This window comes from Pleurodeles waltl, chromosome 9 (genome assembly GCF_031143425.1).
Source record: "Pleurodeles waltl isolate 20211129_DDA chromosome 9, aPleWal1.hap1.20221129, whole genome shotgun sequence".
NCBI lineage: Eukaryota > Metazoa > Chordata > Amphibia > Caudata > Salamandridae > Pleurodeles > Pleurodeles waltl.
This window is the reverse complement of record NC_090448.1, coordinates 97,183,312-97,315,336: the sequence shown is the minus strand read 5'-3', so window position 1 is coordinate 97,315,336 and position 132,025 is coordinate 97,183,312. Positions and strand designations below refer to the sequence as shown.

General features: G+C 44.3%; 1 protein-coding gene across 2 annotated transcripts; it reads right to left on the bottom strand.

Annotated features, from left to right (window-relative positions):
• Nucleotides 1–10,916: 10,916 nt before the first annotated feature.
• On the bottom strand, nt 10,917–128,849 carry CRBN (cereblon). 2 transcript variants are annotated; one of them, XM_069206357.1, is made up of 11 exons: nt 128,621–128,849; nt 120,245–120,357; nt 118,355–118,557; nt 112,406–112,555; nt 104,466–104,616; nt 96,199–96,261; nt 59,177–59,261; nt 48,625–48,740; nt 34,569–34,633; nt 17,020–17,151; nt 10,917–15,551 (listed from the first exon to the last, which is right to left on the bottom strand). In XM_069206357.1, exons 1-11 carry the CDS (start codon nt 128,727–128,729, stop codon nt 15,368–15,370), a joined length of 1,371 nt encoding a protein of 456 aa, XP_069062458.1. In that variant the 5' UTR covers nt 128,730–128,849; the 3' UTR covers nt 10,917–15,367. The 2 variants fall into 2 exon arrangements, with proteins under 2 accessions (XP_069062458.1, XP_069062459.1); XM_069206358.1 differs by having other exon boundaries at nt 120,245–120,354; nt 128,621–128,828.
• Between the last annotated feature and the right edge of the window lie 3,176 nt (nt 128,850–132,025).

Genomic DNA, 132,025 nt, shown 5'->3' with positions numbered 1-132,025 from the left:
AGGATTTATGGATTAAACTGCTTCATGCCAGTAACTCAACTAACATTAAGGAGTTTTGGGGAGTTATTAAAGATGTGGAAAATGGTGGTAGGAAGGTTAACAGCTGTATTATCTCTGAAACTGTTTGGGAAGATTTAATCTTCGACCTCTATTGTAAGCAATCTGAATTCCATGTTGTTCAAGGTGTACAGTAGAAAACATAAACCCTGGATATATAAAGTGACCAACAGGAAAAGGATGCAGAGAAAAATCAATTTACTCTGTTGAGCTCCAGCTCTCACATAGGAACAAAACTGTAAATCAAGCCATTAAACAAGGAACTGATATCAACTATTTTAAGAGGGATTAGATCAAATAGAGCACCGGGCCCAAATGGTCCCCCGAATGCCATTCTACAACTTAACCCTGACTTGTGGTCTGAGAGCTTGACCCCTCTATTTATCTTGTTAATAAGGCCTATTCCGGAACCATGGCAAGGTATCATACTGCAGCCCATCTACAAGAGCAGTTCTACTGACAATCCAATGAATTATTGACTCATAGCTTTAACAGATGTTGAAGTGAAGGTTTTTTGCATCACGCCTACTTGAAGATCTTGAAGAATGGGCTGCATTGCAACTCATAATTCCTGTTTACCAATCGGGTTTCCAAAAAGGCCAGTCAACAACTACCAATCTACGGTCTCTTACTCTAAAGGCTGAGAGAGCAATTTACAAAATGCAACACCTAAACATTTGCCTTGGTGATCTAAAACAGCTTTCGATTATGTTCCACATTAGCTGCTATAGTCCAGGCTTGCGGCATGGGGGGAGTCACATTAACTTCTTGATTTGATTAACCTCCTATATACCAACACATGGATTCAGGTGAAGTTGGGGGATGGTACTAGCTTCACTCAGCGTTTTAACACCTACAGTGGCCTGAAGCACGGCTGTGCTCTCTAACTGTGCTTATTTAATATTTTTATGGCCGATCTTCCTCAACATCTGCATAACATGAATGCTCACTCTCCTATATTTGCAAGCTGCAATGTAAAATACCTAAAATACTATGAAGATACCATACTACTTAGCAATAGGCCTACAGCAGTTAATTGAGTCCTTCAATGAATATTTATCAGCTAGTTGTTTGGCGCTCACTATTAAGAAAACTAAAATCATCTCAAAAGGGCATTCTAGTTTTAGATCACGTCTCTGGCATGTAAATGTAAAGCCCATTGAGTTAGTCAGGTCTTACAAATATCTAGGCATTTAAATTATGGTACGAGTTTTGTTTAAAGGTAATTTTAACCTTCTAAAGGCTAGAACCGCTTCCTTAATTTTTGCTTTAAAGACATTGAGGGATAATAGTTAATGTGCCCTAGTTATGAGCGTCTGGCAAAAATCATGGATTCAAAATTGGTTCCTGCATTAGTTGTCTATGGCTCAGTCATCTTTCGAGGTTGAGATGTTATATTATTGGACAACCTACAAATAAAGGCTTTTAAAACTATCTTCAAAATCCCGAAAAACACAGACCACGCTAAAATTTGTTTGGAGTTCGGCCTACAAAGACCAATCCTAGTGAGACAGGCTGCCTTTTAAAGTACAAGTTACTTACCTTCGGTAACGAAATATCTGGTAGAGACATATTCTAGTTGCAGATTCCTTACCTTAGAATTATCCCCAAGGTCAGACTGGATCCGGAGATTTTTTCATTGAGCAATACCCTTGCGCGTCGGTAGGTGGCGTTGGTCGACTCCGCAGGCGTCGTGGTCTCTGGGATGACGTCAGGAATAGTACATAGATGCCGCCCTCGCGCAGTGACGTCAGTTTCTTTTAACGAGTTTCCACGCCAGAGCGCAGATCCGCTAAGAACACTGATATTGGTGCGCCAGATTAAAGGACAAGAGGGAATCCCTGTCCCTAGAAATCAGTTCGCAAGCGGGGAGGATGGGTGGGCGGGTAAGGAATCTGCAACTTGAATATGTCTCTACAAGATATTTCTTTACCAAAGGTAAGTAGCTTGTACATCTGATAGAGACTTCTAGTTGCAGATTCCTTACCTTAGAATAGATACCCAAGCAATGCCATCGTCGGTGGTGGGCTGCGAACTAAGATCATACTAGAAAGTCCTGCATGACCGAACAACCAAAGTAGCCGCCCCGACGGACCTGACTGTCCAGGCAGTAATGTTTAGCAAACATGTGCAGGGATGGCCACGTAGCTGCCTGTCAGATATCCAGGACAGGAACTCTGCATGCTAACGCAGTGAATGCAGCAGTGGCCCTGGTAGAATGAGCCCGCAAGCCTTTAGGAGGTTGCTTTTTCGCCAAAGCGTAGCACATTTTGATGCAAAGAAGCACCCATTGAGAGATGGTATGTTTCTGCACCGCCTTCCCTTTCTTCGCACCCACATAGCCAACAAAGAGTTGATCGTCCACCCGGAAGTCTTTAGTACGATTGAGATAGAACGCCAACGCTCTTTTTGGGTCCAGATGGTGGAGTCTCTGCTCCTCATGGGAAGGATGTGGGGGTGCGTAGAAGGTAGGCAAAGTGATGGACTGGCCTACATGAAACGGTGTAACCACCTTAGGAAGGAAGGAAGCACTAGTGTGTAACACCACTTTGTTGGGGTGTATGGACAAGTATGGAGGCTTTGAAGAAAGGGCCTGAAGCTCACTCACCCTGCGAGCAGAGGTGATGGCGATAAGAAAGACAGTTTTGAATGTGAGGAGCCATAAGGGACAATTATGCATAGGCTCAAAGGGAGTACACATCAAGAAAGTAAGCACAAGATTAAGATCCCACTGAGGCATGATGAAGGGAGTGGGAGGAAATAAGTGGGTGAGCCCCTTTAAGAACCTACTCACAAGAGGAGATTTAAAGAGTGAGGGCTGATCAGGAAGCCTAAGAAAGGCGGAAATGGCAGACAGATACCCCTTAAGGGTGCCCAATGCACATCCCTGCTGGGCTAAGGAAAGAATGAATAGAAGTACCTCTGAAAGAGAGGCAGATAGGGGGTCATCAGATTTGTTGGTGCACCATGCCTGCCACAAATTTATTCCAATGACAGGCGTATACAGTTTTAGTCGAGGGATGCCTGGCTGCCAAGATAACATTGCAGACTTCGGGTGGAAGGGCAAATGCCGTCAACTGTTGCCGCTCAATCTCCACACATGAAGGCGGAGGTTGGACAGGTTCGGGTGGAGGACCGTCCCCTGCTGCTGCGACAGAAAATCCACCCAAAGAGGCAGTCTGAGTAGAGGATCGATAGACATGCTCAGTAGCTCGGGATACCACACTCTTAGAGCCCAGTCAGGAGCCACTAAGATAACTTGGGCCCGGTCGCTCTTGATCTTCTTGAGAACTCTGGGCAGGAGAGGGATGGGCGAGAAGGCATAAAGGAGGCTGGAGTTCCACTCAAGACGAAAAGCGTCTCCGAGCGAATGCCGCCTTGGAAACTCCAACGCGCAAAATAGCTGACATTGCGCGTTCTCTGCAGAGGCGAACAGATGTAACCAAGGCTCTCCCCACTTGAGAAAGAGATCTTGCGCCACCTCCTGAGTTCGTCTGCTCTGGCGTTGAGAGAGCCCGCCAGATGTTGAACTATCAGGATAATGCCCTGATGTTCCAGCCATGTCCAGAGGCGTAGTGCCTCCTGACATAGGGTCCAGGACCCTACCCTGCCTTGTTTGTTGGAGAACCACATGGCTGTAGTGTTGTCTATGAACACCTGCACCACCTTCCCTTTGAGAGAGGGAAGGAATGCTTTCAACGCAAGTCTGATCGCTCGGAGCTCCAGCATGTTTATGTGGAGTCCAGACTCCGCCGGAGACCAGAGGCCTCTGATCTCCGCCTCTCCCATGTGGCCGCCCTAACCCAGAAGCAACACATCTGTCACTACTGAGAGATCTGGTTGGGGAAGGGAGAGGGATCTGCCATTGACCCAACTGGGATTCGAAAGCCACCACTGCAGGTCTTTTACAGTCCCTTCCGAGATCTGGACCATGTCGGAGAGATTCCCCTGATGCTGCGCCCACTGGAACTTCAAGTCCCACTGCAGAGCCCACATATGCCACCTGGCATGTGTTACTAGCAGGATGCAGGAGGCCAAGAGGCCCAGCAGCCTCAGAGTCTGTCTCACCGAAACCCAAGACCAAGGCTGAAAGATCGGAATCATAGCCTGAATGTCTTGGACTCTCTTTTGGGGAGGATAAGCTCGAAACTGCACTGTGTCCAGAACTGTCCCAATGAAAGGGAGCGTCTGAGAGGGAGTCAGGTGTGACTTTGGCACGTTGATTGTGAACCCCAGCTAGTGCAGGAGGTCCGCCGTAGTCTGGAGGTGTGAGACCACTGTCTGGGGCGAAGGCACCTTCAACAGCCAGTCGTCTAGGTAGGGGAAGACTGAGACCCCTAACCTGCGCAGATGAGCTGCAACCACCGCCATCACTTTCGTGAACACCCGAGGGACACTGGTAAGGCCAAAAGGGGACCTACCACGAATCGTAGGTAACGTCTGTGGGCAGGCAGGAGGGGGATGTGGAAATAAGCATCCTGCAAGTCCAACGCTACCATCCAGTCTTCTGGGTCTAGGGCAGACAGAACCTGAGCTAGGGTGAGCATTTTGAACTTCTCCTTGAGGAAGTAGTTCAGGTCCCGAAGATCTAGGATAGGGTGCAAGCCTTTGTTCTTCTTTGGTATCAGAAAGTAGTGGGAATAACAACCACGGCCTACTTCTGGCACAGGGACCTTTTCTATAGGTCCCTTGGCCAAGAGACGCGACTTCCTGGCGGAGAAGCACCAAATGATCCTCCGCAAGGGGATGGAAGGATGATGGCATGTGTGGTGGTGCGGATTCGAAAGGGAGGGAGTAGCCCTTCCGAATTATTTGCAAAACCCACCCGTCCGTCCGTGGTGATATGTTCCCAGTGGGGCAGATGATGGTAGAATCTGCCTCCTACTGGGCGGGAGTGAGGGGACGGACTAGGAAGGTTTGGAGGCTGCTGCGGGGGCAGGGGTGGACTGGACAAACCTCTGGTTCCCTGTCCCATGACCTCGTGGGATTCCGCGCCCCTGGCCACGCATAGGCTGTCTAGCGTGCATGGCCCGGTGGCTGAAATGAGGACGTGACAGGGCGCCCCTTCTGCGGCCACGAAAGGGACGAAAAGCGAACTGTTGGGGGTGTGTGGGGGCAGAAAGGCCAAGGGACCAAGCCGTAGCCCTGGACTCCTTGAACCTCTCCAAGGCCCAGTCCGCTTTGTCTCCGAAGAGACGGGTGCCATCAAAGCGCATGTCCATGACTAACTGTTGGACATCCCCCGAAAAACCTGAAGTATGTAACCAGGCATGGCACCTCAAGGCCACTGTCGTAGCAACCGATCTGCCCAGAGAGTCTGTCGTATCCAGCCCACAACGGATGGTGAACTTTGCAGTGTCTCTCCCGTCTTTGACTGCTAGGGAGACGATAGCATGGGCCTCCTCCGGTATCTGCGGCAGGACTTGCGCAACTGTATCCTACAGGGAGTGGGAATAACGGCCCAAAAGGCATGCGGTGTTCACGGACAGCAGCGCGAGGCTGGAGGAAGAAAACAACTTCTTACCAAACTGTTCAAGGCTTTTGGATTCCCTATCCGGGGGTGCGGAAGGGAACGCGCCCGAAGAAGAGGATGCCTGGATAACAAGACTCTCAGGCGTAGGATGTTGGGACAGGAACTTAGGGTCGTTCGCCACAGGCCGATGGCGGCAAGCGATTTTCCTGTTCACAGGAGCCCCTGTGTTGGGTTTGGACCACGTACCCAAAAGGACGTCAGTGAGGGCTTCATTAAATGGAAGAAGGGGTTCAGGTTAGACCTGAATTCGACAGAAGGTAGATCAAGGCCAAGGACCTCAGCCGCCTTACTAACCACCATACCATAGGTAGCTCCCTCCGCCATAGCCACGGTAGGAGGAGACAGCATGCCAGAGTCAGGAGAAGTATCAAGACCACTGGCTTCGCCCAAGTCCAGTGCCCAGTCCATAGTAGGGTCTTCCTGGTGTTCATAAGGGTCCAGGGACCCCTCCAATTCTTCCCCATATTCGTACCCATAGGAAAATGGGTCAGAATCTGACCTCAGGCGAGTAGGGCCCACCGAAGCCGATGGCGGTGTCGGCCAACGCCGTTCCGACTCTGAGTCGTCGGGGATGAGAATGGGGTCGATGTCGATAGTGGGCACTACCAACGTTGAGAGCGTTGCTAAACGACCCGGCGCCGGGGAAGGTCTCGACTGTGCGACCGGCATCAGGGCAGATACGCGCACGGTTCCAGGGGCGACCCCGGTGGCTGGGGCCATAGTTGCCGGCGTGGAACCCGAAGGCCGCTCGGCCAAGCCCCTTGGGCCCGAAGGCGCCGTATCGGGGTCGGCACGCCCAAAGATGAGGCGCATTGCCTTCTAAAACTCCGAGTTGGGCGGGGGTCGCTCCGGCTCCGGGATACTCTGGGAAGCGCGGAGCCGACCCAGGCGTAGGCTCAGCGGATGGAGGCCTACTTCGTTGACGCTCATACCGCGTCACGTCAGCCGAGCGACGTGGTTAAGTCAGAGAGTGATGGGAGTTCTTTGACTTCTTCTTTTTCTTACCCTAACCCGACGATTTCGATGCCGACGAGTGGTGGTGGCTCTGCGACCGATCTCGAAACCTTCCTCTCGAACAAGATCAGGACTTACGCGGAGTCGAGTGCCGGGCTGCCATCAGCTTTAGGGACTGCTCCCTCAAAGCCTTCGGATGCATCGCCCGGCACTCGGAGCACGACTTCGGGTCGTGGTCGCGCTCGAGGCATCACAGACAGACACGATGACGGTCCGTCACCGACATCATGCGGTGACAGTCCTTGCAGGGCTTGGACCCGGTCTTCGGAGACATCCTCGACCCACCAAGTTCGCACCAAAAAAGTAGACAAAACGGTTGCATTCGGCAAAAAATAGCAGAGGGTAGCTTTCTCTCGGATCAGCGTGTGGCGCAGAAAGAAAAGAACTGACGCCACTGCGCGAGGGCGGAATCTATGTACTATTCCCGACGTCATCACGGCGACCACGGCGCCTGCGGAGTCGACCAACGCCACCTACCGATGTGCAAGGGTATTGCTCGAAGAAAAAATCACCGGATCCAGTCTGACGCTTGGGGAAAAATTCTAAGGTAAGGAATCTGCAACTAGAAGTCTTTATCAGATAAAGCCTTCAAACCTTGTTTTTATCCGAACCTGGCTCTCTAGCAAATCTGTGTTGGCAAGAATTTTATAATTCGGATTATACACGTGTTTGGAGATGTCACTCCTCTGTGTGCTTCCATACCTTTGACTACCAGCCATCTGCATTCTTAGAAATAAATAAAATCTTTTAAACCAAGCAACACAATATGTAACTTTTACAGCAGATAAAGAGGCCTTAGTTAGGAAAACGCATGTTGTCTGTAATTAACTCCTTTGAAAAACTCGAGGCCCAGCCTTACCTGCAGTCATATTTTTCAGCTCCTATGAAGGCATTATTTCTCAAGCTATGACTCGGCAGGTATTAAACTAAGGATGTTATACCAAGGTGGGTGCAACAATGGCCAACAACCTGTTTTAGATTATGTGGCTAAATAAACAAGTCTGTATTGCACATAATTTGTTTTTGCTTGCGCTTACTAAAAGCACCTCAAACCCTACTAAAGCTGTGGTTCTTAGAAGCAGGTGTGAGAACCTAACGCTAGGCCGTTATGCTTTGTTTATCCAGCAAGTCAATTCCTTTAATTTGCCAACTCGTCAAGTTTTTGAATCTGGCGGATAATATGTTGAAATCTGTACCATAATTGTCCAGTCCTGTAGGGAATGCTTAATTATGCTGAATATCGTAGAAAAAGTCTGGCACCTTAGCACTACTATGTAAATGCTTTTAACATTGTTATTATTACTAAGTAGCAGTCTACTGGTTTAGTATGCATGAAAGATATATTCTTCGGTCGTGCATTACAACAGATGAAGGTAATAGTTACAATGCCTAGACTGTTCTGATAAACTCCAAGTGCTGTTTGTAGACATGAATTGGCATTGTTTTTAAAAGGTTATTACTTAACAATACATTAACTGTACTGATGACTTAAGAACTTTAGGGTCAAATTGCACCAGTTTATGATCTTTTGAATCTGCAGCTTACCGAGTTTACACATAATTGATTTTACTAACTGCATTTACTGTTGACTACAACTGGTACTGTTTTAGAAGCTAATTGTTCATCTTATTTTATAATATTTTAGAATATAGACGGTAAATACTGAAGTCCCTCAGTGGAATTTTGCACTAGAATTAGAACAATGATTGACATTACTCTAGAAACACATTTTTACAGACTTGATGAATTTGTAAATTGTTCTATTTTTAAACGTGATATGGTTTCGGCTAAACATTTAATTTTATCATGGCTTGACTCTGTGATTTATGTATTGTTGTGAGAAATGCTGCAATTATTTTATTTACATACTGTGATATTTTTGGTAATCTGCCAATAAATATACATTTACTTTAATCACCTCTTTGAACACTTTATACTAAATTCACGGTTTCCATTCATAAGGGCCAATTATATTGCCTTGTTTTAAACCTATATGAAATCACTTTAATTTCTCACATGAATTAATTTTGATTGCTGCAATGTAGGTGTATGGAAAGCAATTTTCACTGTTGGTTGTTTCGCATAAGAGGGTTTGAGTGGCTGGAGGAAGCAAGCAGAACTGAATGTACTGCAGTTTCCTCATGTGCAGTCATACTAGTAAATTTACTGTTTTTAACAATCAGTTTTGAGGCAAGAAATGTTTGTCTCTTCTGACTTTTGCTCATTGTCAACTGTATGTTTAAGTCTAACTAGGAACCTTTCTTCAATAACAGTATATCACTAAGAATCAGAGCAATAACTAAACTTTTTCTATATGAACATTACTGTTTAAATGTCATGGATGTGCCTCCTACCAGCAACCCATAATCAAATCCCATTAAGGAGAAACTTATCACTGCAGGGTCATCCAATTATAACAAATTAAGACTTTACTTCAATTCCTTATTTATTAATCTTGGCTTCCTTTTCTTTGCCATTTATTTCTGGGATTCAGCTTTAATCCTGTACATTGCATCTTTCTGCTAAATGCACACTGTCCTTTTAACAAATAACAAAGCTTTTTGAAGGCATTTGGATGGGTCTTTGAATACAGTTTTACCTGACAGGAAATTCTTGTATAATACTGCTTTGATTTTAAAGCATTTATTTAATTTGAACTAAGTGACATTTAACAATTTGGGTTAATAAAAACAGCTTACAACAACCAACCATATGGGCTTGTAATGAAAGAACTAGAGAAATGAAATTGTAATTTGGAGTGTCTAGAGATGAGGTACTTATGAGATACAGACTAGGGAGTCCCTCAGTGGCACACCATGCCACAGAAACTATTTAGTGGAGCGTGCTTTGGGGGACAGTCAACTCGCCATTGCAAACAGATATCCACATGAATCTTTAGGGTCTTCCAGCTTTTAAAGGCCAATGTGCTTGTTAACTAGGCAGTCACAGCATAAAGTCAACATCTCTGTGCTTATATGTGGGGAGTTACCAAAGTTTACACAAGGGAATGCTGTACCACAGGCCCATACCCACTGTGGGATAGGGCACTCTGAGGAGAAGCCTTACTTATCACAAAACAGAAGGATTCTTTGCAGAGCACTGCCAACTTAATCTCCTGGACACTTGCATCCAAAGGGTCAACATAAGGCAACCAAGCTTTAATTGGCAATGAGTGCCTTATGCTTCACGACGGTGAGTCAGCATTATGCCAACTAGATGGTTCACAATCCAGTCAGGATCTCTAGGCAAAGCCAGGTCTGCATAAACTTGCCCAGGTCTTGAAATAGCGCATTACCACAGGTTATTTACTGGCACATAGGCATCATACTGCCAAAAGTATAAAATCAAGGACGCTTGTGGCTAGGGGATTTGGGGGTGGCGGGTATCAAATGCATCATAAGCAAAACCTGACCCTGAATGCCTAAGTAGGCAGGAATGCCTTGAGGAAGGCGAAAAAGCTCATAACTAGTGAGAAAAAAGGCATGGTATCCCGATTGTGACTCTCACTCTTCGGTTACCAAATATCCCAGACTGAACATTTAACTTACCTGCTGTATGAGTAGCTCTAATTCCTTTTAATGATGTTGCACAACACCCTCTCTGAACTGACTTACCCGTATCAAAGCGAATATCTAACTTGTGGTATGTGTATTTTTCATTTCAAATAGTTTATTTCTTTTTTTAAAATACTAAAATATACAACATTCATCATAGCACTCAATATGACCAAAGCTCTGTCCAACGTAGCAATATATAGTTTCTACAATATTCTGTCACTAATCTTTCCAGTTGTTACTTTCTCATTGCACATCAGGTCCACAGCATTTGTCTGTGCCAATAAGACACACTCCTAACCCCATATTTTCCCAGCACTTACTGAGCATGTCCCAAGACATATCAGAAAGTTGAGCAATGGATATCTGGCTCCTAGGATCATGCAAGAGACACTTCATCACTCATTTATTCCCCATCCTCCCCACCCTTCAATGACCTGGAAATCTCAGACGAAAAGGTAAGCCTGGACACTTCTTCAGAACCCTGCAACCCCAAAATAAGCGTCCCCAACGTTACATAATAATGTGCAGACGTTCAGCAACGAACACAACATTCTACTTCTATATCGTGCGAAAATTGTGAAGAATCAATCCCACAAAAACACACTTACCTGTGTCTTGGCATCAGCAAAGGACCTTCTGCCTCAAAAAGGATACCTTTGCTTGTCTTTTAGTTTACAGTGCTACCTTTAAATGCCACCCAACACAGAATAGTATAACCATTTGGGTATTTTCATAGAAAGGACTAGACATGGAGGTTTTTATATTTTCAGTTTTATTATGGGGGGCCAGCTTAGGTACGGTATTCATTTGCCTACAAGAAAATATAGCAACACACAATTTCAGTTGGAAGGGAGATTTGTCTTCACAGAGATTCAATAATACCACATTTATATAGGTATTTGTTTTGTACACAGGAGTTATTCCACAAATGACCCAATATCAGCAACTCCATCAGAGGTTTAACTGGTTTCTGAACATAAATATTTGTTCGGACCTCCTTTTACTGTATCCAGGATAGCAGTGTAAAGGTCATCACTGTGCTGTTCATCAGAAAATTGTGTAGGTTCCACCTGTTACAGTAAAATCTGGAGATGAGCAACAGAAAGTAAAGAACATGCACATCACAGATAGAACAATAAGAAAAAAAACGAAAAGGGAAACGCCAAACACTGGGCAAGCAAAAGACAGAGCTGTTAAAATGACAGAAGAAAGTAAAAGAATAAAAATTATCTGAATAACAAAACAGCATCAGAAATGACCAACAAAGGATTCATGTAGCTAAGAAACAAGAAGTACTAGGAATGAGAACAATATTGCACTTACAATAGCAGGGGATGGGAGGCAGAAAACAACAGAGAAAAGAATTGAATGTACAGTCACTTGAACGTAACCAGAGATTAAAGATACAGGACCAAAAAAATACAAAGGTAATAAGCTAACAGACAGAGACGTCAGAGAAGTAAGATGCAAGGGTGAAACAAGGTTGCTGATGCCAAAAACGTGTTATTACTGTTGTTTTTTCATGGTGTGGGCTACCACCTTTTCAATATCTATGATTTCTTTTGAGTAGGCACAACATTCTAAACAATTATTGTTCTCAGTTCAGACTCTGAACAAAGAAGAAAGTATTAAATCACGTACAGCAAAATTCAAAGAACAAAAATGTATGAACAAATTTAACTTGCAAATTAAAAAAAAAAAAAAAAAAAAAGCTAGTCACCCTGAAAGTGCAATCACGGGGGGCTGCAGGTGTTCCCAGTTTGTTTCGCACCAATTATTCCAGCAAAGAGTACATTTCCCAAAAAACTGTCACCTGCCATATGGTAGACACTGCATGTGCATTCTTCAAACCACACCATTCTAAGCAACAGAAATATAAATGAGACATGTCATTGAAAAGGACAACACAAAACTGTTGGGTGTTATAACAAGGAAAAGAGACGTGTAGGTTTGTTAATGGATGTACCTCATACAGGTTTCCTTGAACTTATCAGGAGACAGCAAATTTAGCCATGAAGTTGCTATCTGGTTTTAAGTAAGCGAAGAAGGCAAAATGAGTTTCCGGAATATACATTAGCATTTGAATGGGTTGAGCATTTTATTGTCTTGTCAAATGGATCTCAATTTTCTCCAGACGAATGTCCCGAATTGTATGGTTTTCAATGCTCCTCACTTTCATATTAGCTATCTATATGTCTATAAAGCCCTGATTTAATCATTTTGATATTAATAAATCTCTGTATTTTAAAGATCGGTAAAATGCCAATTCAAAAGAGCTTACTGCGTTTCAGTTACCATTTTGTAGTTTTCATTAGAGAAAAAAGGCACACTAAAAGTAGACAAAACTTAAGGTGCATAACAAAATACTAGAAAATTGTAATTTTCATATTCAGAATGCACCTGTGATTGCAGACATGCGATTGTACCTTGTGCACCAAGTTACTTAGTCCCAAAATGACAGTGTTGAACCAGGAAGCACGTTTCAAGTGAAATAAATCAAACTATTAACTTGTGTGGCCAGACTTCGTCCAATCTAGCCTCTACATAGATTCTGAAACTAAATCATTCAGTCTGCCTTCACTCTAGATTGGGCTGTGGTTAATATGCTCCAAGTATTTTTTCAGATATGTAGTAACAAGCACTACTCCTCTCCGTGTAACATTGTCCAGCTGTCTTATGACACTTCCCAAGAACCTTTACAGGTTGACCAATATCATTAAGGGAAAATTCTCAGCTGGGGCTCCTTCCATCCTCGTAAGACTCAGTTCCAGAGCAGCTGGGCTCTTCAATGGATTCTGCACACAGACCATTCCGCGCACAGATTCCCAAGCTTCAACTGAGAAAGGAACTTTTCTTTTTTTTTTTTAAATGTGGGTGCTTTATAAAACGTTGCCAAATGTAAGCTTGCCTTTATGGAAAGTATTACTTATTTTCAAACTGCCACATTTTACTTCATTTAGGTATGTGTGTGTATGATTTTATGTGGTCATGCAGTATTCCATTTATGTTGAGAGGTGGTAGTCTATCCAATTAACAAATGTGCATTATCAGGAGATTGGTAGGATTCTTTTACTTTGATATGTAAAGAGGTAAAACTTACATTCCGGCTCAGACATTGCTACAGCAATTCTGGCTGTCCTTAAGAAGAAGGCAACTTGCTAAGGTCTGTTTGACCCAGTGTGATCGAAAGTAGATGAAAGTTTATTCCAGTGGGTGAGATGTCTGCGTGTGGTGTTTTTTGGGATTACATAAGCAAGGCCTTAGAGCACAAGTTGCCAGCATGCATATGGGACCTCAATTCCGTGAATAACCTGTTATTACAAGGACAATGGTCTAGGGGGTGACTGCAGAGATTGGCTAACTGAAAAAACTCAACAATAGCTCGGAGGGCTGTCGGTATTGCCTCACTGTGATGTTCGGGACAACCCTTGTATGTGTGCAGTAAGTCTTCTGAGCACTGGACAGATCGTACATAAACATATTATGCAGAGAAAAAAATAGAAGACAAGAGAATGCATCTCTGCAGCATCTATTATGAAGGTTGGAATGTGAAAGGTTCAATGCAGTGCTTTCTGGGTGCACCAAGTAAAAATGATTGCACTATTTCTCTCAGGACATTGCCACGTCTGTATTCGATAAATCAAGCTACCCTTACTTTCCATTTTTAAATACAAATAAAGTACCATGCAGGTGTGATGCAAGTGTGGCAATGGTTCAAATAATTGCTGGTGCTCTTTAAGCAAAGCTACTAGGATTTACCCAGAAAAGTCTATTATGCAAAACCAGCACAGCCTTAAATATGGTAAAATCAAAACACCGACTTAAAATCCTTAATACCTTTCTCAAAATTGGTTTTGACTAGGGTTAAAAAAGGACAAAGTTACTGTGAAAAAAACCTATTAACCGAGACGTGTTAGACGTCGTTCCTTCATATATGCAGTTTGTGTTGCTTTTTCTATTTATGCAGCTTTAGCATAAGACTGTAAGCGGCAGCCAAATCTAACAAATGACAAATCTCAGCCAGCAACGCCCTGCCACAGGACACAACCGCTTTACAAGGGCCACTATTTAATGCTCACTAACAAAAGCCCTCCCATTGCAATGCTTTCTGATCATGGACCGAAACTACCAGTGGACAAAACCACCCACGAATCAGCAGTTTGTATAAAAGGAGATTTATCCTTCAATACCATCCCATGTCCTACCTAGCAGAAAAAGAGACACCAAATAACAAGATGCAAATATGATGCACATGAACAACGTCAGGATTTAAAGAAACAATCAGCTTGCAAAAGAAGCAAAGAAGGAAGAATTAAAAAACATTGCTATAAACACTCCAGAAAAATAAAATCACTACTTTGGTATCTGTCATCTCCCTCCACTTAAAAACCATCCCCATAATTCATTCCCCTTCTGCATATGCTTGAAACAGTCTCCTTCTGCAACGTTTGAGCAGGGTGAAAGAATAGCTAGATTCAGCTATATCAGTAGGAGTTTTGTACTGTTACACAACCATGAAAATGACAACGTCATACAAGGTGGTGTGTTTATAGGTTTAATGGGGCTGGAGTGCATTTTTAGTGTCTCCGGAAGGTTGTTTTTTCTCTAGAAAAAAAAAAATCATACTTTTTCAGCACTTACAGGACCTAGTAACTCCCGCCCCCATTTAACTCAAATTTCCCAAAAGAATCCTCAGCATACTATTTGGAGGCTATAATCCCACTACTTACAGTGCAGCGAAGTGTGTTCACCTTTGCTTCGAACTGAAAAGAAGGCGAATGAAAATGGCTCAGAAAAGTTCATGAATTGAACTTTCTCATCCATTTTTTATTAGAATAAGCAGTCTTGACACAAGCGTGCAGCAAGGCCTTTCTTTCTTTGTATGCTTCCACTATTCTGTCCAAAAATCAATGAGGTTAAATCTTTGACTGTGCTTCTCTGTATAAAGTACAACTGAGTTGCCCACCAATAGCAGGTTCCTAAAACCAGTGCACTCGTCTCTTTGCACTGTTCCACCACTGTGACATGTCACGGACTGCCTCTTCGGATCTCCGCCTATTCAATCACTCCATTTATCAGCCCCACTGAGGCACTGCCTGGGTCTGGGGTGCAGGGTACAATAGCGGAAGAAGCAGTAGGAACTTCCTAAGCAGACTTGGTCAAAAGACACAGGCTGGGTGGCATCTGCTGTTGATAAAAAAGCTTTTCACAAACACAGAAGAGGAGTTCTTCCTTGGCCAGTCTCATCCTCCACTTCAGGGATTCTCGGCAGCAGAGCAGATCGTGTTAAACCCCAGAACTTCTGAGGTGACATGTCCTTTTTAGTGGCTGTAAATTTCCACCCCATGTGACTTCCACAGACTCGGCACTGGGCTATTGTCCACGCATATCTGTGGAAAAACACATACACTGTTATACAAAGATCACAGGATTATTTACCATCATATAGCTGCATGAATTCAACTATTACCTACCAAACTTCACATGTTGAACAAAGCTGGGGTCATAGTTACCCTGTCTTAACAATCACGGGAATTCCACCATTCAAGCCACATACATTTTTTCAAACTTTACATCCCTAAATATAACAGTTTGATAGATACTTAGATAGCATCATCAACCGTAAGGTTTCCCCCGATGGTGTAATAAATAGTTAAGAAAAACCTCAATGCAGTAACATCCTTCAATCTTTAAATGTCAGAAGCACCAGCGTTGTTTGTTTCTGCTTGCCAATATTAGTTGTTTTGTCTGTATGTGGCTGATCTTTGTCTGGTTGCTTTGGTTGGTGTCGACCTTGAAATAATGGATTTGTGATGTCCTGTTTTCTATGCAAGTCAGATCATGAAACCAACACATACTTAATAGCAGGTTCAGGAACCCCGAAACCACTTCAGGTGGTTGCATTTCTGTCCTCCTAATTCCCTACCTTCGAGGATATTTCACACGTAAGAAGAGAAGAAATATAATCTCCAGTTTCTTTTTGGCTAGCTGAAGACGAATCTCGCTGTGGCTGCTAAGATTAACTTAAAACCTGTTTACCGAGTTTGGGGCGGTAGAAAGTTGGCATTATAATCCAATGATTTAGTCACCTGTGGAGATATAAACTGTGTGTTACAGTCAATTATAATTGAAAGGTGAGTAGCAGTTTGGGTTTAGTCACCTGTGGAGGTATAAACTGCGTGTTGCAGTCCATTATTATTGAAAAGATGAGCAGCAGTTTGCTAGTGTGTAATCAAGAGACACAAAGAATGCTCCCCTTGCTTATTTTCAAGATAACCCCCCTTAAATCTCCAAAGTCTTCTCCAGAATCACTAGGTAGAGACTAGAAATTCTTTAATATGGAACTGCAACAATTCTCCAATTTCTGCCACCCAGGACTCATACCTCACTTCTAAATATGAGACTGCAACTTTCTATCTCTGACTAGCTGCCACTATGAACATCACCTGAATTTTATAGTTTAATAATGATGTGCGCGATAAGCCACTCTGAACTATACTAAAGGCACAGCCAAGATTGGGGAAAACACCACTTAAAACTACCTGAGTCTTTGTTCAGACCCTAGGCTAAATTGATGGAAACTAATGTTCTTACCTGGATTTGTGTCTATACTATCCATTTTTGTTTGCGAACTGTAGTTACAAATTCTGCTCGATTTACATGAAATTTGCTGATCCCAACATCCAACCACAACGAAACATCTGGTGGTTGGAGATGACACACATGGCTCTATAAAAGATTCAATTCTGCATATCCATTTCACTATCTTATGACTCAAAAAACATATGAACTGTATTCTTATCTTATGACTGTGCAAGATGGACAACAAATGTATCATGGAACATTTAATAGTATTACCCAGGAAACCAGCTGTGCTCTGTAGACGGACGCCCAATCAGGTTCAGATTGCTTCCTTTATAGACCGTCAGAGTCTCATGAACAAACCCATGAGGGTTCACATATGCTGCCATTGGCCCACATAATGATAAACTGCAGAGTTAAAAAGAGATAGTTACCCTTTTAGCTATGAGGGAGAAGATACATAGGTAGATATATAACAGTATGCCATGTAAAGACATTCAGGAAACAACAAAGCTACATAGTAATTCTGAAATATCTAACTAATAGATGTAGAAGGATCTTACATCACCTTACATATGGCTTTGAAAAACAATTTTAATTTGGCCATGACCATTTTATGGTAACTTAAATTTAAAAGATTGCCATGAACATAGCTGTGTTAACTTGAAGTTGTAAACATGGTCTCAGTCAAAGGTGGGGCAGCACTCCAGCATCCTGATAATGATGTGGAAGGGATACCAGACATCTCTGCAAACGAGGGGGAAAGTCCGCCAGCAAACTACCACAACATTATATCCTAAGTATACCCAGCTACTCTCATATGTTGAAAAGTGTTTGGATAATACAGGGAGTGCAGAATTATTAGGCAAGTTGTATTTTTGAGGATTAATTTTATTATTGAACAACAACCATGTTCTCAATGAACCCAAAAAACTCATTAATATCAAAACTGAATATTTTTGGAAGTAGTTTTTAGTTTGTTTTTAATTTTAGCTATGTTAGGGGGATATCTGTGTGTGCAGGTGACTATCACTGTGCATAATTATTAGGCAACTTAACAAAAAAAAATATATACCCATTTCAATTATTTATCATTACCAGTGAAACCAATATAACATCTCAACATTCACAAATATACATTTCTGACATTCAAAAACAAAACAAAAACAAATCAGTGACCAATATAGCCACCTATCTTTGCAAGGACACTCAAAAGCCTGCCATCCATGGATTCTGTCAGTGTTTTGATCTGTTCACCATCAACATTGCGTGCAGCAGCAACCACAGCCTCCCAGACACTGTTCAGAGAGGTGTACTGTTTTCCCTCCTTGTAAATCTCACATTTGATGATGGACCACAGGTTCTCAATGGGGTTCAGATCAGGTGAACAAGGAGGCCATGTCATTAGATTTCCTTCTTTTATACCCTTTCTTGCCAGCCACGCTGTGGAGTACTTGGACGCGTGTGATGGAGCATTGTCCTGCATGAAAATCATGTTTTTCATGAAGGATGCAGACTTCTTCCTGTACCACTGCTTGAAGAAGGTGTCTTCCAGGAACTGGCAGTAGGACTGGGAGTTGAGCTTGACTCCATCCTCAACCCGAAAAGGCCCCACAAGCTCATCTTTGATGATACCAGCCCAAACCAGTACTCCACCTCCACCTTGCTGGCGTCTGAGTCGGACTGGAGCTCTCTGCCCTTTACCAATCCAGCCACGGGCCCATCCATCTGACCCATCAAGACTCACTCTCATTTCATCAGTCCATAAAACCTTAGAAAAATCAGTCTTGAGATATTTCTTGGCCCAGTCTTGACGTTTCAGCTTGTGTGTCTTGTTCAGTGGTGGTCGTCTTTCAGCCTTTCTTACCTTGGCCATGTCTCTGAGTATTGCACACCTTGTGCTTTTGGGCACTCCAGTGATGTTGCAGCTCTGAAATATGGCCAAACTGGTGGCAAGTGGCATCGTGGCAGCTGCACGCTTGACTTTTCTCAGTTCATGGGCAGTTATTTTGCGCCTTGGTTTTTCCACACGCTTCTTGCGACCCTGTTGACTATTTTGAATGAAACGCTTGATTGTTCGATGATCACGCTTCAGAAGCTTTGCAATTTTAAGAGTGCTGCATCCCTCTGCAAGATATCTCACTATTTTTGACTTTTCTGAGCCTGTCAAGTCCTTCTTTTGACCCATTTTGCCAAAGGAAAGGAAGTTGCCTAATAATTATGCACACCTGATATAGGGTGTTGATGTCATTAGACCACACCCCTTCTCATTACAGAGATGCACATCACCTAATATGCTTAATTGGTAGTAGGCTTTCGAGCCTATACAGCTTGGAGTAAGACAACATGCATAAAGAGGATGATGTGGTCAAAATACTCATTTGCCTAATAATTCTGCACTCCCTGTAGTACAGCAACCAAGTTACGAACTTGCAAAGTGATGTCCCCCAGCAATAAAATGGTCTTCACACAAATAAATGCCCAATGTAATTTGTTCACTGCACGATACACCAACACAGCCATGCACATGGCGAAGTGATACTGTCCTAAGAACATGTATCACTGTTCCCAAGATCCTTCCGCATGACATGTTAATTAAACCTTTCAGGAAGGTTTTATATAAATTCCCTTTAAGTCACACGAATTTTAAGAATTAAAACCAAATAATAAGCACTGGCTATGCCAGCAGGTGTTGTGAAAAAAAAAAAAACCAAAAAGTGTTTCTTCATTCATCGCTGGGTTCAGACACCCAATACTTCATCATGCATCCGACTCTGTCAGCTATCCATCCATCTGTCAACATGCCAAATAACTTTTGCAAGCACCCGTCCGCTCATCTCCAAGTGAAACACAAACAAAAACAAGCAAATACAAGCTAATTAAAATGATTAAAGTATTAAAAAAAAAAACGTGCTGCCTAATAAATAAGGTGGTGGGGACGTGCTTGCAATGAAAAATAAGTAAAAAATTAAAAATAGAAACATGTGGACATTTTGGAATAGAGGTTTACATAGTGTATCATTGCTGTACCGATCCGAGATAGCCAACATGAGGTTTCTCGATATGGGGGCAATTTTGGACCACTAAGGGCAGATGCAATGAGGGGCAAGCAAGCAGCTTGGTAGCACTGTCATGAGAATTGTTGGGCACTTGCAAAAAAAAAAAAAAAAAAAAAAAGAAGAAGAGCAGTTAGAGTAAAATACTGAGGTGCATAGAATTTGAGAAGGATGGGCAGATGCAATTAGAGAAACTGCCTTCTCTCAAAGTCTCACAGAGCGCAGAGCCAAAGGGTGAAGTGGGTTCACCAACTCTCCCATTCTATATGCAGTCATGGCTAGAAACAGAATGTGAATGGCACTTAGGCAAATGACTGTAAAGGGATGACCCAAAATGTAGGAAAGTGCCCCTTTTTCGACAAGGTCATCCTCATGCCTGGTATTTGATGCAATTTTGACAGACATTCCCCAGGTTCCTGCTACGCAGGTCCCCAGTGCCATATCTCTTTTCCTAAAACTATGCAGTTGTTCCCCAAATCGAAATACTTTTAGCACCCCTATAATTCCCTAGTATCTGGTACCCCAGGTACATAGGGCATGGAGTACTAAAGAGGGTCCCTAAGGGCTGCAGCATTTATTGTGCCACCCTAAGTGACCCCTCAGCACACTCAAGCTGGCAATTGCAGGCTGCGTGACATAGTGCAGAGAAAAGATAAAACACGACATAGCACACAGGAGGTGTGCCGTGCCTACTAACACTGCAGGCAGTATAGGTAAGCCACGCCTACAGCAGGCTTTACAGCCCTAAGGCAGGGTGCACTATACGACTTGTGTGGACATTCTTGCAGAAGTATATATGCTCCTGTGATGTCTAAGTCAATTCTTAGATAGTGCAAGTGAACAGGGGAAGCCATTCTAAGTAAATGTGATGGACACTGATAATAACGAGTTTCCCAGCTACATGACGGCTTCACTAAAACCCAAGATGTTTGGCATCAAACATCTCATATTAATAAGCCCACACTGATTGCAGTGATGGATTTATTAATACATGCACACAGAGGGCACCTTAGAGGTCCCGCCTGAAAATCTACTTGTTACTTCAGTGCTGTCTGACGGGTCCTGACCAGCCTGCCACCACACACAAGTTTCTGATCCCCTGGAGGTGAAAGCATATGCTCTCCGAGGTCAGAAACAGAGGCTTTGCTGGACAGAGGTGTTACCACCTCCTCCAAGCAGGAAGGCTAGTTATCAGCATATCAAGGAAGGAGGCTTCAAAGGCCTCCACCACCTTTGTTATACAACCCCAGCTTCCCAAGTCAGTGGAAATGCCACACCCCTACCTCTGTTTGCTTTTTAGGCAGTACATTCCTAGTAAGGGGGTATGTTATGGAATTAAGATGTATGTAAAAGTAGTACTCTCAGACAGAACATCTGTCAATAATTTCAGGGTGGACACTGGTTGGGATTCCAATATCGACTCCCCTAGTTGTCCGTCTACTTTTGGAATTAGTGAGAAAATTGTGGGGGAACTTGGTAGAGGACTTTTTTTAAACAAAGGTCACCATTCCATAGATAACTTCTACACTGGTGTGCAAGTGTTCAGGGAATGTTCAAAGTGGACCCTGTTGCTTGTGGCACAATCCAGTCTAACAGTAAAGGTTACCCAAAAAAGCTGGTTTGTAAAAAAACTAAAAAAAAACTTGAGGGGACAGTGCAGTGCCTTGCGTAGTGATGAACATCTAGCCATGGAATTTGCAGACAGGAGAGAAGTCTACATCACTACATGACTACCATCCATGATGAAAGTACCTCCCCTGTGACTGTTTGGGTCAGGTTGCAGAAGTGCACATACCTGTGTACATTTCAAACTACAATAACTACAAGGGTGTTGTTGATAGAGTAAATCAGAGGTTGAAGCCTTACACTGCTGTTTGTAAGGCTTGCATTTGGTACAACATGTTGGCTATCCATTTATTCTATTTAGCAACCTTCAATGCTTTTGTTGTATTCAAGGATTGTTTTGTCAGATTCAAAGATGACATTTGTTCAGTTTCAGCAGTCTGTGATAGGTTGCCATGTTGTAGTGAAACAGGCAAGTGTTCCTAGAGCTGGAGTGGTGGAGGATGTGGCTAGATTGAAAGATTGCCACTTTCCTGATTACGTTCCTTCCACGCTAAAAAAAAAGCTATCCCAGTAGGAGATGCAGAGTCTGTATCCGAAGAGGTGTGCAAAAGGAGAGTCGTATAAGTGTCCTTCTAATCCTGGGCTATTTCTACCTACATGTTTTAAATTTTACCACACGCACAGATTTATTGGGAGCAAGCGTAAAAGTAAATTGAGTGGTCTATATCAATTTATATTTTTTTTCTTCAGATTTCATGGTTGGCATTAGTATGATTTATTTAGTTAGAGCTGCTGTGTTTGCAGTAGATGAGAAACTATACATACAATTGGTTTGTGTTTTCTTTTGTGTTAAAGAAAAAAAAAAGGCGAAGGCGGTGTGCATGGACCGGTGCTTAACTGGCGGTGTGCATGCACTGGTGCTTGGCTGGCTGTGTGCGTGCACTGGTGCTTGGCTGGCAGTGTGCGTGGACTGGCATTTGGCTTGCTGTGTGAGTAGTGACTTGCTGCTGGTCACTACAGACCCTGCTAGCCAAATGACAGTCCACACACACTGTGAGCTGCCAGATCGTCTGATTGCTGTGTCAGTCATGTCGGCGTATGAAAGTAAGGGGCCCTTGAATGGCGCAGATTGTTGGTGTGAGTGTTGTTATGTGCTGGGGCTGCGGCTGGCTTTGCGAATGGTCTTGTGTGTGTCACCTATGAAAGGTGTGTGAATGGCTTGTAAAGCGGCTGCCGCCTTGTCGCCGCTTTACAGTGCACAAGCTGAGTCATCAGTTCAGTTTTTTTGACCTTTTATTTATTAATGGTGCAACTCATTTTTGTGACATCTCTTGTTTTGAACCTTCACTCACCCTCACGCCAAATCCAACCAGTATGTGTGTTTACTTGAGGAACAGATGTTGTGATATAATATTTGTCTGTTCTGTCTTTCTCTGCCAGGGTGTAAACATCGTCTCTAAGGAAAATCTACCAATTTTAGATATTTTTGAAAACTAGACCCCCAGGGGAGTAACAGGTGGTGTGCCTCTCGTGGATCCTAACAAGTTTTCTCACCCAAAATGCCCTGCAAACCTCAAAATGTGACTAAAAGCCCCAATTTTTCTTGCATTTCTGTGCCATAGTCTTCCAGAATCAAAAAGGAAACAACATTTCTACCACCAAGCTTTTCCCCACTTGTCCCAGTACAAAAGCTGCCCCACTTGTGTGGCAGGCTCTAGTGCCTGTGACAGGAACTGATCCAACTAACATCAGTGGGAGTTCTTGCAAAGGGAGCTCACTTGACTTTGGTTTTATTTGTTCTGGTGAAGGCACTAGGCCCAGTCACGCAAGTGAGGTACCATTTTTATTGGGAGACTTGAGGGAATGCTGGGTGGAAGAAAGTCTGTTGCTCCCCACGGATTACAGAACACCCCATCACAGAAAAGTGAGGAAAATTTGTTTTGTTTTTTTTAGTCAAAGTCTGAGGTTTGTGAGGGATTCTGGGTAACAAAACGTGGTGAGAGCCATGCAAATCAGCCCAACCTGGATATCGCTATGTGCCTAGTTTTCAATAATGTACAGATTGGCTAGGTTTTCCTATGTGCCAGCTGAGCAAGGGTTCAAAAGAAAATTAGTTACTTACCTGTACCTGTGGTTCTCCAGTGTTGGTATCTTTCATAGCTTCACATGCTTGAATCATCCCAGTCGTCGAGGTGGGAGCCTCACTGTAACCTGAAATACACATCGCAGTACATTTTACACACTAGGCCTCAAGGGCCTCCTTGGTGCTTTTATAGTCGATCCATGTTGTTTTGCAAAAAGAACCAAACTTGAGCTACAGCCAATCAGGCGTCAACACCCTCCAGAACACTCCCAACAGAGGCTCTCTCCCTCAGATTTTCTAGTACAAGTGTGAAGATAAGAGTTTATGTATAAGGGGAGCCTCTGCGGGGAGGAGGGTGGGTCGCATGTGAATCTATGAAAGATACCAATACTGGAGAACCACAGTTACAGGTAAGTAACTAATTTTCTTCTCCAGTATTGGATCTTTCATAGATTCACATGCTTGAATTAGAGTAGCGAGCAGTGAGAATGAGTAAGCAGATATAAAGCCATATATACACTAGCCGAATCATAATAAGCCCAGATCACTGTTGTATAACAAATATATATATATATATACACACACACACACACACACACACACATATATCATGCTACGATAATCAAACTCTAGCAAAAAACCTAAGAAATGAAACAGACTAATCTTGATTAATATAAGAAAAAAAACGTTGTTCACCTTACCCTGGATGTGGAGGTGGGATGATCCAAGAGGCTCACCTTAGCGAAACAAGTGCCTCAAGACTGCTTGGCCCACTGCTGTGTCCATGGTATTCGCCTCCTCAAGACAGTAGTGTCTTGTGAAGGTATGCTGGCTGGACCATGTAGCTGCTCTACAGATTTGCCGTAGGGGTACTCTAGCGAAGAGGGCAAGCTTGTCGTGTGGGCTCGTACCTTGCTGTGGAGAGGCTTGCCAGCTTGGGTATGACAGAACTGTACGGCCAGGCCAATCCACCTAGCTATAGTTTGTTTGGATACTGCAAGTCCCTTCCTTGCGTTCCCAAAGGCTAAGAATAACTGGTCTGACCTGCGTATGCTCTGAGTCTTTTGCAGGTAAAATTTCAGACATCTATTAACGTCCAGGAAAATGCAGTGCATTTCCACCACTGTCTGCGGATTAGGAAAAAAGTCTTCAAAACAACTGGTTCATTTAGATGGAAAGTTGAGGGCACCTTCGGAATGTACCAGGGATTTGTTCTTAAAATCACGCTAGTAGTGGTGAACTGAAGAAAAGGCTCTTTAATCGTGAATGCCTGTATGTCACTCACTCTCTTAGCGGAGGTAAGAGCCAGCAACAGCGCCATCTTCCATGCAATGAAATTTAACTCCGCTCTAAGAATGGGCTCAAAAGGAGGCTTCACGAACTGCCCCAGGACCACGTTCAAAGACCACAACGGTGGAGGTTTCTGCACTGGTGGAAAAGTACGAAACAGCCCCTTAAGGAACTGTTTCACAATTCTGGTGGAACACAGTGAAACCGCCTCCTGAGAGCTGCGGTATTTTGAAATTGCCGCCACATGCACGCAGATAGAAGCGTATGAGAGTCCAGACTTTGCCAGGTGCAACAAGTACGGTAATACCTGTTTGGGCGGCAAAGAGATCGGGTGCATCCCTTCAGCCGCGCACCACAGACAAAAACGCTTCCATTTCAGTCTGTAGGTCTTGTTGGTAGTATCCGCTCTAGCCCTGGCTAGAATCTTTCTGCATTCAGAAGAGATATTTACGTTGGAGTACTCATGGAACTCAGGAGCCAGGCCGATAAGTGGAGAGATGACGGGTCCGGATGTCTGACTTGGCCCTGGCGCATCGTTAATAGGGCTGGTTTCCGTTTGAGTAGTACATGTGGTCGTTCCGAGAGCATGAGGAGCTCCGTGAACCACACCTGTCTGGGCCATCTCGGTCCTACTAATAGGATGCGACAACCCTCCGCTTTCCTTTTGCTGAGGACCCTCGGTATGAGTGGGATCGGAGGAAAGCATAGGCATAAATGCCGGACCATCTCATCGAAAACGCATTCCCCCACGACCATCTTTGGGGAAGCCAGGTTGCGTAGTAAGGGCATTTTCTGTTCTTGAACGTGGCAAACAGATCAATGTTTGGTTTGCCCCATAACTGGAATAACTGATCCAGAATCTCCTGATCCAGTTCCCACTTGTGGTAGGGAATTATTGTCCTGCTCAGGGTGTCCGCCAGTACATTGCTGTGTCCTGGGACATGTTCTGGTTTCAGAGAAATGTTGTGCTCTATGGCCCAGGTGATTGATGTGGAACTGTCTGTCCTTCGGAGTCCAAGACCCACTGATGCGAAAATCCTGAAGGTGGGCACCCCACCCTTCGAGGGAAGCATCCGTTGTCACTACATAGCGAGGCACCTGGTGAAGGAATGTGAGACCTCTGGATAAATCTGCTGGTGTTGCCCACCAATCCATGGCCACTCTCATTTTCGATGTGATGAGAATCTTGTCTTCGAAAGACCCCTGAACCTGATGCCATTGCAAATCCAGTTGCTCTTGCAGGGGCCGCATTTGTAGCCTGCAGTTCGGAACCAGTGGGATGCATGATGAGATCATTCCCAGCAATGATTTGTAAGTGCGAACTGAAACGCACTTTTTTGCCGAGAGGTTGCGGGCTAACCTGCTGAGCTTTAATTGCCTTTCCTGCGACGGATACGCTTTGTTTTGATAGTGTCCAGCATTGCTCCTAAAAAATCTCAATGTCTGCATTGGATGACGATGCGACTTCTGGTAGTGGACGGTAAATCCCAGATCGTCGAAACAACTGGAGGCAGAGAGATATGTGACGCAACACCTGGTGTTTTGATGGTGCTTTTATCAGCCAGTCGTCGTGATAGGGAAACACCTGTACGCCTGACTGGCGCAGATGAGCCGCCACTTGAGCCAGCATCTTTGTAAAAATTCTGGGGGCTGATTTTAAACCGGAAGGAAGGACCTGAAACTGTAGGTGCATACCAGCTACCTTGAACCTGAGGAATTTTCGGTGGTTGCGGTGTATCGGAACATGAAAATATGCATCCTGGAGGTCTAGGGATGCCATATGATCTCCGGTATTCAGGAGGTGTAAGATTTCCTGCAATGTCACCATCCTGAACGACTGCTTTCTCAGAAATTTGTTTAGCAACCGTAAGTTTAGAATGGGGCGCCAGTCTCCGGAGGGCTTCTTCACCAGAAAGAAGCGTGAGTAGAACCCCTTGTTCCTGTGAGGGGCAGGGACCAGCTCTATTGCTCCCTTGCGTAGCATCACTTGAGGAGTTGGGCTACTCGCAGAGGTGGAGGACCCGACGGTGGGACGTTCAGTGGTTTCTGAATGAATTCCAGAGAATGTCCTCTGGCTACTACGTCCAACACCCATTTGTCTGATGTTATGACCTTCCAACGAAGGAAATGAGAAGTGAGGTGAGCCCCGACCTTGAATCCCCTGGTAGTGTCGGAAGCTGGTATGGCTAGCTGGTCATTTGTTCCTGGTGGTGTCTCTTCCCCTTGACGCTGATCTTCTCTTCGCCGGGTGCCGATATGCTGCGGTAGGCGGCAACCGTAATGTTGTTGCTGTTGGCCGTATTGCTGTCTGGGTCCCGACGAAGAGGACTGATACTGGGGTCTATGTTGTTGAAAAAAAAACCTCGAAAGGAGTAATATCCCCCTGCCTCTCGCCCCACGAAAGGGCTGTCTGCAGTACTGCAAGGTACCAAGCGATCTCGCCGTATCAGTATCCGTCTTTATGGATTGCAGCATGTCACCCACATGCTTCCCAAATAAACTCTCTCCATCAAAAAGCATATCCAGAATGCGGCTCTGGACTTCTGGGTGGAACAAGGTAGACTTAAGCCATCCCTGCCTACGCAAGACCGCTGCTCCTGCGAGTTGGTGGAATCCTGTTAAGGAAATGTCAATGGCGCAGTCTATGATTTCCGCTGCAATCCGCTTCCCCTCTTGCAGTACTTTTCTTGCTTCCACCTTGACATCCCCAGGTAATAAGTCCACGTAAGCTGACATGTCAGCCCACATCTGTCTGTCGTACCTCCCTAGAATGGCTAAGGAGTTGGCCGCCTTCACTGTGATCGCCGCCACCGAGGAGAACTTTTTCCCAATATTATCCAACCTCCTTCCATCCTTGTCAGGAGGCGCTGCGATAGGTGCCGAAGGGTTCTTTGACCTGCGCTGTGCAGCCTGGGATATCACCGAGTCCGGCTTTGGCTGCAATATTAAACAGGCTGGAGTGTTGTCCGGGGCCTTGTATTTCTTCTCCAGCTTCGGCATCTGTGAAGGCACTGTGGCTGGGTTCTTCATAGCCTTCAATACCTCTTGCCATAGGAAGTCCACTATTGGTATTGCCCTTATAGATTTCCTTGATGGCTCCTTGAAATCATATAAGAAACAATCTGTTTCTTGGGAAACAATAGGTAATTCGAACCTCTAGGCCGCTCTCTCCATTAAATTGTGGAAACCCCCAATGTCCTCCGGGGGCGAGTCAACTGGTGCTGCATGACGGAAGAGACGGCGTAGGAATGAGGTAGTCGTCCCACTCACTAGGGGCTGCTTCAGAAATTTCTCCTTCCTCTCTCTCTTCATCTGATGAGATGTGTGCCTCCTGTGGGGGTGGCACAAATGGGACACTTCCTTGCGGCGTTCCTGGAGGGCTAGTAAACGGGGCTTGTATAGGTGTCTGTGGACCGTACGGTCTAGATGGGGTTGCCGGCGTTGATGGTGGAAATCGTCAATAGTCGTCCTTGAGCAGCTGAGATGGGCTACTGGCTGCACCGAACAGTCCTTCATCCTGGGAATAGTTGTTGTCATCGTCATCTAATAGATGCTGCGGTGGATATGGCAGGACTTTACTTGGAGATGTATGGCTTGGAAGGATTGAAGAAGTCTTTTTTCCCATGGAGATAAAAGAAAGAGGGAGGAATCTTGAGGACTCCTGCTGCGCCTCCAAATCCCTGGAAGAGGGCATGATAGTCAGTGGTTGAGTGGACAGAACCTCCATCCCTGCTGCTGACATTTCAGTATCCGTCGTCGATAGTCCCCTCGTCAACAGTTCTCTCGTCGACGGTGTTGCTGCCGACAGGACTCTCGTCGACGGTTGCGCCATTGACAGATCTGTCGTCGACATTGGTGGTGTCGTCAACGGGTCCCTTATCGACGGTTGTCTCGTCGACGGTACAGGTGTGCTTGTTGACGTTGTATTTGTCTTTCGACGACAGATGCTTCGTCGACGGTAATGCTGCCGCTACCAGATAAACTACCTCTGCTCCCGCCGTCGACGATGTCTTCTTGAATATCTTGCCCGTTATGATCGTTGTCGATGACAGTGGTGACGATGTCATAATCATTGGTGATACAGCCGTCGTAAACGTGGGTGTCATCGTCGTCGCTGTGACCGTCGACGGACTTTTTTTGGTGATATTAGGGGTAGGCCTTACCGGATCACTCGTCAGTGACAGAGAGGCACTTTTTGCGGGTGCCTTTTTTGCCACAGGTGTTGTAGGCTCTGAACGAACCTTTTTCAAGAATTTCGCCTGGTGTTCTGAGCTGGCAGTGGAAGGCTCCTGGTGCCCCTGCCTTTCTATAGACTTATGCTTCATCTTTTTTACCATCTTCCTTGGTGGTTCCTCAGACAGTTCTTCTTTTGCTCCAGGACGCTTGAGGGAGCGAGATGATGCTTCACTTTCATCTGAGGATGGGTTTTCCCTAGCTTTCTGCTTCTGGAGCCACAACAGAAGCCTACCCTCACGGTCCTTGAGGGTGTTCTGACTAAAGGTGCGACAGATTTTACAGTCTCTCACCTTGTGGTCAGGATGGAGGCAGTAAATACACTTTTTGTGGGGGTCATCAACGTGAAGTCTCTTCTTCCCACAGCTGCCACAATCTCTAAACAGACCTTTCTTAGCCTGCTGAGACATGCTAGAATTGCAAAAGTGAAATTTCCTGAGAGAAAAGTTCCTGTCAGAAAAGTATACTGAGCAGAGCTCAGGGAGACTCCCTTCACACGACGTGCAGTAGAAAATCTGAGGGAGAGAGCTTCTGTTGGGAGTGTTCTAGAGGGTGTCGACGCCTGATTGGCTGAATTTCAACTTCGGGTCTTTTTGCAAAACGGCATGGATAGACTAAAAGCACCAAGGAGGCCCTTGAGGCCTAGTGTGTAAAATGTACTGCTATGTGTATTTCAGGTTACCGTGAGGCTCCCACCTCGATGACTGGGATGATTCAAGCATGTGAATCTATGAAAGATCCAATACTGGAGAATCTAGAGTTACCCTCACTGGAAAAAGAGGGTTAGTTTTGGGTGGAAAAATTAGCTGCGTCCATGTTGCGTTTTAGGTCGTTTCCTGTCGCAGGCACTAGGTTTACCCACACAAGTGAGGTACCATTTTTATCAAGAGACTTGTGGGAGCATACAATCGTAGAACATTTGTTGGTTTTACCAATTGGATTTCGCTACATTTGTGACTTTCAAATGTAAACCAGTGTATACGGAAGATAATTTTAAAAATGCCCTCCAATCATGTGCTAGTAAGGGTAACCATAAATAGAGAAATGCAGAAACAACCACTGCTCTTACACTCTATATCTTGTGCCCATTTCAGAAGTACATAAGGTTTCTTGATAACCATTTTTCACTTTGCCTATTTCGCTATAAGAACTGGTCTATACTTGGTACTCAATGAAAACCCATTGTACGGTACAGCTCAGTTGTTTGCTCTGCGTACCTTGGGTTGTTGGAGAATCTACAAACCGTATATATCCCCGAAATCAGAGAGGTCTACCGGACGTAATGGTATATTGCTTTTGTCAATCTGCTAACTTGACAAAAAGTTACGGATGAAAATATTGTCACAAATGCTGTTTTCCTACTCATTTTAAATATTTCTTTATTTCAACAGTATTTACCTTGGGAAAAACTTGAGGAATCTACACGTGACCCATTGGTGGATTTTGAATTATGTCTAGTTTTCAGAAATGCATAGCTTTTCTGACTCAACCAGGGGTTTCACACTAGTTTCTACTACAAACTGGAAGTAGGCTGAGAGCACAAAAAATAGGGAAAATAGGCTACCTCTTAGAAAAATGCCAAAACTGCAGTCCAAAATTAGATTTTTTTTTGTCAGCTCTGCATGATGTCATCTCACCCAAATTTGTACAGCGCATGTACACCAAAAGGGCACCTAGAGAAACAGAAACATTGCACACTCTGAGCTGGTAGGTCATAAGCCAGTCTGAAAAGCCAAGTCTTCTGGAGTTTCCTGAACATGGAATAGCAGGGAGCAGGCCTACTGTCAAGAGGGAGTGCTTTCCAGATATGGTGGGCAAATACGAAAATCCTGAACCTCCACGTGTCTTTTATTTCTAATGGGGGAATAGAAATGAGAGTCTGATGTGTAGATCTTAGATTGCGAACAGGAGTGTATTTTTCAATGCGAGCAGTAATGAAAGCCGGTTTATGGCTGAATAAGGATTTAAAAACAATACAGCAGGTCTTAAAGATTCAACGTTGTTCTACTGGCAACCAATGCAATTCCCTCAAAAAGGGAGTAATGCAGCACTTGTGTGGTTGTTGGTACAAGAGCCTGGCAGATTGATTCTGTACAAGTTGGAGTCTACCAATCAGGCCCTTGGGAAGCCCCAAGCAGAGGGAATTAGCATAATCTAATCTATGGGTGATCAATGCAATAATAACCTCCTTAAGAGCCTCAAAGGAAAGAAGTTGACTGATCTTTCTGGTTGAAGGAAGCAAGATAAAACTATAGCCCCTATTTGGGGTTTCCTTGTCAACTTTGGGCCCGATTTAGAGTTTGGCGGATGGGCTACTCCGTCATATCCTATCTGCTGTATTACAATTCCCATAGGATATAATGGGACCATAATACGGCAGACTGGATATCTGTCATGTTTCTGACTAAGTAACCCCATCGGCCAAACTCTAAATCAGGACCTTTGTGTAAATCAAAACTCACAGGCTCTTGACTGACTTCTTGGGTTCAGGGTTTTGGGGGGGCAACCCAATGTGGCGGACCACAAAAGCAGCATTCCACAAACTAGATTTATTTCCAATGATAACAATTTCAGTCTTGTCGGAATTCAATGTAAATTGATTATTATTCATCCAATCAAGGATCAATAACATTGTGAAAGATGTTTTAGATACTGGTGAATTTTCAATACAGAAGATCAATTGCATGTCATCAGCATTATTATACACTTTGACCTGCATTTTTATTAAAGGGTACACTAAGGAACATGTTTATAAAATAAAAAGATAGATGGATGGGGGGGGGATCCCCGAGATACTCTATAGGTTAACCTAACCTTACGAGATCTAAAAGAGGAGAGCCTAACTGACTGCGACCAATCCTTCAGGAACAAAATATTGCACTCCTAAGCAGTGCCCTGAAAAGGTCCTCCAAAACCTTGTGGTTGAACATGTCAAAGGCCACAAAGAGATCAAGAAATACCAGCGCCTTGGTAGTCCCTTTGCCAGCTACCTCGCATAAATCATCAACAAATGAGAGGATAACCGTCTGTGAAATTGGCTGGCCGGAAACCAGCTTGGTGAAGGAAATTAGTTTACCTTGTGCACTTTTGCCCAAGTAGTAAAGAGGTGATATGGGGCAATAGTTTTTTTTAATCCCCAGCTTTCTTTAGCAGAGGAACTACTGTAGCCTCTTTGAAAGCACTGGGGACCATGCCACAGCTCAAGGACTGATTGAGAAGTGCTAAGGCTACATCAGGAAAACGAGAAAAGACCATTTTTAATACATTTAGGGGGGGGCAAGGATTGTTAGGAGAGCCTGATTTGACTTTGATTAGTAAGTCCAGGAGACGCATCGTGCTGATAGCGGGCAGTTCTTACATTATTGCTGGATTGCAGTCTTCCGTAGTTGTAACCAAGAGGGAAGAACTAGAGGGGATGCTGGCTTTAGTAGCTGTGATTTCATCGATGAAGAATGAATTCAGGGCCTCACAGAGGCTCTGGGTAGGTATAATCGTAGCAGTCAATGTGTCAGGATTAGATCATTTGGCCACAATTCCAAAAATGTCCTTTGATTTGTTGGTAGATTTTACAATTTTATCTGAGCTGAAGGCCGATTTAGCTTGAGTAGTGAATCTCTTACCACGTTTGAGTTGTGACTGATTGGCCTCTTTTTCATTGAGATTGTAATTCTTCTGCCATTCTCGTTCGGCTTGAAGAAATTTGAGTTTAGGAAGGACCACATCTAGTAGGAAGAATTTAATAAGAAAATAGTCCAACCAGGCAATATCGATATATTAGATACTGATAAATTAGAAGTCCACACCTGATCTAGAGTGTTGCCCTTATTAAGGGTTGGTGAAAGCACATGCTGCGTAAGGTTTAAACTGCTCAGTAGTTTTGAGAGATCCGCAGAATATTGCCCACCTGTGTCTTCATTTGCTCAGTAGTTCTTAAAAGCCTAGCATTTTCCAAAAAGCTGGGAAGATGGTGACTTTAGTACAGTAAACCGTTTGTGGATGCCATTTTTAGGGAATAAAATAAACAGGCACTTATCTGGAGCATTTTTCCCTAGTGTTTTAAAAACAAATCTCAAAATGTTGCTATATTTTGCCTATGTTCTTGGTTCCCTCCAGGGGAATCCCCAAAACTCAATTATCTTTAGAATCCCCAAGATGTTGGAAAAAAAGGATGCAAGTTTGTTGTGGGTACCTTATCTAGGAAGAAAGTTATGGAACCCTACATGCAAACTACCCCGAATAAGGGGGGCGGGGAACGCCTACCAGCGAAGGAGTTAAGGCAAAAAGCACCAAGAAAAATTAAAGCACCAATCAGTAGCGGCTGTTCATAGGTGACCAGCAAATAGGCAAGATTTCAGGCTGACCGCGATGAAGTATAGATCGGATACACCAAGAGGGTAGTCCCAGTCAAAGATATTACCTTCTGATTTAGTCACTGAAATGGAAGTCAAAAGCCTCCAGTGGTGCAAGATCGCCAGAGTCCTGTTGAAGCTCGATAGGTGTTGGACAAGGTCCTACTGAAGCAGTTAGTTTTACCGGAAAAAGCGAAGAGCAGGAGCGGAAAAAGCTAAGAGCTGAAGCTCTTGTGCCAGGCAGATAGCACAGAGCAACACCACAAAATAAAATGATGAACGGAGTGTTGAAACTTTCCACCAAGCCATATGAAAATCAGTCTTGACCCTGCTTCCCGTTGCTGTATGCGCCCTAAGTGGCTAGAGTTTGCCCAGACGTAGGTCACTTGCTTGCCACACCACTGCATTCAAGTTAGCCTGGCTGATAGGGGAGTGAGACCCCAAAACCTGTCCCAGGATGCTTGTTTCCGGTCCAGGGAGGTCCTGACTTAGCATTTCAGGCTGGACTTTTCCCATGGGAAGCAGGGTCAAGATTGATTTGCATATGGCTGGGTCCAAACTGAGGTAACCTGATGAGCAAAAGAACGATTGATTCAACCCAGAACTGTGACCAGGAGTGAGTGTTTGAAAGGCTTTAGCACTCAGTCCATCATCTTGTTGTGTTGCATTACATTTAAAGCCATCAATTCTGAACAACATTCATCTCCACAACGAAATATTTCATGCCTTATCTCACAAGGTATAAATAATACTACCCTTCAGAAAGCCTTGTTAATAAAAAGGGAATCCAAAATTTGCATTTCCCTTTTTTGCCATCTTTATAGCTCACTTCGAGTACATAAGAAGAGATCTGAAACCTTCTGCTGTCCGCATGCTACTAAAGGCATATCTGTTCAAATGTCACTTCCAGTTTTTTTAATCTCTTGGACCCTTTTTCCATTAATCTGCATAGGATGTTGTATGTTATGATATAGTTTTGCTGGTTTTTATAAAGCAATCTGCTACTCTTGAAGTGAGGTCAGTTCTATATAAAAAAAATGATATAAGGAAACACATAGGCAAATAAAGGCTAGCACTCTTAACAAACAAAACTGATACACGCCTGCCACTCTATGGACAAGTTTGTTATGCCATTTTCTTTCCAAAGCCAGGAAAGGTCCCTATAAGGCATCGAGTGGCTAAGGCCACTATTGTGCTAAATTTGCTGCCCTCCCACGCTTGACAAATTAAATATTTATCAACCCTCACCTGAATATTTCGTTCTTGGTTGTAATTTCAGTGTCTTCACACTGCTTGCAACACAGAGATGTGCACTGCAAATAAAAGAGACCAAAACCTTAACTTAGTACATTATCAAATAGTTAGTTGTCTTCATGATAAATGTAATTTCCACAAACAGTCAAGTAGTGCCAAGAACAGTTTTTGCAAGAGGTCTAATTTCTGGATATGTATTCTTTGTTATTACAAAGATTTAGACCTAGCTGCACAAATAATGCAAGAGTCCACAGTCCATTCGGGGAAGGGGTACAGTGTGTGTCTGCTTCTGACTGGAAGAACACACAGCCATAAAACAATGATATCGCAGAAAAAGAAGGGAAAGTGCCTATTACTACCCAAAAACCTCTGCACATGTTCAACCTCTCCACAACAACTCGAAGGTTTAATAAATGTGGACAAAAAATAGAGATAAAAATCCCTTCAGAAGATGGAACATTCAATCATTATTTTTCAGAAGCCATTCATCTTAATCTATGGTTTCAGAACTTCCTACACGAGGTGCTATTTTTTTGTGGATGATATGAAAAATAGCATTTTGATATTAATTTCTCTAGAATCAATTTACAGCATGGTACTTCTTTGCTGGAAAAAAAATCTTACTACTGTGGCTCTAAAAGGTAAAGAAAACACTTGACGACTGTTACTTAAACTTGGAAGTAAAACTGGCTCTTACAGAACTGATTCACAGCATGGCTACGTAAATCACCAGTAACCACAAATTTGCATTGTAGTAATGCAAAATCAACTAACAAAACTACTGTGGGCTGGCTAATGTCTGTCGTATTAAGTTTAGGAATACCCGTACTATTCTCAAAGTATAGAGACTAGCAAGCAGTATAGCTTTATTTCCAATATTCAGACATCCATATATTTATACTAAGCAAAGCATGACTAAACTAACAGCGACTGATGAGTGGGTTGGATTGTATACAGTGAAGCAAAACAGTGGAAGTAATGTTTCTCGTTTTAAGCATGTGCTGCTGTAGATGACATGCTATGCACAGATTGAAATGCAGTCTCTAAATGTTTAACACAGTGGTTTGGGAGCAAAGGTGGGACATTTGTGAAACAGTATTTTTAGTACAATTGGACAGCACATGCTTCTGCTGGGACTGAATCAAAGTAGCAGCTTTACATATATCTGCTACTGGGATATTACCTAGGATCATGGCTTCTTTTCATGAGTGGAATGTGACTGGTGTAGACCAGTGGTTCCTAACCTTTTGAGTTCTGTGGACCCCCCCTTTATCATTACTGGAACCTAGGTACCTCACTGAACCATTTTTGGAATCCGGGAACCACCCACCAAATTATTACTGGAACCCAGGGAGCCTGGCCAAAACACTTGATGATTTGAGACGCAAAACAATACACAAAAAAATTAGAAACAAGCATTCATCAAATACATGCAAAAATAACATTTTATTTAATTTGAAAACAAATATAAATAAAAAAAATAATTTTATTAGGAAGGTTGGAGCATTTCTAAATTTAATTGAAGTCACACATCATCCATACTATATTCTGTTTGATGCACCCGCACGGCTCTCACTAATCAATCTGAGGATACTAGTTTAATTTTTATCCTCCTATTTCAAATTCCTTGACATTTTAAGTTTGCTTTAAAATTTTCAGTTGTACACTTAAGTCACTTTATTTATATACATTTTATGAATCTGTTAACATAATTTAATTTTCTAGGCAGCTGCGGACCCCCTGAGGAGGCTTCATGGACCACCAGGAGTCCCTGGACCACACTTTGGAAACCACTGGTATAGACTGTAGGAGTTTGGCTTTGGCATAACAAATCCAAATGCATGTAACATACCTTACGGATGAATGTAATGAAAATGTCACTTACCCAGTGTACATCTGTTCGTGGCATCAGTCGCTGGAGATTCACATGTTCTGCATAGCTCGCCATCTGGTGTTGGGTCGGAGTGTTACAAGTTGTTTTTCTTCGAAGAAGTCTTTCGAGTCACGGGACCGAGTGACTCCTCCTTCTGTCTCCATTGCGCATGGGCGTCGACTCCATCTTCGATTGTTTTCCCCGCAGAGGGTGAGGTAGGAGTTGTGTTGTAGTAATAGTGCCCATGCAATGGAGTGACTAAGTATGTACCTATTTAAGGCTAAAATAATATATATACAAATATACAAAGTTGAAGCTAACTTCCGAATTGCTACAGGCTCCCGGGGAGGTGGGTGGGCACATGTGAATCTCCAGCGACTGATGCCACGAACAGATGTACACTGGGTAAGTGACATTTTCAGTTCAATGGCATCTGTCGCTGTAGATACACATGTTCTGCATAGACTAGTAAGCAGTTATCTCCCCAAAAGCGGTGGTTCAGCCTGTAGGAATGGAAGTGGTTTGAAATAACGTTCTTAACACGGCTTGACCTACTGTGGCTTGCTGTGCGGATAGCACGTCTACACAGTAGTGCTTGGTGAACGTGTGTGGCGTAGACCATGTGGCTGCCTTACATATTTCTTGCATTGGGATGTTTCCTAGAAAGGCCATGGTAGCACCTTTTTTTCTGGTTGAGTGTGCCCTTGGTGTAATGGGCAGTTGTCGTTTTGCTTTAAGGTAGCAGATTTGGATGCATTTAACTATCCATCTGGCTATACCTTGTTTTGATATTGGGTTTCCTGCATGAGGTTTTTGGAATGCAATAAATAGTTGTTTAGTCTTTCTGATGTTTTTCGTTCTGTCAATGTAGTACATTAATGCTCTTTTGACATCTAATGTATGTAGTGCCCTCTCAGCTACGGAATCTGGCTGTGGGAAGAACACTGGTAGTTCCACTGTTTGATTTAGGTGGAACGGTGAAATAACCTTTGGTAAAAATTTAGGATTAGTCCTTAGGACGACTTTATTTTTGTGTAGTTGTATAAAAGGTTCTTGTATTGTAAACGCCTGAATTTCGCTTACTCTTCTTAGAGATGTAATGGCGATGAGAAATGCAACCTTCCAGGTGAGGAACTGTATTTCGCAAGAGTGCATGGGTTCAAAAGGTGGACCCATGAGTCTTGTTAAGACAACATTTAAGTTCCATGAAGGAGCAGGTGGTGTTCTTGGTGGTATAATTCTTTTAAGCCCTTCCATGAATGCTTTAATGACTGGTATCCTATATAGGGAAGTTGAATAGGTAGTCTGCAGGTATGCAGATATTGCCGCAAGGTGTATTTTAATGGAAGAGAAGGCTAGGCTAGATTTCTGTAAGTGAAGCAAGTAACCCACTACATCCTTTGGAGTTGCGTGTATAGGTTGGATCTGATTATGATGGCAGTAGCAGACAAACCTCTTCCATTTACTTGCATAGCAATGCCTAGTGGACGGCCTTCTGGCTTGCTTTATGACTTCCATACATTCTTGGGTAAGTTGTAAGTGTCCGAATTCTAGGATTTCAGGAGCCAGATTGCTAGATTCAGCGATGCTGGTTCTGGATGTCTGATCTGTTGGTTGTGTTGTGTTAACAGATCCGGCCTGTTGGGCAATTTGATGTGGGGTACTACTGATAGGTCTAGCAGTGTTGTGTACCAGGGTTGCCTTGCCCAAGTTGGTGCTATTAAAATGAGTTTGAGTTTGTTTTGACTCAATTTGTTTACCAGATAAGGAAGGAGAGGGAGAGGAGGAAAAGCGTAGGCAAATATCCCTGACCAGTTCATCCATAGGGCATTGCCTTGGGACTGCCTGTGTGGGTATCTGGATGCGAAGTTTTGGCATTTTGCGTTCTCTCTTGTTGCAAACAAGTCTATTTGAGGTGTTCCCCAGAGTCTGAAGTAAGTGTTTAGAACTTGGGGGTGAATTTCCCATTCGTGGACTTGTTGGTGATCTCGAGAGAGATTGTCTGCAAGTTGATTCTGGATCCCTGGAATAAACTGCGCTATTAGGCGAATGTGGTTGTGAATTGCCCATCGCCATATTTTCTGTGCTAGAAGACTCAACTGCGTTGAGTGTGTCCCCCCCTGTTTGTTTAGATAATACATAGTTGTCATGTTGTCTGTTTTGACAAGAATGTATTTGTGAGTTATAATTGGTTGGAAAGCCCGCAATGCGTGAAAAACTGCTAGCATTTCTAGGTGATTTATATGCAGTTTTGTTTGATGTACGTTCCATTGTCCTTGCATGCTGTGTTGATCGAGGTGTGCTCCCCACCCTGTCATGGAAGCATCTGTTGTTATTACGTATTGTGGCACTGGGTCTTGGAATAGCCGCCCTTTGTTTAAATTTATACTGTTCCACCATAGAAGCGAGAGGTAAGTTTGGCGGTCTATCAACACCAGATCTAGAAGGTGGCCCTGTGCTTGTGACCATTGTGATGCTAGGCACTGTTGTAAGGGCCTCATGTGTAGTCTTGCGTTCGGGACAATGGCTATGCATGAAGACATCATGCCTAGGAGTTGTAATATCATCTTTGCTTGTATTGTTTGTGTTGGATACATGCGTTGTATGATCTTGTTGAAATTTTGAATTCTTTGTGGACTTGGAGTGGCTACTCCTTTTGTTGTGTCTATTATGGCTCCCAGGTATTGTTGTATTTTGCACGGCAAAATGTTGGATTTTGCAAAGTTGACGGTGAAACCTAGTTTGTAGAGGGTTTGTATGATTTGATTTGTGTGTTGTAAGCACTTTGTTAGTGAATTGGTTTTGATTAGCCAATCGTCTAGATACGGGAATACATGTATTTGCTGCCTTCTGATGTGTGCAGCCACTACTGCTAGACATTTTGTAAAGACTCTTGGTGCGGTTGTTAAACCAAAAGGCAATACTTTGAATTGGTTATGTATTCCTTTGAATACGAACCGTAGGTATTTTCTGTGAGATGGATGTATTGGTATATGGAAATACGCGTCTTTGAGGTCCAAGGTTGTCATGTAGTCCTGTAGTTTTAGCAATGGTAACACCTCTTGTAGCGTGACCATGTGAAAGTGGTCTGATTTGATGTAGGTGTTTAGTATTCTGAGGTCTAGGATTGGTCTCAGTGTTTTGTCCTTTTTTGGTATTAAGAAGTACAGTGAATAGACTCCTGTGTTTGTTTGTGTGTTTGGTACTAATTCGATTGCATTCTTTTGCAATAGTGCTTGAACTTCTATTTCCAGAAGGTCGGAATGTTGTTTTGACAATTTCTGTGCTTTTGGTGGTATGTTTGGAGGGAATTGTAGGAATTCTATGCAATAACCATGTTGGATAATTGCTAAGACCTAAGTGTCTGTAGTTATTTCCTCCCATGCTTTGTAATAATGACCTATTCTTCCCCCCACTGGTGTTGTGTGGAGGGGGTGAGTGACATCTGAGTCACTGCTTGGTTGTAGGGGTTTTGGGGCTTTGAAATTTTCCTCTATTCCTAGGGAATTGCCCTCCTCTGTATTGGCCCCGAAAGCCTCCCCTGTACTGTCCCTGGTAGCTGGACGGTGTTGCCTGCGAGGTGCTGGCTTGTGTGGCCTGACCCCGAAACCCCCCTCTAAAGGGTGTCTTGCGGAAGGTGCTGTAGGTTCCTCTGCTCTGCGGGGAATAGAGTGCGCCCCTTAGCAGTGTCAGTGTCTTTTTTAAGTTTTTCGATTGCCGTGTCCACTTCTGGTCCGAACAGTTGTTTTTCGTTGAATGGCATATTGAGCACTGCCTGCTGTATCTCTGGTTTGAACCCAGACGTTCTTAGCCATGCGTGCCTTCTAATGGTCACAGATGTATTAATTGTTCTTGCAGCTGTGTCTGCTGCGTCCATAGAAGATCGTATCTGGTTATTTGATATGTTCTGTCCTTCCTCAACCACCTGCTTTGCCCTTTTTTGAAGTTCCTTGGGTAGATGCTCGATGAGGTGTTGCATCTCATCCCAATGGGCTCTGTCATAGCGCGCAAGTAGTGCTTGAGAGTTAGCGATGCGCCACTGGTTTGCAGCTTGTACTGCGACCCTTTTCCCAGCTGCATCGAACTTGCGGCTTTCTTTATCTGGGGGTGGTGCGTCCCCAGATGTGTGGGAGTTGGCTCTTTTCCGAGCTGCTCCCACTACGACGGAATCTGGTGGCAGCTGTGTGGTGATGAAAACAGGGTCTGTAGGAGGTGCTTTATATTTCTTTTCCACCCTTGGCGTTATTGCCCTACTTTTGACCGGCTCCTTGAAGATTTCCTTTGCGTGCCGAAGCATACCTGGCAGCATAGGCAGGCTTTGGTAGGAGCTGTGGGTGGAGGAGAGGGTGTTGAATAAAAAGTCATCCTCGACTTGTTCTGAGTGTAGGTTTACGTTGTGGAATTGTGCTGCTCTAGCCACCACTTGAGAATATGCTGTGCTGTCTTCAGGTGGTGAGGGCTTTGTTGGATATGCCTCCGGACTGTTGTCCGACACTGGGGCGTCATATAAGTCCCAAGCGTCTTGATCTTGGTCACCTTGGCTCATGGTGGTGTGAGCCGTGGAATGTGACGGAGTTTGCGTCGGTGAGACGTTAATTACAGGTGGAGGAGAGGGTGGCGGAGTCACCTTTTTCACCATCTTTGTTTGTGGCGCCTGGTCTGTTTGAAACTCCAGTCTCCTTTTTCTCCTAATAGGGGGAAGGGTACTTATTTTTCCTGTTCCCTGCTGTATGAAAATACGTTTTTGCGTATGGTCCACTTCGGTGGATTGCAGCTCTTCCTCAAACCTATGCTGTCGCATCTGAGAGGACAGTGATTGCTCCTCTGTATAAGAGCCTGGACCTGGGTCGGTTACGGGTTGTTTCGGCACCGAAACCCTGCCTATATCTTTTTTCGGCTCCGAGGTGGCTTTCTTCTTTTTTAGAGTCGAAACCTCTCGGCGTCGAGCCGTTTCTACACCGCTATCTCGGTGTCGTTGCTTCTCTCCAGCACTTTCTCGATCCCGAGAAGGCTGCGTGCCGGTGTCTCGACCGGAGTCGGACGATCTCGGCACTGTTTGGGCCTTTTTTGGTGCCGATGGTCGGTCACCGAACTTATGGGTGGAGCCATGGCCTGGTGGCAGTGGCGTCCCCTGGGCCTTGTCACTTTTCTTATGTGTTGTTTTCGACGTCTTACTCACGGTTCTTTGATCGTCGAATTCCTCGGAGTCCGATTCGTGGATCGAAAAGGTTTCTTCTTCCTCTTGTTCCTTGAACTTTCGGTGCGCTGTCGGCGTGGACGCCATCTGAAGTCTCCTTGCTCGACGGTCACGGAGTGTCTTTCGGGACCGGAACGCGCGACAGGCTTTGCAAGTCTCCTCACTGTGCTCAGGTGACAGGCACAGGTTACAGACCAAATGTTGGTCTGTATACGGGTATTTGTTGTGGCATTTGGGACAAAAACGGAACGGGGTCCGTTCCATCGGCGGTGTTGGACACGCGGTCGGGCCGACCAGGCCCCGACGGGGGATCGAAAAGTACCCCGAAGGGCACCGGAGCGCGTCGATCTTCGATGCGGTGTTGAATCTAACTACGTCGATCCCGAACGCAACAATACCGACGAAAATCTTCCAAAATCTACTAACTTTCCGTTCCGAAACTCGGAGCGACAGGAACACGTCCGAACCCGATGGCGGAAAGAAAACAATCGAAGATGGAGTCGACGCCCATGCGCAATGGAGACAGAAGGAGGAGTCACTCGGTCCCGTGACTCGAAAGACTTCTTCGAAGAAAAACAACTTGTAACACTCCGACCCAACACCAGATGGCGAGCTATGCAGAACATGTGTATCTACAGCGACAGATGCCATCGAACACTATATTATCCTTCCAGTACATTGAGGTCTGCCTCTTCTAGACTGGTTTTAGACCCAGTCAATAAAAAGGCCAGACTGGGAGGCCGAACATTCTCCTTTTTGGCTTCTAAACTCGGGAACAACATCTCTCTCTCCTTCAAGAGATTTCCGTATCTCAGTCTTTTCAGGACGAAACGCAAGACCTGGCTTTTCAATTATCTCTTTTACCTTGTTGCATGCACTCCCAACCTTTACCCCCTCGCCCCGTGCCAGAATGCCCCTTGAAATATTTGCACACTTAACCAATCATTAACATAACATTTAACAACCCACAATGAAAGTCCAAGCTTATAAAGAGGGTTACCAATGTGTGGGAGTGTAAATGACACCAACAGTTGCCTTGATTTGATAAAGGACTGTGTACAATCAACATAGTACAAAATGGCTCTTATAACACCTAAGGTATGCTCTTTTTGGCACTGGCAGTGGTTGCAGAAAATAAGGGGGTAAGTCAAAGGATTTTTCCAATTGAAAATAGTGTTCTATCCAAAGTGCAGTAGTATACCTGTGTACTGCCTGGGTCTTTTAGTAATATTTAATTGACCATAGTAATTTTACTGAGAAGAGTATAACTTAGAGCTCAATTAAGTACCCACTATGTGAGAAAATAAAAAGGCAAGCTATTCAGCACAGTGCCCCCAGAATATTAGAAAATAATGAATTATCTATTTGAATGCACATTCATTTAGAATGTGTTGAAACTGAAATTAAATTTTTCTGATGAGTGTGTACCAGTGGTACCCATTTGAAAACAAGGCTCATGATTTTTGTATGTATTGTTAACCAGAAACTGCAATGGCTCATAGCGCAATGAGTGGATTTACATGGGGACTGTTGCATTTGTAGTTTATTTATGCTTTTAATAAAAATGTTTATACAGACTAACCTGAAAAGTAGCATGACTATTTAGTGTTTACAACATTTGTTGTGCTGCCATTTCAGGATTAGGCTACCTACTCTAGTAATTTAGGAATATTCAGGAGGAACATAGCCAAACGCCAATACATCTGCATAACAGACAATGTCCAGTTAAAAATGACGGATGAGGTCAGCAAGGGGGGGGCGTTTAGATATTAAAAAGGGTGCGGCCGAGGTAGGAGCCTTATGGTGCAGTTTGTGGAAGCAGAACCAGATCTGAACAATACAGGGTAAGAAGCACGAACTGACATGTTCGAAAGAAATGATTCAAACCATTTAAGAGCAGATTGGTGTAGGAAAGTGCACCTTTTGAACATGGTCACTCCCCTTTTTTTACTCACTAGTACTGAGGTTTTTCAACTAAGGCGCACTGGGTTCCTGCTAAACAGGGCCCCAGTGCCAGTACTCTGCCCTAAAACTAAGTGAAAGGCCTACCTGTACACAACTGGCCCATACTCTAGTACCTCTGTAAGCCCTTAGTAAATGGTACCAGAAAGGGCATCTAGGGCATGGGTGCAGCATATACTATGGCACCCTAAGGGACCTCCCTACAAACTGCACATCATAGACTGTGTGTCCTGGTGCAAACCATAAGTGAAAACACAACATGACGCACACATTGTGTGCCATGCCCAATTCACTGCATCTAAATATAAGCAAGTCACCCCTACAGCAGGCCTACATGCCCTAAGACAGGGTGCATTATATTCAAGAAATGTGAAGACATATGTGCATGAGCAAAAATGCTCCTGTGGTATCTAGTTCAATTACTTAGACACTGTAAGTGAACAGGAAAGCCATCCTAAGGTATGTGTATGTACCGGTCACTGGTCAACACCAGTTACCCTGCTACATAATGGCTCCACTGAAACCTATGGTGTTTGGTATCAAACACCTCATCTTAATAAATCCAGACTGATGCCAGTCTTGGACTTATTATGACATGAACCTAGATGGCACCTTAGAGGTGCCCCCTTACACCTACTTGTCCTCTAGTGTTCTGGCTGACTGGTACTGACCAGCTTGCCACCACAGACTTGTTTCTGACCCTCCTGGAGGGGACAGCCCGCGCTCTCAGGGGCTGGAAACAATGCCTGTTCCAGAGGAAGGCGTTATCACCTCCTCCAGCAAGATGGCTAGAGAATCTGCATGCCAAGACAGGGGACTTCAAAGAGCTTGCCACCTTTTGTATGCGACCCCGGCTTCCCCCCAGACATGGGAGTTTCCACCCCCTGCCCTGAGGTCCATTTGGCACCAGGATAGGCAGGAAATTAGCTATGCTGTTAGGTGTGGTGCACTACCAGGCTAGTCACACCCCAAAGGTGGGCAGTCTGATGTGCACCATGAAAAAAAGTGTTCCACCATCTTGTTTTTTTGTGGAATAAGGAACTCTGGGATAAGGATATGCCCACTTCCCACAGGAAGGTGTCATATAGTGGGTGTAGTCACCGCAAGGGTAAGTAGCCCATTGGCTACAACCCTACACTCTGCTAAAACACCCTTAATTCAGTTTTTAGGTGGCCCCCTGACACCAGAAGAACAGATTCATCTCACAAAAGAAGGACCAAGAACACCTGAACAAGCAAGAACTGTGGACTGCTGGTGGACTCCGGTGCATAACCCTGTCTGACATCCAGACTCGTCCGGCAGCTTTGCATCTACCAAAAGCATTGGAGGACCTCTGCCACTGCGCCAATCCCTCAGCATTTCCCTTGAACTGGAGGAGCCATTTCTCTGCAGCTTGCAGGCACCATCCACACTGTCCGGTTCACCGTTCTGCTGACCACCGGGTCCATCAACGCAGCTGCCACCCAGGATGAGGTCACCAAGCTCCAGGAGGACCAACCTGTCTCCCCACCAAGTGAGAAGTCCCCAGGACTTACTGGAGCCGAACTGCAACAATAACCTGGGTACAGAACCCCTTGCAGGAACCAATGCTTGTTCGAGTCCAGACCGGACTCCAATGGCATGACCAGAGACCTACTAAAGAGGGACTTCAACATTGCAAAGGCCATCCCCGAAAGTGGACAGGCTGTCCTTTTTTTGTCCCCTCTTTGCAAGTCCACCCAAGAATTGTCTGTGCCTTAACCCAGGGCACCAGACTACCAAAACCTGCTGTACCGGAGCTCCAAGGCTCGGGTCCACAACAACCAACGGTGGTTCCCTTGCTCCCAGGACTCCCACCAACAAGTCCCCATCTGCAGCCTGTTTCTAGGTGTCCCCCCTCACCGCCAACCTTGTAGAGCGCAAGGCACCCAACTCGTCCAGCAGCACTGCACCTGGACACCCCTGGGGCAGGTAAAACTGTACTACTGGTGTGTTAAGTGGCCTTGCTCCCCTACAACCGACAGGGGAAACATGAGAACAGCCGACCAGGTCCCCTTTGCAGTAAAAGTACTTTAAAGTCCTTCCTGCGTAAAAGTGCACTGGAGTGAAACTGCTACTTACTTGCAAATCGATGAACAGCAACAGTACGTACTTTCTTTGATATTTTTCTGGTGTTGAAACATAATATGTAAGTATCTACATTTTTCTAAACATTAGTCTCAAGTTTCGTTTTGAGCGTGTATCTCATTTATTGACTTTTGTTCAACAAATGCTTAGCACTACCCTCTGATAAGCCGAGAGCATTTGGGATTATTACCTTTAACCCCTGTAAACCAATAAGGGTCATCTGGACTATCTGCATAGTGTCCCCTTACAGTGGTACACTACATGGATAGCCAGTTTCCTACAACTGGCACATGCCAAGATCCGATGTACACTTGAGAAGAATAGAATAGCTTACCATGTTTAAGCCTACTGAGAGGTCTAAGAGGATCAGGATGAGGACAGTCAATGGTAGCCATAAGATTATCAGATACAGCAACAACTGATGTGTCAATGCTATGTAGTAAACAAAACCTCGACTAGGAACAGTCGAGCTGGACAGTAGTTTCTAGATTGCCACAGAGCTGGATGTTAATAGGTTTTCTGTCATTGTGGCTAGAAAAAGAGTAAAGATAACGGACAGTAGTTGGCTGGTATGTTAAGTTTGAGGGATGTTTTTTTAAAAGGGAAAATGTATTGGCCTGTGTCCAGATCAAAGGGACCACAGAGTTGATGGCAGGGGTACTGATTTTGAAAATTGAGGGAAGATGGGGGTAGAGCAGAGGGCCAGATTTAATAGAAGTGACCAAGATATAGGCTACTTCTATAGTAACAGGTGGAAATTCAGAGAAAGAGGAGCCTGAATGAGAATAGAGTTTGGATTCAAGGTCCAAAGCAGTGTTGGCTAACAGGAAGGTATCATAGAGTGTGTGCATATAAGTTATCCCAGATTTTAGAAAGTGATTATGTGAAATGTGTCTGATTAATTTACTGAGATTTCAGGTGTGGTGGGCGGTGTGACAGTACCCAGCAGGCATCTTGTGTCCTATGAATGCAAATCTCAAGGTAGGGCAGAACTCTGTTATAGGAGGTGGCTTGGATAAATCCTCTCCATAACTTGACCAGCATCAACGCAAACAATATCTAGGAGAATGGCGTATTGTCTATGATTCTGTTATTGGAATGCAAAAAGAAAAATCTTTCAGAGCATATGACTAGAGAGATGTTCCAACAGCAGCTTGGTTCGACAACATTCTCATTGCGGAGCTGTGCCATGCTACTACAAGGTGAATGCAAACTTTAACCCAACAATACCAATGCTAGTTATCTCTAACAACCTGTACAGTTAATTCATGTTTTGACATTCTTCCCTGATCCCTTCTCCAATTAGAATACAGCTTGTCATTCAATTATAGTAGTTATGAGCGTGTGCGAATCCTTTAAGGCAGTGGTTCCCAAACTTTTTCGATCCCCGGCTCCTTTGACCTATTGGCCGTGTTGGCCACGGCTCCCCATTATGTTACTTTTTTTTGGCGGGTGGGGGAACGTAATCCCAGCCTGTACCTGTACCTACACTATTTACAGTTTGACTTCTTAATTCTCTCGTTCAGGTTCCTGAAAACCATTTATTTTAAACTATTTCTTTTCTTTTGTCATAGGGATATTATTAATGGTACTCTGGCGCCCTCCGCTGGTCACAATAATTAATGCAGGGGGTTTTGTTTCCAAAACCACGGTGAAAAGCTACCGATTAAAAGCACCTCCGAGTGGTTTCCAGACTGTGTGCGGCGCCCCTGGCTAATTTTGACGGCGCACCAAGGAGCCGCGGCGCACAGTTTGGGAACCACTGCTTTAAGGTATTGATCTGTTGTTTACCGCTCAAGGGTCATTTCATACAGGGTCCGTAGGTGTGGTTTTCATTTAGGGAATCTAACCGATATTTACGGTGAATCCTTTTAATTGTGTGTCCTTGGCTATCGATAGTGGGAATCTCTAGAAAGGGTAGGGGGGTCGACTACACTGAACACTTTTCTGTATATATGTACCTTGGTGAATGGACCAGAACAAGTTACAGAGGTATCCGGAGTCAAGAGTTGCTATTTTTGTAGGAGTTCAATATGCACATTATTGTACATTGGAGGCTTTCTGAGACCTGGCTCCTTAGTGTGACCAGTAAATGGTACAAGTCAAACACAGTGAATTTATAGCGAAGGCTTGTTCTCCATTTGGGGAACCAATAGATCCTGCAGTGACAGCCAAAAGCTCAAGAAATTAAGGAGCTTGAGAAAGCCAATAGGTCTGGCAATGGCAGCGGTCCATGGCTTTTGTAAAGCTTGGTTACTTAGAAACCTGGAGGCCCTTGACAATATAAAAACAAATATTGGTTTATTGATTAAAGCAAGATGATTTTTTCCAACTCAGAAAGAATACTTTTATATTGTACACATACACTGAGTAAAATCAAAAGATCTTGCCTAACTCCTGACCTAAGAACTTGTTTTATTCTATAATTATAGACGTGTCAATGTACTTCGTTATTCACGTTTCTAGCACCCCCACTGGCATGACTGACTCCTTAGGTGCTATTCCTTGTGACAAAGAGATTGGTTGCAGAATCATGGTGCTTCTAGAATCTCCGAAATTGGATGTAAGCAACCCCCATCAATCTATTTGTATTGTATTGTATTGTACTTTGACACTTAACTGTACTAATTGCATGACCCTGGATCCCTGCGTGGAGCATGACCGGAACCCACTCATATGTTGCTTTTAAGCAAAATACAATGTATGTAGTGTAAGTTGAAAATCGCAATAAAAAGCAATATCAGAAAACATGAAGGATCTGAAAGGGTTATTTCCTACTACAACCAGTCATTGTGACTTACAAAACATAAGTGCTTATTAGATTAAAATCGGCAGACTATATGATATACAATATGAATTATGAAAGTAAACATATTAATGCTTTGAAGATAAGCAGCAACAGAAGAACCTACTTTGTTCATGATGTCTAGTTCACAGCGCAGCCTCTGAATGGCACTTCCAATTTTCAGCAGCTGGATACGCAGCGTGTCATCAATGGGTAAACAAGCAGCCACCCTATAAGAAAAATCTTCCAGAGGGAAGAGAACCTGAAATTATACTTCTGATCAGCAAAGCACAATAACAAGATCAACCATGGAGAGAAAGACACACAGCTACTCAAGTAAAAGAAAATCACACTTAAGGTGACAACACTTGTGGCATGATGTTTCTAGATATATGAAGACCTGTTGAGGTGAGGTTAACTCAGCTGGTACAACCATAAACTTCATGGCCTCATGTCCCATACAGAAAAGAGGCACACCATCTGGTCTACTAACCTAATTATTTATTTATTATTATTTTTATATTTTTAAAGGACACAGAAAAGCATGAGTAGGGTGTGTGATTCAATCAATGAAAGAAAAGTAGCAGATATATACAGAACAAGAATAAATAGTGACATTCAAGGACAAGGGCCTGATTTAGTTTGGCAGATGGGTTACTTCGTCACTCTTCCCTGTGAATCTAACCCTTTTTAGGGTGTGACTACATGAGAAGAAGAGCAAATCAGTTGGAGTTCACCACCATCCCCAGGACGAACATGCAGTTGCACACAGAATCAGTAAGCTTTGACAAGCCAAGCCAGCAATTGATTGCAAACCTTAAAAAACATCTTTTGATCAAAGTAGTAGTCACAGTATTGAATAGAGGCATGGGTGTTGCCCCCACACACATAGAGGATAAAGTTACTTACCCTGTAAGCATCTGTTTGTTGCTTACAGTGCTGTAGAGTAACACGCTGTTCATACTCCGGCCATCTAGTTGTTGGGCTCAGACATGTGTATCTTGTTTTAGTTCGAAAAACGTTCGAGTCACGAGGTATAGTGACTCCTCTCTTAGTTGACTATGTGCATGGGAATCAACTCCTTGGTTAGATTGTTTTTCTGCACAGCAGGTGAGGATGGAGATACAGCATGAACATCTGTAAAGATGTCCATGCAACACAAAAGAACAGATAAAAAAAGTAAAATCTACCTGCAACAACCAAGGGCTTTTCGGGAGGAGGGTGGTGCATATAAATCTACAGCACTACATGCCATTAACAGATGCTTACAGAGTAACATCTTCCGTTTGTGGCATGTGTGACTGTAGATACACATGCTGTGCATAGAATGTAAAGCAGCTCCCCCGTAAGGCAGTGGTTAGCCATAGATGTTGCAGTACGTTGGAAAAGTGTAGCAAAACAGCTTGGCCTACTTGGGCTTGCTGTCTCAATAAGGCATCCTCACAATGGTGTTTGGTGAATGTGTGTGGTATGGACCAGGTAACTGTTTTGCAGATCTAAGCTACTGAAATGTTGCCTAGGAATGCCTCTGAGGCTACTTTCGTATGCGTAGAATGCACCCTTGGTGGAGCACAGAGCTGCCCTTTGACTTTGGATAACAAGTTTGAATACACTTGACTAACCAGCAAGCTATTCCTGCTTTTGAAATGGCAATGCATTTGTGTGGTCTTGGTGGCTACAAAGAGCTGTTGGGTTTTACAAAATGATTTTGTCCTACCAATGTAGTAGATGAGGGCCCTCTTTACATCTAGTGTGCGAAGTACCCTTTCTGCTACTGAGTTTTGATGTGGAAAGAATACTGGTAGTTCCATTTTCTGGTCAAGGTGGAAAAAAAGACACCAACTTGGGTAGAAATTTTGGATTAGTCCCAAGAACTATCCTGTCTGCATGCAACCTTAAAGAAAGGTTGCCCTAAAGTGAGCGCTTGAATCTTGCTTACCCGTCTAAAGCAAGTGATGTCCACTAAGAAGGCCACATTACAGGATACAAATTGCACAGGACAAGAATAAAGAGGCTCAAGGGGGGGCTGGATGGGCAGGCATAAGTCTTGTGAGGACTACATTGAGATTCCAGGAAGGGACTACGGGTATCCTTGGAGGGATAACATTCTTCACCCCTTCCATGAAAGCTTTAATAACAGGGATTCTAAACAGAGAGGAGTGCTCCATGTTTAGTAAGTATACTGCAACTAAATGTAGGTGAATGGATGTGTAAGCCAGTCCCGAGCATTGCAGGTACAACAGGTAGCAGACAATGGGCCTGATTACAACTTTGGAGGAGGTGTTAATCCATCCCAAATGTGACAGATATACCACCAGCTGTATTACGAGTTCCATAGGATATAATGGACTCGTAATATGGCTGGTGGTATATCCGTCACTTTACCGTCACTTTTGGGACGGATTAACACTTCCTCCAAAGTTGTAATCAGGCCCAATGTCTTTTACTGCTGGTTTCAGAGGGTCAATATATTTAGGCAGACAGTAGAGGATAAACTTTTTCCACTTTGCGGCATAACAGGCCTTAGTAGTAGGGCGACTTGGAGGAGTTCCCACTTGTGGACTTGTTGTTGCATACCGCAGAGCAGGTCTGAAAAGTTGTTGCCCACTCCCAGAAGGTTCTCTGCTAAAAGATGGACCTTGTGATGAATCACACACTGCCAAATGACCTGCGCCAACAGCAACAGCTGAGAGGAGTGAGTGCCCCCCTGTTTATGAAGGTAGTACCTGACAGTCATGTCTGTCTTGATCAGGACTGTTTTTTGGTGAACGTGGCAGAAGAATGCTTTAAGAGCTTATTGAACAGCCAAAACCCTCCAGATAGTATACGTGAAAGGTCTCATGGAGGGGAGTCTTTAAACCCCGAACAGTAATGTCCTGTAGATGCACTCCCACAGGGAATGGGGTCTAGAAAATGCCTTCCCCCCCAACAAATTGTTGCTGTTACACCACTAGAGAGGGAAATGGGTGCTGGTCTTCAACATTAGATCCTCCCACTTGTGACCACTGTGCTGCTAGGCACTCTTGAAGCGGATGAATGTGTAAGTGGGTATGTGAAACTATGGCGATGCAAGATGCCATCATGCAGAGGAGGCTCATGACTGTACATTCGATTAGCTGGCGATTCGGCTGAAAAAAAGGCAGCAAGGATTGAAAGGTTTTTACTGGAGCAGGACTGAGTTAAGCATTTGCAATGACTGAATTCAAAATTGCCCGGAAGGGTTGGATCTGTAGAGGCTGAAGATGGACTTTCCCCACACAGAAGGTGAAACCCACATTGTGTAGGAGATCTATAAGTGTTCTGCATGTCAGTGAGACACTGCTGCTTGTTTCCACTCTTTATCAGCCAGTTGTCAAGGTAATGGAAGAAGTGGTCCTGCTTCTCTGTAGAGGAGCCGCGACCATTGCCAGACATTTGGTGAAAGCTCTGAGTGCGGTGGTAACACCAAAGAGTAGAACCTTGGATTAAACTGTTGTCCGCTTATGAATTTGAGGTAGTCGCGATATGCAGGGTGGAGTGGGATTTGGAACTAGGTATTCTTCAAGTTGAAGGCTATTGTGAAGTCGCCTTTCCACAGAAGTGGTAAGGTAACTTGGAGAATGATCATGTGGAAAAGATCTGACAGGATGTACTTAATAAAGGGTGAAGGTTTGGTATAAGCCTGAGCCCCCCCCATCTTTTGGGGAAATTAGTAATAAGAAAGTACAGGGCATCCCTGAGCAGCGTTGATGAGGCAGCACTGGCTCTATGGCTCCATTGAGCAAAAGGGTGTCCATCTCCTCTTGAAGGAGCTGTAGGTGTTGAGGGTAAAGGGAGTGTTTGTGTGGTGGTATGTTTGTTGGTGCAGCAGTTAGCTCCAGACAGCAGCCGTGCTGTACAGTGGCCAGGAGCGACTGGTCTGAGGTGATACTTTGCCACTGTGAAAGGAACCTGTGCAAGTGCCCCAACATGTGTTGTGTGATCTTTGGGGGGGGGGGGTGGGGGGGTAAATCAGTGAGGGGGGGGACAGGGATGAAGAGGGGCACACTGCTTAGGAGGAGCTGCTGCCTTAGCCGCTCCACCTCTAACCCTGCCTTTGGAACTTTTTTCCCTGTAGGAAGCCATGGAGTATCCTCGGGATCCTTGGGGCGTATGTTGCTGCCTCTGACATGAGGAAGAAGCCTCTGAGCAGGTGGCTTTGGCGCTGCCACAAAAATGTGTGCGGTGAAAATAAGAACAAGGAGATGGAGACTGACGAGCCCCTCATCGATTTGTCTGTATAGGGTCTTTTTACATTTTCTCCAGCATTTGACCAACTTGTGGGCCAAATAGGTGTTTGCCACCAAATGGCACGCTGATCAGATGCTGCTGAATTTCCAGCTTAAAGCCAGAGCTATGAAGCCAAGCATGCCTGCGCATCAACGGGGCATCTAATGGAGGTGTTGGAGATGGTCTCCCCTTCGGACACAGTCTCCTGAGACTGCTACCTCTACTGATCTGATCAGTTTTGTATGAACTCCCCCATTTCATTCCATTGTGCATGGTCATACCTTGCTAACAGTCCTACAATATTGGAAATGTGCCAAAGAGTTGCTGACTGGGTGGTAACTCTTTTCTCTGCTGCATCAACTTTTATACTTTTTTTTTTATCCGGGGGCGGGCATCTCTAGTACCCTGGCCGTATGCTCATTGGCAGACAGCATGTACCACCAACAAGTCCGAAATGAGTTTGCCTCTAATGTAAGGTGGGTCAGATAGCAAGAGTTTACACTTTTTGTCAATCTTTGGGGTGAAAACTCTCCCCTTCTGCTCACCATAGAGCTGTACTGCCTCAGACACCCACAAGCCCTCCACAAATACAGATCCCTCTATGCCTACCCGATTCCTTTCCTGGGCGTGACAGCCTTTAACAACACAATCCCCACTTCTCTTAGAGGTGTGGGCCAAACAAGCAATTGTTAGCCTTTCAAATTTATTTCGGAATAATTACCGAATATTGTTCGAAACACTCTGCATGGATTACACAATCCCCCTAGACCACTTCCTAACGTAAACTCAAATTAAAAAAGTACTGAGGATGATGTTCCTGGTTTGAGACACAGAGCCACACTATCAACACGACCATACAAGCGCTTTACACGCTAGGGGGTGGCACTCACCTAGTTCACTGGCTATACCAAGCTCACCTCCAACACTGGGATTGAACCAGAACTCCCCTTTAAGGGAAATGGGAAGAAGACAGAGGCAGCCCACTACATGGCTACGAGTGGCAGAAGATTCTGTTTTACCCTTACAAGGCATCTTGAAATTCACACTTTAAGTACATTCTATTGAAAATACTGAACAACCCCCCCCCCCCCACAGACGCATCTCCAAGTTTTACCTAGGGACTCCCTCACTTTGTCCCTGCTGTTGCTACCCTGATGATGAACTCCTTCATATGATATGGTTGAGTGGATCACTAACCGATTACTGTACAGAACTCATCTCCTTACTCCACCAAGTTACAGGGTGCTGGTTGAATAATTCCTTAGAGAAACTCCTGTTAGGCCTTTTCCTTCGCTCACACACAGCCTTGACTAACTTTCTTAATTGAACCCTACTATTGGTGAGACGTAATAATGAGGTGGAAAAACCCTACACAACAGTACAGTCCTGGGACTTCCTGGTTGACATCCGAAGGTATACACCTTCATAAGGAAGAAAAGGCAGGTTTAAGTGAACAACCTATTGTCCAGGATTGTGATCATTTCGCTGAAACATTTTCTCACACTATCAAAGATGATACACGCCCCCCCCTTCGTCCACACTAGGTCAGTGGTTTTAGTTCCTATGGAAGAAGGACTGACCCACATACACTTATAATCAGAGTGGTTCAAGGCCGAACAGGGATATTTGATTTAATGAAGAAGCTGGTAAATGCACATCTACCACAGTGACTGCCCGGTCAAATACTTGTGGTTAGAAAGAACAAGTTAAGGTGGAGGTGAATAGGGTTGGAAGTTTACATAAAAGGGGTGGGTGAGAAGTTGATTTGGGAAATTTCTTTCACAAAACATTTTTGCAAATTTGACGGACTTGTTTGCTATGCGACACACTTGCGTACGATGTACCAATTATTGAAAGTTGTATCGGTATGAAGGATGCCATTAAAAAGATATTTAAAAAAGACAATTGTAAAGACTGTAGGAAATATTCTGAGAGCTGTGAAAGAGGTTCCACTAGGCAGTGCCTCGAATGAAAGAAAGCCAGATAATCCTCAGCAAAGAATTATCTTGAGATTCATAACTCTGCTCACAGTTTCAGTACCTAGGACCTTCCCAGTCCAGTCTATTACTCCAGCAGATAAATGTGGTCATCGGTAGGCATGCTATCTTTTTTGCCTGGATTTTCTTTCGATATATATTAGCTAGCCGGTCAGACTGTGAGCTTGATCAGGTTTGGGTTTCATGTTTAAGGTTATGTAGGAAGCTGGCTCTCTATATGGTATATCAAAATGAGATATACTGTGCTGAGTCCAGGGGTTTCTTTACTAATGGACAGGGGCTTACTCTAGCAATCCCAAGGTACTCTCTTAATGGGTAATATGGTTGAGCAGCCATATGTTTATCAGACAGTAATGTGAGACATCTTCAAATATACAGAAAGTCAATAAATGAGGCACACAACTCAAGAAGGAGATCCACTCCAATTTACAAAAATTAGCAAGTACCTTTACATACGTTTTGGCACCAGAATCAATACAGTCAGAGAAGTACGTTTTTCAAGAGAAATCTTTACAGTTTTGAAAATGTCGACAGTGCACTTTTTCGATGCTGCAATTTTATTCTATGGAGGGAAAAACATATGGCAAACAGGTACAGTACAGCGGGACCAATCTCTTGGACTTAAGGGGAGTATTGGGCAAGGGCCAGGACGACACCTACAGGTCAAAACGGGCTGCACTGGGGCAGCTGGGTGCAGAGTTGTAGTGCAGCGTTGAGTGCCCAATGTTAGCAAATGGGAATTGGTTCAGTTGAAAAGAGGCCGCAAGTTTGGACAGGGAGTCCAGTCGAGGAGAACAAACAGGTGGGTTCAAGTCTTGAGATGCTTGGCATGTGTGGACACCTTGGTCCTCATCTCCATGGACCATGGCAAAGGGTGCAGAGGTGCTTTGAGGCATTGGTTTTTTTCCACTGGAGCACATGCAGTTGAGGGGGCCTCTGTGCAGAGGCTGCAGGTGGTGTTGGTGAACCCACAGTGTGCAAGTCCAAGTTAGCCTTTGTCTCTGGAGGACCACGTTGGCACCATCACTCCACTTCAGGTCAGGCTAGGCGGCACAGGTGCAGTGGTGCTTTCAGCTGTAGAGTTTGCAGCATTCCGGATTCCACTAAATTCTTCTTAAGGTGCATGCGAGATGGAGGAAACCAGCTCTGCTGCTCCACAGGAGTTTCTGGGTCTTTATTGAAGTCAGGCAGTCCTCCCAGACTTTTAAGGCACAGCAGCTTGCAGGACAAGTCAACTTTGGTGCAAATCAGCAAGACCAGCAGACAGGCCAGCAGGGCCGGGGACAAGTCAGGTACTTCTTCCTCAGTCTTTGTATTCACAGCTCTAGAGTGTCCTTCTTCGTAGGTCAGCAGGAATATGATTTCCTGGTGCCAGGGGCTCACCTAAATCCTGAATTTAGGGACGTTTAGGATAATAGCCACTGGTACCCCTAAGTGGGCATAACTCTGTCACAGACTTTCTACTCCGGCCAAAACCAAGATGGCAGAATTCTAAATGTGGTGTCCACAAAGGGCAGCTCACTTTAGGGGTGGGGCAGACCTGAAGGGTGGACACACTTCTCTGAATACTAACTTTCCTGCCTGTCCCAATGCCAAATGGGCCCTGGAGCAGGGGGATCCGCATCTCTCCTTTGAGTAAAGCCAGATCTGCATACCAAGGGTGGTTGGCTTCTTTGAAGCCCCCGCCTTAGAAGGCAGATTAGCAGGCCATCCTGTTAGGTGGGGTGTGTAAACACCTCACCAAGAACAGACTCTTTTGGACCACCCAAGAGCAAAGGCTCAGACTCTAGGGGGATGGCTAAAACTAGTCAGTCCCCACATGGGTAGTTGGTAAGTTTTCAGGGGGCTCCTCTAAGGTGCCCTCTGGGTGCATGTATTAATAAATCAATCACTGACATCAGTGAGGGTTTAATAATACGAGATGTTTGATATCAAACATCCCTATTTTCAGTGAAGCCATCATGTAGCTAGGGAACATGTGCTGAACAGTGTCTAGTAAATGTACTTAAAATGGCTTCCCTGTTCACTTACTATGTCTCAGAATCGTCAGACATAGCAGGGGAATATCTGCTCCTGCAGGTATGTCCTCACATGTAATATAAAGCACCCTGCCTTAGTGCTGTAAGGCCTCCTGTAGGGGTGACATATATATTGCATGCAGTGTAGCAAAGGTACTGCCAATTGGGGAGCAATTGCAGTTTTAGGGAAAGAGATCTAGCACTGGGCACCTGGTTAGCAGGAACTCAGTGCACTTTCAGTCAATACTGCATTGAATACCAAGCAAAAAGTGGGAGTGCCCATGCCAAAATGGGCACTTTCCTGCAGGTTCTTCCTCCGTATCCATATTACGTACAGAAATCTTCAGCAGTAACTGGCAAGTAAAGTTGACTGAGACCTCCTTCAATGATGGTATGGCAACATGTTGCTGCATTGTTTTTTCTATAGGCTTCTGTGGAGCCATTAATGGGAGTGACTGTTGTTCACCCACTGATGGGCTAGCTCCAAAGATGCTGTTAGTATTTGTCACTAACAGTGATGATGAGGTTCCGAATGACGAGAGAACTACAAACAAACAAGTAATCTGCACTTCCCAGGTCATCTACAAAGGAATGCAATCATCAGCAGTGGGCTGTATCACCAGTGCAGATGTCAGCATTGTTCACTGCAAAGGAAAAGAAATAGAACCTGCAGCTATAGGTGCCCACATTCAGATAACAGAGACATTGTTTATGCAGTCACCGATGCCAAACCAGTCAACAGAACCGGTTTCGGTCTTTTGGGAGCCAATGGAAGGCCTGTCGTCCATAATGCTTTAAATGGGAAAGATAGCTGAATGTCTCAATAGCTGGATTTCTGTAGCATTTTATGGGCAGCCAGCTCTGACAATGTACCAATAACATGGCAAGATGTGGTGTCAAAGAAGATGCTGTTTTCTCTTCGAAAGGTATCTAGGTAAACATTTCTTTTAAGAAGTACAATTCTGGAAGATTCAGGTGCTTTCTCTTTAGTGCGTTCTTCAATGTGGCTAGTGGGACATTGCAAACAATCAATCCCTGAAGAAGGGGAAACCTCATGAGAGGGGTGACTTTTTTGCTGGAGAAATAAAGCCAGTCTCCTTTCTTCGTTACACAGGGTTTTGATGGAAAGGTTTTACAAATGTCACAATTAAACAAACATTGCTTTCACGCGTTGTCAGCAAACATTTTTTCTTGGCTACGTGTGGGACAGCTTTTGAATAGTGATTTTCTCCTAAAAAGGAGTGTTTATCTGTGTTCTGGGCCGGAACAAAAACTCAGACAATTCACTGCTCTGCGTAGGTGAAGTTAAACCTTCTGCAAAATATCCATAGAGTACAATTTTAGAAGTAAATCCATGTTCTAAGAGAAAAGGCAGAGGGGAATCCTACACACTCTATGCGTGGAAGAAGTCTGAACGATAGTGACCGTTATGGGGAGTGCATTGCTCAGCACTTTAACTGGGTTGAGTTTGGGTTGTTTCAAATAAAATGAATGTTTTTACTTAACTAATACTATTATTTTGCATAAAGGAATATTTGTGTATTGCTAAATTAAAGTACAGGAGATGCCATACCTGATGAAAAATGATTCAAGCACTTGAATCTATAAAAGATTCAAGGTTGGAAACAAATAAAATATCAAGAGTCCTTGTTAGAACACAAAGGTCTCACAGACACCTCGATATTCCAATACTAATTATTGCCAAACACTTTAGCATTTGTTTAAATGAATGTTCCTAAAAAGAAAGGCAGAAATGAACTCCAGTGGAGGTTAGCATATGAACTATAAAGACAGAAACATTCTTGGTAATAATTCTGAGTTTTGCAGAATTTGCATCATGAACGCCTGTCTGTTGGTGCTTGGAAGGAGCACGGAAACATTCAAGAGGTAGACTGAAACAGATCCCCTCTCAAAATTTAAACTGGGTATGCAAAGTGAGAGGTCCTTTTAGCTGCATATAACAGAATGTACATCCAATCTCTTCCTCAGGTGATGAAGAGACTGAAGAGGGAGAGAGAGCTCTCTGGGCTTGGTGGGTGACAGGCAGCAAGTGTGCAAAGGCATCCCATTTTCCACAAAGGTACCCCTTTTCCACAAAGGTACAGGCATGTATGCCCTGGCAACTGAATGACAGGACAACTAGAAACACAAAGGAAAATCAGGATACAAGATTTTGCTCACTGGACTTGGGAAGCAGGGTCACCAAGACAAACCTCATCACTTGAAGAAATTAAATAAAAACAAAATAGCAACTAAGCATGTTAAAGCAGAACCCATAACTGCCTCCAACATCAGTTACGTGCCATCCATCTGGGTCAGGAATGGCAGAAAATGTAATGCATAATGAAAAGTCGTATAAACAGTGAACTTGTTACCTGCCAGAGGTCCAAGTTCCAATACATACTAAAAACTGTACCTATAGGGTTGGCTGGCAGAGAGTCATCTTTCAGATTCTCGTCCCATTCATGCAGCTGACGTTTCACTCTCTCCATTAACGTTTCCTTTCAGGGAAAGAAAAAGAAAAAAAAACAGCTTTAGAGCAGTGTATTGAAGTGTCATGCTGGCAGAGCTCAGACATAGTAGTTATTCTAAATCATAAATGGCAGGATTTCTCCTGCAAAAAAGGATAGCCCTCCCGATAAAGACCCTAATCCACAGCTGCTACCCACAGCAATGATTCCTTTATAGAACAGAAGGTAAGGCATTTCCAGGTAGATCGCATTATTTACAACAAGGCCACCCCATTTCATCAGTACTTGCAAAGAGTACAGAAACACAATCCTCCATCTCCACTTGGCCAAATCCATAGGGCCAGTACACTACATCCTTCTATCCTCAAAGTAGTTGGGAATGCAATTCTGATCCCCACCCTGTAAGTAGCCAACATGACATTCCACTGCAGCATAGACAAAAGGACACACACCCCTTCTTCTTTCTAGTAGTGAAAGTACATCCACTACCAATACAGACAGCACAACCATTTCTTACCCCAAAATGTAAATTTAGACTAGCAATGTGGATGACTTTTACACTGTCCATCTGCTGAATAAATAAAAGCATGGGAGGAACTTAAAATGGCAGAATAAAAAATAAACAAACTCAGGTAAAGTCAATTGGTCCTATTTGTCAATGGTGTGCAACCATCACTTTTGGCTTTGACAATCCTAGATGTTTTTAGAATGTACCTGTACTAGCAAGCTAAAAGTGGTGGTCGGTCATTGTGAGAAAGTAGCCTCTTTTTGGCCTTGTTACCCCCACTTTTGGCCTGTTTGTGAGTGTATGTCAGGGTGTTTTCACTGTCTCACTGGGACCCTGCCAGCCAGGGCCCAGTGCTCATAAGTTTGTGACCTATATGTATGTGTTCCCTGTGTGATGCCTAACTGTCTCACTGAGGCTCTGCTAACCAGAACCTCAGTGGTTATGCTCTCTCATTCTCTTTCCAAATTGTCACTAGCAGGCTAGTGACCAATTTCACCAATTTACATTGGCATACTGGAACACCCTTATAATTCCCTAGTATAGGGTACTGAGGTACCCAGGGTATTGGGGTTCCAGGAGATCCCTATGGGCTGCAGCATCTCTTGTGCCACCCATAGGGAGATCTGACAATCTTACACAGGCCTGCCAGTGCAGCCTGAGTGAAATAACGTCCACGTTATTTCACAGCCATTTACCACTGCACTTAAGTAACTTATAAGTCACCTATATATCTAACCTTTACCTGGTAAAGGTTGGGTGCTAAGTTACTTAGTGTGTGGGCACCCTGGCACTAGCCAAGGTGCCCCCACATTGTTCAGGGCAAATACCCCGGACTTTGTGAGTGCGGGGACACCATTACACGCGTGCACTATATATATGTCACAACCTATGTATAGCATCACAATGGTAACTCCGAACATGGCCATGTAACATGTCTAAGATCATGGAATTGTCACCCCAATGCCATCCTGGCATTGGGGAGACAATTCCATGATCCCCCGAGTCTCTAGCACAGACCCGGGTGCTGCCAAACTGCCTTTCCCGGGGTTTCACTGCAGCTGCTGCTGCTGCTCCCAACCCCTCAGACAGGTTTCTGCCCTCCTGGGGTCCAGCCAGGCTTGGCCCAGGAAGGCAGAACAAAGGACTTCCTCAGAGAGAGGGTGTTACACCCTCTCCCTTTGGAAAAAGGTGTTAGGGCTTGGGAGGAGTAGCCTCCCCCATCCTCTGGAAATGCTTTCATGGGCACAGATGGTGCCCATTTCTGCATAAGCCAGTCTACACCGGTTCAGGGATCCCCCAGCCCTGCTCTGGCGCGAAACTGGACAAAGGAAAGGGGAGTGACCACTCCCCTGACCTGCACCTCCCCTGGGAGGTGCCCAGAGCTCCTCCAGTGTGCTCCAGACCTCTGCCATCTTGGAAATAGAGGTGCTACTGGCACACTGGACTGCTCTGAGTGGCCAGTACCAGCAGGTGACGTCAAAGACTCCTTCTGATAGGCTCCTGCAGGTGTTGCTAGCCTATCCTCTCTCCTAGGTAGCCAAACCTCCCTTTCTGGCTATTTAGGGTCTCTGCTTCTGGGAATTCCTTAGATAACGAATGCAAGAGCTCATCAGAGTTCCTCTGCATCTCTCTCTTCACCTTCTGCCAAGGAATCGACTGCTGACCGCGCTGGAAGCCTGCAAAACTGCAACAAAGTAGCAAAGACGACAACTGCGACCTTGTAACGCTGATCCTGCCGCCTTCTCGGCTGTTTTCCTGGTGGTGCATGCTGTGGGGGTAGTCTGCCTCCTCTCTGCACTAGAAGCTCCAAAGAAATCTCCAGTGGGTCGACTGAATCTTCCCCCTGCAACCGCAGGCACCAAAGATCTGCATCACCGGTTCTCTGGGTCTCCTCTCAGCATGACGAGCGAGGTCCCTTGAACTCAGCAACTCTGTCCAAGTGACTCCCACAGTCCAGTGACTCTTCAGTCCAAGTTTGGTGGAGGTAAGTCCTTGCCTCCCCACGCTAGACTGCATTGCTGGGAACCGCGTGTTTTGCAGCTACTCCGGCTCCTGTGCACTCTTCCAGGATTTCCTTAGTGCACAGCCAAGCTTGGGTCCCCGGCACTCTAACCTGCATTGCACGACCTCCTGAGTTGTCCTCCGGTGGCGTGGAACTCTCTTGTGCAATTTCGGGTGAGCACTGATTCACTCCACTTCGTAGTGCCTGTCCGGCACTTCTCCGGGTGCTGCTTGCTTCGGAGTGGGCTCCTTGTCTTGCTGGACGCCCCCTCTGTCTCCTCACGCAATTGGCGACATCCTGGTCCCTCCTGGGCCACAGCTGCATCCAAAAACCCTAACTGCGACCCTTGCAGCTAGCAAGGCTTGTTTGCGGTCTTTCTGCAGGAAAACACTTCTGCACGACTCTTCACGACGTGGGACACCCATCCTCCTAAGGGGAAGTTTCTAGCCCTTGTCGTTCTTGTAGAATCCATAGCTTCTACCATCCGGTGGCAGCTTCTTTGCACCCACAGCTGGCATTTTGCTGGGCATCTGCCCACTCCCGACTTGATCATGACTTTTGGACTTGGTCCCCTTGTTCCACAGGTACTCTCGTCTGGAAATCCATTGTTGTTGCATTGCTGGTGTTGGTCCTGCAGAATTCCCCTAGCACGACTTCTGTGCTCTTTGGGGAACTTAGGTGCACTTTGCACCCACTTTTCAGGGTCTTGGGGTGGGCTATTTTTCTAACCCTCACTGTTTTCTTACAGTCCCAGCGACCCTCTACAAGGTCACATAGGTTTGGGGTTCATTCGTGGTTCGCATTCCACTTCTAGAGTATATGGTTTGTGTTGCCCCTATCCCTATGTGCCCCTGTTGCATCCTATTGTTTGCATATACATTGTTTGCACTGTTTTCTATAGCTATTACTGCATATTTTGGTATTGTGTACATATATCTTGTGTATATTTGCTATCCTCATACTGAGGGTACTCACTGAGATACTTTGGCATATTGTCATAAAAATAAAGTATCTTTATTTTTAGTATATCTGTGTATTGTGTTTTCTTATGATATTGTGCAAGTGACACTAGTGGTACTGTAGGAGCTTCACTCGTCTCCTAGTTCAGCCTAAGCTGCTCTGCTAAGCTACCTTTTCTATCAGCCTAAGCTGCTAGACACCCCTCTACACTAATAAGGGATACCTGGGCCTGGTGCAAGGTGTAAGTACCCCTTGGTACTCACTACAAGCCAGTCCAGCCTCCTACAGTCATCTTCAAACTATAAAAAAAAAAACACGGTTTCCTTTACTTAAAAGTTGCTACCACCTTGTGTGTAACAATGCAAGGCGGTAATCATCTTAAAAATATGAAAACATACTTTATACTTTCAAGATAACCACTTGGTTGCATTTTCACATTGTGTTTCGCACGTTGCTTTGCTATTGAAAGTATAGAAACAATGTTTCCTATAATTTTAAGATGGCCAGTGTAGGAAATTGGCTGTTTTTATGGTATATCAAAATGAGATATACCGTGCAAAGAGTCCAGGGGCTCTCTTACTAGTGGACATGCCTTGCTCTAGCAAGCCCCAGGTGCTCTTTTAGGGGATAGTGTGGTCGAGAAGCCTTAGGCTTATCAGAGAGGAGTGTGAGACATCTGCAAATACATACACAATCAATAAATGAGACAGCTCAATAAGGAGATTCACCCAATTTACAAAAATAAGTATCTTTATGTATGTTTTGGCACCAGAATCAATATGATCAGGTAAGTATGTTTTACAAGAGAAATCTTTACAGTTCAGAAAAGTCGACAGTGCAGTTCTTAAAAGCTGCAATGTTATCCTATGGAAGAAAAACAAAAAGTAAACAGGCAGACTACCTGGATTTAAAGTGAGTATTGGGCAAGGGTCAGGACCACACCAGCAGGTCACACTGGGCGGCAGTGGGGCGGCCGGGAGCAAAGGTGTAGTGAGGTGTTGGATGCCCAATGTTAGTTAATGGGGATCGGCCCAGTTGGAAAGAGGTGAGCCATCAAGTGGGTTCAGATCTTACGATGCTCGGGACAGGAGGGACACCAGTGGTACCATTCTCCTCGATCCAGAGCAGCCGGGTGTAGAGGGTCCTTGGACCATTGAGTGTCATCGGCGGCCCACAGGAACAGGCTGCAGGCGTGGACAGGGGGACCAGTCTGGGTGAACCAACAAGTGTGTTTGAGTTACACGAGCCTGGGGGACGCAGAGACACCAGTGGTCCTCTTCTCCTTGGTCCGGGGCGTAAGGGTGCAGAAGTGCAGTCGAACGTCAGGGTTTCTGTTGAGGGGGGGGCCAGCACAATGAGACTGCAGGTGTCAGAGTGAAAGTTGCAGTGGGGAACCCCACAGTGCACTTTGTCTCTGGAGAGGCCAGGGATCAAGTTGCCACTGTTGGCCCACTTCAACATGGGCTAGGAGGCTTGGGTGCAGTGATGCTCTCTGGCGGCAGTTTTGGCGGTCCAGAGTCCTCATCAGTTTTTGGGTGCCTGCAAGGAAGCGTGGGAGCAGCTCTGCTACTCCACAGGCGTCCCCTGGTGCTGGGGTGAAGACTGGCTGTCTTCTTGGGCACTTGGAAGTTTCAGCAGCTGGAGGACATGGATACTTTGGCACAATTGTTGAAGTTGGCAGGCAGTGTAGGCGTTAAGTCTGTCACTGGTCTTCCATTCTCACTTTTGTGTCTGGAGTGACCTTCTGCTTCAGGTCAGCACAATCTGATTTTCTGGTGCCAGGGGCTCCACTAAGTACTGAATTTAGGGGTGTTTTGGGGGAGGTTAAGATAGTTGCCAATAGCCTACTTAACCCATGGGGTAATGACACCCCCTATATGACTACTTCCTGTGGGAAGTGGGCATAGCACTGTACCAGAATTCCTAATTCTGCCAACACAAAGACTGCAGATTTCTAAATGTGGTGCCCTTGTCAGGCAGCTCAACTTATGGGCACGACTGAGCTAAGGGAAGGACACACCTCTCCAACTAATAATTTTCCTGGCTGTCCAGGTGCCAAATAGGCCTGGGGGGGAGAGGAGAGAAATCCATATCCTCTCCTTTGAGGGAAGCCCGATCTACATATTATGGGCGGTGTTTGAAGCCCCTGGCCTTGGAATGCAGATTCACAGGCCATCCTGTTGTGAGGGATGTGCTAACACCACTGCCAGAGCAGGCTTTGTTTCTGTCCGCCCAAGAGCAAAGGCTCTCGCCCTAGGGGGTCAGGAATGTGTCCACTCAAGAGCAAAAACTCTCACCCCTGGGGATCAGAAACGGCAGGCCAGTTGGAACTGGTAGGTTTTCTGGGGCCACCTCTAAGGTTCCCTCTGGGTGCATGCATTAATAAATCCATCACTGGCATCAATGAGGGTTCATTAATACGACACGTTTGATACCAAACTACACTATTTTCAGTGAAGCCATCACGTAGCTTGGGAACACATACTGACCAGTGTCCAGCAAATGTATATAAAATGGCTTCCCTGTCTACTCACTATGTCTGGGAGTCATACCAGGCAAAAAGTGGGGGTGACCTTGTGAAAAAGAGGCACTTTACTACACAACACCTCCCCGCAACCTCAAATTAAAGAGAATGAGACTAACCTTTCCCAAGAGGGTCTAAGTGGAAAAACCTGAAAAGGCCATCTGCAGTGGCATGTTCAGGCCCAGATCTGTGTTCATCTTTAAAGTCCATTCCGTGTATGGAGATGGCCCACCTCAACAGGAGTTTTCACCTTTCGTTTGTATCAAACAGGTATGGTCTCAGCTTCTTCAGGGACCAGACCACAGCAAAGGCGCCCTCTCAATGGCACTCCAGGGCTGCTCTCTGGGGAGTAACCTCCTGCTAATGAAAGCAACAGGTTGGTTATGGCCATCATCACTGGTTTGGGATAGGACCGCTCCTATCCCATATTCAGAAGCATCTGTCTGCACTATGAACTACTTAGAATAATCTGGAGCTTTTAAGAATGGGTGTTGAGCACATTGCTTCCTTCAGTGTGTCAAACGCCTTTTGACAGCGCAGTGTCTTTGGCATCTTTTTGGAGGTTAATTCTGTGACGAGTGCCTCAAGGGTACCATACTCCTCCACAAACCTCCTGTAGTACCTAGTCAAGCCAAGGAATGCCGTGACTTAGGACTGGATGGTTGGAGCTTCCCAGACCGGAATTGTCTGGATCTTGGGATGTAGTGGTTCAACTTGGCCTCTAAATACAAGGTGACACAAGTATACAACCTTGCCCTGCCCTACCCTGGCACTTGCTTGCCTTGACAGTGAGGCCTACATTTCACAGAGTTTCAAGGTCCTTGCCAAGGTGGATCTGGTGATCCTGCCAAGTGGAGCTAAAGACAGCAATATTATCAAGATATGCTGCACTAAAGGCTTCCAACCCAGCAAGGACTTTGTTCACCAACTTTTGGAAGGTGGCAGAGACATTCTTCAACCCAAATGGCATAACAGTGAACTGGCAATGTCAATCAGGGGTCGAGAATGCTGATCTTTCTTTTGCTCCAGGGGTCAGACCAATTTGCCAGTACCCCGATGTCAAATCAAAAAAACCTCTTTAGTCCTCTATACGCCTTAAGTACCCCTAACCCTAGAAGCTTGCCTACTTTGGGTCTGATGCTATCCTTCACTTGGTCAGACTGTCTTTAGATTTTGCTCTCAACAGGCATGTGGTCACCAATGTCCACATTATGGACACACTAATGAGTCTGACCAGGGGTGAAGGAAAAGAGCTGAGCATACTGCTGTAGGATGTACCTGGAGTCAGCTTGCTGCTAGGCAGTGAGGGTGTCTGAAAATACTACTGAATCCCACTGACCCATCCTGTGAGAGTGGAGGTTAGGGAGGGGCTCACTGTTCTTCCTGATCCTCATGATTGACAATCAGCATGGCCACACCATCCCGGTCATTGAAAATCTTCAGGGGGTTCACAAGGATGACCCTGTGAGGGGTCCTAGGAGTGCCTAGGCCAACCAGGTAGGTGACCCCACTCTTCTTTTCAAGGATAGGGTAAGGATCACTTCATTTGCCCTGACGCAAATACCCATTCTTTCTGCCCTAGTTGGTACTCCACCATTTCAGCCTTTTGGTCATGCCAGAGCTTCTGGAGTTCTTGGCTGGCCTCAAGGTTTTTGGATGTTTTCTCGATGTATTGAGACATCTTACAACATAGGCCAAACACATAGTCCACAATGTCTTGCTTGGGCTCTTTAAGAGGCTTCTCCTAGTCTTCCCTCACTAGACACAGTAAACCCCTTACAGAATGTCCAAATAGAAGTTCAAAGGGGGAAAAACCTCATTCCTTCTGTGGCATTTCTCTGGAGGTGAAAAGCAGACATGGCAACAGGATGTACAATCTCCTGAGCTTTTCAGGGAGGCCTGCAATTATACCTTTCATGGTTTTTCTGAATATCTCAACTAAACCATTTGCTTCTGGGTGATATGGGGTAGTGAACTTAAAAGTCACTCCACATTAATTCCACATTGCCTTGAGGTATGCAGACATGAAGTTACTACCGCTCTCTGATACCACCTCTTAAGGGAAGTCCACTCTAGTAAAAACACTGATCAGGGCCCCAGCAACTGCAGGAGCAGTGGTAGTCCTAAGAGGTATGGCATTAAGGGTACCTGGTGGCAAGATCCATTACAACCAGTATGAATCTGATCCCTGATGCTTTTGGAAGATCTAGGGGGCTGACAACATCAACCCCTACACTTTCAAAGGGAACCTCAACCAGTGGAAGTGGGATTAAGGGGGCCTTTGGGTGGCTACCTGTCTTGCCACTGGCTTGATAGGTGACATAGGAGTTAAAAAACTCCTTCACCTTCTAGGACATATCTGGCCAATAGAGTAAGGTACCAACCTACTTCAAGTTTTGGCCGGGCCAAAAACTCCCAGCTAAAGGGGTATCATGAGCCAAAGTGAGTAGGAATTCTATATACTTCTGAGGCACTACCAGTCTCCTAGTGGCACCAGGTTTGGGGTCTCCGACCTCAGTACACAGGAGTCCCTCCTCCCAACAGGTTTTGTTGAAGCCACTGACCTTTCCCTTTTCCTCATCAGCGGCTTGCTGTCTCAGGCTTTCAAGAGTGCGACAGGTCCTCTTGTCCCTTGAACAGTTCTTCTCTAGGGGTCCCCCTGGGTCCAGGAGATCAGCTGTGTAAGGCACAAGTTCTTGGGGCTCAGTTCCCTCAAGGGCTAAGAGGTCTTCTCCCTGAGGAGAGGGGACCCGAGCTTGGGGCTGCCCATAAGCTGACATACTAAACTTCCTGCCTTTTCTCTTGGACGGTTAGGCCATTATTCCAGGCTCCAGCATCCCTTTTTCCACCCTGGGCTTTGCATTGTGCTGTACTTTTCACACGTACCCATTCAGGTATACCCGGCATAGCTGCATGGGTCTTTCTTTCAACCTCAACCCATGCTGCAGACTACGGATCGTTTCCTAGCAGACAAGCTACAGGAATTGAGGAGGATACCACCACCTTCTTCTGGCCAGCAACCCCTCCCTACTCTAAGGACACCATTGCAACGGGACGGATCTTAGCTTGGTTGTCAGCACTGATGACTGTGAAAGTTTCCCTAGTCAGATACTGCTCTGGGGATACCAGTTTTTCAGTCACTGTGATGACACCAGCACCTGTATCTCTGTGTTTCAACTCCGATTCCATTAATATGAGGATACTGTGGATGAGGATGTGCTTCTCCAGATTACTGGGCCAGACAGCCAGGGCAGCTACATCCACCCCACCCTCAGAGACGAAAGTTGCTTCTGTGAGTTCTCTGACATGGTCAGGGCCCACTTGGGATGCCATCTGAAGACTTACCACTGTAGCAGGAACTACAGGGGCACTAGGGGGATTCTTTTTGGGATTGGTAGGGTCTCTAGTTTGGTGTCCATTGACTTTGCAATGAAAGCATCAAGCCTTCTTAGGGACCCAGTTTTTACCCTGGTACCTACCCTTCGGCTGTGTCTTGTCTCGGGCCCACCCTCCAGAACAGGTTTTGGGGGCCTTCAGAAGACTCTTTATTTTTATCTTTAGACTGGTGGGAGTGGGGTTTGGGGGTGGCGGTGTTTGCTTAGCAACCTCTTTCTTTAGGTCAACCCCATCATGTGTTGTCTTGGATACCCTAGTCTTGATGCAGTGGTCTGCCTTCTTTCCCAATTTATGGTGTGAAACTGGACCTAGGTCTACAAGGTACTGGTGCATTTTTCCAAAACATAGTTACATAACAGATGCTCTTTCATAATAACACTATAAAGCCCATCATAGTCTTGCACCTGTTTCTCTTTTAGCTAGCCACCCAGTGTTTTGACTGAGAAGTCAACAAAATCTACCTAGGATTGACTAGAGGTTTTCTAGTCTCCCTGAACCTGATCCTGTATTCCTCAGTTGTGAGTACAAAGCCTTCAATTTGGGTATCGTTCATGCTGTCATTGGACTCAGTATCTGCCTCATTCAGTGTCAGGAGCAGATCGCTAGACTTTCCTGAGAACAACTCCCAGAGTAGAGAGCCCCAATACTTTTGGCTGGGTTTCCTTATTTTAAAAGCCCTCTCAAGGCTGTAAGACACTTGGTGATATCATCACCTTCTACATATTTGGGGACAATTGCTTTGGGGATCTTACGGTGAAAAGCTTCTTCCTTCTCCCTATTTAAATTTTTGCTGCCACCAGAGAAGGTCCTAGGCCCAGCTCAGCTCTTTTTGTTCACTATAGCTAAGAGTTTAGACTCTAATTCTATCCTCGTAGCTAACTTCTGGAATTCAACATCTTCACTGGATCCATCTCCTTGGGTACTATCAGACGTGCTCCCAGGGCTGTTACTGTCTGTGGGGCTGTGGAGGAATTCATCATCCTTTTCCACCTCCTCCTCCTCACTCTCAGGTTGGGCCACTTTGCTTGCCATGGCTCTATCATTTTCAGCAAGCAGCTGCTGCAGATGTGCTTTTGTGGGTTTAGACTCCATGGCACGTTTTCATGCTTGGCAGAGGGCCTGAAGTTGGGCCAACTTAAGGTTTCGGTACTCACCCAGGTTGAGCTTCTGGGATGTACCTGCTGCCTCAGTCACGGTTTGAACATACCTTTTTAAAAACTTACAAACAAATCTAAGTCTATTTCTAAAGGGCCTAATTAAAGTATTTTAGATTCTAAAACGTTTGTACATGGGGACTTAACACAAGATCCTACAGCTATTTTTAAACAATTTAGAAGAAAAAAAAAAAATCAAAAATTGGAAAAATGTTTCCTTATGGATTCCTTGGTGGTATCACTTATTAACAAAGTGGTACAGCAGATGTCAAGTTCCACCGCTGCGCCACCATTGTAGGAAGCTGACTCTCTATATGGTACATCAAAATGAGATTTAACGTGCAAAGAGTCCAGGGGTTCCTTCAATGGTGGACAGGGCTTGCTCTAGCAATTCGAAGGTGCTCTTTTAGGGGATCGAGCAGCCTTAGCCTTATAACAGAGGAGTGTGCGACATCTGCAAATACACACACAATCAATAAATGAGATACACAGCTCCCTAAGGAGAGCCACACCAATTTACAAAAATAACAATTATCTTTATACAGGTTTTACATGTTTTGGCACCAGAATCCATATGATCAGATAAGTAAATTTTGCAAGAGAAATCTTTACAGTTCAGAAAGGTGGACAGTGCGATTCTTGAAAGCTGCAATGTTATACTATTGTGGAACAACAAACACGACAAACAGGTAGAGTACATCGACTTACAGGACCAATCTCCTGGACTTAAGGTGAGCATTGGCCAACAATCAGGACCACACAAGCAGGTCACTCCATGCGGCACTGGGGCAGCAGGGTACAGAGGTGTAGTGCGGTGTCAGGAGCCCAATGTTAGTCAATTGGGTCAGTCCAGTTGGAAAGAGGCTGCAGGTTAGGACAAGGTGTCATGTATAGGTGAGCCAGCAAGTGGGCTCAGGTCTTGCGATGCTCGGGGACAGAAGAGCACGAGTGGTCCTCTTTTCCTCGGTTTGGGGCGGCCAGGTGCAGTGGGTACTTGAACCATCGGGTGTCTGTCACAGCTGGAGGGGGCCCACAGAAACTGCTGCAGGCATGGACTGGGGGACCAGTCTGGGTGTACCAACAAGTGGGCTCGAGTTTCACGTGCTGGAGGACGCAGAGACAACAGTGGTATTCTTCTCTTCGGTCTGGGGCGTCCGGGTGCAGAGGTGCAGTGGACCATTGGGTTTGCCATCATTTGAGGCGGTTGCGGTTGAGGGGGACCTGCACAAAGACTGCAGCCTTTGGATTGAGGGTCACAGTGAGGTAACCCATGATGGACTTTGTTTCTGGAGAGTCTGGGGACTAAATTGGCACCGTTGGCCCACTTAAACATTGGCTTGGAGGCTTGGTGCAGTTGTCCTGTCCGGTAGCAGTTTTGGAGGTCCGTAGTTTTCTTCAGCAGTTCCTGGGTACCTGCTAGGATGGAGAGAGCAGCTCCGCTACTCCATGGGAGTTCCCTGGTGCTGGAGTGAAGGCTGGCAGTTTTCTCGGGCATTTGGAAGTTTCAGCAGATGGAGGACGAGGCAACTTTGGCACAACTGTCAAAGTTGGCAGGAAGGCTGGCAGGGTTGGTGCTGAGCCCGTCATCGGTCTTCAGTGCTCGCTTTTGCATCTCTGGAGTATCCTTGTTCAGGTCAACGAGATCCGATTTCCAGGTGCTGGGGGCTCTCCTAACTACTCAATTTAGAGGCATTTCAGGGAGTGTAGGGTAGTAGCCAATGGGTTACTTACCCTTGGGGTCACTACATCCCCTATATATCACCTGCTAGGAGGTGGCACAATACATGCTGCAGCCTTGGGGACCATTTTTGGTAACCAGGTCCTACATACCAGGGTACCATTTATTAGGTATTTACAGGAGAGATAAAGATTTGGCTAATGGGGGAACAACTGCACAGTTTTAGGGAAACAGATCTGGCATTGGGGACCTGGTTAGCAGGAACCCAGTGCACTTTCAGTCAAAATTGCATCAAATACCAGGCAAAAAAAGAAGAGGGGTGGCCACGTCAAAAAGAGGTACTTTCCTACAGCCAGTTCATGCAATTAGATCTGCCAGTGCTAGCACATTTTAAAAGCATCTGACATTGGCAAAATCAATAGCAGCAACTGGCATGGAACAAGAAAAGGGTGCAGAAGAGGGAGAGAAGATGGAAAAAAAAGGTCTACAAGAGGCCTTGCAGGAAAAAAGGTCACCAATAGAATAATCAATAAAATAGGGCCTACATTGTACAATATAAAGATGTGTTGATGTGTGAAGATGTTGTCTAAAGACTAGGGTCCACATTCAGAAAGCAGCACTTTAAAAAGTTGGAAATCTATTCCAGCAGGCTATTCCTACATTTGGAGCAGTTTTATTTTAGTTAAGACTTCACAAACATCATTACGGTTAGTCCTAGGAATGAATGATTTTCAGAGCACTCCTACTGGTCAAAACTTATTCATGCGCATTGTTCAATAGGTGGAAAACCCAGGTATAACTATGTGTCCTAGAGGAACCCTTCAATCTTGGAAGTGACTTAGGAGGAATAAGGCAAGTCTCTGTCTAAAGTGGTAGAGTAGGCAAATTACCATGGGTTGAATTGTTACTTGTAGTGACTGCCAGTGGTCTGGACTATTTGCAAGCATTTCCTCATCACCTTTAGTGTGTGTAGTCCTCACTATTAATGCCCCAAGCCACTGAGCAGTGCAGCAGAGTTGGAAATATGACATTGAGTAGTCACAGCAGCTTAAATCTTTCCCCCGCATGCAGAACAACTTACTGTCTTGATGAGACAGTGGGTCTTATTGGATGCAGGGTTTCTTGATCCTCTGCAACAATATGAATCTGGCACATTATGTAAGTGTTAGATTTTGGCGACTGAACAAAACAAACTCAACCCTTACAGTGAATGCTTTATATGAAGTTGTGAGTGTAGATGCATCTGCAGCTTGATTGCGATTTTGCAGCAGCATGTCCAATAAATGCTCTTTGCATTGCAAAAGAGTCAAGGTCACCAGAATGAAATAAAAGTTATTGCTTTTCACCATTTTGGAATGCTGGCTTCCGAGAAATGCAACCCACTCAAACCCAGTCGTGATGTCACTGCATGGTGTACAAATGTTTTTCTTTTTAGTTTTTTAAAGTTTTAAGTTGAAAAATGTGCAAGCCTGACACTGGTTTCCATCATGGTCTACAGTGTGATAGATATATCACACCACTTTAAAGCCTACATATGGAGAGCAATAAGTTACTGCATGCAAAACCTAAAAAGCATTTTGTTCATAACTGACAAGAAAAAGAAATTCAGAAGAATGAAAAATTTGGGACTTATTCTAAAAAACGTGTATCCATGCCTCCTATCGATGTCCACAGCATGAGGTACACTGAACGCTTCTGGTGCATCTACCTCTTGTAGTCCATTGTTGTTAGTGTCTTCTTGCTTTGTGATATTTCGTAGCTTTGTTTGCTATCTCGCCACTTATTACATCCTGCATGTGGGTCTACAATCGGTTCGGACTGCAAAAATGTTTCTAAGAGGTAAGGTTGTGTGGACACAGTGAGGTGGCTATTGAAGCCCTATACAGTCATTAAGTAACTGATGCTGGTGTCAGTTTATTACAGTTGAGGGGAGTACACTTTAACCTGCATCTCAGCAGGAAGACTGGGCACTGGCCCTCCTCTTGAAAGGTACAACTGGTCCCCATAACTAAGGTCCTCACATTTCCTGTGGCATGTGTTTTATGTACTTGTGCACCAGCCTTGGTGTGTGTAGGAAAGTGCCCCTCTTGGCTTGGTGTACGTACACACGTACACACGTACACACGCACGCACACACGCACACACGCACACACACACACACACACACACACACACACACACACACACACACACACACACACACACACACACACACACACACACACACACACACACACACACACACACACACACACACACACACACACACACACACACACACACACACACACACACACACACACACACACACACACACACACACACACATTCCTGATATTGATGCTGACTTAACAGTGTGCTGTGATCCTGCTAACCAGGCCCCAGCACCAGTGTTCTTTCCCTAAAACTGTACCATTGTTGAAACAATTGACACACCCCTGGCACACAGCTAAGTCCCTTGTAAAAGATACCAGTGGTACCAAGGGCTCTAAGGGCTGCAACATGTATTATGCCACCCTAAGGAACCCCTCACCAAGCACATGCACACTGCCATTGCAGCTTGTGTGTACTGCTGGAGAGAAAAAGGGAAAGTCGACATGGCATCCCTCCCAGGATTCCATGCCCACCAACCACTGCCTGTGGCATAGGTAAGTCACCCCTGTAGCAGGTCTTACAGCCCTAAGGCAGGGTGCACTATACCACAGATGAGGGCATAGCTGCATGAGCAATATGCCCCTACAGTGTCCAAGTCCATGGTTAGACATTGTAAGTGCAGTGTGGCCATATAAAGTACGTGGGCTGGGAGTTTGGCATTACAAACTCCACAGCTCAATGAAGGCTTCATTGAAGATCGGGAAGTTTGGTACCAAACTTCTCAGCACAATAAACCCACACTGATGCCAGTGTTGAATTTATTGTACAACGCACCCAGAGGGCATCTTATAGATACCCGATGTATGTTAGTCAAACTGCTAGTGCAAGACTGATCAGTCTGTGTCAGCATGCCACTTTCAGACGAGTATCTGACCCCATGAAGTGAGGGTCTTAGTGCCTTCCGGTGTCATAAACAAAGGCTGCTCGGTGTGGAGTTGCTTCACAGCTTCCCCCTGCAGGAACTGTAACACTTGGCAGTGAGCCTCAAAGGCTCAGGCCTCCTTTTACAGTGCCCCAGGGCATTCCAGGTAGTGGAGGTGCCCGCCTTCCGGACGAAGCCCCACTTTTGGCGGCTGGAAAATTTGGTGAAACAGGGAGGAGTGACCATCCCAGCTAGGACCACCCATAAGGTGTCCAGAGCTGAGCTGACCCCCCTCCCTGCAGAATCTTCCACCTCTGTGTGGAGGACAGGGACCAATAGGGTTAGGAGTGTGCCCCTTCCACAAAGGGAGTGGGCACAGGAAGGGTGTAGCCTCCCTCAGTGACAGTAGCCACTGGCTACTGCCCTATGACCCCTGTACCGCCCCTAAATCTGGTATTTAGGGGCACCCCTGAACCTAGCACACCGGATTCCTGGTGACTTCAAGAAGACAACATGAAGAAAGAGGAAGGAGGACTGCTAAGCTGTCCCCCAGCAGAGAAGACTGCAGACACCAACTGATTTGGCCCCAGCCCTACTGGCCCGTGTATATCTTCTGAAGCCCCTGCCACCAAAAGGAAACGCATCCTGCAGCACCAGAGACCTCTTCAAAACCCCAAAAGGACTGCCTGCCCACCAGAGGACCCAGATCTCCTGAGGACAGCAGCCCTGTCCACAAAGAAACTCCAGAAAAGGACTCTAGAACCCCCCGGATCCGCAAGCCCTGCCCACTCTGCACCAGGCGCCCCCGGCCCGTGTCCACTGGTCTAGAGCAGGTCCCAAGGGGATTCCGACCTAGTGTCCACCCTGAGTTGACCACTCCTTACCAGCACAACAACGCCTGCAGACTAAATCCAGAGGATCCCCCTACCCGTGAAGGATCCGGATGAAGATACCCGTTGCCAAAAAGTACCCTGCACCTGCACCACCCTGGCCTTGGGGAACCCGAGCTCCGGTGCAGCAAGTCGCAAGCAGGAGGCCCTCGTCTCTGTCCAGCCGGGGTGTTCCCTGAACCAACCTCCTGAAGCCAGTCTGCAGCCTACTTGTGACCCCCAGGGTTACCCCTATTAAAAAGCATTGGGAGCCCCACGCTGAGTTTGCACCCTGCACCCAGTCGTCCATGTGCCACTGAGGGTGTGAATTTGGTGCTGACCTGTGCCCCCCATGCACTCCTTAACCCTTCAGGCCTGCCCTTCGAAGAAGCACGTACTTAACTGCTGCCAGATCCAATTCCAATCTCCAAAGGAGCCCATTTTAAATCTTGCAGCAACTTTGACCTCGTCATCTGGCCGGCCCAGTGTTGCTGGTGGTGGATGTGTGAGGTTGACTTAAACCACAACCAGTGGACATCCTAACCCCCGGAGACTGCAACTGTAAGTCTTCTACTTACCTAGAAACTGTCCTAACTTTCTTCCTGTGTTTGAATCTTGCAGTGTCGACTTTTAAAATAGATTATTGCTATTTACTTGAAAACTGTTTAACTTGTCAAATTGGAACAAAATGCTATTGATACATATGTTCGATACTTACTTACAAATGTATTTACCTGCAACAAGATCCTTTTGGTTCTAGAAATAAAGTAACAACAAATTTTTCCAATACAAATACATTGGCCTGGAATTAGTCACTGAGTGTGTGCCTCATTTATTGACTGCCTGTGTACCCTCTGATAAGCCTAACTGCTCGACCACACTACCACAAAAGAGAGCATCAGTATTATCTACTTTAGCTTCTGTGGCACCCCTGGACTCTGTGCACACTATATGTCATTATGGTATGGTAGTGGGTGGAGGGGTGTGTGTGTGTGTGTGTGTGTGTGTGTGTGTGTGTGTGTGTGTGTGTGTGTGTGTGTGTGTGTGTGTGTGTGTGTGTGTGTGTGTGTGTGTGTGTGTGTGTGTGTGTGTGTGTGTGTGTGTGTGTGTGTGTGTGTGTGTGTGTGTGTGTGTGTGTGTGTGTGTGTGTGTGTGTGTGTGTGTGTGTGTGTGTGTGTGTGTGTGTGTGTGTGTGTGTGTGTGTGTGTGTGTGTGTGTGTGTGTGTGTGTGTGTGTGTGTGTGTGTGTGTGTGTGTTTCCTCACATTGTGAATGGGGGGAGGGTGAGTATAAGACATACAAGATGGTGTTTTTTGTGCAGTCCTGCCTTCTCCAAGGTTGAATGATTGATGGGACGGACTACTTTTTCATTCTTTAAAGTCAACAAACCAAAAATGGAGCAGTGTTGTGGGCAGGAAAGAATCAACCGTTCCCTTGTAGAACGGGTCTCCCTCTTTTCTCCTGAAACGGTTGCTTCCCTCCTTTCCTATGTTGTGCAAAATGTAAACTGGAAATTGGAATGCTGTGGCTATTCCTAGTTGACTTCAATCCCCAAACAACTTTGAGCAGCTCTAACCATGCACACCTACAGTGCTTGCTTACAAACACCCACCAAGGATAGCAATCAGTGGTACACTTACTCCTGCCTGGCTGGCTGCTCTTCATAAGTCTGGGAATATGTACTGAACACTGGAGGAACTTGCAAGGGAGAAGGAAGAAGCTTTTGACCGCCCACTGCAGGGGTGAGTCTCACATCTTCACAAGCCCTAGCTGACCGAGAATCTAGATCAAGCAATGTAGGAGGGAAAAGATCACACTCGAATGGCTACAACTGTCACCACAATGACTAAATATCACCAAAGGACATGGAGCTGCAAAGATTTTTCCATAACATTTGATGTTTGTCTACACTACTCCAACCAGCCTGGTACTGTTAATGGGAACCCATACTGAGAGGCACTCTTTCCCTCTTCAGTCTTGCCATTGAGGGACGTCTTCTTTGAATGCGGACGACTGCCCCTATTCTGAAAATGCTTGAGTCGGTTGTCCAGCCTAATAGGTAATGGGGATAGTAATTCTTAAAAGTGAAGTTTGGATCTTACCGCAGTGTCCAGAGCGGAAAGGTCATGTTCAGCAAGTGTCACTGCCACTAGAAAACCTTGACCAATAGTAGTCTGTTGCAAGGTGAACGAGTTAATTAGCTTAGGTAATACTCTTTATGGTAGATACTCTAACTGCAGATTCCAGCTGCAACTCTCATCACCACAGTAAAAGAACCACTCCCTTCTGTAGATGGACCATCGGGAAGACGCAACCCAAAGACCAGGGACACATTCAACATACTGGCCTCCTTCATGTCCAAGCACAAGTTATCTTCTTGATAGTGTGGAAGAAATGATCACCATCATCCCCAAAAGCTGGTTGACTATTGTAGGAAACTGAGTTCTGGTTAAAGAAGCCTCCCACCTTTTGAATGTTTTTTTTTTTTATCAACTTTGACTGAAGTGGACTGGGATCCTCCTAACCAGGTCCCATGTGCCAGTGTTCTTTCCCCAAAACAAGACATCTGGTGACTTGATCCCCAGGCACTTTAGCACCTCTGTAAGTCCCTAGTAAAATGGTGCCTCCGGTCAAGAGATTGACAGAACATGAGAGATGGTTTTTAAGCTTTGATGAATGATGTATGCAGAGTGATACCTTTTAGGGCAAATTAAAAAGAAAAGTATATTATAAATATATATATATATGTATATATGCATATCTATCAGGCATAGATAACTTTCGGGCAGCAATATAAATGTCAAGATAACTCTTGTGATTATATTACTGCTAGAGAAAGAGATAGGACTTTTGTCTAGTGGCAGTTTTCACGCTATAATGTGGAGAAGGTTTATAGGTCTGCTGCAAAGAACATATCTGTATTATATAGGAGTAGTTGAGGTGGATTAGTAATGCCAGCCGTTACCTGTGCTTTAAAATAAATAAATTGTATGAGTGCTAGTGCTTTAAAGGGACAGTTTAGCCAGTAGAAGAGATGGCCTCTCATTGGGTGAGTTTCTGCTCAAGCTGTAACTCAGGTTATGGAGGACAGTTCTGAGGCAGGATCAGAGACTGAGACAGCAGATACTGAGCCAGCATCGGAGGGAAGAGGACAATGGAGCAGAATCTGGGAGTGATTTTTCAGTCAGTGGATGTAGGAAGCTGGCCTGATGTGTGGTGGGTACTTACACCTTATACCAGGTCCAGGTATCCCCTCCTAGGGAAGTGTAGGCTCTCTAAAGGTAGCTGTGGATGAGCAGCCAAGGCTTATTTAGGAGACATACAAAACTCATGCAATACCACTGTAGTCAGAAGGCACTTCCACACATGAAAGAAAACACTCTGTTGTACAAAAATAAAGGTACTTTATTTTTGGAACAAATCACCACAAAACACTAGACAGGTAACCCACCCTAGGGAGGTTAGTAATTCACTAAACATATACACTAGTAATCAGAAACAGGCATAAAAAAGTTAGAAAACAGTGCAAATAGCAATAACCAACAGTGACCCTAGGGTGAGCTCAAACCATATACTAAAAAAATGGAATGTGAACAAGGTACCCCCACCTAGGTAAGGAAAATGTGTAGAGGGGAGCTGGGAGTACTATAAAACCCCAGAGGTAAGTAACACAGTGCCCCCAAGCGACCAGGAATGCAGGAGTGAAACACTGGATTTTCCCCATAACACCCAAAAGGAGAAAAAGCAGTAAAGAAGACACACAGACAAGCCTGCAAGAAAACCAACGGTAGATTCCTGAAGAAAGAAGACCTGTGGAGAGAGGTGACCAAGTCCAAGAGTCACAGTGGAGTCCAGGAGGAGTAGGTGATAGTACCCACGCAGCTGTGGATGCAGGAGTTGGTCGACGGTGATGAAAAACAGGTCAGCACTGCAGCCCTGCAGCCGGTGAAGAGTTCCTGAGTAGGAGATACTACCCACCCAGCTGTGGATGCAGGAGTTGGTCGACGGTGATGAAAAACAGGTCAGCACTGCAGCCCTGGAGCTGGTGAAGAGTTCCAGATGGGTGCAGATGAAGTTCTACACTGGAAGGAAAATTGCAGACGGGTGTCGGTGCAGGAATTCCACAAACAAGTCTTGGCAAAGGCAAACTCGTGGTTTGTGGAAAAGAGGTGCTGCCGGGGAGCAGCAAAGTCCTGGAGTCCTCAACTCAGGAAGGGGAGTCACAGGGGACCCTCAGCATCGCAAAGTCCACAGGAGCAGAGGCAGCGCCCACAGGAGTCCCACAGGACGGAGACACAGGAGTCGAAGAAGCACATGCGGCACTACAAAAGAGGATCCCATGCCGCAGGAGAACCACGCAGGAGGCTATCCTTTGCAGGATGGAGTGTTGGGGGCTGGAGCTACACTTCGCCTGAAGATCCATTGGAGGAGATGCAAACAAGCCTTGGCAGCTGCTAGAAACACAATGCATGGCGGTACTGTCCTGCCTGGGAAGGCAAAGGCTTACATCCACCAAAGTTGGACAGCTGGCAGAGAGGACCAAGGGGACTACTCCGGACCACCACCCGTGATGCAGGATCCACATAGTTCAGCAGGAGAGGGGATCCATGCAGCCGGTCACTGCTTGCTGTAGGTGCGTGCAGTTGCAGAGGAGTGACTCCTTCACTCCAAGGGAGATTCCTTCTTCTATTTGTCCAGACTGAAGAGTTGCAGTCTTCTGAGGATGCACGGCAAGGGAAATGTTGCCAAGCTGGCAGGAGCCCTGGAAACAATGTTGCTGAAGAGTCCTTTCTTCTTGAAAGCTGCTGGTCGGGCCTGGAGGTTCCAGTCGCAGTTCTGGAGGCCAGAAGTCGAAGCACAGGTTGCAGAGTAGCCCTGCTGGAATCTTGCAAGCCCAATCTGAGGACCCACCCAAGAGAGAGACCCTAAATAGCCCTGAAAGAGGGATTGGTCATCTTACCAGGTAAGCACCTATCAGGAGGGGGCTCTGACGTCACCTGCCTGGACTGGCCACTCAGATGCTCCCCGAGTTCCCTGCCAAGCTTGGAGGAAACAAGATGGCAGAACCCAGGCACCCTATGGAGGAGCTCTGGGCACCACCCCTGGGGTGGTGATGGACAGGGGAGTGATCACTCCCCTTTCCATTGTCCAGTTTCATGCCAGAGCAGGGACTGGGGGTCCCTGGACTGGTTTATGCACGGAGGGCAACAAATGTGCCCTTCATAGCAAACCAGTGGCTTGGGGAGGCTACCCCTCCCAAGCCAGTCAGACCTCTTTCCAAAGGGAGAGGGTGTTACCTCCCTCTCCCAAAGGAAATCCTTTGTTCTGCAGTCTGGGCTTCATCGGCTTAAGCAGCAGGAGGGCCGAAACCTGTCTGAGGGGTGGCAGCAGCTGAGCTGTCTGGAAACCCTGTAAGACTTGTGGTAGCAATGCTGGAGTCCTCTAAGGAGCCCCCAGAGTGCATGGAATCATACTTCCAAAACTTCCAACAGAATTGGGGTATGATTCCGACATGTTTGATACCAAACATGCCCAGGTTCAGAGTTACCATTATGTAGCTGGACATAGGTAGTAACCTATGTCCAGTACACGCATACAAATGGCATCCCTGCACTACCAAAGTCCAGGAAAATGAATCTGGAGTTTGTGGGGGTACCTCTGCTAGTGCAGGGGTGCCCTCACACACAGGTACCTGCACCCTGCCCTCTGGGCTGAGATGGCCTACCATTGGTGTGACTTATAGTGACCTTGTGTAGTGACCTGTAGTGAAAAAGGGTGCATGCACCAGTTTCACACAATTGCAGTTGCAGGCCTGCAGAACGCTTTGCATGGGCTCCCTATGGTTGGCAGAATAATTGCTGAAGACCATAGGGATCCCTCTGGAACCCCAATGCCTGGAGTACTTAGGTACCATATACTAGGGACTTACATGGGGGGACCAGTATGCCAACTGTGGGAAGATAAAGGTACAATTTAGAGGAGAGAGCAAAACTACTGGGGTCCTGGTTAGCAGGAACCCAGTAGACACAGTCAAACATACTGATAACAGGTAGAAAATTGGGGTAACCATGCCAAGAAAGAGGGTACTTTCCTACAGCGGAGTTCCTTCCGACAACATTTCTTCCAGTGATTCTGAGGGAGACAATGAGGACAGTTCTGTCCCTTCGCAAGCACAGTCTTTGCAGCGGGACAACAGAGGGCTAGTCTAACCCAGACAGCAGGTGCGGGCAGCTGCAAGCACAGAGAGAGAGAGAGAGTGCTCTCTTGGCAGCCTCCGATTTAGTTCAGCCCCAAATTCTACCTTTTACTGGTGACACTAGATGAAAAGTTGATACGGCCAACTTTTCTGCAGTCGACTACATCCATCTCTTTTTGGATGTTGACTTCTTTAAGCAAATTGTACAGCAAACAAATGTGCCTGCAGAACAATTTCTGAGGGAGCATGGAGGCACTATAGGGCCGCATTCTAAGGCATGCCAGTGGACTCCCACTTCGCTGGCAGAGTTGAAGATATTTTTGGGCCTTACACTCAAGTTGGGGATAGTGCAGAAACCCACCTTGCAGTCCTACTGGATGGCTCACACGGTTTGGGCAACCCCCATCTTTGCACAGTACATGAGCAGAGATCGTTTTTTGCTATTGCAGCGCATGCTGCATTTCAATAACAATTCTGCTGCATTGCCCCAGGACCATCCAGACCCTGAAAGGATGTTCAAAATGTGGCCTGTCATGGAACATTGGTCTGCCAGCTTTCCAGAGATCTATACTCCTGGAAAGAATATAGCAGTCAATGAGTCTTTGATCCTGTACAAAGGGCAGCTGCTGTTCAGACAGTACATTGCGAGCCAAAGAGGTCGCTATGGCATCAAGCTGTACATGCTGTGTGAGTGCTCTTCTGGCTATGCTTACAGCTTGAGAGTGTATACAGGGAAGGACTCCATGCTAAACCCTGTAGGTTGCCCTACCACGTTAGGGGTCACAGTGAAGACTGTATGGGAGCTTGTCCAGCTAATCCTTCACATAGTTTATAAACTTTATGTGGACAAATTCTATACCGGAGTAGAGCTGTTCAGTGAGCTCTACAAAGCTGTCACTGTGGCCTGCGGTACAGTTCGTTGTAACCACAAAGGATTCCCGCAGGAGCTTGTTTGCAAGAAGCTCCAGAAATCCCAGAGTACTGCTTTGCACTCCAACGAACTGCTCGCAGTCAAGTTCTCAGATAGGCATGATGTATTTGTGCTCACTACAATTCATCAATTTATGATGACAGTACTTCCCCCATCAATGTTTGGGTCAGATCCCCCAAGTCCACAAGCCCACCTGTATACTTGAGTACGATAAGTACATGGGCAGAGTGGACAAGAATGACCAGGTTCTTCATCCATACAATGCGGGTCATAAAGCTCGTACTTGGTACAAGAAACTGTTTTTGTCACCTGATCCAGATGGCAACATCCAATGCTATGTTGTTTATCGTCAGACAAACACAGGAAGACTGATGTCTTTCTTTGACTTTCAGTGGTCTGTGATTGGAAGCCACACTGCTGCTGCAGAAGCAGCAGCCTCGATTTCATATGTTCTGGAGGATGTGGCAAGGCTGGAGGAGCGACACTTTGCTGACAGCATTCCTAAAACACCAAAAATGGATCGACCAAGTTGTCAATGTAAAGTGTGCTCGAAGCAGGGAAAGAGGCAGGAGAGTCGTGTTTACTGTCTCCAGTGCCCATCTCAGCCAGGCGTGTGCTTTCCTACTTGCTTCATGTTGTATCATACTAAAGAAAACTTCTCGGAAAATTACTAAGGTGATAAACTTTTCAATGGCTGTGCATGGATACCTAACGTCCATGGGCCACTACTTCCTTAGGCAAGCAGCCACAGAATTTTTGTTCATCTACTTCAGGAAATCATGGACTTCCTAATGGCCTGCTCGACACCTTCATCCGCTGTAAGAATGTGGTAGGTGCTCTGTTTGACGATTAATGTACATTAAAGTCCCCACACTACACATACTGGTGGACAGAACTTATGCCACGTTGTCACGGAGTACCCTGTGTGGCAAAATGTTAAAGGCGCGACTGAATTTTGAAGCGCTTGTAGGGAACTTTTGTATGCTAGACGAGGACAACCATGATTGCCAACGAGAACCAGAGTAAGTGCAACAAGTCAAAAAAAATTTCCTGTGGGACATATTCACCAACATTTCTACTTGTTTGAAAGTGTGCAAACTCAATTTGTAGCTTCAATTTCAAAGCAAAAGTAGAAGTGTTGGTGAATGGGTCCCACAGGATATATGTTTGACTTTTTACTTTAGAGACCTTTCGTAGTATTCACCATCATGTCTGCCTTAGTTTCAACTGTAGAGATACTCGCTCAGGACTCTAGACACCCCCAACGTGGAGAAGTGTGGCACAATGGTTAGAGCAGCAGACCCTGATGCAGAGATCCGGCCCAGGACCAGGGTTCAATTCCTGCCTCGGCGGGTCTTGGGCTCAAATCCCTTGGACCAGATAATTCTCGCCTCAGTGCCTAATCTAATTAATGGGTCCCACTCTGGGCAATAGCTTGCTTAATCTCCACAACGGCCCTGACAGCACTTTGATGCCTGGCTTCACCCTGGGGGTTGCCCAGGAGTGGGTGCCTCACAGGGAAAAGCCAAGAGGGGTTCCACAGCGGTATGCATACAGCGCCTTGAGACCCTAACGGGTGAGTAGTGCGCTATACAAGTGCGAAGTTTACAGTTTAACTTGCATCCACAAACTGGAAGGAGTTGGATTTAGCACAGTAAGTGTGCAGATGGCGCACAAAAGATGTTTTCTTGAGCTTCAAGTAGCTAATGGCAGAAGGCATTAGTATAGGTTCACTTGGCAATTATACAGAATTAGTCATGATTTTGATGAGGTCAGAGGCATGAACGGGTAAGAAAAGCTTATAGTAGGTGTGCTTTCGCAGGGATATTGCACAGGTAGAAGGCAGATAGTAAAGGTAGTACAGATGCACATCATCTACACCTATGGATTCAAACCTATTGGTGCCACGCTGGCACTAAAGGACAATGACACATATGGGTCTGTGTTTGACCTGCTTGCCATTTTTATCATGTGTCAGAACTAAGCAGATGTCCAATTTGCTGTATGATAAGTCCATTAAAGTCACAGCACTGCACATAACGGTGGCTGGGACATATGCTACGTTCTCACGGACTACTATGTGTGCCAAACACTACCCTTCTTCATAGTTTATGACGTTCTCTTTAGGAAACTTCGTAAAAATTCCCCTGCATGTCTGCATTAGTTTCAATGATAGACACGCTCACTCAGTTCGATGAATGGGCCTCACAAGGCATTTTACAGACACCCCCAGCTTGCATCCACAAACTGAAAGGAGTTGGATTTAGCAGAGTGAGTGCGCTAAAGACGCATGAAAAAATGTCTTCTTGAGCCTCGGGTGGCTGTCATGGGAGTCATTGGTAAAGGTTCCTTATGGGTGCCTCAGTAATGTTCAGGAAGAAGGAGGTGGTTACTTGACAGGTGGTAAAATGTAGTCAAACTTATTCCATCCTTGGATGTATGAATGTGATGGGCCCTCCTCTGGCAGTGATAAGTTGATGTGAGTGCAGTGACTGGTTGGTTGGTTTGGGTCTGTAGCCAGCAGTAACAGTGTTGTCTGTTGAGCATGAATGGCGTGTGAATGTACCATAAAGCGGTTGGTGCAGTGAAGTGACTTTATGGCTCACTTTCATAAGGCTTGGTTTCAATATTCAGATACTTTGATAAGTATTCATGCTTGGAAACCATAATTTCTGGAGGTGCTAAAACCAACCAATATGAGTGGTGGATTAACTTTAACTTATTAGTGCCAGGGGAGTCCAAGGGTGCAGGACTTAAGTGGCTCTCACCAGTTTTCCTTCGCCCAGAATCCCCTTGAAATCACAAACTTTTATTTAAAAAAAAAAAAAAAAAAAAACATTTTCCTTGCATTTCTTTGAGGGAATGTCCTGGAATCTGCTGGCAGCCACAAATTTTCTACCACCACCATTTCCCTAAGTCTACAGAGAAAAACACTGCCTCACTTGTGTGGGTGGGCAAATGGCCACGAAAGGGAAGTGCCCAAAACGTATTGTGGAGACTTCAAAATTACCTATCACACAACAGCCTGATTTTGTAAGAGGGTCACCTCTGTCTTTGGTCCTGGGCTCGGCAGCCATATAGGCAAACCTACCAAACCCAGATATTTCTGGAAACTAGACACCCGGGTCAGTCAAAGTAGATGTGCTGTGTGTAGATTACACAAAATTCTCACCCAGAATACAGTCAGTGATGGATTACTCGGGGTCAACAGTAGCCCACATGCAATGACTACCATTGACCATTGTGTGATCCATTCCTGTCATGGGCCCTATGCCCAGGCACACCAGTGGGGTAGCTTTTTATTGGGACAAGTTGGGGAATGCTAGGTAGTAAGATGTTTGTGGATCCATGCATATTCCTGTAGTTTACTTCACAAAAATGCACGGAAAAATACTGTTTTTATTCAGCGTTTCACCTTTGCAGGGCATACTGGGTACCGAAAAAAAAAACTTTGGGGAATTCACACAAGCCACACCTCCGTGGACTCCACTAGGTGTCTTGTCTTTTTTTTTTTTTTTTTTTTTTTTAAATAAGAAATGTCTGGGTTTGGTAGGTTTCCCTAAATGAATCCAGATCCCTGCACTAATTAGTACACTCACCTGAGTTATCACTATCGCCACAATAAGTTTTAGCCATTTGCTGTCGCGGGCACTAGGCCTACCCACACGAGTGAGGTACCGTTTGTATCGGGAGACTTGGGGGAATGCTGGTGGAAGGATGTTTGTGGCTCCCCTTCGATTCCAGAACTTTGCAGCACCTAAATGTGTTATTTAGCCCAATTTTGAGGTTTGTAAAGTTATTCTGCGTGACAAACCTGGTGACAGCCCCACATGTCACCCTATCCTGGATTTCCCTCGGTGTCTACTTTCCAAAAATGTACAGGTTTGGTAGGCTTCCCTAGGTGGCAGCTGAGCTAGAGGCCAAATTCCACAGCTAGGCACTTTGCAAACAGCACATCTGTTTTCATTGGAAAAAAGTGATGTGTCCATGTTGTGTTTTGGGGCATTTGCTGTAGTGGGCACTAGGCCTACCCACACAAGTGATGTACCATTTTTATCGGGAGACTTGGGGGAATGCTGGGTAGAAGGAAGTTTGTGGCTCCCCTCAGATTCCAGAACACTGCAGCACCGAAATGTGAGGAAGAAGTGTTTTTTAGCCCAATTTTGAGGTTTGCAAAGGATTCTGGGTGACAGAAAATCCACTACTCTGTTTTTAAGACCTAGTAAGTATTGTACAACATATTTTTTATCCAAACGTTTTATAGACATTCTCGCCAAACATGGTGAAGCACTGTACAGTCCTTTGGTTGTTCAAACCTTAGTGATCACTTCTTCGTATTACTTCGGAACCCCAAATGAACTGTAACGTTGCATTCCCTATACGCAGGCTAATGCTTTGCATTCAATAACTGAGGACTTCTCTTCAGTAGAAGTTAATGAACGCGAAGAAAATGCAACCACACACACACTTTCATACCTTCGACTTAGAACTGCACCAATGCCCTTCCCACTTGCATCAGTTGTAATTATAGACTTTAGATTAAAACCCTGCATTTGTAATGAGTCACAAATACATTTTGAAAAAGTCAAATTAGAGAACCATTCAAACTCATTCTTAATTTTTTTAAAGTTGTCTAATATTGTATGTTTTACTCAAACATTTTTTGACAAACTTCAAATAAAATTCTGCTAAGCTTAAAAAGGCTCTCACTTCATCCTTGTTACCTGAACTTGGGGAGTTTCTAAAGGCTTCTTGTAATACTTTTTTAGGTCTAATCCCCTCGATAGGTAGCTCATGTCCTCTTAAGTTACGTTAGGCAAATTTAAATTTAGCAAATTTCTCTGTCAGCCCATTTTTTTTTAATCTTCATTACTTTTTCAACAGTGCAGTCATGTTCTTTTCTAGATTTCTCCATAATCAGCATGTCAACCTGAAAAAAAATCTACGTCCCTAAGCCCTTAAACAATTCAAACATTAGTCTTTGAAACATTGCCGCTGCAGAGACTGGGCCAAAATAAACTCTTACGAACTGAAAAAAACCTAACAGTTCAATAAAACTGGTCAATACCAACTGAACATTGATGGTGCGCCATTGTAAGATTTATTGTGGTGAACCTCTCCACACCTTTAGTTTTGGATAGCAATTAGTTTATTTTGGGTAGAGGGAATTGATCCACCACAATATTCTTATAAATATCTCTTAAATGCACACAGAGTGAGTTTTCCATTAAGCTTTTTTGTTATCACCATAGACAATATCCACTCTGAAACCTCGACTCTCTCTAGGATACCAGCATCGCATAGTTCTTTTAATTCACTTGCCACTTGCTCTCTCAGGGGGAAAGGTATATTTCTTGCTTTATGCAAACATGGTTCTTTGTACTTTAAGGATATTCTATGCTGGAACCCTTTAAATTGGCCTATAGTTCCAGAAAAAACTTCAGGGTATGTTTTTAAAATATGTTGCTCACACTCATCATAAGTGATAACACAGGCTTTGGACTATTAGAAGCTAGAGTAATCTCTAACTCTCTGTGGTCACACCACCCTAATACTGAAGGTCCCTTGGCTGAGACTTAGTTTTGCTTCTCTATCTTTTAACCTAAAAAGCAATCTCCTTACCACCACAGTTCTCCTGTAAAAGTTTTAGGTTTTATATCAGCTGGATCTAATATATCACCAATAATAGGTGCAAATTTTAATTTTCATACACCATTATTAACAATCGAATAGAGTGACTCGGAGACTGCTACCATGGAAATATCTACACCTCCAATTGACATTTCACAAATAGGTTTCTTCTTATGATTTTCAATGTTAAGTACTTCTTCCTCATTACTAAGTACACACACATTAACATCATTCTCTTCTCTGCTATCTGATTCTGTGTCAGATGTATGGTTAAGTAATTTCACTGACTTTTCTTTCATCCTTCCTCATACTTTGTAAAAATGTCCTATTAACACACACCCTGAGCATCTTTGTGAGCCTTCCGGACATTTATCCCCAGCACTAGAACACAACACCAAAAGATACCACTGCATCTAAGCCCACCAGCCTGAGGAGAAGTGGGCCAACAATTTCCCTACGTGTCAGAAGATATCAAGGGTCGAGTCCGCCTGTGCGTTCCCTGGGACTGGCTGCCCAGTCTCTGCCTGAAGCCTCTTTCTATGGGAACTATCTTCATTGAAGTGAATGGGACACCCAACACCGTAACACATCTCTGCACCCAGACGGCCCAGAGCCCCCGAGGTGAACTGTTGGTGTAGCCTTGGACCTTGCCCCATACTCACCTCAAGTCCCAAAGAACAGTCCTAAAAGTTGCTCCTAAGTACTCGGGTGCAGTGTCTGTTTCCTTCCCATAAGATAACATTAGGGCACCCGAGGATAAAAAGCACACCTGCAACCGGATGCCTCAGTGCACCCTGTCCAAGTAGGGACCCTCACTCTAGTCAGAGTAAGGGGGATACCGAGCTCTTGGCACAAGCAGTCAGGCTTATCTCAGAAGCAATGTGTAAAGCATTTGCACATAACACACAGTAAGAGAGTGAAAAAACTACAAAAGGACAACACACCAGCTATAGCCAATATTTATATTTGTAAAACAAGACCAAAGAGAGGAAAACCCAACATACGGTAATAAAGATATGAATTTTGCAAGAATTACTTAAAACTACAGTTCTTTGAAGTCAATAGCTCTGTCTGGGGCTATTATGGCATCATGAACAACAACTCCAACAGTTTAAGGTGACTGTTGGGTCGCGGGCTAGCTACGGTGCCGGGAAGATCCGCAAACAGCACCTTGGAAATGTAGGGCATAGTGATCCAGAGTGTGGCGTCACTGGCATCAGCAGGTGTCTGTTTCAGGTCGGTGCAGGGGTCGTCGGGCCCTTGCAGTCACATGCATTGCAGATGGAACTCCGATCTGATGACTAATTCAGGAGCGCTGGCGATGATGACTGTAGGGCGAAGCGGGACAATGCGATGTGCGGTGCCCACACGTCACGGTGCAGGCAGTGGCGTTGTTGTTGCTGAAGCTCTATCATCAGTAGGCCCAAGGCAGCGGTATGATGCGGGGTGGGCATCGTGCAGCACCCAAAGTGCAGACTGGGGCGTCTGTTGACAATGCTGGAGTCTATGGCGCTGGCGGACCAGGGCTGAGGTACGTGATGGGACGGTGCGTTGCGTACATCACAAGTGGTGTCCTCAGGCCACAGTACAGGTAGCAGCATCGGTGTCAGCGTAGAGCGGTGGCATCAGGATACCAAGGACACGGGGCCCACAGATCACGGTGCAAGCAGCGGCTTGGTGACGGCGTCAGGTGGCGGCATCGGTGAGACCAAGTTGCGATGCAAAGCGGGGCACAGCTCTGTGCGACGTCATCAGGTCACGGTGCAGGCAGTGGCTTCGTTGTGGTGGTGTTTTTGCTTCTGTTGCAGCTCAAAACACACACATCCCAGTGCTGTAGGCAGATGAACCTGAAGTCTTTGATATCCCTGACACTTTCAACAGGAAGCAAGCTCTACTTCAAGCCCTTGGAGAAACTTCACAGCAAAGGGGCAGTACTCCTCCTCCAGCTCTTCAGCTCTTCTCCTCAAGGTTCCTCTTGAGCCAGACGTTTTCTAGAAGTCTGGGGTTTTGGGTCCACTACTTATACTCATTTCTGCCTTTGAAGTAGGCAAACTTCAAAGGTAAGTCTCTGTTGTTAACAAGATCCTGCCTTGCCCAGGCCTGGCCCCAGACACACTCCAAGGGGTTAGAGACTGCATTGTGTGAGGACAGGGACAGCCCCGTTCAGGTGCAGGTGCCAGCTCCTCCATCCCCACTCTAGCCGTGGAAGGCTCATCAGGATATGCAGGACACACCTCAGCTCACTTTGTGAATTCCCTCTAGGCAATGCACAAACAACCTACCTGTCAGTCTGACCCAGACGTGGATTCCACAAGCAGGCGGAGGCACAGAATGGTTAAGCAAGAAAACACCCTATTTCTAAAAGTGGCATTTTCAAACAGACAATCTAAAAAACAACTTTACCAAAAGATGTATTTTTTAATTGTGAGTTCAGAGACCCCAAACTCCAAATCGCCATCTGCTCCCAATGGGAAACGGCACTTAAAAGATATTTAAAGGCAGTCCCCATGTTAACCTATGGGAGAGATAGGACTTGCAATAGTGAAAACTGAATTTGGCAGTATTTCACTATCAGGACATACCAGTACATGTCCTACCTTTTAAATACACTCTGCCCATGGGGCTACCTAGGGCCTACCTCAGGGGTGACTTACATGTAGTAAAATAGAAGGCACACATGCCAGGTCGAATTGGCAGTTCAAAACTACACACACACACACAGACACACAGTGGCAGGTCTGAGACATGTTTACAGGGCTAGTCATGAGGGTGGCACAATCAGTGCTACAGGCCCACTAGTAGCATTTGATTTACAGGCCCTGTGCACCTCTAGTGCACTTTACTAGGGACTTACTAGTAAATCAAATATGCAATCAGGGACCAATCACCAATACAATTTAGACAGGGAGCATATGCACTTTAGCACTGGTTAGCTGTGGTAAAGTGTCCAGAGTCCTAAAACCAACTAAAACAAGTCAGAACAAATAGGAGGAAGGAGACAAAAGGTTTGAAGATGACCCTGCAAAAATGGCCCAGTGCAACACTGCCAAAGTGACCTGTTGGTGCTGCTTGCCCCATACTTACCTTAACTCCAGAAGAACAGTACTATAGGTCATTGCTGAGTGCCCGAATACAGTATGTTTCTTTTCCTGCAGGACAATATTAGGGCACCAGACGCTGAAAAGCACCACTGTACCAGGACGCCGTAGTGCCTCCTTAAGTGACCTGTTGGTGCTGCCTTAGACCTTGCCCCATACTTACCTTAACTTCAGAAGATGAGCCCAGTGGGTCGCTGTTAAATATCCATATGTAGTATAGGTCCCCGTCCCCCCCCACAGGATAACATTACCGCTCCCAAAATTGCAATGTGTCAACTTTTGAAAACTGTAAAAAAAAAAAAAAAAAAAAAAAAAAAAAAAAACGCGAAAAGTACTCACCCAATTCCGATGACCTTGGTCTCAAAATTTATGACACGTGTTATTTTTATAAATTAGTGTCACATTATTTATTGAGTGTGTGTCTTCCTTGCTGCCTTTGAGTGTGTAAATAGATGCTTACCACTACTCTGTGATATTCCTCACAGCTCACCCACACTACCACAAAAGAGCATTTGGGGTGTCATTTCTGCCTCTGTAATTCCTCTGGGGTTTGCTTGGACTCTCTACACAGTGTACCTCTTTTTGGTCCATTATATAATGAGCCAGCTTCCTACATCTATGATCAGAGTCAGAACCAAAAAGATGTTGGAGCGCTGGGATGTGACTTGTATGTAAAGGCATTTTCCTGTCTGAGTCAATTTGGACTGGAACCGGTTCGGTCGGTACAGCTACGGGACTAGACCTCTGTTGAGACCAATTTGATTCAGAGGTGGATAGGACTACTGGGATGAGGTTTTCCTATGGCACCTATTGAGTGTGTGTCTTGCTTGCTGCCTTTCAGTGTGTAAATAGATGCTTACCGCTACCCTCTGATATTCCTCACAGCTCACCCACACTACCACAAAAGAGCATTTGGGGTGTCATTTGTGCCTCTGTAATTCCTCTGGGGTTTGCTTGCACTCTCTACACAGTGTACCTCTTTTTGGTCCATTATCTAATGAGCCAGCTTCCTACATCTATGATCAGAGTCAGAACCAAAAAGATGTTGGAGCGCTGGGATGTGACTTGTATGTAAAGGCATTTTCCTGTCTGAGTCAATTTGGACTGGAACCGGTTCGGTCGGTACAGCTACGGGACTAGACCTCTGTTGAGACCAATTTGATTCAGAGGTGGATAGGACTACTGGGATGAGGTTTTCCTATGGCACCTATTGAGTGTGTGTCTTGCTTGCTGCCTTTCAGTGTGTAAATAGATGCTTACCGCTACCCTCTGATATTCCTCACAGCTCACCCACACTACCACAAAAGAGCATTTGGGGTGTCATTTGTGCCTCTGTAATTCCTCTGGGGTTTGCTTGCACTCTCTACACAGTGTACCTCTTTTTGGTCCATTATATAATGAGCCAGCTTCCTACATCTATGATCAGAGTCAGAACCAAAAAGATGTTGGAGCGCTGGGATGTGACTTGTATGTAAAGGCATTTTCCTGTCTGAGTCAATTTGGACTGGAACCGGTTCGGTCGGTACAGCTACGGGACTAGACCTCTGTTGAGACCAATTTGATTCAGAGGTGGATAGGACTACTGGGATGAGGTTTTCCTATGGCACCAAAATTAAAGGAACTGGTGGGGATTTTGGTGCAGATTCCAAGTTGGCTTCGATGTCAAAGCGGCACAGACAGCGCCAAGGGTGGACTTCTTGGTGGAAACCGGAGAGGAGGCCTCCATGGATGATTTGGCCCTAATGGCGTGCCAGGGGGAGACAGAAGAGTGCAAAAGATTTGTAATATGGTCTCCTTATAGGCATTGGTTTATTGTGATGTAGCTGAAAGCCCTAGAAATTTTGGGTGCATCGGGATCAGTTGAGGAATCGACTCCTTGGGGAGCATGCATGCCTCAGGGGTCACAGACATCTGTTTGCGACAGTCCCACCAGAGTTTACATCCTTACGTTTTAGGAGGGGAACACAGTTGCCTTGCACAAGTAAAATAATTTTGAGAGAAAAAAAACTTCATCAATGGATTGTTTTACTTTTTTAACAGGAATCGGTTAGACATATTAGTATTTATAAGTAATATTAGTATCTAAAGTGACATTTTAAGTTTTATATAAACCTATGTAACATTTTAAAAGCTCAATTCAATTGACATTCTTGGCTATGGGGAATTTTGGAGACAGCTCCTATATTTAAGAGACGACCGGTTGTGTGCCACAGTCACCACCGTGATATGTTCCTTCATCAAAAAAGCACTGAGATTTGATACTGTTCGTATTTAAGTTATCCCTTGCCCACTACAAAGACACAGGAAGTAAATCCCGGATTCATTCAAGATAAAGGCACTATTTCTACGGACCATGCTTTAGGCACATTTCCACTCATAGCAGCAGCTCAGGAAATCCAGGTTGGTAGCAACGGGCCAATTGAGCAGCAGGTGCAAGCAGAAGCCCAATCCTCAGTCCAATCAGCCACAGAATATTATTCTACATAGCAGCAGTCTAGTTATTTCTATGGAATAGCTTAATTAGCCCAAATCCCTACACAATACAGATTTATTTTTCAACAAATTAAAGACAGGTGAAATGTCCAGTTCATTAAGAAAAGCAGTGTGAACCCAACCTTCCCTCCCACTCACAGTGGCCTTATGATCCTGGGGCAGTCATGGTTACAGTGCCTTATCCTGTGTTTGTAAGGTCATTTATCACCGGTGTCTCAAGGCGGCAATATTAAGCCATTGTAATAGAAACAGTCTAGCACTCCCACTTGGAACCCAATTCTTACAGGGTCAGAAAGAAAAGCGGTCAAGACTTACTGAAGGAGGAAGTGCTTAGGTAACAGCAGGACACAGTAGATAACACTAAATAACTTGGATGCTCAGCCAATCCTTTAATTTGTAAAGCAAAAGGACCTAATTATCAATTAAGTAAAATAGCACACAAAGATATAGGCCCTCATTATGAGTCTGGCGGATGGCGGGCAGACCGCCGCGGTAGTGGTAGTCCGGCCGCCGTATTATGACCCTGACGGAGACGCCACAGTGGAAATGCCGCCACCGCCAGGCTGCCACCACCAGGCAAGCCTGGCGGTCTTGAATACGACTTATGAATTCCATTCGGCCAGCCTTTTCTTGGCGGTTTACACCGCCAGGGAAAGGATGGCAGAATGGGTGACTCGGGCCCCCTGCACTGCCCATGCTTTTGGGACTCTGTGTCCCCCATGCACAGCCTCATCATGCATTTTACTGCCCAAATTACAGGCAGTGAAATGCGCGACGGGGGCTGCTGCACCCGCCGCACCGCCACATTGGCGCCGGCTCCTAATGGAATGTAAAGGCCCTGTTTCCTGCTGGGCTGGCAGGCGCCTGCCGAGCGGGAAAATCATAATAGGGCTGGCGTGGGCTTCACCGCACTGGCGGTGAAGTGGGGGGAATGAGTTCTATTGGGAAGGTCCCATTCTTGCACCTTCTCAGAAAGAGAACCAATATAGCTTCCTCAAACTAGGAGCTAGAAAACAGTTAAAAATGTAACGTTATCCTATTGCTTGTGCTTCGAGTTATATCAGCAACACTTGGAAGTGCTTGGGAGTTTATTCTAAAAGGAGTGGTTTGAGTGACAGGATAAAAACATATATACTGGCTCTACTTTAATGCAACCGTCTGGATTATGCACGGATGCTTCTAAATAAAATGTAGCACTCCTAAATACAGTTCAACATATACAAATTAAAAACAAGAACTGGAAATCCAAGATGTCTGGCCTTGGCAAGGTGACACAATGGTGATTTTCTACTTTTTTACTGCAAATGTAGGCCACAAACCTAAGAGAGAAATGCTGCCACCTAATCATGGTGGCCATATACTTGCAAAAAAAATATAAGTAAATAAAGAAAATTAACCAGTGCATACCAATTTAGTAGAAAACTATGTGTGCTTGCGAGAATACAGATAGACAATGAAGAGAAGAGAAATCATTTTAAGTTTTCATGATCAATCCAGAAAAATATGATTCTGAGCAGAACAAAGGATAGGTACTATTACCTTTATATTACTGTAACTGACAACCTAGTTTTAAAACAAGAATTACTTTTAAAAAATCTCAAGAGTGGAAACAAAAAACAATTGGCAAAGTAAACTTTGTCCCACTAGCTTTGCACTGAAATGTACTTCTTTTTAGAAGGCTGAGCACATATTATCATGCCTGATGCTGTTGCCCACAGATGAACTGTGTCAATGGCAAAGCTGCTGTATGTATAGATTATGTGTATTTTTTATTTATGAATTGTTTGATTACATAATTCTATCAAGAAAGCTATACTTGACAGACCTCTTTACATAGTGCTGAAAGACGAACAATCAATAAACGCAGCACATACGGTCAAACTTCAACCATGATCCTGGAAACAGACACAATGAGAAGCTACATGTCTGAAAGATAATTTTCCTTCAGTTTTCAAATGATTAATCAATTTCCGGGCAATAGGTTAAGGAACATAAAATAACTGAAGAATGAACTAAAAGCAGTTTTCTGGGGTTTCACCTAACATTGCCAAATCTGATAGTACTCTGTCAATAAACTGAGCGCAATTCTAAAAGCTCGATAGGAGTTGCTAATGAGTATCCAAAGAATGCGAACCTGTAATCAGTTCAAGATACAAAACAATTAGCGTCCAATAAATATTTACAGACATTTGGAAATCCCCTGATCAGAAATAAAGTACCAACATATCAAACTGTCTTTTTGCCCTGAGTTCACGAACAGAGTCATACAAAACTAGAGCAAAATAAAATCCAATGTCTTTAGGTCAATGGGGGACTTCTGCTATTATTATAGGAATAGATGACAGCAAATGGAAGCCTAATGCAGTGCAATTCCAATCTCAACCGAGGTGTACTTTCCTAGCTAGTAAATGAGTATAGAACAGCTACTGCACGAAGACATTCCTTGTGTGATCAAGTCGAACTACTGTCATCCCTACAAACAGAACAGTCAAAAGAAATAAGGTATACTTACAGCATCATACAGGGAGTAGAGCCAGGAAGGCCAGGACGTCAAACTTGCACAGTGAAACTTCCTCTGAAAATAAAACAGGATAGGGTTTTTTTCAACGTAGGATAAAATTACCACTCCAGAAATTGCACCTATGAACTTTTGAAACCTATAAAAATGAATCGCTCGAAAACTACTTACCCATTTTCGATGATATTGGTATCTACATTCATATAAAAGTCTGTTATTTTTATAAATTGGTGTCAGATTTCTTTATTGAGAGCGTGTCACTTACTGCCCTTGTGTGTGAAATAAATGCTTAGCACTACCCTCTGATAAGCCAACCAGCTCACTCACACTACAACAAAGGAGAGCATTTAGGGTATCATTTTTGCCTCTATCATCCAAATGTGGTTTGCAGTGTATCTCATTTTGACCCACTATACAAAGAGCCAGCTTCCTACACGAAGCATCTCTTCCTTCGTATGTTATCCGAGCAGAGCTGTTCCTGTAAAGGGTAGTTTGGCTTTCTTGAAAGAGGCATCAGGTTTCAAAGATGATGATCTTATCCTGGAGATGAATGTTATGGAGTCTACAGCAGAACTAATGACCTGGTTTGAGCCCAGGGAACCTTCTTTCAGTATCTCCAAGAAATCCTGTTGACTGTGTTTTCATATGTCAGATACAAAAGATTTCATACCATCCCAGATCTCTCGGTTGTACCATCTAAGCAATGCTGTAGAACAGGAGTTTCTTAAATGTGTTGAAGCTGTGCCTGTGCTTATAAAGCGGAGTCTCTCAAACTCTCTCTGAGAGAGGAGCAATCTATTCTGGAGAGGATGCAAGTTTTGGCAATACCACTGTCACAATGACAGAGTCCAGCTTAGGATCTACTGTAAGGAATTCTAGGTTAGGACCGGAGGTGAGGATTATGCTCTACTTTCTCACTTTATTCACTTCTGGCGGACTTCAACATTAAACGTATAAAAACTAACTTTCCCATCAGCCCAAGGGAAAGAACTATAGCAAACAGCCAATGAACATCAGTTTTGTGGTAAAATGTGTGAACGTCTCCCTCGTATCCTCTTCTTTCTTTCCCGTTTGCCAGCAGATGAGTACCCTTCTCTTCTTCTCTTGTAATTTGTGCAATCCTTTTTTGCAGAGGTTTGGTGACTTTTCAGGGCGATATATCATATATACCTGTTTTCTCTCTGCCACAGGAGCACAACTCAGAGCGCCTGTCGAGGGGGCTTCAGTTTCATAACTGCATGAGCGCAGTGAGGCCAGCCACCGCCAGGGGGCCAGAAGCACATGGGGGTCTTTTTTGGTGAGCCCTTTATTAAAGAACTGGGCAAGTTTGGGAGAAATGGGATGGGGGACAACGCCTGGTCATCAACTTCAAGGAGTTCAATGGCTGAATAGTTTATCACCATTTCAAGAAGGAAGGAATCCGTCTTTTGCAAGATTTACTGCGCCCCAACGATTTGATGGTCCGTGTGGACCTCCAGAATGCCAACTTGACGATACCAATATTTCCTCTCCACCGCAAATTTCTCGAATTCTGGTGGGGGAGACCAGATATGCAAATTCACAACCCTGCTGTTTGGACTATCGTTCACCCCCCTGGTGTTTTACCAGGTTCCCCAAAGCGGCGATGAAACACCTTAGAGCCCAAGGCTGCAGTCTGATTGTTTACCTGGATGACATACTACTAATGGATAATGTCCACATCACCAGTAGGAACAACTCCAAACCACAGTAAACAAACTGAAGGGTCTGTGCTTCATCATCAACGAACGGAAATCCCTCCTGACTCCGTCCCGGCAGACAATCTTCCTCAAGTTTGTTGTGGACTCAGTGCAGAGGAACCAGAGTCTTCCCTCTCACAAGATCGCACAGATCTGCCAAGAGCTGAAGCAGACGCCATCCAGGATGTCAACTTCTCTCAGGCAGGTGGCCTGAGTAGTGGGTCTACTCTCCTTATCCATTCAGGCGATCTTCCCAGGCCCCTTCATTACAGGGCCCTTAAATGCCTCAATGGCTCCCACTTACACAAAGGACCACAGTACTCGGAACAGGTTCCCCTCACGGACAGGTCAGAGACGAGATGAATTGGTGGCTGGTGCATGTGGAGGCTTAGAACGGGAGAGCAGTGTTTGGTTCAAATCCAGACATCATGATTGAGTCTGACGTCTGCAAATCTGGTTGGGGTGCACGCTGCGGAAAATGGTCCGTAGAAGAATGGAGGTTCCGTATCAACTATTTGGAGCTGTTGGCAGGGTCTTTTGCAATGAAGTGCTGGACAAAGGACAGAGTCTGCTGCAATGTGCTTCTGAAGATGGACAACATCTCAGTGGTCAGATATATCAACCACCTAGGGGGCACCAAGTTGAATGTCCTGGCAGACCTTGCCAAGGATCTTTGGGATTTTGTATTTCTAAAGGTATATCACTTACTGCAGAATACCTTCCTGGAGTGTTCAACATTGTGGCGGATCGGTATTCAAGAGACTGGTCCAACACAAGCCGGTGGCAACTGAACCCACAGGTTTTCAAGAGACTGGAACACCTTTGGGGGCCTTTCTCAGTAGACATTTTTGAGTCTAAGTTGGACCACAAGATTTCCAGGTACTTCAGCTGGAGGCTTAATCCGCTGGTGACAGTGACGGACGCTTTCCTGAAGGACTGGTCGAGGAACAGGGATACGCCTTTCCCCCCTTCGCAATGATCATGAGGCTGTCTGCTCAAATGAGACAACCAGGAGCCACGGTAGTCCTGATCACTCCATACTGGAGTTTGCAAGCTGGTTTCCAGTTATTCTGGAACTCTACTGGGATTCTCCAATCCTTTTACCCCACACTCCAGATCTTAGGGATCTGCTGGGCAACCTTCACCCTCTGGTGCTTTGGCGGTGAGTGCCTCTGATGCCCTGACAGATTTCAGGCAACGATGGAGAGTCTCAGGCCTTTCGGACAAAGCAAGAAGAATGCTGTGGGCAGCCTGGGCAAATGGCACCAACAAGCGCTACAGGCCGGCATGGTCTCAATGGGTGAGCTGGTGTCTTCAAAACAACCAGGATCCCTCGGGGTGCGATGTGGTTCCCATCGTGAATGTTTTGGCATACCTGGATTCGCAGGGGTTGGTGTACAGGACTGGGAATTCATATTAGTCGGCCATCTACGTGGGGCATATCCCCCTACAGGGCTCTCGGATGGGGGAACACCCTTTGGTGTGCAGACTGATGAGGGGGGATACATTCGGCACTCCCTCCTGAACGGCGACACTATACCCACTTGGACATCAACAAAGTCTTTTATTCATTTCATTCTTGGCAAAGTGAGAAGTATTTGTCACATAAAGAGCTTTCTGAAAAATTGGCCATGCTACTGTGCCTAGAATCATGTTGTGGGGTATCAGACATTCGCACCATGAATCTTACAGGAAGCCTTTCCACACCTGACGGAGTCACATTCCATATCTCAAGACGCAAAAAGTCGAACTCTAGGGTGGTGCCCTATCCAGCCTTTGACAAAAGTCCCGAACTGTGTGTCGTAAGATGCCTAAAGGCATATGAGCATGACAGAAGAATTTCATCCACCAGACGAATGACAACTTTTAATCTCACTCAGGAAACCTTTCAAAGCAGTCATCTCCCCTCCCACTGCCAGATGGATCCATTGGGTTATGCAAGTGGCAGGCACTGACATCTAGCAGTTTGGTGCCCATTCGATGAGGGGGCAATGGTTTCTAAGACGTTTTCTCTAAGTGCTTGCTTGGACTCCATGTTCAAAAGGTTTTATTTTAAGCCGATCCTTGACATGGCTTCTTTGGTGGTGGACAAAGCTTTGAACAAGCATAATCCTCGCCTCCGGTCCTGACATAGAATGAAATATTTCCCAGTAACCATGAAGGAAAGTTTCAATTCTATTAAGGATACAGAGACGAGGGGTATTACCACCCAAGGTTCCAAGAGTTTCCCTCTTTTTTCCATTTTTTATCTCTATCCAATTGTTTTTTTTATTACAAAGGATAATTTCTTTCTTTTTCAGGTCTGGACATCATAAGGTCAAAGTACTGGAGGCTCTTTTCTGGATAAAATATATTTGGTAGTTGATCGTTGTACTGTTCAATGCTAGCTCCATGCATGGACATTCAGAAAAGCTCATGATGTTTTTTTCTTACAAGGTTTTTGCACGATTCAGTACCTGCGCGGGCTTGGTGAGGTACCACGGTTTACGGTTTTAATTTAGTTCCTTTTCTTTTTAGGCTTTCCTTTTAGGCTCAGATGGGAACAAAGGAGAGTGATGCGAAAGAAGGGGATACACTCCTGTCACACTCAAGAAAGAGGATACGCAGGGGAAGTTCACATATTTGACCGCAAAACTGATGTTCTTTAACAGTCTGCTGTAGTTCTTTCACTTTGGCTGATGGGAAAGTTAGTTTTATATGTTTAATGTTGAAGTCTGCTGGAAGTGAATAAAGAGAGAAGTAGAGCATAAACCTTGCCTCAGTGTACTTAAAAGAATTGAAAGTTTCCTTCATGATTAATAGGACATTTTTCATTCTTATTGAGGTGGACGATATTTTATCTGAAAACTTGCTATTACCACCTTCACATTAACTGGATACTTCAAATGTGATGCAGCTATCTCTGAAAGGTTTAGAAGGGACTCTTTATTGTAAAGTCTCGAAATTTACAGACGCCGTTGGTTGGGAAACTCCAAAGGTATGTTTAGTTTTGCTGCTCCGCTTTCAACAAACTCATGGAAAGTTAGGATGTCATCCCCTGGAGATACTCAAGAAGGAGACTGTGCAGGAGATGTGGAGGTGTATGACAAATGTAATAAATTGGAGTTGGAAACAGGAGAGGGCGAGAGAGAACGGGTATATGATCAGATCTCTGGTACAAAGAGAGCTTTGAGAAGAGAAACTCTGTTCCGATAGGTGTTTGAGGGAAGAAAATTAGTTACTTACCTGTACCTGTGGTTCTCCTGTATTGGTATCTTTGATAGATTCACATGCTTGAATCATCCCCGTCGTCGAGGTGGGAGCTTTACGGTAACTTCAAATACATATAGCAGTAAGTGTAACACAGTAGGCCCTAATGGTCCAACTAGGCACTGTTATAGCCTATCCATGTTCTTTTATAAAAAAAGAACCAAACTTGAGCTACAGCCAATCAGGCGTCAACACCCTCTAGAACACTCCCAACAGAGGCTGTTTCCCTCAGATTTTCTAGTACAAGTGTGAAGCAGAAAGTTCATTTATAAGGGGAGCCTCTGAGGGGAGGAGGGTGGGTCACATGTGAATCTATGGAAGATACCAATACTGGAGAACCACAGTTACAGGTAAGTAACTAATTTTCTTCTCCTGTATTGGATCTTTCATAGATTCACATGCTTGAATTAGAGTAGCGAGCAGTAATATTGTCTAACTAGGTACTAGCTGTATTATAATAATAATAATAATAATAATAATAATGAGTAATCCTACTCCTAGATACTATTAGATAGCAATATATCAATCTACACAGGAATATAAAAATAAGCACAATAATCATAAACATCTCAATAAATATCAAGCTAATTACAATAATAATAGCCACAATAATCATTATAAGCAGAAAAGTTAACCTTGACCAGATTAAGGAAACGTAGTTCACATACCCTTTTAGTGGAAGGTGGGATGACCAGAGAGGCTCACCTTAACGGAATAGATGCCTCCGCACTGCTTGCCCCAACGCTGTGTCAATGTTATTCGTCTCTTTGAGACAGTAGTGTCTTGTGAAAATATGTTGGCTGGACCATGTGGCTGCTCTACAAATGTGCTGCAAGGGCACTCCCGCGAAGAGCACTGCTGACGTTGCTACCGCCCTTGTAGAGTGGGTTCTAACCTTGTTGTGGAGTGATTTACCAGCTTGAGCATGACAGAACTGGATTGCCAGGCCGATCCACTTGGCAATAGTCTGTTTAGACACCAGGGAGCCCTTCCTTACATCCCCAAAAGGCCACAAATAACTGGTCTGACTTGCGGATGTTCCGTATTCTTTGAAGGTAAAATTTCAAACACCTCTTAATATCCAACAAGTTCAAAGTTTTTTCTGCTACCTTCTGTGGGTTAGGAAAAAGAGGTTTTCAAAATCACAGGTTCACTGAAATGGAAACTTGAGGGTACCTTCGGAATATATTTAGGATTCATCCTAAGAATTACGCTAGTAGTAGTGAATTGAAGAAAAGGCTCTTTGATGATGAAGGCCTGTATGTCACTTACACTTTTGGCTAAATTTAGAGCCAGCAACAACGCCAGTTTCCAAGAGATGAATTTCAGTTCCGCCCTGTGGATTGGCTCAAAAAGGGGTTTCATGAGTTGTCCCAACACCACGTTTAGGGACCATAATGGTGGGGGTTTACACACTGGTGGAAAAGCTAGAAAAAGACCCCTAAGAAATAGTTTCACAATCCTAGTAGAATATAATGAGGCAGTGTTTTGAGATCGACGGTACCTTGAAATTGCTGCCACGTGCACTCGGATGGAGGAATACGAGAGTCCAGATTTTGCCAGGTGTAACAAATCCGGAAGTACCTGCTCCGGAAGCGAAGAGATAGGATGGATTCCTTCCGCAGCACACCACACACAAAAACGCTTCTATTTCAGTCCATAAGTCTTATTGGTGGTGTCCGCCTTGGCTAGGATTGCCCTACATTCTGATGAGATGTCTAAAGTGGCATATTCATTGAATTCAGGAGCCAGGACGACAAGTGTAGAGATGACGGATCCGGATGCCTGACCTGGCCCTGGTGCATGGTCAAAGGGGCTGGCGTCCGTCTGAGTAGCACATGTGGCTGTTCCGAGAACATGAGGAGTTCTGTGAACCACACCTGCCTGGGCCACCTGGGTGCTATTAGCAGAAGGCGACATCCTTCTGTCTTCATCTTGCTGATGACCCTTAGAATAAGTGGGATCGGAGGAAAAGCGTAGGCATAGACCCTTGACCATCTCATCAAAAACGCATTGCCCCACGACCCTTTTTGGGGAAGCCACCTTGCGTAATAGGGGCATTTATTGTTCTCGTATGTGGCAAACAGATCGAGATTTGGTCTGCCCCATATCCGGAAGAGTTGGTCGACAACATCCTAGTCTAGTTCCCACTCGTGATACTGGATAATCGACCTGCTCGGAGTGTCTGCTAGGATGTTGGTCTGTCCTGGCACGTGCTCCGCCCTCAGAGATGTTGTTCCTTATGGCCCATTTCCAGATGTTCTGAGCTTGTTGGGAGAGCTGTAGAAACTTTGTGCCACCCTGCTTGTTTAGATAAAACATGCTCATGGTATTGTCCGTCCTGATCAAAACATCTGGGTTTTGAAGTCTTGGTAAAAAAGCTTTTAGAGCCAAATCTATTGCCTTGAGCTCTAGCTGGTTTATGTGGAGTTGCTTGTCCTTTCGAGTCCAGCACCCGCTTATTCGCAAATCTTGAAGGTGGGCACCCCAACCCTCGAGGGACGCATCCGTTGTCACTATGTAGCGAGTTACTTGAGGAAGAAATGTGAGGCTGCTGGACAAGTTGGCCGGTGTCGCCCACCAAGACTTGGCAGCCCGTATTGCCGGTGTGATGAGAATTTTGTCTTCGAAGGAACCCTGCATCTGAAGCTACTGAGCATCCAGTTGCTCCTGTAAGGGTCGCATACGTAGTCTGCAATTTGGGATCAGCGGAATACATGACAAGATCATTTCCATTATTGACTTGTAAGTTCAAACTGAAACAAACCTTTTTTTTCGGGAGCTTGTGGGCCAAGCTGGACAGCTTTGGTTTTCTCTACAACTCAGCAACACAGTTGGAGACAGCCCTTGTGCGCATGTGTGTTTGACTGGCCCGAGGCGGCCGGCCAAACATACATGCGCACTGAGGGGAGTGCTCTGTGCTCTCTCCTCACTGCTAGTCACCCGTGGTCCCGCCCCTTTAGAAATAAAAGGATAATAAACATTGTTAATTATCCTTTTATTTTTAAAGGTTTGTAGCTCCTGCTGCTGGGGGAGGGGGGGAGTTGGAGTACACCTTCACTTCTATCCAGCAATAAACATACATGATAATTATAGGTAACCACGTTCCTTACTAAACCATACCTTTATATTACTGTTTCTATTGTAAAGTTATTTATAGAAAATGGCATCTCAAACAACATATGATTTTGGAAAGCTGCAACAATTTTAATTACAAAATGCCAGGTGTATTTCTCTTGCCATTCTTCAAACATATAGGGGCTTGCAGGAAATATGGACATGCTTAACACCTACCTTCTGATATTTGTGCCACCAGCCTTGCAAGTGCTGGGAAGGTTTGGACGATGGGTACACGTGACACCTATTGAGGGAATCCAGCTGCACACCAGCCATGGTGGAAGGCAATACTTGCTCAGGAAGAATCTGCACCTTAGCTTGTTGGATTCTGCAAAAATAAAATCATGTTACTCTAATAACACTTTTTTATATTTATATCGATTTGTGTATTCTGAAGGTAAGGACAATGCCTAAAACACTTTTGAAAAAATATTAACAGAAAATAAACACAGGTATTCATAATATTGACATTTTTATGAGCAGGGACCTCAAAGAGAACTACATAAATATGCAAACTATAGACTGGATACAGAGAAAGCTCCCAAAATACCCTTCTTTAATATAAGTATCTAATGTATGGGTGGAATGGCAGATCAGTTGTGAATAATGGGATGACACCTGTGATAGAACACTAGGCTCACAGGTAAAAACCTCTGCCGTGAGGGCTGCCCAGAATCTCCAAATTTTGAAAAAGAATAACAACCACACACCCTAAGTCAGACTGGAGGATGGCATATAGGAAAAGTATAAAACAAATGTCCATTCAATTTAATAAATTCTTTATTAAGGTTTGTTCAACAAGCAAGCTCGCTTTGGAGTCCACACTAGAATGTTCAGAGATGAAATACCTTCAATAGAGAACAGTGTTTCAGGTCGAAAAAAGTAAAACTGCTTTTCTTCTATTGGAATGAACTCTGTAGTAACACGGTCGAGTTCTTTTTAATTTTTTATAGAACACTTTATACATGAAACTTTCCCATCGGATTGATCTGTTTAGAAGGCACTGATTAAACATGCTACGAAATATGAGACTTCTTGGAAGACCCTAGACTCCTGGCATATATGCAGGTGCAATTCATGGTACTCAGCCAATACTGAGACAGATCCAAATTTGCCAGAAACCCCATTTCCACCCAGCCAATCTGTCTACGTGACATGGGTGTTTGAAGTTAACAATTATCATCTCCCAGGACCAGTCACATCTACAGCACAGTCAAAATGTAGTCTTCTAAGTAGGTGTGAGGCCCCTGTAACAACACAATGAGGTATCAAGAGTTGCTTGCATTGGAAGACAGCATGAACTCTATAGGGCATTCCCTACAACACATCCACTGTGATTGAATTCCCCACACCCGCCCTTTTAAAGGTATTTATTACAGATAAGGGAGACCACCAACCTACTGTTATGTCTCTCTTAGGTGTGCAAAGCTATTTTTATTTTTTAGTGTTTAAAATTAATAAGTTTTAAGAATAGTCAATAATGTAGACAATACATAACTATAATGGCAATCATACAGAAGCCCAGAGTCTTGTGATGTGACATGAGAAATAATAATAAAACAAAATAATGTACTTGATTGTAGTACATCAAAAAGTATACTTAAAGAATATCAAAATACAGAAAGAAAGTAGAAAGAAAAACTAAAGCAGGAAAAAGGGAATAAAGCCAATTTAAAATAACATCTGTGTCTTATAATTCACACAGTAATATGAATAATGAAGTGGAAAAACCTCGGTTTTTACTATATTTAAAAAAAAAAAACAGCCCAACATGTAGCTTTTTTTCTTCCATGTGCCTGCCTAGACCAGTCACCTCTACAGTCTGAACAACGCCTCCACCGTATATTAATTCTGCCAGCTTCGCCTGCCCCGAATCCATTTTCCTGAAAAAGCCCGCTACAGACCATTTGTTAGTGGTGAGGTACTGCCAGAAAGTAACCAGTACTGTATTGGGTTCTACCATCCAGTTTCGATGCAGTACTAAACTTTAGAAGTTGCATAGAAGGAAATAAGACACAGTAGATAGCCTAAAGCTGCCCAGATCAAGCCCTACCTATTCACTGTTGAAGGACAGACTGTTGACAAAAGCAGCATTAGGCAATCAACTATTCACCAGGGCTAAACAGGGGTTTGAACTTTCATTGTTGCATGTCTTATGTGGCAGAAAACATTTCAGAAGTAGCCACGGGGTACCATATAGAGGTCTTCAAAACATCTTGGTATAAAACTAAATTATCAACAATGGACTATTAAATCTTCCTCAATTATATCACTGTAATACCTCAAGACTTCCCTCACATCAAGAGAACATAATGCTTGTTCAGTTACAAAAGGCTGATTTCCAAATAAAAAAAAGGAAAGGCTTCAAATTTTTGAATGATAAAATCCCTATTGATAACTCAGCTGATTACATAAAATTGTTTTAGCTCTATGAAATACAGCATAAAGCTGATCAGCTAAAGAAAGATACAATCACTCTACGGCTCAGTGCAAGAACTACTAAGAAAACTAGCTTGTAAAACAAGCATTACAATTTAAATGTACGTGTAGATTGGAATTGAAGATGTAATTAAACTCAACAGAATGACAGTGGCTTTTCAAGTTGGGTATAGGTCCTTTAGTGGTGGAAGCACTATATGCAACCCAGCTCAAATTATTTCATGACTGAGATTTTTTATTTAAAAAAAAAGGATTTTTCGGTGGGTGGCAGTAAATAAGTGCCTTTTCAAAGTACACCAGAGCAACGCGTATCTAGTTAATTTATCAGAATACCCTTTTTAGCCAAGAAAAGAGGGGCAATAATTCTCTTAATTGAACATAATGCTTTAGTTCTGGATCTCTTGCTTCTGCCAAGATTTGCATACATTCACGTGAACAGCTTAGTTTACCATATTACAGCACTTCAGGGGCCTGGTAGGTAAAAGTTACATTCTCAAAGTCTACCATTTACTAAAATGCTGAATGATGGAATACTTATTCAGCCATGAAGGTTTGGATGACCTCAGGTACCTTTCAAATATAGCTACCTCTAGGCTTTTCCTTTCTTCATCTAGCGTACTGAAATCTTGGGCACATCTGCTAGTTTCTGTATGGGACAAAAGCTTAACCTTTGTTCTTGTTTCCTTAGATAGCCAATAAATGGTCTATTTCTTTACCGCTTTGCACATGAAAAAAAAGATAAAAAGTTCCCTTCTGAGATCTTTGGAGCTGCAAGAGGAAGTGACGTGGCGAGCTGATGATCCTCTTCTAGTGCTTTGAATTTGCTGTCAAGCCTCAGGTCTTGCTCTATTACAGGCCTCAGTAGCTAAAAACAAATGTGTTCTGTAGAATTAATCTAACACTTCAAGGCTGCAAAGCGATTTCTTTCACATCAGTATTCCTGGGCACCCATTTGAAATGAATGGTTCAGAGGGTATGAGCTATAATTTGACCTCTCTTTATGGTGTTGGGTGATGTGCTCAAGGCTCAGAGACATGCTCCAATCTTGCACAGGGAACTACGTATAAGGTTCTGCAAAAAAAAAAAAAAAAAAAAAAGGGTGAGAGAATAGACAGGGTTGAGCATGCAGGTATCAAACTTTATGTTTCTTACAATTTTTTAGATGGTCCTGTGAACTGAGATTTAAAAAATAAATACATTTGGAATCCCACACCAATATATACGCTGATTTTTGTATCCATCCTGATTTACTGGATTGAGTGATGAATTTCTGTTTTTAATGTTGGATTGTTTCTTGCTCGATAACGATCACAGTTAATCTACAGAGATATGATAATAACTGAGACACTTTAAATTCTTGACATCAGACACTTTCCCACTGTACACTGAGGTACATTTAGGCTTTTAATATTTCAGTTGCTGTTTTACAACCAGCACTGGCCTTATTATAAAATCCTTCAATAATGTTACAGACTCTGAAATCCACAGGAGAAACTGCACGGCTTTGTTTCACTAGTTTTCTCTGTTTTCCCTAAGTGCTGTTTCACCACTAGAAAGCTCTCGGAGAAATAAGACACATTTCCACTGTGTTCTATCTTTTTTAGTGTTGTCTTTGGAATACGTGCACCCCTTGTAGGTCACGAGAAAGAACCCTCGACATGTAGAAATAATGATAATAAGGAATATTTAAAAATAAGCAAACACTATTTTGGCCCTCATAAAAAAAATGCTTATATAAAAAAGGAAGAGTTTCGATTTTTAAACTGATTCTTGAAGTTTTTTTTCCCAAACAAATGCATTTTATTTTTAATTTCAGCTACAATCTTTTGTTGGTTTAACTTTATATTCTGGTGTGGTTTTCTTAGGTGGTAATTTGATGCCTGTGTTCTGAAACATAAAAGAGTAAAAGTTCATAAAAAATTTAATTTGGTATAAAAAGTTTAAAGTTATTTGTTTTGTTCGTTATGTGCATTGAAATGTTTTTGGTCTATTAATAGTACTGTGATCGTGGTCTTCAGAAATGTTGCAGAGAATGTGCGTCTGAGCTTCGACATTGTCACACAAACATTTTTGTATTTTTTTCCAAGGTATTTATCTTTCCATTTTTTTGTCCAGTTGTAAAGTGTATCAGACTGTAAGGAAAGAGGCTTTTTGCAGCTTTACCTCCCACTTTTTGTCCCCATTTTGACTACTAGGTACTGGTGTTATGGGTCCGAAATGCCCCGAGCCTTGCTAAACAGGAAAGTGCTTTGACCCTTAAATGGTTTTTGGTTAACTGGCTTCCCCCCAACTGGCATAAGCGGACTTACCTGTACATCTTTAGTATATGGTACCAGGGTTACCTAGGGCCTGTAGGTGGAGGAGTCTCACATGGACTGCAGCACTAGTTGTGACCCCACTAGTACGACAAGGTCAAACATGGCTCCCAGTCTGCCACTGCAGACTGGAAGGGCGGTTTAAAACTGCTAAATCGACGTTGCCATGTAAAGTAATGGCAAAGCGCAAACCCTCCTTTTTAAAGTAAGCCAGTCAACCCTATGGCAGGCCTAAGGCAGGGTGTCTCATGTTAAAACGTGGAACCTATACTTTTACCTGCTCCAGCAGTAAAAACCTCAATTGTTGTTTTAACTATGGAAAGGATAGTAGCCACATGTGGCAAGAACAGAGTTACAGCCTGGCACCCCAGCCCGCTAACTTCTGAATGGGACTACTAAGGTTGGTACGGTTTGGTATCAAAAGAATCAGTGCGTTATATCAGATGTAAAGGTTAAATCGAATTTCATGTCACTGGAGGGCAAAGTACACCTTTATGAGTTTGCCACTTTAGTTGCCCAAGTTTTCCAGTGCCTGTTAATTGATGTACACAGGGCTTGTCCGGCAGACAGCTTTCTGGCCTACTAGGGAGACGTGCCAACTACTTCCAGGAAATGATATAATAGGGTACTGCATGGGAGAGAGGTGGTTCCTCCCTCCTGCAGGAGCCCAGTTTTGTGTTACCCCCAAAAGGCAGGAATTAAAAGGAGAAGCCACCATTGAAGGGCAGATGTGTAATTCTACGGATGAGGGCTGCCCTATTATTTAGGCAGACAGGCTTGCACGTGGAGCAGAGAGGGGAAACTGGTTGAGAAAACAGTTTCCCCAGGGGCGCGTAGCCCTGAGATAGCCAAACACCAGAGATGGGCTAGTGAGGTCTGAGAAGGGTCTCGTCATCATGGGAGTGGGTAGAATGGTGCATCCTGGAATAGACCAATGCCACACACCACAGGAAGTGGTCACCAGGTGGGAGGGAACCTGGTAGAGCATAGGTTACCAACTGCATCCTGCCCCAGGGGCATTTTCCAAGCAAAAAGAAGACACCCCTGGCACTTAGACCTCAGATCTCTACTGACTGAAGAAGACTGCCCTGCTGAAGCAAGGGACCAGTAAAGAGAGGCTGCACCGGCACGGACTGCACCTGCTGGCTAGATACGGAAGGGACTGTGCTTGCCGTGTCTTGCTCAAGGAGAAGACGTCTCCAGATCTCAGCAAAGCCAAGTCTCCAAGGCCAGCTGTCTGGCCTCTTGCTCGCAGAACAGGGACACAACAGCTGAAGAAGCCTGTTGGTGCAAGTTGGTAGCCCAACATCTTCAAGTCGTTACCACCTCTGCCGTGCAGCACCAGGTCCCAACACACCTGAGTTTGCTGAGCCCGGGAGTGCTGTCAGAGAACTGCTGGCACCCTAAGAGGGAGAGTTATCGACACAGGGCGACTGGTATTCCATTGGTGACTGTACCTAGGTCAGACCAAAGAGGACTTTATGGGATGTCAACCCTGCAATGAGGACCCCATCACTATCTTTGTGGACTAAGGAATCCCCACAGGCAGACCCCCGTCAACAGCAGCGCATTGACAGCATCTTTAGCATCCTTCATCCCTTGCATTAGGACCACTTCCACTGGAAAGGCCTGCATTGAGTAAAAGTGCAGAGAACCGACTGAGGATTGCTTCACCTGTTGAGGTAACCGTTCCTGAGGATCTGGTTGGTCCCCTTGACTGGCTACTGACTAGAGATGCTCACCTAAGATGATTCAAAGCAATCACATTACACCTAGCCCACTTTTTTACTGAAAACATTTTTTAAATGTCAATTATTGAATTTGCCAAAGCTTGTTTGTGGTTAAGTGAATTATTTTGATTTATTATTTTTTGTAAAATCTATATCTCTGGAACCTTCTGATGCATCTTCTGTTTTGGCGTCTAAATTTATATAAAAATACAGTCTATTTTTTGTAGAATTTCTTGAGTGCCATGTCGATTTTTCTTCAATTGTTTTAGTGCTGTTGAAATGCTTTACACTAATTCCTCTGTGTGGCCTTGCCGCAGCTACCCTGGAATGAGCTGAGTGTCTGACAGATGAACCCTACAGGTCCTAAAAGGGGTTGGTAAGTATATTACACGGTGAGGTCACACAACCACACCACATAATGCATGCAATTTCCTCACACAAATATAAACAAAATTAGGGATTACTGTTTCTGGTCAACAATAACCTGCAATTCTAGGTTACAGACATCTTAATTTTTACTTTGTTGTGAGATTTTTTAATGAAATGTATGTAAATTCTAAGAAAAATACTGCTAAATAAGACTATCGTGGTAGGCAATGTAATGGTAAATTAGATTAAGTGTACATGAGGATAACATAATGCAGGAGAAGCACTTGCAGGACGATTTACTTATGGACAATTAAATAAAATACAACCTCAGTAAAGTAGGTGGATAAACATTATTAAGGAAGAGTAGAGGCCTGGTAACACTAGTGCTGTGACTCCGTTTGATTCAATGGCAGTTCTGATGGTGTCTTGTCCTGGTATCCATAGGGCGTTTGTGGCTTGACCAGCATGGAATCCAGTTTTATATCTTAAATCTTAGAATCTAAACTTGAATCACGTACTTACCACTGCCCTAAATTTTCTTTAATGAAAATGTAAAAATATAAAAGAAAAAGGAACGACGGCACAGCTTTTCAAATACATGCAAAGAACATCTGTGTAGCAACCATGCTCCATGGTGCGAATATTTTGTGCTCTAGTGGGCCAGGATGGGAACTTTTCGATCTCCAATGAATGAAGCATGTGCAGCCAGTAAACAATCGAACTGAAATGGATTATAGATACATGAGAAAGTAGCTAAATTATAATGTAAATTTCTTTTGAAATGTCTTTTACGCTTAACGCAGGTGAGTCTCTGAAGTGGCTCCAACTGAGAAATCCCCAATAAATAATAAATCAAAGTCCACGCGCTTATCACAATTTGTTGCATAAAAGTTTCAGGAATCCTCTTGACATGCAGTGATATGCAGCATGTTAAAAAAAACATTTTCAAGGGAAGTGCTGTGTTACAGATTCTTACAGAGGGTTTCAAAAGGGTTTCTTTCATTAAAGATCATTCCAAAAATTATTAGAATTAATGTCACATTTCAATAACCTCAAAGTCTAAAATAAAAAACACTAGCTGGCAGCGAATCTATTTAAAATAACAATTGCCCCACCTGATACCTAGAAGGATACAAAAGAGTCCTGCACGCCTCCATAAACTCAGCACTAGCACAAGCAATCTTGTACGGGTCAAAGATGCATATGTGAATAACATCCTCTATAATTTCTCACACTTTCGTCCACGTCTTAGAGAGCCACTTACCCATCGGTCTGTGTTCTTATTTCCATCACTTTGAATCGCTGTCTCCCAACAGCTTTAACCTTGACAGTTTCGATGCCAAACTCTTGTTCTTCTCTGTAGGCGTATATTTCTGCTGTTGTCCCAAACCGTGCATCTATTTCACGCCCATTGCTAATGAGAGATAGAGGAAAATAATTTCAGCATATGTCGAAACAGCTGCAACAGAGCACTATCTTAGTGTTTTGGGAAGCAGCAACGAAATGTTACCCTATTACTAAAACGGGAAAAGGAAAAGCAGGGTAGAGCATCACACACTTATTTTAAAAGTATTGCGTGGGAGCAACTACAATTACAACATAATCTTTACTTGTCTGGTACGAACTGCATCATAGATTCACGTGTCATCTGCTCTAAATAAAGTACCAAACACTGAGCAACCAAACCGAGCAGAGCACTGAGAAATGTGTGGCTGAGGTCAGACAAACTCATCTGACTATCCAGCCGGAGGTCCCTGAACATGGAGGTGCGGGAATAGAACTTGAAACCCCATCTCATTAGGGCAGCCCCCCTTATGGGTTCCAGCAAAGGGAACACTTCTTAAGATACAGCTACTGTACCCATAGCTCTGTTGGTCGGTCCCTGGGACAAGGAGTAATATGGATACTTTTCTGGTGACAAAACACTACGTAATGGACCTCACTTTCATAAAGCTTTTGCGTAAATTGATAGAGGGGGTTTATTTTAGGGGAAGGAAACGAGGTACGAACCCGAGTACATGAAACAAGCTTTTGCAGAAAGATTTGACAATGTCAGAGTGAAATAAATTGGTCAGAAAGAGAAATGTTAACAAGTGGCTGAACATGAATCTCACCAACCTTAGCACAAGTAATAGCGCAGGCAAGCAAGCAATAAACTCACTAACCATGATAAGTAGGTGTCCATGAAAGCGGTCACCCCCAACTCCTGAAGGACCGAGTTCACTGGGTTTTCCTTTAGAAACTGCTCAAACTGCAAAGTGCAGCCTCCACGGGCACTTTCTTTTTATGTTGTAATCATTTATTAAAATGATGTGTAAGACAATTAGAAAAGCTATTCAGAAACTATCCAATATTCAGAGTTATAAATATTTCATAGTGAAGAACTTAGCGAAACGACAGTGAGAGGAAACGGAGAAAATTAAAGAAAACTTTAGACAAAAAATAAACAGTATTCCCAATGTAGAGGTCAATTTCCACATGCTTTCTCAAAAAAAGATATAAGTAGGCCATCAGACTTGATGACCTCACTCATGCCTCTGTGTAAACCTAGCTTTATGATATGCAAAGCCTTTCGTTATGAAGCACAATCATGCTCACCAATTATGGTGGTTGATTTTAATGCAAATGTTTTTTCACTGTCATTGCATGCATGGTACCTTGGGATTTAAAAGGAAGATTTTGCAATCGGTTGGCTATACACAAGAAGACTATTTGATATACAAATTCAAACTTTCTCTCAAAAATCCTTAATAACAGAATATTCAAAGAGCATGTGTCCTAGACCTCCGATCTTATAAAAAGTCCAGCAATTCTGGTCGAATTATTTTTGTTTTGTGCATTTTAGCATACGCATGTATGCTAAGAACAAACGCTTGAGTCACTGAAGCTACAATAAACCACTTATATTAGCCGTCCAATATTCTAGTTCAATTAGCTGAATTATAACTCACAATCATTTCAGAGCTCCAGCCTAGAAGGGCACCATTTCCTTTGTCGTTTATTACCTCATTTAACGTTTTATGAGTTAATTAGGTTGCAGAAACTCACAACCGCTTCAAAAACTGCTCAACATCTCTTTCCATGTTTTCCTAGCTATTACCTTATCTCTGCATACACAACGGCAAAAAATAATGCATACCTAATGTAAGAACTGGTTTGAATTGACATCCCTCAAATTCATCCTCGATTACAGCCATGTTCATACCACAATTTCACTTTATCCAATAAGGTGCTATCAATAAATAAAAGTGTTGGTAAGGCCAAATCGCAGGATTTGGACTAAAAGAAAACCTCTTCTACAGCTGGTTTTCCAGAGTCCTTTTATTCACCAACACACTCTTATTATATATAGTTTGGCTGCTAAAATTGCCTTTTTAAAGTTATGATCAGCACCGGAGCCATAAGACAATCACAGTCAAATGCAAAGAAACTGAAATTAGGGGTTTGGGAGGTATTATAAAGGAAGTGGTGGTCACAACAAACTGGGAAATTCTATGCATTATTTCTTACTTAAGCTCGGACTAGTTCGATTATGGTTGATCGAAATCTCTATTAACAAGATAAACAATGATGGCATAAGCTCATGGTGCATTCAAGTAGTTAGAGAACAATGGGTTGTGCATTAACACTAAACAACGTGCCTCGCAATGCTTGTGCTGGGGACTCAAAGAAGCAAGGGCCATGCTTAAAGTCCCAACGATCCTCCCCCCCCCCCAAAAAAAAAAAACAAATTCCAGGATTAAAGGTACATTAGAGGCCTGGTGCTTCCCTTATTCCTGAGGCACAGGCCATGTGTAAAGTATTATTAGAGGTGCTCGTAGTTCCTATCCAAGGCCTTATAGTTTGAGATCTAATCCAAATTACCTGTGGGGTTGTTCTGGGGGTGTGAAGCAACGGTTAGCAGACACTCTGTTGCATGAAGAACACTGACAAGTAGGGAAGAATGAATTTGAGACAGTCAGACAGAGTACATAATCAACTCCTCTACCATATAAGCCTCAATGAGTGTGCCTGTCTACCTACAACGCATTTCAGTAATCTGTGGAGATACATCCGTACTTCAGTAGAGGCATGCAGCAGCCAATTCAAGAGACGTGAAGTGACAAGGATAAAGACATTGACAACAGAGGACACTGATGGTCTGAAAAGATCAAGTGCCTTTTTTTCCCGCAAGCAACTGAAGACTACTGGGTTAATGTAAAAAATTCTGGCAACCAGCAGCCTCCAATGAATGTGCCACACTCCACTTAATCATATTTAAATTGTGAATGGAATGAAGGGAATCCGCCCGCTGTAAGATTTTCCAGAGGGTCCAACAGATTAGCCTTGTCAGTGTACTATCCACATGCATGTGTATGCCTGACAGTCAGAGGGGTACACTAAGGCCCTTATTAAGAGTCTGGCAGTCCTGGGACCGCCAGACTCGTGGTGGTGGTCGGACCCCCGCCAAAGCAGCAGTCCAGCCTCCACATTATGACCGTGGAGGAGCGGCTGTCAGTGCCGGCGGTCTTCATCAAGCAGTGCTGCCCTGGGGATTACGAACCCCTCTCCGCAAAGGCTGGCAGAGACGGGGTGCCTGGGCCCCATGGGGGTCCCTGCACTGCCCATGCAAATGGCATGGGCAGTGCAGGGACCCCCATGACAGCACCATCGCGCTTTTCACTGTCTGAATTACAGGCAGTGAAAAGTGAGATGGGTGCTGTTAAACCCGACGCACCACAACATAGCTGCAGGCTCAATTACAAGCCAGCATCAATGTTGTGTCCTGTTTCCCCCTGACCCAGCGGGAAACTCATAATAGGGCCAGTGAGTGGAAAACCGGAGTGGCGGTTTTCCGTTCTAAATAGTTTGGCAGGCGGCCTCCGCCGTCCACCAAACTCAAAATGAGGGCCTAAGTCTTGCATATAAAAAAGCACGGGTAAAGCCAATAGGCCTGGCTTTTAATGAGGTACAGCTGTGTAAACAAAATATCTGCATATCCATTTCTGCATGCATTACCACATTGAAGCCGGATCTACTGGCGTTGCTTGATTCTGATGGGTACCATTCTTTTTACTCAATCCCAAATTCATCTAGAATCATTCTTTTTGGAAGGCCCTCTTATGAGAAAGATCTACAATAGTCAACATTGACACTTACCGACTATGCGCATGGCAAGCACCAGTTGCGAAACCAAAACTATCATAGGCCTAATGCCTTCAGCCTCAGCTACTCTAAAGATGTGCTGGAAAGATGCCCCATCCTATTTACAGCCTCCATGTTTAAACTACAAGTGATTAAGGGCCTGATTAAGATCTTGATGGATGAGTTACTCCATCACAACGGTGAAAGATATCCCAGACGCTCAAATATAAATTACATTGGGATTCATATTTTGGCTGATGGGATATCCATCAGCATTGTGACGGAGTAACTCATCCACAAAGATCTATATCATGCCCTAAGAAGTAAAATCTTTCCTACTGCAAAGCACTGACTACAGAGCAGATGATTCACATGTACAATCACAGGCAGGGCTAGGCTTCATGGATAAAGGAGACAGTATAGCTAGAGGTCAGACAAGAATCGTTAGGAAGTAGGTCTTATACCTACTAGGGGCCTCATAACTGGCTTGCACACAGCTAATGTGTCAAGTGCATTCTTAAGTCCAACAACAAAATAATTGCCTCAGCAGTTAACACCATGGCACCTCTTATGCTAACATTACAGCGAGGGAACCTAGTCAATAATGATTTTTATGGAGGCCCTCGATAAAAAGAAGAGGATTGAGAATCCAGAAAATGCCTGGAGATCCTCCAAATATTTGCACAAAAATAAAATCTACAAAGGAAAATGACAAACTAGACATCACAACAGTCAAAGCCATTTATTTTCAAGGAAACTGGTTTCATCACCCAAATTGGCTGGATTTCTATTCCAATACATCCGAACCCATTGTGCAAAGTAGTTCCCCAGTCTTTCAACTAACAGACGTAACAAATTCCTCACATACTTTACTGAAATGGCTTTTTCCATTAGAAACAACAACACACTTAACAAGCCTTCATCAGAAAGACAAACACCTAAAACCAGAAATACCCAGAATCAAATCACCCTTTTCATCTCAAGGGATCTCAACCTGATCAATTAGATTCTCAAAAGCCTACCTGGATGACTGACAATTTACTGAAAGGCAGCTCTAAGATTGGGGTTATATGTATATCTTTAAAACTTAAAAACAATTTTGATCTGGAATTGAGTGAACTGAAAGTTAACGACTTCTCATCAAATAGGTTTTAAAAACAAGAACATAATTCCCCTTAAAATGAAAAGATTCAAAATGACCCACGCAGAGCACCATATCTTTTCCAGGGCTTCCACATCAAACTGGATATCACTGCCAATGGACCTAAAGACCCTACGTGCTTTCTTTCTGCTGGCATCTGAAAACTCATCTCTTCAGCCTAAACCAAGCCAACTAGCTTTCTTGTTTCAATAGCATCTATGCACTCTTGGGTCTGTATGTACCAACACATTTTCCCATTGACACAGAATGGCTACAACTGTTTGATGCATCAGGCCCTTACTGTTCTCTGTTAAGCATTGCTACATGTGTTACTAAAATCTACTGTTCCTTGCAAAGAGTTGTTGCATTTGTTGCTGAAATGTAAAGCATCCATATGCTATTTAGTGATTAACTGTAATACACGACGTGGACACGTAGACTCACAACAAGTTATAAAGACCACAGACATTTCTTTAATACTGGGAAACAAGCCCTATTATGTGGACCTTGGAAGACGTAGCCAAGAAAGTAGACAAATGGACAAAGAAACTGTGAAGCGGACACAGCATCACAGCAAACAGGAGTACAATGGAAGCACTCTTTCTGTGAAAGTACACATCTTTTGCCGAACCTAAAGCTATACTTAGGTCAAGCAACAACCTGGGAGAGTTTGCATGCATGCGCATGAATAAAAGAAGCACACGTATGAGAAAATATTTCTATAAATATGCAAGTCTGAAAGATAGGCACATCACCCATTGATTGTCTTAACATACAACCAAACTCTTAAGAGTCGTTTTCAGTATTTATCCTCTTCATATTAGCCCAAATCTAACAGCAACATCTTCTCAAGTCTGTACCCCATAAGTGTGCATACACCAGGTAGCATTCTGTCATGCCACGTTGCTCTCCTTACAGAAGCACTGCAGTACACCCACAAATGATTACCTGTATGCAAGTACCGCAAATGTCCGATCTCTCTGTATCAGATTGCGAACCATGCTGACCTCCTGTGGGCGAAAAAGTTGGAGTGGCAATGTCTGCCCAGGAATGAGCATCACCATGATGTGAGGTAGCACCGGAATAGTTTGGCAGCTGTCTTCATCATGCACTGTCCTGCCATGGAACTCTTCCATGTCAGATCCTAAATACTGAGGAAAAAATATTCACACTTTAAAAAACTGAGTTACTAAACAGCTGATGAGGGCATACAGGAATCAGTGCTGCGAGCTACAATACTGAAAATAATTGAGGGTGACAGCATTGGGGTACTATACAAACGCAAGGCTTTACAGGCCAGCAAACAGAATGGTGATACTGTCCTACTGCTGCACAGGCAGAGGACAAAGCTGGAAGACAATAAAGCAAGTCATCAAGGGGACTAGCCTATAGCACTGTGTTGCAAGTTACAATTTAGCCGTTTGTCACGAAATTAAAGAGACCAAGATTCTGACTGGACAGCCCTCTAAGGTCCTACTAATATTGAGAATTTTAAAAAAAAGCTAGAGTCCTGACGTAATGGTTACAAGGGAGAAAGACAAATGTTTTTTAGGTTTCCTCTTTAGTAGGAAAGAAATGTATGGTCTTTGTAAATGTTTTAATACCTGAAAACAGGGTAGAAGGATTGCTTCATTGTTCAAGGAGAAGGCTCGTTAGTAGGGTTTCCAAGCTAAAAATCTAACAAATAACAGAAGAGAAGGAACTATACCTAAATATATACTTACCAAGGTAAATGCTCATGTATTTAAGTCATAGTTAACATTTCTTTAAAGTATGCTTCTTGGTCCTTTATTAGCTTTCTTTCATTGTCAAGACCAATTCAAGTTTATGCTTCAATGTTGTGAAAGAAACAGTTTACTCCAGAGGGTCTGATATACAGAGCATTGTGACCCTAAGGGAATTGTTGCTATGCTGTCCAAGTTAGGACATGGAACCCTCACCCACCATTGGTGGAGTGCTTGATAACAGGGTTCCATTTTACATAGAATGTGTTATAATTATCTAATTGCAAATCCAGTCCATTTTAGGGGCCACTGATAAGGTTAAAAGCAATTTTTAAGGTTAGGAATCATGATCATTCCTACATCAGATAGTGTCAACATGTTTCAGCCATAAATGAAGCCCACAGGGGGTCAAAGGCCCTTAATAGGACCCAGGATCCATACTACTCTCCCTATTCTACATATAGTTACAAAATGATATAAGGAAAGAAATAAGAGCAACCAAAATGCAAAATGATGCAAGTGCTTATCGTTGTTCTCAGTAATGTGATACCTATACATTAATCATCAATAACCCTAATCTGTTTGTAAATAGTACTAGCTACAAAGGTGTTTGCCATTTTACACATCTATAAATAACAGATATTACAATGGCTCAATTTAAGGGTGCACGTAATCTAACTCAGAAAGATAATGGGTTGATTCAGGTCTGAAGTGATTTCATCTGTTACCTACGAATGACAGTTAACATGGGGAGAATGCTTACCTCAATAAGCCACCTGATGATGAGGAATAATGCAATACTTTGTGGGGCATGTCCAAGGCAGTATAATCTATCCGGAATAAATAGCTGTTCAAATTTTAATGTGCACAATTTCTTCATACAGCGCTCATGTCCCTTTCAACTCTAAGTGACCTTTAGTCTGATGCAGCAGCATCTACTGTCTTTACAGTACAGAAACTGATAAAGACATACTTAATTGCAGCATCAACTTCTATAACTGTACTGGACCAATATCCAGATCTCTTTCAGGTGGCAAAAAAAAAACCACTAAACAGTGTAAAACATATGATGCAAAAATAAAACCGGTTGTATAGAAACCTGGAAAACACGTACCGTGTGTGACGTTGGCAGACTTGTGTCAAAGTTGATAATGTTGGGCTTTTCGGCATCCTTGTTATCATGATCTTCCACTTCCATCTCATTCTCCTCATCTTCATCACTCTCTGCTAACGACAGAAAAACAGGTTTTCAGGCAGTAGATAATAAACTCGGCAAGAGATGCACCAGCTGCATCTAGAGACATCTGCCTCTGATCCAACTGTGGCTTAAGTGGAAGCATGTCACTGGTGATATTTCCCAATGGTGCCTAAACAAGTGAAAAGTAAAGGGCAAAAGGAAATGATATTGATATTACCCATGTAGTGGGGAGGTTGGGTAGAATTGATGAGTTGCTGGCCTTGTTGAGGCCGCCTCTCGGTCCTCCTGTCCCGGAGCTTGTTACTTTTATCCCTCCCTCTGAGCCAGTCAAAGCTGGGAGAGAAATGTCTTAGGCCACCTGACACGGCTCATAAGGCCGCGTATCAGTCAGTCCAAAAACGGGCCAAAAAAAGAAGCAGCAAGACAAAAAGCTACAACAGCCTGTTGCGATTCCCAGTGACTCCTCATATATGCCACAAAATAATGTAGCCACTGCTAGCTGCCCCTCCAAGGATCCCACCTAGCTGCACCTCAAAGGATCCCACCACACCCGCAATCAATTTGCCTAATCCCTCTGGAGGCCCCACTGTGCCTTCGAAAATGAGCTTGGCATCCTTGCTGCAGGTCACTTCTAATGTAGCTTCAATCTCCACTGTTAATTAAGTTTCACAGGACCTTAGTATGCAAAATAATTCTGTAATTAAGGTTAATTTATCTTCTCTGGCCCATCAATAAAATAACGTATAATTTGGCACAGGTTCTATCATGGTTGTCACAACTGGGAGCCCTTAGGGTTGCAGCTAAAACGTGCAACTAATACTGCTCTAGTCCCAGTTGGAATGATCCAGAGCACGTGCTTGGTACTACTTTGCCTTGAAGCTCACTTGATTCTTGAGAAGGCAGGGAGGAGGAAGTGGAAAACAAAAAAAAAAGTGAGGAGAAGAGTTAAACTGCAGTAACCTCAGCTTCTGTACTCTCGGCCCGGCATGAGCTTGAAATCCACTTATCTCAGGCCACAAAGAAGATATGTAAGGGTGCTTTTGTGAAGATGTTTCACTTAATCATTTATAAAGATATTGGGGAAATCAAAAAGACTTTCAAGGGTGTTCCATAAGCAACGTATGTCCAAGCCTGAAGAAACTTTGCCAAACTAGATAAAAGGTCTTACCATCTACTGTTCAGTTATATTAGATTAGCTGCCTCACCTGGGTGCTCCAATTGCTTATTCCTGGAACAAAACGTTTGTGCTAAGAAGGAGTTTGGGTGTAACTACAGGAAGCTCAAGCATAGCTCTTCTTTTTGTGCACTACAATCTCACCCTAAGGCCAAGTGTTTCCGGAAGTTCAAAGAAAAACGTCGCTAAAAGTGAGAGACTACCCTAACTCAGCAGTAAGGCTACTTCCCTGGTTATTTTAGGATTTCATACTACTCTTTTCCAAAGTTTGCTACTCAGTTTTAAAAAAACTGCTTGTTTCACATGAAAAAAACTAAACTAAACCCTACTCACATATTCTGTGTTACCTCTTTCACTCACAAGATTCATTTAAAAAAAAAAAAAAGAAGACATTGGCAATGTACATTGTTTTTTTATGTGCAGTTGAAGGTTTTATATCACGCTTCACAACATGAGAAAGGTACAACATTGACATTTACAGTGCAACTTTCCCTAACACAAATAATAAATTAAAGGCAGGTGGCAGATGGAACATTACACAATGCTCTCACACATACAGAATAGGTACAACACATGCAGCCAACACACTAAAGAAGAAGCAATGGACAAAAAGGATTGTTGTGTGAATTTGTAGAGCGCACTATCATCTGCCAGAGTATCCTGGCACTCAGCAGGTGTATGTACCTAGACCTGCCTATGGTATGTTGGTTAACTGAAAAACCAGGGCTTCAGCTTCTTGCGGAATTCAGAAAGATAGGTGGAGGCTCTGATGTGGAGTCGGGGATGGTTCCATGCTTTAGGAGTGATGCTAGAGAATGTCTGTCCTCCTGATCTCGTCATGTGTGTGCATGGGATGTGTGTGAGTAGGAATCCTGCAGAAAGGGTGTGTCTCTGTGTTGGTCGAAGGAGATGCAACTGTTCAGGTAGGGGGGCCAAGTTGTGTAGTGCCTTCAAAGTGTGTGTGAGGAGTTTGAAATAAGCGTGTTTGTATACTGGGAGCCAGTGGAGCTCCCAGTGGTGTGGTGTCATATGCGTTCTGTGTGGGAGGGTGAGTATGAGTCTAGCTGGCAGGTTGCGGGTGGTCTAATCTAGTGAGATGCTTGGTGATTCTGGCCTAGAGGGTGTTCCTGTAGCCCAAATTGCTGGTGACTAGGGTGTGACAGTTTTTCTAGTGTTCCTTGGGAGTCATTAGAAAATCTTCCTCAGCATCTGCAGGGTGTAGAAGCAAGATGCACTAATGGGATTGACTAGTTCAGTCATGCCCAGCTTGCCGTCAACAAATATTCTGAGGTTCCTGGAGTGGGTGCTAGGTGTGGGTCCAAGTTCAGCCGGCCACCCATGGCCAAAGATCACTACTTGCGTCTTGTCAGTGCTGAGCCTGAGACAGTTGGCTTTAATCCCGTTAGTGACTTTGGTCATGGAGGCAATGTACTTGTTTCTTGTGTTGGAGATCTTATCTGAGAGGGAGTGTTAGACCGGTCAGCTCTTGGCATGGTTTCCCCTGTCTTTGATCATGTGATGAATTTTGTTTTTGCTGGCTTTAGGACTCTGGGCATTTTACCACTGCTGACTAGTGTTAAACTGCAAGTGCTCTCTATCTAAATGGTATTTGGGGGATTGGTTTATCCATGGTTGGCATAGCTGATTTACCAGTAAGTCCCTAATATAGTGCAACTGGTGTGCCCCTGGCCTGTAAATCAAATACTACTAGAGGGCCTACAGCACTGACTGTGCCACTCACATGAGTAGCCCTGTAAACATGTCTCAGACCTGCCACTGCAGTGTCTGTGTGGGCAGTCTTAAACTGCCATTTCGACTTGTCAAGTGCCCCCACTTGAAAGGCCCAAAGCATCCCTTTTACCACATGCAAGTCACCCCTAAGGTAGGCCTAAGGCAGCCCCATGGGCAGCGTGCAGTGTATTTAAAAAGGTAGGACATGTACTGGTGTGGTTTACATGCCCTGAGAGGGAAATACTGCTCAAATTTGGTTTTCAGTATTGCAAGTCCCATCTCTCCCATGGGGATTGCCTTGAAATATATTTTAAGTGTCATTTTCCATTGGAAGCAGATAGAGATCTGGAGTTTGGGGTTTTTGAACTCACAATTTAAAAATACATCTCTTGGGAAGTTGCTTTTTAAATTGTAAGTTTGAAAATGCCACTTTTAGAAAGTGGGCATTTTCTTGCTTAACCATTCTGTGCCCTCTGCCTGTCTGTGGAATACACATCTGGTGGGTCAGGATGACAGTTGGACTGTTTGTGAATTCACTGTAGACCAGTGGTTTTCAAACTTTTTAATGCTGCCCCCCCCCTTCAGTGTGTGTGTGTGGGGTGGGGGGGGGGGGGGTTTGGGACATCGGGCACATAATTTTTCACAATTATTCTTTTAAGTTGGCAAAGTTTAAACATGTCTAGACTTATTTAAACATTGCAGTTAAGTTCTGTTACCTTTTTAAAAATGCTTGTTTTCTTCTTAAAACAAAGCACTGCTATCTGCATAATGCTTCTTTTGGCCAGAGCCTGGAGCCCTCCATGGGATCACTTGAGGCCCTACTGTGGGGGGGGGGGGGGGGGGGGGGGCAAGTTTGAAGAAACCTTCTCTAGACAGTCACACAAAGGGAGCTGAGGTGTGCCCTGCATATCCTGATCGGTCTTTCTGGGCTAGAATGGTGGGAGGAGCTGACACTTGCACCTGAACAGGGTGTGTTGAAGAGGGTGGGCTGAGTGATGAACCTTGAGGGACACTGCAGATGAGTTTGTGGGCTTTCAAGGAGTAATGTGCCAGGCTGGCAGCTTGCGTTCTATCTGTTAAGAAGGAGCAGATCCAGCAAGGGGCAGGCCCAATCTCATGCAGGTGCCAGAAGAGGCTGGGGTGTGAGACCATGCCAAATGCTTCAGAGAGGACTAGGAGAATGAGGGCTGCTGTGCCTCCTCTGTTAAGAATCATGTGGATGTCGTCTGTAGCAGTGATGAGTGCTGTTTCTGTACTGTGGTTGGGCCTGAATCCAGACTGCGTGGCATTGAGGAGCTGGTGGCTGCTGAGGTGGTTGGTGAGGCTTCAGTTAATTAGTTTCTTTAAGATCTTTGCAAGGTTTGGTAGAAGGGAGATGGGTCTGTAGTTTGAAAGTGTTGCTAGGTAAAGGGATGGTTTCTTGAGCAGGGGCATGATGGTGGCAGGTTTTCAGAAATGTGGCTGAGTCAAGGAAGGCGTTATGTTATGGGTGTTAGTGGTTTGCTGTTCTGTAGGAGTCCTTTGACGAAGATGTCGTGGGGCAAGGGTCAGATGAGGCCCCCAAGTGGATATTTATGGTAGCATCAATTTTGACCGTGGTGACAGTGAGCCACGAGGTCAGGTATCGTTCTTGGGCCCTAATGGGAAGTTGAGCTGCGATGGTGACAAGGTCCAGTTGGGGGTCGAAGTTGCTGTATACTGTTCCATATACTTTTCTATCATTTCCATAAACAGACAAACACCCAAGAAGTACAACACTACTGGAAGAACTGCCAAACCTCTTATGGCATTACCATATATTCATGTACTCATATACGATGATGTACACTCACCTACCTAGTGTTGTATGCCTCATCAGTGGGTTGCACACCTAGCACTGGGAATCATCCAAGAGTTCTATTCTTCATTGGCTATACAATCTTCTGGTTATGGGTTCTCTAGTTTGGATGAGACTATGTCACATGTCAAATGTTAGGTTCTCCCTTTGTCAAACAGTCAGATCTATAGAAAAACTGTATGTGGATGATCTAAACATGTTTTTACTGGTGTCTCACTACCACCATACTAAAAACAGGAGGGCCGAGCAATGGACCTTGCTTTTCTTTTCAATAAACTTTTTTCATTGTTCGAGTGTTGCTCCTATGCACTGAGGAATCTTCCCAAGAATATATGCACCTCACGCCAAATATTGTGAAACTGTCCCTGTTTATTAGCTCTTGCTGGCTGGCCTCAGAAGGCGAGGTGTCTTGGGGCAACTTTCCTCAAGCCCGATTACTTGAAGAAGCCTCATGATGTGCTATTGGCAAGGCAGTCAGCAAAGGTAGTGTTTTTCACACGTTGAGTCACTGTAATCACAGCATGCACTATGAAACAGGCCAAGCCACACTATCAGCAGTAGTGCTTAGGCCTTGAGACTTCAAAGTATGCGCCCAACACCAAAGCATTCACTGCCCTGCCACCTAGGACAACCGGGCAGTGAAAGTGGTGGTGATGAGCTGGTCCCATAATTCTCCTCAGCCCAATCTTTGTTTTATCCTATTGGGAAATTCAGTACCATGGTGGCTGAGAACTACAATTAGCTCAGATTGAACTTCATGCCCTACTGCAAGTATCACTTACTGCCACTTTATTTACTGCTGAGGTACAACCCTTGATATGAAAAAGTTATATTGTGGATAGTTCCACTTTAACACCTTAGATTATATTACCACTCTGAGGGGCCTTTATTAAAATTAGTGAAACACGCACTTTCTGCTGTGACAAATGTTTTAATGGCTCAAAGGCAAAACAGTTGCCTTGTGTTTCCCTAAATAAGGCTTTATTTTAGTACATGGTGCAACATTGTAGTCAATTTCACAAGAGAGGTTGTTGCATAGGGTGCACCCTAAACTATTTCACAAATGTGATGATCATGAAAAAGGAGGCACGGTGAAGAAAAGTTATTAACAAAGGTTACATTGTTTGGTTAACCTTGGAAGTTGGGACTGATAGCAGGTTTCCTGATTAGACATTGTACAATTCAGATTCTGGATGGATATCAGCCTCTGTCCGATTGACAATTTTATTAGTGACCCAAGAGACAAGTTGTTGTTATTTGCCTTCTACACACCGCATTTATTGCGGTTATGGATGGAGCAACACTATGGTCTATTAAGCCATATACAAGAGAGGAATTTGTACAGTTTAGTTCCTGAAGTGAATTATTTCAAGGTGCTCTTAAAATGTGGACCCTGAAAAGGAGGCAAAAGGAAGTAAAGTAATTATCCAGGGTCCCACACTGTGACCCAACTGGGAAGATGTGATTGAAACCTACTGTGACCAAGCTGGGAAGATGTGATTGAAACCCAGAGTTTGAAGGGGGCAGGATCGGAAGGGCATTACGTGCCCATATTTTTTTGAGTTACAAAAAAAAAAAAAATTATAATAATAATAATAATTCCCCTGCTTTTCGTAAAAAGACAAGCGTCCTGGGACTGTTAATTCTGATAGTTTAAATGCTTCAGTTGAAGTGTCATTCAGTGAGTCTCCTGTGCTACGAAACCGCAGGCAGGCAGGCTTCTAAAGAAGCCTTCCTGACAGGGTGCCTGAGTGCCTGAAAGGAACGCAAATGTGGGCCACGAGTTATTCTGCAAATGTAAAGGATGCTTGAGAGCCAGTACTGGCTTTGATTGATCGAATTAGTCAAAGCTTTGTGATGATAAAGATTTATTCTTTTTTTAATGGTAGTGTTAAGTGTTTACAAATGAGCTATAAAGTTTGTGCTCTTAATTGTATTTATTTAGTGCTTATTACCCCTGGAGATGTTGAAGGGACAGAACTAATTAAAAAATTGCACTACCTATAGTAGGGGTATTACTAAAATGTATATTCTGAAAGCACCATTTTATTTTAAACCTTTGTGCGCATTTTGTAGCAGTCTAGCTTATACTGTGTTTAATGCAAGCTTTAAAAAAATGACTTACATATTCACAGTGCTTTCTGTCACATGCTGTGACCTCGTAGAACTAATAATAGACAAGCCACTCCACTCCGCTGCACAAGCCTAGATTTAATTTTGTGGCTTTCTGGTTAGACACAGGCCTTTGCATTGAAATAACTATGAGAGATTTTATAATGTACTATAGTCCATGCCACTGGAATTATGCAGCAGGGGCAGTCCAAATCACGCGACAGGGTTGAGTACATTATCTGGCAAGAAAAAGCTAATTATGCTGCATAATGCTTCACATTTTGTATGCGCATTACTTCATTATTTTCTCATTTTTACACTTGTTAATCACTTTATCCAAATGCAGAAATAAACAAAAGAAAGATGGCCGGTCACTTTTTGCAAAGGGTCTTCCACTGTGCAGCAGCATGTGTCACTGTGCGGTTTTTTGGAACTTTTTAACCGTTTGAGCTAGAAACTAATTTTTTTTGTTAAAAACTACAGATTATGCAGCAGATGATGGATTAAGTAGCAAATGCAACAAAGCCATAATTATGCAAAAAAACGCCATGGCTGCACTATTGCAAAATTCCAGTGGCACGGACTATAACGCATTTCCCACTGAGTAACAACTTTTGTAATGTATCTTTCATGTAAGCTGTGCAATATTTTATATGCAGCTACCTGACAGTGAGATACCAAAAAAAAAATAGAATATTTTTTTTTATAGCCACACCTTTGACCTCACCCCCACAGTCACTGACTCCCCCTCCCCATTCCCCTTCCACATGCAGCATCACAGTTCCCATACTTTTTTAATGCACTTCAACTTCTGTTGAAACCATGGTCGCTCGGTCAGGGCCCCACAGTTAGCTTTGTTCAGGGACCAATAAAAGCTTCTGACTGACCGAGTCAAGAGTATTCAATATATTCTCTATTTTTTTATAAGATGGGGCAACAGCAGTGAAAACACCCTTCATTATAGAACAGCTACCTCCTGGCCAGAAACAGTGTAAGCTTCTCTCCTTCAGAGGACAAGTGCAGCAATGGTGCCATCAGCACAGCTTTTCTCATGACATGAGAGACACAAATCGGGCAGAACAGATAAAGCAGGGCTGAGGTATACAAGCTTTGCTCACAGAACATGAACAGAAAAGACATGAGTGTCGTGACAACCTCTTCAAAACGGTTTTGAATGCGCACTCATCAGGCTCTCATCAATCCCAGTTTCAGTGTGGCACCAGTTCAAAATGTTGACCGCTGCCATTTCTGTGTGCCCTGAGTGAACAGGGAATACCACCCAGCAGCAGGGCGCGTAACACCAGGCTGGACTGCAGTCGGTCCCGCCCTCATACCAGCGCTGCGCTACAGGTACGCCCCATAAACAACTAAAGGCGCTATGTCACAGCCCCCACTGTACCAAGCAATCAGTATAAGTACACTCGACCCAATACTGTACCCGGGATGAGCTGCAGGTGGTTCCCCATGAGGGCAGGTCCAGGGCTCCTGTTCTGCTCTCGGCTGTCAACGTCTCTCTGATCCTCGTCTCCTCTGTCTTCATCTGCCATTTCTGTTTACAACTGCAACATGACGGGAACAGCCCGGGGCAGTGGAGACGGAGCGGAGGATAGAGCGTCGTCTCACACCACGGAGAGGAAAGAGGCCAGAGCGGAAGCAACCTGCCTCCTATTAAGCTTAAATATAGTTTTCCCGATCTTGCACGCTTTGCATGCCGGGATATCTAGGCCTATACACGTACCATTAAAATTGAAAGCGAAAAGTCTGCAACGCAATGTACTGTTGTCTCAAAAGTCAGAGCTGGCTGAATGTGATATACAACACGGTGCCAGATGCTGAAACTGTCACAAATGCCGTGAGGTTTACTATGCTATGCTACGAGGCAAACCAAATGGACCTATGCGATACTGGGTTATTTATGACACAAGTAAGATGGGCAGATGTGGTAAAGGATTAGCCACCTTTGTCGGAGAAGTATATCTATCATTTGAGTTTTGAGACCGTGAAAAGGCCTTTATTTGGCTCATTTGACTGAAGTATTTTTTTTTGTAATATGGGTATTGTGTCTCTCCGTGTAATTTAGAAATAGCTTAATGAAGTTCTGGAATACTTAAGGAGTGAATCATTGTATTTATTCTTCTAGGTTTACATTCTGAATGTGAAATTATACCCGGTTTAGTTGATTTTTAAGTTTTTCACTGATCCTGAATTAACAACATATTGATAAAATACTGACCAAGTGGCACATTAGATACAAAACATGTTCTACCTTCTCAAGCTCTCTGAAAAGGTAAATAGTGCCAGAAAAAGTAAAGAAAATGAATCTGAAGCTAAGACAAAATATCAGCAAGATATGCTATTTTGCTGTTTTGAAGCTAGAATAATCCATGATCATTATATGTAATGTTCAGCTATCCAGCTGTAGTTTCAGAATGATGCTAAATATTTACATCGATATAGCAGAGAAAAACAAACTGAACTAGTTTTAGAAAATAAGTGTTAAATATCACCAAAATCTTTATTAATGCCAGTGTTCAACTGCACAGTGCCAACACAATGACTCTAAGAAGAACAATCAAACTGCATCGAGAGCTTCGAGAGCTAGGTGGGCTGGCAGTGCAGGCAGGTCCGTAGTGGTGACGCTAACCAAAACATCAAAAAACAAAAGCAAAAAGTAGCCCGTATTGAAGGGTATAGCAAGAACAAAGATTACACCGAAGATTCTCGCACAACTAGGAGGATTATCAAAGAGCAGAATAGCAGGGTAATGGCTGTAATGCAAAGAACAAGGCATAGAGTTAGGTCAGAGGAAGAGATCAAACCAAGGGCAAACACAAACTTATTTCTAGTTTCATGCTAGAATCTGGCGCAACTGGCAGGTCAGCCATTACATCTTGTTAGGACAGTGAAAGGTAGGCTGCATGACTCCAGAAAGCGTGCCCACCTGCCTTGGTTTTGCCAACACAAGCAACAGCTTTGTGGCCCCTTCCTCAGCACACACGAGTCTTTTGAGTATGCTGGAGTTATTTGGGTAACACGTACTGAGATCTAGAGTGGGGCCTGTGATCCAAGGAGCACCCTATGCGCCGCTCCCTTTGGAGGAGTGTGACAACTTTCAGCTCCCGGGCTTTAGAGGACTGACAGTTGTAGCAGAAATATTGATCCTAGTAGAAGGGCAGGCCTTTTTACCTGTCGCCTGATAGGAAGAACAGCTTACGAAACTCACACGTCGTTCGTTCAGTCATCCACGTGTGACATGGATGTCACACGTGTGTCTGTATACATTCATTACTTGTATATGTAGTAGGTGCATGTGGAGCATGTATGACACATGCGGCTGTAGTCACACTGGGTTCCAGTTTGTGCTGCACTGATCTAGTGATATCTTCTGTGGTTAGAGACCGCCATGAGAGAAGATGTGAACTGAAAGACTACCAAGACATTCCAGGGATCTGTTGTAATGGATCTGCCAGAGCAGCGGTCGGGAGTGGGGACAGAAGGCCCCTTTGAAACTGTGAAGTTCCCCCTGCTTTTTCCTGGTCCATTGGTCTCTGGAAGGGTTACTCTCCACAAGGGCAGCAGATAAGTGGTACAACCTCCGTTGCCTTTCTGGCACTGTTTTTAGTGGCTCCATACTGGGAACGTATGCCTCTCCCCTGCTATTCTGCTCACACTTTTTTCCTTTTTCCTCCCGAGTGTATTTTTTTTATTAAGGTTTTACAAGTTTAACAGACTTGCAGACAGCGGCTCCGTCAATAAAGTTCAGTTTCATCCACAGATGCATTGTTATACAGGCGGTGGCACAGCTATGACTAAATGTAAAGATACACATAGAATCTTATTACATAAAATGAAAATACCACAGGCAGTATAAATATACAAAAGAGAAATTTAGAAAATAACAGTTGGCTGATGTCCCTAGAACGACTGAGTATCCACAACATACGTGTTACCCTAGAGATATAAACACCAGAACCCTTCACCACATAAAACAATTGTTATCCTCATCTTTTCTGGTATGCTCGAGGGTGCAAGGCCCCATGGAGTTAAAAGCAAAGAGTGTAAACCCAAGAATGGACATGTCATTACAAATCACGTCTCGCTCACAAGGAGGTCGCTCATCTCTCTCGCTTCCACTCTTTCCAGATAAGCATCACACGTCACATATTGTGTGCCTTTGACATTCACGAGGTACGTCTTAGATAGCGCATCCATTTCAGCATAAACCACTTTTCTTTACATCTCTAAACCCTCACAATCACCAGTGGTTCTAAGGTGAATTTCCAAGACATGGCGATTTGTCTTTTTGGCAAGTACTAAAGTATAAACATTTGTAAGGCTTTCGTAGGTATCAGTCTACCAGTGATGCCTCAGACGCATGCCAACACCTCATCCCAGTATCTAATCGGACATTTCCATGCTATATAGTAAACATATTCCTCTGCACACCTTGGGCAGGATTCGCGGCTCCTGGGTACATATGCACTCTCTATTTAGGAGCCAAGTAAATGTGGTGCAGGTAACTGGACTGCGTATATTTTAGTCTGGTGTTTCTGGAGAATTCTTTCATTTTGCTTTGACACTTCTCCCAGTCAAAGACCAAAAGTTCCATTTGAATATATGTCTTCCACCACTCTTTAAGCAAATTCAACCACTTATCCTTATGATGTTGTAGTGCGCTACAGAGACACGTAACAAACAGACTGCTTACTGAGGCCACATGTCAAGAGGACCTGGAGCCGGGTTGGGGGGGGGGGTATGGGAACTCTGGACGATCATGCCAGGAAAAGATGACACAGCAGTTCTGTGCACAAAAGAAGGTCCCCGAAACCCAGCTAATATACCT

What these genes read in the sequence shown, in the direction of transcription:
- CRBN (XM_069206357.1), bottom strand. Translation starts at nt 128,729, where the DNA reads ATGGCAGATGAAGACAGAGGAGACGAGGATCAGAGAGACGTTGACAGC. An exon ending in CCACCTGCAGCTCATCCCGG is followed by an intron (nt 120,358 to 128,620) that starts GTACAGTATTGG and finishes TTCTGTCGTTAG; the next exon opens with CAGAGAGTGATGAAGATGAG. An exon ending in GGTGGCACAAATATCAGAAG is followed by an intron (nt 96,262 to 104,465) that starts GTAGGTGTTAAG and finishes TTTTATTTTCAG; the next exon opens with AGGAAGTTTCACTGTGCAAG.